The sequence below is a fragment of the Protopterus annectens genome, chromosome 1.part0 (genome assembly GCF_019279795.1).
Source record: "Protopterus annectens isolate FY-2018-M chromosome 1.part0, PAN1.0, whole genome shotgun sequence".
NCBI classification, from domain to species: Eukaryota; Metazoa; Chordata; order Ceratodontiformes; family Protopteridae; genus Protopterus; species Protopterus annectens.
The window spans coordinates 561,154,529-561,298,707 of record NC_056725.1 but is presented as its reverse complement, the minus strand read 5'-3'; positions in this window follow the sequence as shown (position 1 = coordinate 561,298,707).

Here is a 144,179-nt window from a genome sequence, read left to right as displayed (position 1 = left end):
GATGTACCACATAGAAGGACTTTCTGACCACAGTGGCAATGTGGTGGTCGAAAGAGAGGTTGCTGTCAACCTGTGTCCCCAGATCTCTTATAACACCTTCAGTGTTTAGTGGGATCCCATCAATGTGGTAAGTAGTGGAACTGAGTTTTTTCCCAAAGGGGTGATGATGCATTTTTTGGCATTAAGCTTAAGGCCATGGTTTTGACACCAGTCATTGGTCTCAGTGAGGCCTTTCTGTAGGATGTCTGCATCACTTGAGGAGTTAATAATGGCTCCCAGCTTGCAGTTGCCTGTGAACTTGGTCAGCCAGAGTTCCTCTGTTTTGGCCTGGACTTCTCAGAAGTAGATGCCAAACAGGAGAGGACCCAGGACCGATCACTATGGGACTCCACTAGTGACTGCTCGTCAGTCTGACTTGGAGTCCGCTACTTTCACACTGTGGGTTCATATGAAAAAAATGTCTGAATATGTAACATAAGAAGTAACATCGTCACATGTGCAGTCCATTAAAAAGTTGCATAGGTCACATGTGGTATTTAAACCCATGGCAGGGGATGTTATAACAAGTAAGGGACAACCACACAACTAATGTGCCATAGTAATGGTGTTCCACAGTTACGTGGACATCCAAACAGAATAAGCATGTGTACTCCAAGAATGTCAGATGCCTGTCATATATAGGTCTATATTGAAAATGCTGTTAATAGAAATCACTTTTGTGGGGAGCTGCACCCCCCACCCACCCCCCCGCTAGGTATATATACCAACTCCAAGATCGCACTACAGTGAGGAAAGGGCAATCACTGTACCGCAATCTTGCAAAAGTGACATCTATTAATGGCATTTTCAATTTTAAAGCCGTTCGATGAAAGGCCTTGTCGATGCTATGTCATAGACCCACAGTGGAATTGAAGCTGCCAAGAGTTTATAGTCATTTAGAAGAAAACTCAATCATGGCAATACAACCAAAAGGTAATAAAAGAAAGTCATATGGAACAAAGGATCATTTGCTGTTAAATGAAGTCATAATGGAGAATGGTAAAGAGGGGAAGAATCTCTAGGCCCATTAGCCTAGCAACCTGCTATGAGCATATGAATCAGTACACATATCTGTTATTCAGACTTGCCTTTGCCTCAATAACCCTTCCTAGATACCTGAAACTGTTATCCTGTTCTGCTATCTTCCTTCAGTCTCAATTTTCTGCTTCTTCTGATTTCTCAATTTGCTGCTATAAATGTCTTGTCTGTGCTCAGTTTCATTCTATGTGACTTCAGTTTTGTATTCATACCCCAGTCATTCATTGTTCAACTTCCTTGTTCACAGTTTGCTTACAATGCCACATCATCTGCATACATCAGCTTTGTTGACCTCTCCCCGCCAACCAGTTTGCTAATGTAGTCCATCACCAGTATAAGCAACAGTGAGCTCAGAGCTGAGCCTTTCTGCTCACCCAACCCCATTGGGAACTCCTCTGTAAGTTCAATTACTGTTAGTACTTGTGTCATTGGGTCATAGGTTCATAGGTTAGTACTAAGCTAAATGCCCTTGTGGGCCATTTTAAGCCTAGCCAATTACCCCATGAGAGTTTCAAAGCCTGCACCTTGTGTCTGTAAGGCAAAACCTTAACCATCATGCCAACCTCCCACCCAATGTGTATGTCCTTGTACATAGTCTGCACTAATTCTTTCAGTGTTTCTGGGACTTCAGTACATTGCAGGACTGCCCAAATCAGCTTTTTCATACTCTTCCTCCAAGTCTGGGAATGCTCATTTGGACTCCTTCATCTGTAGACCCTTCGCCACTATCTGTCTCGCTAACAACATTGGGTTGACCGTGCTACTTCCTGATCTCAATCAAAACTGTGCATCTCTTATCTTACTTTCTGTTCATTTTTCATCCTCTCTTGCACTTTCTGGGAGTGTGACAGGAGTTTGCTACCTCTATACTGCCTGCAGTTGAGAATGTGCAAGGTAAGGAAAAAAAAGCCAATGACCTCACAGAACTGGATGTGAGATGATGTACCAAAGGACAAGGTTGGAAAATTACAATCTCCTGCATCACCATACATGCTTAGGCTGCAGTTATATTCACAATAATGTATGAATAACAGCAAATGTAATCTATGAATAACAGCAAACTGGTTGAGCTGCACATATACATTGCACAAACACAAGAAATCAATCATCTCAGTCTTCCACTGCATAAGCTGATTGTCTGTGACTGCAAGTTGTCTGTATCATGCAAACCAACTGTTTAATAAACTTTGAAACACTAAGTTTTCTTATCATGGACCACTGTGAGAACTCTACCTAACTAGGCTAATGGGGGCTAATGTCCCTAAGAACCTGAATGTGTATAACTGTAGATCATATGTGCAGAAATCCTTATCAGGAAGTCACAGTTAAACAGTCATGTTCCTGGACCTTAAACCTCAAGCAAAACTAGACTGTTATAAAAGTACACAAATTCATACACGCATGTACAAGCAAATAGTCAGCTAAATCCATACCATCAATAAACAGACTGACCAGCCAGGATGTATTCAGTTAAAATGAAAAGTATCGAAATAAAAAAAATTCAAAAATGCTCCCATCCAAGAGTACGTAACCAACCGCATGCCAACATCAAAGTTAGAACAGAAAACTTTTGAAATAAATAAAATGTTACAATGAATTACTGCATAGAAAAAAATACAACAGAAGTACACAGACTACATAATTTGTACCCATTTATTTCTCACCATGTACCCACAAAACAGGAGCTGAAACCATTGACTTATCACAGCATTACAATCTCTCAAAAATAAAAAGGTGCACTTACCCTGTAATACCCAGCATCTGTCTGGTGTAATTCTGGTTCACAGTTTTCCAGTAGTAGTCTTGTCTACCTCTCAACCTCTTAGAGTAAGAAATCTGGACAAATCCATAAAAAAGTGGTACAAATAGGGACAATTTTTATATATTGCTCTTACAAACTTAAAAAGTCGATATAATAACAGGTTTTGCATTAGCATGAATTTTCTGCAGGGTATGAAGTCTAAAATTCAAATATCTGTCATTATTTGCTAACTTCAATCTTTAATGATTTGCCACTAATTTGCCAGAAAGCCACAATTTTATGAAAAATGGACCAAAAATATAATGCAAAAATCTGGACATTCTGCGAAAATCTGTACAGTTGAGAGGTACTTCCTCTACAAAGAGGACAATTTCAAAATAAACCCTTCAAAACAATTAGCGATGAAGCCAACATCCATGTCACAAGGCATGGCTAAACAGGACTATTTCTTCTTTTACAAGAGACTAGATTGCAAGAAATTTTCCTCCAGCTTTTCACTCTGACAGTGTGTGTTCTGAAGTGAGCCAAAAATCCTGCAGGAAGTTCAAATCATGTCATACCTCCTACAGAGCCATACCCCACCAATAATAGCTTCTGTGCCACTTTTCATAAATTTAAATTACAATATCTTAATTATGAAGTATTGATGGAATGGTAATCTGTCAGACCTGAGGAATGAATCTCTGTGTCCATCACCTCATTAATGTGAATGGGGACATTTTCACCTCTTTTCACAGTTTCATTGACATGAATGGGGAAGTTCTTACCTGCCTTTACACCTATTGTGGTATTATCTTTGCCACAGAAGTTTTGTTTCAAATGAAGATTCAAGTGATTAACGAACTCCAACACTGAGCTAAAAATAATGAGACAATGTTTATAGTAAATCTCTTAAAAACTGAAATACTATGACTTTCCTTACCACACAGTGTAACGTGTCATGAAATAGTAATTATACAATGTTAGTAAAACATTTACGCAAGTATGAAGTGTGTGTATGAAGACTGAGATGGAAGCCGACAACAAAAGTTTAAAGCCCTGTATATGGGCACTTGTGACACAGACTGACTGACTACTTCAGAATACTTTGCAAAGGAAGGTATCTTACTAGGATCCTTGCAGATGTCTGTATGCACACTGTTCCTCACTAGTGCATGGGAAGTGATACAAATAGTCATTGCTCTATAGTAATGTAGGCATTCTGAAGTAGACTGTGCGACTACTGTAGCTGTGACCTAGTAGGTGAGTAAAATCATGCATGTAAATAATTGGTCAGTACTGCTCTGCATTCCAGAGTCACCTAAATTAGGAAGTTTTGTAGCATGAATAAATTGTCAGCAGCAGTTAAGCAGTGTCAGCAAACTGCAGCACAACATATTAACACCTAAAAAGTGGAAACTTTAAATGCACACGGTGCAGTCTATTACAAAGTGATATGCAACTGAGGGGAAAACGCAGGTTCTGTAGCCTGCGATGGGACAGAATGTGGCTGATGGATAACATCATTCTCCACAACTCAGAAGCTGATAATAAATGGAAACGGTGAAGAAAATGGTTTAGTAGGACAATGTCTGGCTGCTTGGTACACTGACAGTCATATTTACGCCACATTTCCAAGTATGGCTTGTCAGCTTAGAGGTATGATTCTCACTTTGGGTGAAAGAGGTGACAGGTTCATATCCCACACAAACACAGTTCTTTACCAAGCCTTGATGATTCTGTTGTACATGCACAAAACAAACAGTACCAGAAACACTAGATCAGGGATCTCAACTTCTCCTGTGAAATAAACAGAACGTATTGGATAGCAAATATATGTCCCAAAGGATCCACACAGTATGGAATAGGGTACACAACCATATTGAAACAAATACCCTGATATTCGGATGGGAAATTGTAAACAGTCTGGCCTTTGTCACTTAAGGACAGAGGCTTACAATAATAAAAGTAATGACTTACCACACCCCTTTCACATACCCCATCACATAGTCAAGTGCAACATACACTCACCTATGCAGAGGTCCTCAATAAAAACTTACCTAAACAGCAGAGACCACCAAACACACCCACAATCAGTCGACACACAACACCAAACATATCATAGACAGTAGACAACACACCAGTGTCTCACAAATACAGTCCATAAGGCATAAGAATAAACCAACACAGCCCATAAGGCATAACAATAAACCAGTCGTAAAAGTCATTGGTGACTCAGTTGAGAGATACACCAATGTCCCCCTCACCAGGTTCGACAAGGAAAAGATCATGGTTAGTTGTCTGTCAGGTGCCAGAATCTGCCACATCACACACGCACTTAAGTCTCTCCACAACAAGTAGAAGTATGACTCTGTCATTGTCCATGTCGGTGTGAATGACTTGAGATGTACCTCCTTGAACTATATGAAGAGAGACATGATTGGGCTCTGAGTATGTGTCCCAGGCAGGTGTGACCCTAGCCCTATGCAGCATCCTACATTCACCAAGAATGATACCACAATCCCAACAAAAAAATAATTGAATTCAACAATTGGCTTAGTTTCTGGTGCCATTCCAAGGGGATCCAGTATCTGTCTGCCTAGGATGACTTGGTTGACGGGACTTGACGCTTTGCCAGAGATGGTCTCCACTTGTCACCACTGGGATTCTGGATTCTGGCAAAGACTCTTGCCTCTCCCATTGTGCCTTTTTTATGCAATCTCCCAGTGACAAATCTTCCAGCATAAAAGATCTGTCAAAAAGCAAATTGAAGGTCATGCTGCTTAACGCTAGTAGCCTTAACCCAAAAATGCACTCACTGGAGGCTGTCCTTACACTGGAAGATGCTGACATCTGTGCAGTCACAGAAACTTGGTTCAAGGCTGTGGATAGCACCCCTGCCTTACCAGGCTATACCTCATTCCACACATTCTGACCCTAAAATGAGGTCATGAAGACTAAGGGTGGTATAGTCTCTATCTTCATAAAAGAGAAGCACACCTCCAGACTGGTTTGCCAGCATGACACACTAGAACTACTCCAGGTTAAATGACAATTGGCAAGACACCCATCCAAATTATATCCATCTATAGACCCCCTCCATGACTCACACCCACTCCTCCTACCTGGACCTACTTGACCCCATCAAGGTACTCCATAACACCTTGTTGACTTCAAATACCCCACCATAGACTTGGAGAACTATTCCTGCACTAATGCACTCACCCAATGATTTCTTGACTTCATCACTTCCAATGCACTCGACCAGCTTGTCTCATTCCCCCACAAGGAGAGATAACATTTGGACTTAGTTCCCACCAACATGGGTAACCGCTGCACCACTCCCATAGTAAGTTCTTCCATGGTGAGATCATACCATCTGTCTGTCTCATTCAAAGTTTCTATGCCCCCTACCCCCTCCAACCTTAAACAGGCTAAATAACTTCTCAAAAACTGACTACAACCTTCTAAGGAATGGAATCAGTAGCTTCACACCACCGCCCCCCACAGGGGATGCTGGCAACTATGCTGAACAGTATGCCAGTGCAGTATACAAGCACTTGTACAACTGCATGGACTCTGCCATACCTAACAGAAATAAATCCTGCTCCTCAAGGAAACACAAACCTAGCTGGTGGGCAACCTCTATCAACAGGCTTTACAGCAAAAGGGAGAAACTGTTGTCCAAGGGTAATAAGGCACAAATTCCCAATTGGAAAAACTCTCCCCTTAGCCTCAACAAGCAAATTAGATCACTAGTGAAAATCTCCAAAGGCAATTATGAATAGAAACTAGCCTCTAAAACAAAGGGTAACCACAAAGCCTTCTTCAGTTACGTCAAGAACCTCCAATGGCAAAGCCCAGGTTTGTTCCAAATTAGTTATTAACAGTATCACTTACACTGATTCTGTTGACTCAGGCAACCTGCTAGTTCAGCACAAACTTCACCCCCCCCGACCCCCCAAAGGCCCATTTGACACCCCTGATACTAGTTCCACACCTCACATCTCCATAGATCAAGTGTTAAATGCCCTATCCAAGGCAAAGAACACAACTTCTATGGGATATTATAGCATCCCAGGCTGTATTCTGCACCATCTTCAGCAAGAACTAGACTCGCCATTCAGCATCTTATTCAACCACAGCTTAAATACAGGCTTCATTCCAGCAGAGTGGAGAACTGTCATCATCATCCCCTTGCAGAAACTGGTGCCACTACTGACCCTGGAAACTATCACCCCATTAACTTGACAAGCCTAATCTGTAAAGCCATGGAGCGTATAGGTTCATAGGTTCATAGATTAGTACTAAGCTAACTGCCCTTTTGAGCCATTTTAAGCCTAGCCAATTATCCCTTGTGAGATTCAAACCCAGCACCTTGTGTTTGTAAGGCAAACACCTTAACCATTAGGCCAACCTCCCAAGCAAAAGGTTGCTCCTCTCCCACGTGGGAACACACACACACAATTGGCAAGTAAAGGATTCAAACCCCTACCTAACTACATTATGATACTACAGCACTATGCATTGACACAGCGTACTATACACATTACTATTATGAACCTCATAAATAAGGACATAGGCAATCTCCAAGCACTTCACTACACCCAGTTTGGATTTGTCAAGGGCAGATCTTGCCTGTTGAACCTGGTTGACTTTTTTGGGACTGTGACCAAGGCCATGGATGAGGAAAGTCAGTGCATGCAGCTTACCTTCAATTCATCAAAGCCTTTAACATAATTCCCCACTCAGGCATCATCAAAAAGATAACACAACTCCCTATCTCATCAGGTGGGTGGCCAACTGGCTCTCCGATAGGATCACAAGGTCAAAATAGGTGTTCTGCATAGATTTGTCCTGGACCCCTACTGTTGGGCATCTACTTCTCAGAGGTCCAGGCAAAGACAAAAGGCCTGTCGTTGACCAAGTTTGCAATTAAAGTAAGTTGGGTACTGTCATTGACACCATAGATTATTTTAACATACTACAAGGGGATCTCACAGCAACAAATGACTGGTGGCAAAGTCATGGCCTTAAATTAAATGCAAAAAAATGTATTATCATACCATTTGGCAAAAACACGGCTCCTACTGATTACCACATCAGTGGCAACTAAGTAAGCACACAACTTGTGTGAGAGACCTGGGTACACAGGTTGACAACAATCTCACAATTGACTATCACGTAGCAGCAGTGGTCAGAAAAGTCTTTTACTTGGCTCATCTCATAAGTAAAGGGATTGCATCCAGAAAAAAGAAGGTTATTACCTCTCTGTACTCCTCCCTCATTAGGCCAATAATTGGGTATAATGCCCCATTTGGTATGTAACTCTCCAAACACCTGCACCAGTTGGAAAGGCCACAGAAATACTTCACAAAGAGAATGTATGGCCTCCAACACCTGTCCTATGTGGACAGGCTCAAATCACTATCACTGTACTCAATATGATACATATTGCTCAGAGGTGATCTGTGCCTCACCTACAAGGCAATCTCAGACCCTGCCCTACTAGTGATGCTCCATATCTGTAAGTCTAACTCCTTGCACATTACCCAATCGAAAGGCCTAAATCTAATATGCAACATTAACAGAACCTGCTGGAAACAGAGGTTTGTCTACCAGAGACTGCCCGATCTCTGAAATAGACAACCCATACATGTCAGAGTACACTGCTGACACTCTTCAAGCACAACCTTAATGAGTGGATGGGAAACCACAAATTGGTCCCAGGGTTCATCCTCTGTCCCTCATTGACAGGCGAGACAGATGCAGACTGAGGTTTATTTTTTGGGGATTAACTCTTGGCTAAGCTTGTAAGGGCCCCAGGAGTCATTAGCCTAGTAACCTCCTACGATCCTATGAAAGATGTATAACTGGCAAACTCTTCAGCAAAAACTATTTTTATAGTGGTAATGATCTTTAGGTTCTAGGTTTTAAACCAAATTTTATTAATGTTTGAAATATTTTCAAAGCAACTTACAATATCTCAGCAACCACTCATTACGCGCATACTGCCAGCAACATCTTATTCATCTAGCTGATAGCTTTCATATGAGGCTAAGGAGTACTGTATATGTTACTTGGTTGTTGAGATTTTAAAATGTGCTAATTATAACCCCAAGAAATCCAGAAAAAGCAATAATGGGGTGTACAACCACTCCGGGCAGTAAAAATGTTCTTTTTACATTGACCGTTCATTGTGGTTACTATAGAAATGAACCACAAATAAATGGTATTAATTTACACAATAGCTGCAAAGCAGGAAGATGTTTTCAGTGAGACAGATACTTGAGAAGAAGCTAGAGATGAGGAGAGAGTCCAACTGGGCATTCCTAGACTTGGAGAAAGCATATGGCAAGGTCCCAAGAAAGCTGATCTGGGCAGTACTGCGGTGGATTCAAGTCCCAGAAACATTGGTAGAATTAGTGCAGGCTATGTACAAGGACCTAATGACTCAGGTACGAACAGTGTTCGGCCTCACAGAGGGGTTCCCAGTGGGAGTGAGTGTACATTAGGGTTCAGCTCTGAGCCCACTGCTGTTCATACTGGTGATGGACTACATTAGCAAACAGGTTGGAGGGGACAGATCAACAAAGCTGCTCTATGCAGACAATGTGGCAGTACAGGCAGACTCTGAACTAGAACTTCAGCAAAGGATAGGAGAATGGAATGAAAATCTGAAGGCATATAGGTTGAAACTAAGCACAGATAAGACGGTGGTAATGGCAGCAAACTGGGGAAATCAGAAGAAGCTGAGAACAGAGATAGAAGGGAAGATAGTGTGACAGGTAAACAGCTTCAAGTATCTGGGAGGGGTGGTTGAGGAGAAGGGAAGTCTGAATGAAGAGGTCAAAGCTAGAATTAGAGAGGCTGCAGCCAACTGGCATAGAGTATCAGGGGTAGTCTATGACAGAAGAATGCCAAAGAAGCTGAAAAGTAAGGTGTCCAAGACAGTGGAGCGACCAGTGCTAGTGTATGGTACAGAAACCTGGGCAGTAAAGGAAGAACAGTTGAAGAAGCTAAAGGTGATGGAAATGAAGTGCCTGAGAAAGGTGGTAGGATGCACACTGTAGGACAGACGAAGAAATGAGAACATAAGAGCAGAAGGCAAAGTAGCTCCAATTGCAAAAAAGATTAAAGAAAACAGATTACGGTGGTTTGGGCACATGTTTAGAAAAGCAGAAGACAATTTGGTGAGGAAGATTTGGGACAGACAGGGAGAAGGTAAGAGGAAGCGAGGACATCCAGCAAAAAGGTAGATGGATTGTGTGAAAAAAGATCTGCGACAGTCAGGCATAAGTGTTGAAGAAGGTAAGAGTATGGCACTGAATCGAGCGAGTTGGCGATAGTTACCATGATACCCCGACCCCATGTAGAAAAAATGGGAAAAAGGGGGCTGATGATGATGATGATTTTACTTTCCTTACCCCTCCTTACACCGCTACTAGTGCTACTCCCTTCTCCTTTCCTCACATGCCTCCCTTTCTCTCTTTCTCCTACTTTTTACTCTGTACACACTTCCCTCTCTATCCTTCCCCTCTTCCATCTCTCTCCTTTCCCTCTTTTTCTAGTCTTCCTTCCCTTATTACTTTATTTAATAACTACCTCTGCACTCAAATCAACTTCTACTACTTCATTCATACTCTCTCCCTGGCTATCTTATTTTTGGACCCCTTTTACCTATACCTCTCCTGCTGTATCCTACTGTCTCATCCTAACACTTCTCTCCAACTTTATAGTTCCTTTTATTATATCTGTGACCATGATGATGGTCAGCCTGTATGTCAGAAAGTTTGTAGCAGGTGTAGTTCATCCTAGGTTAATTTAATGAATACTCTTTGAAATGTAGTAACTCTTTGATGTAATATCTGCAAATAATCTTTGTGTATTTGATTTTTACCTATAATGTTCTGTAGATAATTTGTGTCTCTGTAATTTCTGTAAATGATGTTTAGGTACATTTATCACATTCTGGAGCTTTTCTCCCCGGACCTCCACTGAAAATGGGCTTCCTTGGGCCAGTGGACTTTCCTGGTAAATAAATGCCAATAAATACAATGAATAAATAAATAAATTAATTAATTAATTAATTAATTAAATAAACTTAACTGCATTAATACACAGAATAGAAAGTGCTATTTTTTTATTTATATGAGTATCTCTGGGAGTCCATGCAATACAATGCAATGTGCAGCTGCTTGGTATTGCCGTGTCATCATCATCATCATCATTTCCTTAAGTAAATCATCCCACAATCCTCCCGACTGGAAAGTTGTAATTACACATCATTTGTCGACTCATTTCCATTGTGTAGATTTATTTGAATCATATTTTCAGAATCCTGCATGCATTCTCCGATTTTAATTTTGGCTTTCTCCTCCATTTCTCTCACCACTCCATTATCTCCTTCTCTCCCTCCATCTGCCCAACAGGTAGCATTCTTGTGTTGAGAGCAGAAGGCTGTGGTTTGCATTACTACATCATGTAATTGGATTGTTTTTCTAATACTGATACTGCAGTACAGCAAAAGGGGGAGCTGCACTCCTAAGTGTGCCGCCCTTCAGATGAGGCATTAAATCAAGGCACCATTTACCTGACTTGGGTCTTATGGCACTTTTTGAAAAGGGTAGTGGTCCTTTATTTACAAAAGATCATATAAAAAACTAAATTACACATGTACATACATTATTTATACATATTTACAAAAAAGTACATTTTCTGTAAATTGATCCCCACCCCTTCTGACATAACCACAGTATTATATTTCGCAATATATCTGACAATATCCACTTTTTATCAAACAAATGCTCATTCATACTGGCTCACCATATAAACCATAGTACACCAAATAATTTATATTTACAGCATATTTTTCTTCTTTCTTCTGATAAAATACAAATATAATCATATGCATTTCTAACTCTCCTCTATTTACAGTCTATTTTAAAAAAATCTCTTTATACATCTTGTCCCATACTTTTTTCTCTGGGAGTCCATGCAATACAATGCAATGTGCAGCTGCTTGGTATTGCCGTGTCATCATCATCATCATCATTTCCTTAAGTAAATCATCCCACAATCCTCCCGACTGGAAAGTTGTAATTACACATCATTTGTCGACTCATTTCCATTGTGTAGATTTATTTGAATCATATTTTCAGAATCCTGCATGCATTCTCCGATTTTAATTTTGGCTTTCTCCTCCATTTCTCTCACCACTCCATTATCTCCTTCTCTCCCTCCATCTGCCCAACAGGTAGCATTCTTGTGTTGAGAGCAGAAGGCTGTGGTTTGCATTACTACATCATGTAATTGGATTGTTTTTCTAATACTGATACTGCAGTACAGCAAAAGGGGGAGCTGCACTCCTAAGTGTGCCGCCCTTCAGATGAGGCATTAAATCAAGGCACCATTTACCTGACTTGGGTCTTATGGCACTTTTTGAAAAGGGTAGTGGTCCTTTATTTACAAAAGATCATATAAAAAACTAAATTACACATGTACATACATTATTTATACATATTTACAAAAAAGTACATTTTCTGTAAATTGATCCCCACCCCTTCTGACATAACCACAGTATTATATTTCGCAATATATCTGACAATATCCACTTTTTATCAAACAAACGCTCATTCATACTGGCTCACCATATAAACCATAGTACACCAAATAATTTATATTTACAGCATATTTTTCTTCTTTCTTCTGATAAAATACAAATATAATCATATGCATTTCTAACTCTTCTTTATTTACAGTTTATTTTAAAAAAATCTCTTTATACATCTTGTCCCATACTTTTTTGTTACTGTTTCACATTGCAAAAACACAAGCTCCACTGTCTTTCTGTTTACAGTAAAAACACCTTTCACTTACTGCCTTAATAAGCATGCTCTCTTTTACTAGTAATTTATTGCAGGACAGACTCAATAAAGCCTACACTGTGTACAGGATATGTATTCAATAAAATTCTTATCACATTTTTTGTGCTTTCTAGTCACTCAGAGATTACACTGTGTACATGTAGTCTATTTTTTTTTAATTTCTCCAAGTCTTTTGGGTTTCTAGTACCATGACAAGAATGAACCCCATTCCTAAGTCAAAGTATGATTAAAGTTCATGAAATTAGTATTGTTTCACTCTTTGATGTTAGCCAAAACTGCTCTCTTCAGCACCTGCAATGTGCCCAGTAATGACTCCTTCTGCAATTCGTACAGTGTTACATGAATTGGTAACATATCTAAATACGATTGTAAATTCTTTTTTATAAGACCAATTGCTCCTACTACTACTGGAACTGTCTGGGTATCTTTCTTCCATCTGGCTCTCGTTTCTGCCTGCAGATCAAGATATTTTATGACTTTATGTTTCTCTGTACACAAGACACTGCAGTCACTGGGTGTGGCGATTTCAATGATCAATGCTACTTTTGTCTTCTTTTCTTGGACCACTGTATCCGGTTTTCTAGCATCTATCTTTTGAACTGTTGGTAATGGGTAATCCCATGTGATATAAACTTCATAATTTTCTATGATTCTTTGTGGCTCATTTCCAATGTTTTTCAGCCACTTTGATACCATAACATTTGCACAATCTCCAGTGTAACAGTCTTGCCACATTATTATGCCTTTCAGTATACAGTCCCTCTGCCATTAGTGTGTCACAACAAGCAACAAGTTGTGTGACTGTTTCCAATTCGGTTTTACAAAACTTATATAGTTTCTCCTGCATGTTCAATGGACTTTGTAAACCAGCATGTACATAGCCCACTATCTTGGGCTGCCAATATTAACCTTTCATTTTTTGATGTGAATTCACTCCTCCTTAACCATTCCTGCATTCGTTCTTGATCAACATGAGGCTCTTCCAGAAGTTTTCAATACTTGCAACTATATTTACGTTTTTTTCCACATTTCTTGCCTTCTCATTTGGTCCTTCACCTTATATCCTTTCTTTTGTTTTTTAGCACATTCAGTTGCTGCCTGTTTTTTATACACTTCTGGTTTGATTGATATTCCTGCTTGACATCGATATGCTTCTGCTAAATTAAGCAGAGAAGTCATCTTAGATTTATTCTCTTCATGTTTCAAAACTTTCACTTCTACTTGTGAGGTCAGTAGATATGTGTGGAGTCCCACAATTGCAGATCTATACATGTAATCAATTTCAAGGAGGCCCATCCCTCCTTCGGAACGGGGAATATATTATCTTGGTATAGACTGATTTTTATAAATCATTTGGTAAGCATGAAGCATCCTTCTTGTTTTAATATCCAGTCTATCCAACACTTTTTTGGGCCAGTCAGTCACTCCAAAACTATAAGTTAGGACAGGAAGAGCAAATTGATTTATAGCTTGGATCTTATTCCTATTTGTCAATGCTGTTTTTAGGATTAATTTAAGTCTTCTAAAGTACTCCCTACTGAGTTTTATTCACATTTGTTCATGTTTTATTGCTGATCCTTCATCAATTCCCAAGTATTTATACACTCCCTCTTGCTCAAGTTCTTTTATATCACATTCTTGTCCCAAACTGATGTTATCCTGGTGCTGCAGTTTTCCTTTTTTAAAGGTTGCTTTTGCACATTTATCAAGAGCAAATGACATTCCAATACCATCTGAAAAAGTTTTGACAACCTGCAGCTGTGCTTTCAGTTCCTCATCTGATGAGATATACAGTTTTAAATCATCGACAAAGAAAAGATGAGAAGTCATTAGACTTTGTTGTTTTCTAGGAGCAAAATTGTAGCCATGGCCTAAGCTGTTAAGTAAACAGCTTAATGGATTAATGGCAAGGCACAATAGCAACGGTGATAACATGTCACCCTGGAATATCCCCGTTTGAATTTTTATCCCTGGGATAATAGTATGTCCTTTATCATGGCTTAATTGCAAAGTGTCTGCCACTGTTTCATGGTTGCTATAATGTAGTCAATCAGTGTAGGATGTATCTTATACATTTTTAAGCACTCTTTTATCCATGAATGTGGGATACTATCAAATGCTTTTTTGTAGTCAATCCATGCCATACTTAGATTCTTCCCCTTCTTACAGTTCTCCAATATAACTTTGTTTAGCAACAAATGATCCTTTGTTCCATATGACTTTCTTTTATTGCCCTTTTGTTCTACTGCCATAATTGAGTTTTCTTCTAAATGACTATAAACTCCTTCGGCGTCAATTCCCGTGTATAATTTATACGTCATTGGAAGACAAGTTATTGGTCTATAATTTTTAGGGTAGCTTGCAGGTTCACTCTTTAGTAAGAGCATTGTTTTTCCTGTTGTTAACCACTGCGGTGTGTGTTCGGGGTACGCATATAAATAGTTCTTACTCATGGCTAAATCCTCATGCAAAGAAGTTAATAATTTAAACCAAAAATTAGGTACTTCATCTGGGCCTGGGGTTTTCCAGATAGAGACTTTTCTCATCTTTGTTTCAAACTCTCTGGTTGTGATTTCATCCCATTTCATATCCTGTATCTTTTAAGTTCTTATTATTTCTTTTACTTCTTCTATCCATTTAGCATCTTTGTTATGTTCCACGGGACCTTCATAGATACTTTTCCAAAATGTATCTACGTCCTCTTTTTTGGCGGTCTTTCAATTCCTTTTACCTTATTTCCCAATTCTCTATAAAACTTTTTTGGGTCATCAATAAATTGCTTATTTTTTGCTTTTCCCTTACATTTATCTTTGTATCTTCTAAGTCTTTCCGGCTGTTTTGAAATTTTTAGTTTGTTATCTCCAATAGTGCATAATAGATCCTGTTCTGTTCTAATACTGCGCATTGCTTTTATCACACCTGTCTTTCTTAGTATGTTTATTGATCTAATCCCTCTTCTACAATCTTCTAACAATGACACTTCTTCTCTTAGCTGCTTTATAGTTTTCTCTATTCAATATTTCCATGATGGTATTCGCTTTCGCACCCTCTTTTCCCTCACTAGCCTGTGTTCCTGTGGTAGACCATTATCAGTTATTAATTTAGCAGAACAGTAATATATTCTGTTTACTTCTGTTATATCGCATGGATCTCTATGGACAGTCCTAATTACCGTGTTCATTTGTTTTATCAAGTTTCTGACTTTTGGGCTTTTATTAACCTTTTGCAGTCTATTTCTCTCATTGATCTTGATATATCTGTCTTTGTCTATCAAATCAAGCAACTCTTCTCTTAACTCATTTTCTTCCATACTAAGGGCACATCCCTTGTTCTCCCTTTCCTGCGGCAGTTCTATAGCATCTGCCTGTGGCACATTCCCTTCAATTTCATCCTGTGTCATCTGTTGCTTTGTCATATGGGAACCCACTCACCTATCATTCCTCAACATTGACTGCATCAGAGTTTCCACAGTTTCCTGTTCCTTTCCTTGCTGTCTAGCTTCAAATGAATGTTTATACTGGTTTCCTGTGGAAGGCTCCAAAATATCTTGATATGGCACCTGACCAATTGCTTCCTGTTCCACTGGTTTCCCCTTAATTTGGATATCCATTACTCTGTCCTGTTGTGGTGCTTTCTGTATTTGATTTTCTAGACTGAATCCTTCTTTTTGCAGCTGTTCCATAACCTCAATTTCTATTTCTTTGACTTCTCCATTACTAATCTCTTTTTCTACTTTTCCTCTTAGTCTTCTTATTTTTTGTATTGTAAAGTTTTCCATATCTGGATTCCTTTCCCTATATTTTTCTTCAAATATCTTTAGGTTCATAGGTAGATACTAGGCTATCTGCCCAAGGGCATTTATAAGCCTAGCCAGAGTATGTCGGCTTTCGCCACCCCATTGATTAATTAACTAAGCCTATGTCAAGCAGAGCCAATGAAGTGATCCCAGGGGTGTATTTTCTGTTATCCATCCACTCATCAAGGCTTCTCTTGAAGAGTGTTAGTGAGGGGCTCTGCCTAATGTAGTTAGGAATTTTGTTCCAAAGCATGGGGAGTCTCTGTGACAGGAATCTATCCCTCCAGCATGTTCTATTTATTGTTGTGGCAAGGTTTAGCTCACTAGAGCACGTGGCTCGCAGTGACTTGGATTTCTTTAGGTGGAGCATGTCCATCAATTCTGAGTTGGACATGGCTTTGTAAGTCAGGCAGAAATCACCTCTGAGTAAGCGATATGCCACTGAGTACAGCCAGAGTTTTTTTCAGTCGGGCTGCATAGGACATATGTTTGAGGCCAGCAATCCTCTTGGTGAGGTGCTTTTGTGGTGTTTCCAGCTGTTGGAAGTGTCTTGTGAGGTACATCCCAAATGGGGCATTGTACTCTATGATGGGTCTGATGAGTGACGAGTAGAGGGGCCCTAGAACCTCTTTACTTCTAGATGCGAACCAGTTAGTAATTAGATGGGCCTCATAGAAGGATTTCCTAACTACTTTGGCAATATGATTGTCAAAGGAGAGATTACTATCTACCTGGGTCCCCAGATCTCTTATTACTTTTTCTGTATTAAGGGGGCTGCCGCTTATGTGGTAATTCATGGGTGTTTTGTTTTTCCCAAACTGGATGACTATGCATTTTTTGGCATTTGGCTTGAGGCCATGACTTTGACACCAGGTGTCTGTCTCAGTAAGGCCTTTTTGAAGGATGTCCGTGTCAGCCGGAGAGTCACTTATGGCTCCCAGTTTGCAGTCATTGGTGAACTTGGTTAGCCATAGTCCTCCTGTGTTTGCCTGTACTTCTGAGAAATATATGCCGAACAGTAGGGGACCCAGAACCGAGCCTTGCGGGACACCACTTGTAACTGGTTTAGAGTCGGACCTGGAGCCCGCTATTCTTACCATGTGAGTTCTGTCTGTAAGCCAGTTGGCAACCCATCTTGTGACATAGGGATTTATGTTCAGGCTGGTGAGTTTTTCTATAATACTCGAGTGAGGAATGGTGTCGAATGCCTTGGCGAGATCAAGGTCGGCTGTGTGAACCACCTTTCCCTCGTCTATGGCCTTGGTGACTGTCTCGAAGAAGTCAACCAGGTTTAGTAGGCATGATCTTCCCTTAACAAAGCCGAACTGGGTTGGGTCAAGTGTTTGGAGGTTCCCAATGTCTTTGTTAATGAGTTCCATGATGATGCACTCCGTAGCCTTGCAGACCAGGCTAGTCAGGCTTATGGGGCGATAGTTACCAGGGTCAGTTGTGGCCCCTCCTTTGTGGAGTGGAATAACCGTTGCTGTGAGCCATTCTATGGGCATGTAGCCTGTGGAGAGGCTGAGGCTGAACAGCGTGTTTAGGAGGGGGGTAAGTTCATTCTGTAATTCGTGCAAGACACAGCCTGGGACACCATCTGGCCCCATTGATGCTGTGTTTTTGGCTTTTGAAAGGGCTGTTTTCACCTGTGCTTCTGTGATTTCCAGGACACTACACTTTTCCAGCATTGTTGTGGGCCCTTTTGAAGGTGAGAGGGAGTTGAAATTTGCACTTAATCTATCTGCCAGTATGTTGGCAATATCAGTAGGTTCAGTATATGTTGTGCTATTTTGCACTATCTCAGAGCATATCTGCAAGTTGCCACTTAGATTCTTGACATAGCTAAAGAAGGCTTTGTGGTTATCTTTCGAATCCTTGGCTATTTTTCTTTCGAAGTTATCCTTGGATGATTTTATGAGGGACCTTAGTTTCTTACTGATTCTGATCAGGGATGTCTTTCCTTCTTGGGATTTGCTTTTTTTCTGAACTAGTTTCCTCCTTTTGTTGTATAACCTGTTTATGGCAGGGGTCCACCAGACTGGTTTTCTTCTCTTAGGAGAGTGAGTCTTGGTTTTGCTAGGGATGGCACAATCTATGCATCCTTGTAGGTGCTCACAGAGTGCAATTGTAAAGGATTCTGCATCTTGGGCAGTGTTATCCTTTAGCGTGGGGGCTGTGAAACTTACCACCTCTGCCTTGAGTAAGGTGAAGTTTGCTTTAGAAAAGTTTTTCACTGTGGTTTCCATGGTTGGGGGTGGTGGTGGGGTGTGGACATCCAGGGTGATTAGTTTATAGTCTAATCTAACCAGTGACGGGTTGACCTCTGGTACGGAGCACCTGTCACCCATGTTGGTGATGACCAGGTCCAATATGTTGCGGCCTCTGGTAGGGGAGTTTACCAGCTGATCCAGGGCATTTGAGTTGATAAATTCCAGGAAGAGCTGAGCCTGGGAGTTTGTACTCAAGTAGTTTTCCCAGTTAATAGTAGGATAATTGAAATCTCCCAATATCAGGGTGTTCGGTAGGACCTTCATGTTTTCCATTGTCTCCAGAAAGGCGGAATGGTGGTCCTGGGTCATGGAGGGTGATCTTTAGCAGGCCACAATTTGCATTGCAGATTTTCCCGATGTTAGTTGCACATGGATGATCTCAGAGGTATCATGCTGCCCCACTAACCTGGAGGTGTGGGTATCCTTGATGAATATGGATACACCCCCTCCTTTTGTGTTTCGGTCCATGTTCTGTGGCCGAAATGTATGGTACAAGTTGTAGCCCAGCAGTGCTGGAGTGCTCTCTGGAGCCTTGAATCAGGTTTCAGTTACTGCACAGATGTCAACGTTCTCCATACTTAGGAGTGCTTCGAGTGCATGCATTTTGAGATTAAAACTCCTGACATTGAGTAGCGTAACCCTTATTATTTTACTTGTGCTGTTTACGGAGGTGGGTTTGAATTTTGAGCCTTGCCTAAAAAAGGCACTATGGGGGCAGCGAGAGCCTTGGCCAGTATTCGAAAGCCAAGGGGTGACAGGTGCAAGCCATCTCTTGCGAAGCAACGCGGCTTGTCGAGCATGTCATCCCAGGCTGATAGACGCTGGATCCTCTTTGAATGACGCCAGAAGCTTAGCCAATTGTTGAAAGTGATCATTTTTTCTTTATACTGAGGTATCATTCTTGGTGAGGGCAGGATGCTACTCAGGGTCAGGGTCATACCCACCTGGGCTACATGATCAGAGAGCTCTTTCATGTCTCTTTTCATGTAGTCCAGGGAGGTACTTCTCAGGTCATTCACACCAACATGAGCAATGACAGAGTCATATTTGTACTTGTTCTAGAGTGACCTGAGTGCTTGTGTTATGTGGTGGATTCTGGCTCCCAACAGGCAGCTAACAATAACCTTCTCCTTGTCCAGCCTAGTGAGTGGGACGTCAGTGTGCCTGACTATAGAGTCGCCTATGACTAGCGTGTTAGGTATGTTATTTCGCCTTAAGGGCTGTGATTTTGCTGCACATTGATTTTGTGTTTTATGTGTTGTCTGGTTTGTGACGGGAGGTGTAGGTTTTGTGGGTGTCTGCTTTGGAGCTCTCTGATGTTTTTGCAGGTTTTTATTTAGAGCCTCCGAGTATGATTTTGTGTATTTGTGTATTTTTTGCCAGTGCTGGTTTACTTGGTCTCTGTGAGGCTGGAGGTGTGGTGCAAGTGTTAACCTTCTCCTCATGACTGTCTGTTCCAGTCTTGGGTGGAGATACCTTAGCTTCCAGTTTGTCTGTATAATTGCATCTCTCGCATATGTTTGTGTTTTGTGGTAGGAGGAGAGGGCTGTCTATGTACATGAGGCAGTTGTAACATTGTCTCAGGATACCCAGATTCACCGGTTGGACTGGAGAGTACACCTGAAGTTGCCCTTTGGTCATGCCTGAATAGTAGGGTGAGCTGCTTAGTCGCTTGGTTGGTGAGGGGTGGATAAAGAGCCTTGCCCTGCTGGGCAGTCAAGTGTCGGGGTATATTAGTGCTTGCTATTAGGTCTGAGCAAGTGCTGGACTGTAGGATGCTTTTTGAGTGCTTAGGTTGAGAGTTAGACTAGTTTCAAGTGAAAAACTGAAGAGGAGACTTAGTGGAGCCGGGAATAATTTAACCCTAGCTAACCGGTGCTGCCCGGTGCACAAAACCATGCAAACACAGTTTTTAAACTACTAACTTCTGGGCTGGAACCACTCCTCCAGGGACAGATGGCTGCTCAAAGTTCCCCTCTCTCACAGGTGAACAGAGAAACTTCCCTCTATACAAGTAAGGTATGGGCAACTCAGAAACTTGTAACACAGCCCTGAATTCAGCACTAGCCTGAAAATTGGACTATACTAGCTTAGAAAGGCAGGAAACAAGACATTTTTTTATTTATTTATTTTTTATTTGAAAAGATAAGGCAAAAACTGTAAAAAGTACACTTAAAACAGCTTTAAACCACTACAAGCGATCAGAAAAGTCTATCGCACTTTAGTGTGTAGCCTACAACAGTTAAACAATTTATTTAAACAAAAAATAACTTTTTAAAAGTGCAGGCAATCAAATAAGTACAATATGTGAAAAAAACAAGCTTTTAAATTACAATAAGTGCTGGAAAATCAGCATTTAGGCAGAAAACAGTTAAGTACAGCAAGAAAATACAGAAAACTGATACTCAATACCTCCAAAGTCTCTCTTTTAAGCTAGAAGGCTTATATCAGCTTAAGGCTTTTTAGTGCTTTCCAGTAGGTTAGTTACAGGAAAGATGGGAAACAAGCGCAGATGTGGTCCTTTAAACCAGTTTAAGGCTTTCTAGTGCTTTCCAGTAGGTTAGTTACAGGAAAGATGGGAAACAAGCACAGATGTGGTCTTTTAAAACAGAAAGTTGAAAGAGATGGACAACTTCCTGAATGGTCAATAAACTACAATTCCTGGGCCAAGAACCACTCCTCTTGTGGTAGACAGGCTACCTAGTACTTACCACTCCCACTGATAAGCTAGAAGGCTGCACTCCAACACAAAGGCAAGGGGGGCTCAGAAGCTTACAAACAGTCCTGGATACAGCAAATCTGTACCTGGACTAGACTAGTTACGAGAAAGGTGGGTGCTGCTCTTTTTGTATTGGTTAGTTTTGCTTTCTCCTTTGCATAACTATTACACAATATTAAATCTCTTTTCCTTTCCCCTGTCCATATTTCTTCTTTGAATGTCTTCTGATCTTCTTGCTTTTCCTTATTCTGGGGACTCACTCCATCATGCTGTGATATAGTCTGTGTTAGACCTTCTACATTAAATCCTTCACTTTGCAGGCACTGCATATCTTTAACTTCTATTTCTTTAACTTCTGCTTTACAAATCATCTTTTCTACATTACATCTTTGTGCTATTAATTTTTTATTGTGAAATGTTCCATATCTGGATGCCTTTGCCTGTATTTCTCTTCGAATATCTTTGAGACTGCCTTCTTTATATTAGTTAACTTGACTTTCCCCTTTGCATAAATATTGTACCATATCAAATCTCTCTTTCTTACCCATGTCCATATTTCTTTTTTATATTTTTCAAATATCTCTAGGTCTTGTTGTTTATATTTTCTCACTTCCTCAGATGCTTCTTTTTCCAAAGAGATCAAAGTTTCTTGATCTATATTCTGTTTTTCAAAAGTCTGTTGTATTAATGAACACAAATTTTTATTTGAAGCTTGTGACAGTTTTTCCTGCGGAAGTATTTTTCTTTCCTCTAATTTCTCTCTTAATCATTTTGTATATATTTTGTTTGGAAATTCTGGGCTTTTTGCATAACAGCAACAATACATAATTTCTTTCTTATCCTCAATAGTCCACTCTATCGTCTTTATGTCTCTTCTTTGGCCTATCAGTTTTTGTGATTTTTGTGAACTGCTACTTCCTTCTACAACAGGGGTCCATCCTCCCCTGGGCCTGGCCTGGCCCCATTGTAGGGATGTTTGCATATTTTGAAGATTCTACACGGTCATTTTTTTCCAGTCCTGGTACCAGTGCGCCTACCAGGATCGGGCACTTTTTTATCCTGGGTCTTGTGCACCCAGCTAGCTTTTTTAATTTTTGATTTACTTCTGTCCATGATATATGCTATATAAATGCAATTTATATATCAGTGTCACCTTGATGAGATTTTGTGAAAAACAAGGTCCACCTCACGAAGGCACTCACCAAGACTTGAGGATGAATTCAATTACAGCACTACTACTCTCCTTTGCTTGCTGACTTTTCATCTCTCCATCAGGACCCCACAACACTTCGTGGTGACCTGCATGAATCCATGTAAATATTTAAAGCTGCAAGAATATCAGTAGGAAAACTAAAATTAGGAGCAAAAAGGTATGAGTTATGTTTGCATTGTCTGTTCACTCAGAACAGTGCACACTTAGTGTAGGTGTTATTGAATCCTGGCCTTAAGTCTTCCAAAAAAAATCCTGACATACAATTAAATCGTTACATCTCTTTTGTCTGTTCTATATTGATTCTTTCATATTATCATCTAAACCTTCCCACTGATTAACAATAGAAAATGTATTTAATATCTCCTTACACCTTTCTAACCTAATCTTCTTATCTTCTCTTAAACTGAATTCCATATTAGAATTTTTTTCTTGATCTTCTTGACTATTCATTTTCTAAATAATTTGCTCACTTAACTTTCATTTTTTCCCAAACCGTTTCATATTTCATTTAAAACCATGTGAAACAATCCTTTTCATCCTTTCTCACCTTCAACACCCAAAAAAGTGCAAGAATACAGCATATATGACATGATTTATTTAAACCAGCCCCCTTCCTTTTCAATAAAACACACTACTCCTGTCTTATCAGGATTTAATATTGAACTCCACATTAAAAGAGCCATTATGGTTGCAATTTTTTCAACCTCTCCATGTAACATAAATACATTTGTGAAATGCATAATCTTAGCTGAAACATCGGAATTTATTAAATGCACCAAGTTTTTGAAACTCATCTCAAAATTTCCCCAAAAAATACATCTCTGTCTCAAGTGTTCCAGTAAAGTTTTCCATTGTTCTTGTCTTAATTCTCTTTTCCTACACCTAATCCCTAGAACAGATGTATTGTCTACAGAAATAGATTCATTCTGTTCTTGCTATCCATTATCTAAACCTTTATATTTCTCTTTATTAAATTCCAACCCAACTTCTTTCAACATCTTCTCCAATATCACTGTAGCACCCCCCCCCCCACTGTGAGGTCATCCCTAGTGAAATCTGACCACAAATCAGTTTCATTTGAAGTAGCTATCACACCTGACCACCCCCAGCAGCAATTAAAGTAAAAAACTTCTCCAAAGCAGATTACATCCTCTTATAGGATGGTATAAATGGCTTTGCTGCACCTCCTCCCTCAGATGGAACTGACAACTACGCCAAGTTCTACACCTATGCTTTATACAAACACCTGTATAATTGCATTGACCTGGTCGCAACTGATAGGACCAAGACAAGCTCGTCAAAGAAGAGCAAACCTGCCTGGTGGACAACTACCATTAACAGGCTTTACAATAAGAGGAAGAAATTGCTGTCTGACTAAGAGGGAGTGAGCCCTAGACTGGAAGCACTCCCTCTTCAGCTTACACAAGCAAAAAAAGACTTCTTGTGAAGTCCTCCAAAGCAAACTATGAATCTAAATTAGCTTCCTCAATTAAGGACAACCACAAGGTGTTCCTTAGCTACATCCATAACCTAAATGGAAAAGCCCAGATTTGTGCCAAACTGGTAGTTAATGATACCACATATATTGAGCCTGTAGACATAGCTAACCTATTAGCCAACAGGTTGTGTGAAAACTTCACCCCCCTGTCCTTGCCACACGAAACCCATGACATCCCTACCACCTGTCCTCTACCTTGTATCTCTAAAGAGCAGGTCATAAATGCCCTCTCTAAGGCCAAAAACAAAGCATCTATAGGACTTGATAACATCCCAGGTTGCATCCTACATGGGCTGAAACAGGAATTAGCAACACCACTAGGTACTCTTTTCAATCATGGTATAAGCCATGGCTTCATCCCAGATGAATGGAAAATGGCTGTTATCCCCTTGCACAAGGGTGTGGCTTCCACTGACCCCAGGGATTATAGACCTATTAGACTGACTAGCCTTATCTGGAAGGTTATGGAGTGAATCAGCATGGGCCTTATCAACAAACATATAGGTAACCTTCAAACACTTGACCCTAATCAGTTTGGATTTGTCAAATGGAGATCCCGCCTGTTAAACCTGGTGGATTTTTTTAAGACAGTCAGCAAGGCCCTGAAAGAGGAGAAATCTGTGCACACACAACACCTAGACTTAGCCAAGGCTTTTGCAACTATCTCATGGTCAGGCATAATTGGCAAACTCACCCAGCTAGGTATCAACTCTTATATCATTAGATGGGTCACTAACTGGCTCACCGATAGAACCCATATAGTCAAAATAGGGGAATCCACCTCCAACAGCAGACCTGTAACCAGTGGTGTTCCATAGGGATCTGTCCTGGGTATTCTACTGTTTGGAATCTACTTTTCAGAAGTACAAGCTAAAGCTAAAGGTCTGTGGCTGACAAAGTTTGCTGATGACTGCAAACTAGGAGTGGTCATAGAATCTTCAAACAATGTCTACATCCTGCAACAGGGTCTTACACAAAGAAATGATTGGTGCCAAAGTCATGGCCTTAAACTCAATGCAAAAAATCTTTTATCATCCTTTTCGGTAAGTGCACAGTTCCTGCTAACTACCACATCAATAACAGCAGACTAAGTATGCATTCAGTGCTGAAAGACCTGGGCACACAGGTTGACAGTAATCTTACCTGTGATCATATTTCCACAGTGGTAAGAAGGGCATTCTGTATTGCTCATCTCATAAGTAAGGGTACTGCATCTAGAAATAAAGAAGTTATAACCTCTCTGTACTCTTCCCTCATCAGGCCAATAATTGATTACAATGCCCCTTTTGGTATGTACTTTTTCAAGCACATGCAGCAATTGGAGAGACCACAAAGGTTCCTCACAAGGAAAATTCAATGTCTTCAGCATCTGTCCTATGTGGATCATCTGAAATCAGTGTCACTTTATTCTGTTTCATACAGACTACTCAGAGATGATCTATGCCTTGCATATAAGGCAATCTATGACCTTGCTTTATTGGAAATGCTGTATATCTGCAACTCAAATGGTACACGAGTTACTCATTCTAAACACCTTAACCTGGTATGCGACATTAATAGAACCTGCTGGAGGGACAGATTTGTCTATCAGAGGTTACCATACCTTAGGAATGGAGTCCCACTTCATGTCAAGCAGAGCCCCTCACTGGCCCTCTTCAAACACAATCTGGATGACTGGATGGGTTACTGTACATTCACTGTGGGAGTTTCAACTGTGTCCCTCTTGGACAGAGGCAATTTGTACTGATTGTTGAAATAAGGGTAGAACTTGGCAATGCTTGTAAGGGCCTAGCAACTTCGTATTATCCTATGAATACAATCAAAATTTCCTTCATCCAGCCTGTGTTTGCTATTATAACTATATCATTTGTGTCAAACAAAACCAATGGTGTTTCATTTCTTCCTCTCATCTTGTATACAAAATCACTCACTCAAATACTTCACCTGCCAACATATTCAGTAACAATGAAAACAACAACCACTCATTGGATAGCCCTGCCTTTCACCACATTTAATAAAAATTTCCTTCACACCCTAGTTTATCTTATTCACCATCTTTTTTTCCACTATGCATTTCCCTGAAATATTCCTCAATTACAATCTTTTGTTTTGTCCATATTTTCTGTCCGTTTCTTTCACTTATCTGTTTTCTTCCTTAACCATCTTTACCAGAACAGGACATACCTCTTTTTTTCATTCCTTTTTAAGTAATCGGCATAATATAATATCCTTTTTACCACTTAAATACCTGATGCTTTGTTCTTAAAAGTTTCCTCACTATTTATTTCCAAATTATGCATAATTTCCTTATTAATATTTTCATATTATTTTCTACTATTCCTCATATTTTTAGTTTAATGTGCATCCCTTTTTCATTTCGGTTTAAAATATAACCACCATTTTGTCCAAGATTCAAAGAATCTTCTCATACATAAATGGTCCTTACAAAATACCCTTTGCTCCCTGAACCACATTTTTTTTCATTTAATCTAGTTTCATGTATTCCTGTAATCCCTTTCCCTTGCATAATGTTATCTTCATTTTTATCCTGGTCTAACCATAGAGCCCCCTTGTCAGCAGCCCTTTTCCAAAATCTCCATCTTGTCTAAACCTCTCAGGTAAAACAAAATAGCCTCTCTGTTCTTAAAGCACACCACTTCTGTACATCTGTTGATAATATTCCCATACCATATAATTTCTTTTAATTTTTTTAAAATCTTGCCCTTTTTTACCAGTCATTCACAAAGTGAAATTCAAATCTCTCATTACTATCACTTTCATATTTACTATCCCATACTTCCTAATCTCTTCAAATAATTCTCTCTCATTTATATTTATTCAGGCATAAATGCCTATTAGTTGATAAACTTAATTTTCATACCTGACATCCAACATAGTAGCTCTGTCTGTAATTATACACAGGTCTGATATTTAATTTGCAAACTACTCGTACCCAAAAATTCCCTCCACATCTGTCCAAACGATATCAAACCTACATCCCAATATTTTTCAAACTGAATTCTCTCCTTTACACAAATATCAAGCTTTTAATGCCAGGATATGTAAACTAGCTCCATAAACCATTTCAGGACTGTCAGCCTTATTAACCCTGTTCACATTTGCAGATAAAGTCATCACATTATTCCTGTTCTTTTTTTTTAACTTTTTTTTCTTGCAATGATTGTTCATTGTGGTTACCATAGAAAGGAACCACAATGAGCATCTGTCTGAAAACTAAAATACTAATGCAGGGAGTTGTTGCAAAGTAGGGGAGGAGCCTCTCAGCCTCTTAGAGAAAGAAATCCAGACAGAGCCTAAAATAAAGGGGGAGCAGCTGCCCCAAACAGTAAAAGTTTTCTGTTTGCAATGATCCTTCATTGTGGTTACCGTAGAAACTAACCACAATGAATGATCACTCTATTAAAGAACTAAGTTATCAATTTAGATTGCATTGTAGAAAGCAATGCCCTCACATTACTCCTGTTCTTTTTTTTTAACACTAGGAGAAAGTTTTCTGTTATAAAGATCGTTGGTTGTGGTTACCATAGCAACTAACCACAATGAATGATCGCTCTACTACAAAACTCAGTTAATTTAGAAAGCACTGTAGAAAGCAATGTCCTCACATTACTCCTGTTCCCTTTTTTCTTTTTTTTACATGGGGAGAAAGTTTTCTTTTATAATCATTGTTCATTGTGGTTACCATAGCAACTAACCACAATGAACGATCGCTCTACTACAGAACCACATTAACATTTAGAATGCACTGTGGAAAGCAATGTCCTCACATTACTCCTGTTCCCTTTTTTCTTTTTTTTTTTTACATGGGGAGAAAGTTTTCTGTTACAACAATTGTTCATTGTGGTTACCATAGCAACTAACCACAATGAACGATCGCTCTACTACAGAAACAAGTTATTAATTTAGAAAGCAGCTAGGTGTACATTACTCATGTTCCTTTTTTTAAACATTGGGAGAAAGTTTGCTTTTACAAAGATTGCTCATTGTGGTTACCATAGCAAGGAACCACAATGAACGATCGCTCTAAAAACTAAGTTTTTAACGTACAAAGTAGTGCTCAGCCTGTTAGAGCAAAAATCTGGACAAATCCTAAAATAAAAGGGGTACAAATGCTCTGGACAGTAAAACTGTGCTCTTTCTAAAATGATTGTTCTTTGCGTTTACTGTAGAAACGAACCACAATGAACGATTCAGCTGTCTAAAAACTAAAATAATAACGCAGGATCCTAAGGAACCTTATCACACCTCTCAGACTCTTAGCAGCAAATCCTAAAATAGTGGGGTGAACAATTGCTCCAGACTAATTGTTATTTTTAGGATGATCATTCATTGTGGTTGCTATAGAAACGAACCACAATGAATGGTATTAATGAATGGAGACATTGTAAAGCAGGACAAACCTTACCATACCTCTCAGCCTCTTAGATTCCGAAATCCGGACTTTTTTTTTTTAAATTGCTCTTACAGACTTGTAAAGTTGATTGAATAACAGGTTTTGCATTAGTATGAATTTTCTGAAGGGTATGAAATCTGAAACTGAAAGTCTGTCATTATAAAACCACAATTTTATGAAAAACAGAACAAAAATATGAGGCAAAAATCCAGACGTCTGCCATAGAACCATAAAACTAAAGGGTAGTTGACAATGGGAGCCAAAATATAACTGGAATTGAGGGCATACAAGATAGTTAAAAAAAAAAGACACCGTGGGAGGGAATGTAAGTGACGTTGTAAAGTGGGCGTGGCTTTATACAGCTGAAGTGTGGACCCAAATTTTAAACACTGGGACTGTCCCTTTAAATAATATCATTGTATAACAGCAATTACCAACTGCAGGGTGTGATATATTGAAGAATTATGGTTGCCATTGCGGGTAAATCTTCAATATACCACAACCAGTCATTGGTTATTGCTATATTAATTTCAGAGTGCATGCAGAGCACACTTAAACAGAGAAGGCTGTAGAGTAATGCAGAAGCAAAAAATATTGGTAATGCTTCACATAAGTGGCCAGAAATCATAGATGAGATGGAATATGAAAACAAAAGTCAAGCTACATAATTCAGCATGATGAGCTAGTAAGACCAAAAAAAATCTATGTAAAAACAGAGATAAAGAACAAAGAAATCAGCATGGGCCACAAGTACTGATGCAAACATTTACAGTTCTTCTTCTGGAAGAGAAAATGGTCTGTGTCTTGGGAAAATGCTAAATGTTTTGTTTCTTCAGGTTATATCATTATTTTAGAATGAGTTTCAAATTTAGTATTCAAGTTTTTGAACCCTATGTTAAAAATGCATCATAGCTATACTTGTGGTATTTGATTATTTACATTTTGTTAGATAGCATTGATGTGCTCCTCCCCATAGCCATCAAGTTGCTTTATTGACTGTGAACACCTCAGATATCTGACTGTGTTAAAATAAACACAGTATTCTATCTGGCTTCACACAAATACATGCACACACACTTCTTATGCAGAGAGAGAATGATGTTGACTTAACTTAAAGGAAAACTGTACCCACAGACTGAAAAAAAAAACATGTTTATTTCATCATGTCTTGGTGTTTCCTAAATGTTAACACCATTTTTGACTCTATATACTTTTTTAATCTGTTTAAATGTAATTCTAGAGTCTGCCCACATGGGGTCCAGCATCTTGATTTTTTAGTCTACCTCTAGGTATCTCACATTGCAGTGTTTGTCTTTAAAATATTATATCGTAGCCCCTAAGCTCCTGTCAAGGCATTGACTTTACATGTGTTTTCGTGTATACCTTGCTTTCTTTTAGTCAGTCAGGTTTAATTACCATTTCTTGCTTTTCAATTAGTACTTAAAAGACAAGCAGGGATAATCATACAGAACAGTTATCTCAGTGCCTGTTACTTCTTTTTCTTTCTAAGGGGACAGTTTCTATTCTTTTGTTATGCCTGAGTTGTAGTCCTTAAACTCATCTCTGCTCCCCCTAAACACCTCCCCTTCATATCTGTGAAAGTGGCAAATTTGAGCTGCTTGTTGCTGTGATTGATAGATCACAGCAGGGTACAACGTTCATGTGCTGAGAATACATGGGTCTCAAGGTGATGACTAACCTTTGTCAAAGATGGTTTCCTCTTGTAATGGACTGGGTGTGCCCGTATATATCAGTGAATTGCTGCACTACGATTTTATCCCCCAACCCCCCATCCCCAGTGAAGATAATGTGTGACTGCAGTACAATAACCTGGCTGTAGTCCACTGAGGTGTTCTGCCAGTGGATGTTGTGGCCATTCACAATGAATGGTGGTGGTATGCTATGTAGATCCAAATACAGGTGAGGACTGTGCAACCTGCACTAGCCGTCCTACATGGCTAAACCATATAGGCACCATATTTTAACAATTTACAATGATACCAATGTGGGTAGTGAAGGTGACAATGTCACTCACCCATGTGGGTGTTGAGAGGAAATCGGTTTGTGTCATCGTAGACCTCATAAGACCAACAAGGACTGTATCCCTGGACTCAGTGTTTTCATAAATGTTAAACAACACAACAGTCAGGTCCATACTGGACTGGTTTTCAGAAGATTGCATGATATTCCAGCACATCTACTGATTGATCCTCAGTGCCATCTATATGTCAAGGGTCAACTGTGACACATGATAGTGCTATCAGACACCCCTGCAAGGCTGCACATCAGGCACATTGCTCTCAACTGCTGACATAGTCACAGAGGAAGCATCACTGGTGCTCAAAGCCATGGTAGGACCACTCCCCCAACTGAGGATGCTGTGCACAGTGGTTGTACTTTTTCGTGTACATGTGGGAATGAGGTTTAACCTGCACTATGGACTGTGGGTATATGTGCATCCAGGATGGAAATAGATACCTATGAACATATAACACAGAGCTGTAGATTGTATGTCACTGAGACTAGCAGGATAACAGCAGACAAAGGGGCAGCATACTTATATCATACCATATGCACAGGGACAGCTATAGGGGTATGCCATACAATACATGTAAGGGCAGATACAAGAATATGTACAGCAGGTGTAATTGCCACACTTTGGAACAAATACACTCCCCATAGGGTGCATTCATTTTTTTTGGACATATAGGTATGCATAGGGTTAGGGCATGATCCCTGCTGCCACCCTTAAGGAACAACTTGGTAAACACCATTGACATAGCTCTACCATAGCATGGTCGGAAATATACAAGGGTAGGTAAATACTCATCATCATATTCCACCATATAGATTCAAAAGGCCATTCTCTCACTATACATCCTGCAAGGCATTTGCAGGGACAGGTTGTTTTGATATGTTGGGATATCTTGTCATTGAAATCTGGATCCAATATACATACATAGGCCCACATGTTCAAGTTGATAGCCTTGTGTAATAAGAATTCTAGTGCAAGGGGAGAACATCCTTAAGAAGGCAAGAAAAAACAACTTATTGCACTTTCAGAATAGTGTGGGCCTGCTCAGAGCTGTCTATGTATTCACACAATCCTGTTATTTCTCCTAATACTGCTCTCCAAATACCATCATGTTGTCCTAAATCTTCAAAACCTAGTATTCAAAATGGAGGTGGCATTGCAGTTTTATACATATTTGTGTGAAATGTAGGCAAACTGTGCCAGGGTACATGAATGTCTATGTATCACTTTTTTCTGGTCTGTATCTGAGACTTGAAGCAAACTTGTTGCCTATGCTCACCTCTGACAGCTCACAGCTGTGAGTTCATAGGTTCATAGGTTGGTACTAGGCTATCGGCCCTAGGACCTATACAAGCCTAACCATAACAATTCCCTGGCTATTTCTTCACACAATATTTACTTCCCTGGACCCCTGTCTAGCAGGGCGACTGGTGTGATCCCCGGGGTGAATTTCCTATCTCCCAGTTTTGTGCAGAAGACACGTATAAGTGTCACTCTACATCACAGCTACAGTCTACACTACCTACAATTCAAAACTTGTGCTGAAAGCATAATTAGCAGAACACCATTTTGTTCTGCATGAAAACTTCTGTTAATGCTCACCAGAGAGTGCCTACATGGAGAATGAGGGAGAACAGGATTATGCTCCATCTCCTTCATGGCTATTTTAAGGAACACTTACTGGGTCCATATGATCATTCCTTCAAAACACTGATGCCTGTTATGACCTGGAAGAAGAGTTGTGCTCAGCCATGGTTTCATCAAGATGTGGAACCAGTGCAGGCATTGTTATGATGAACTGTAATGCAGGAGCCATGAAGTTCCCTGTAAGGTTAAGCAACATCATCCTGAATGGTATAGCAAGTTGATAGCATTGTACTTTTTTTTTCTTTGTGTGACCTTGTGTGTGTGTGTGTGTGTGTGTGTGTGTGTGTGTGTGTGTGTGTGTGTGTGCGCGCGCGCATGTGTGAGTGTGCACGTGTGTGTTTATGTAGGGAGATTAAAATAAATTACTGTAGCCAACTGTTATGATTTTTTATTTTTATTATAGTCTGATATCTAGGTATGGGGGTTATTGATGAATACAAATTAATGACTTTGCTGTAACTTCTTAGGTTAAGCAGCCAGTATTCTGGCTTTTCATAATTAGTGTACACTTGTGTGAAGTCAGCTGGAATATTTTACAGAGGCAATATTTTTCACACCACCAGACATCTGTGATGTTCACAGTTAATAAAGGTTTAGTAATCGATGGGAATGGGAGTTGTCAGTGATAAAAATGACTGTACTTGAGGGAGACGGGTTGCAGTGCATCTAAAAGTTGCAAGCTGGCCATAATACCTTTTTTCCATCACAGAAATCAGCATTCTTCCGCAATAAGTTGCTGTTTGGCCAGCATGTGTGTAATAGTAACTATCACTGGCGCAGTGTTCCAGAGTGTAACATTGTCGTTTCATATCATCCTGTTCGCTAGTTCAGTTCTTGGCTGTGATTCCTTTTGTGTGGAGTCGGCACCTACTCACTGTATGGGTTTTATCCAGATGCATTGGTTTCTTTCTGCGGTCTCTCAGCTGTATAATGCATGCCTGTAGCCATATGGGTTTTTACTGGGTCTCTATCAGTTCAACAAATAATCAGTTCAGCAAACTACATTTTCAGTGCAATTACATTGAACATGCCATTCATTGAACTCTTAATGCTGACATCGCAGTACAGTGAGGATTTGGGAAATTTGCTATTTCCCTACTGTAGTGCGATCTTGGAGTCAGTATATATAATTGGGGGAGTGGGGGAAGCACAGCACCCCACATGAGGGGAATTCAATGAACAGAATTTCCAATGAAATGCTGTTTGTTAAAGTGATGGTTCGCTGAAGTGATATAGACCCATTTTTACTTTCCTCCCAATCTAACACAGAAGTGAAATATAGAAGGCAACTATACTGTCTTTTTGGAGGGGTCAGAGGGCATATTCCCAGATAAACTTTATATATTCTTGCAATCATCCATCATGTCAATCTATTATGAACTACTACTTTGTTAACTTTGAACATTAAGCTTTAGACACAACTTATGTTTCTTTGAAAGAAAAAAAATAAGACTGAATTTCTTTCCTTAATCGTATTTTTTATTCAGGCCATCATTGTTTCAAAAAGTTGCGAGAATGTTCTAAGATGCACTAAAGATTATCTAGATACTTATTACTTCTGGAGGTCTAGGGGCAGTTGCTTAATTCATTTACTTCCTCCACACATATTTGTGAAATCTTGCCCATTTAGAGTGTGTTAAAAGCATGACGTGAAAAGCTAACAAGTCAGACAAAGTGTATAAAAAACAAGAAAGAGGTAATCTGGATGATATGGGACCAGGATGTGGGAAAAGAGGGGAGGAGCACTGGGGAATTGCAGGATAGACTAGCGTCCAAAGGCAGAGGCCATGAAGTCCATTGTCTAGGTCTCCATTTCACGTAAGGCTGGCCTTGTTGATTGAAGTCAGACATCTGAAGTATATACAGTCATTACAGTGGCTATGATTAGGTACTGAGGCAGTTTCTGAATGAACGTAACTAACTCCAGCAATATCCTATTTTAGTAGAGTCCCACTTCATTCCAATAATTCTCACCCATTCAGTTTTTCCTGCAGCTCCCCTACACACACTTTGATGTCACCAGATGGCACTGTGTTTAATGACTTTCCATGATACCAATAAGTGTCACTTACTGTGCAATTATTGAGCAGAAATTCAATGCATCTCCATGGATTCTGGCCAGTGTTTTCAAATGGGATGGAAGACAGGTTTACAGATCAGGAAGTAGGCAATTATTTATATTGAAACGATCATCAAACTGTGAATTTCACAATCAGCTTTATTACAAAGTCAAGCTCATCAAAAGTGAAAATTTTAGGCAACAGCAGAACAGATTTTGACAAAATGGAGTACCGCCTCAGCAAAGGAGTAGAAAGGAAGTATAAATGAGGCAGTGGCAACACAAGAAAAGTGACAGAGACATACCAGTCTTTATGTAAAAATACACACCAGGAAAGTAGTCAAACTGTAGTATCCAAAAAGCACACAGAGGCACAAGGACGCCGTAATGAAGAACTTTAATTTCCTGTCTTGCCAATGTAATAGGAGGGGCACTTTTGACATTGTGCTAGGTAAATCACACCCTTGACTGAAGAGGTTATAACCAAAAGGACACTAGGGACATATAAACCAATTTTACTTGTTAAGAAAAATACCATTCCCTTAGAAACTGGAACAGTGCATTCAAGTAATACTGTGAGTTCATCTACCCATGATGATTTAAGTTTAGCTTTCATCACACCATTCAGTACCGACAGTTTTGCCATAAGGAATATCATATCTAAGAATTGGGAATATATTATTAATGACCACACCATTCAAGAACATTTTAATGTGTCGCTCAAATTTGTTTTCAAGAGTGGTAAAAACTTAAAGAACATTTTAGAATGCAAAAGTAACCGGCTATTACATGGGAGACGTAAAGGTATGTTCAAGTGCTGTAGATACTGCATTCACATGACAACAGGAATTTCTTTTAATATCAGGGAATGTAATTACACTACGAAATACAGATTCACTTGTCAATCTAAGGGTGTGATTTACCTAGCACAATGTCAAAAGTGCCCCTCCTATTACATTGGCAAGACAGACAGGAAATTAAGAGAGAGGGTATATGAACATTTATATTATATTAGGAACCATAAATTAGAAAATGCACTAGCCAGACATATGGATGTCCACCCAGATCACATTTTTAAATTCAGGGCAATTGACTGTATCAATTGTGATAGCAGGGGTGGCCCAGAATCATTAATGCTTGAAAAATTAGAATTATGCTGGCAGCTACGAACTAGGGCATGTCTGCCACCTGGGTTAAATGAAGTTTATTCTATCACCTGCATCCTCAAACTGAAAAACTTGTTGAGGTAGCCTAAATTAATGGTTACAGACTTATTTATTTACATGTTTTATAAATTCTAAATTTTATAGTACAATAATATTTTTATACATGTATTTTTATTCCTATATATATATTAATACATATTTATATACATCTATTTCTATTATTTTTGCAATAAGAAATGTTTTACAATATGAAGTTGTTTTAACGTGTTTTAAATAAATTTCTAGTGATTAAATAAGTATTTTTAGATACTAGAGGAGCAGTAACATAGATCATGAATGACTTCTATGAAGCAGATGTAGCATATGTATTTAGTGAACAGTTTAATTTTAGCATATAACTTTAACTTTAGTATACAGTAATGAAATCAATCATGTCAATTAGTATAATTAGGGGAGGGGTGTAATATATAAGTAACATGAATTGTTATGTGACTTTGCCTGAAGAAGTCTCTTCATAGAAAGAGACAAAAAGCGCTTTGTACTATTGGATTACCATTGCATTAAAGTTCTTCATTACACTGTCCTTGTGCCTCTGTGTGCTTTTTGGATTTTATGTAAAAATAAGTAGATACATAAAGAACTGGAAAAATTAGCTTTTTAAATAAGATGGAACCAAAAGTTAAGGAAAATGAAACAGAAAAAGATGAATTGTGTCAATGCTAACTATAATGAAAAGAAACGCATAAACTGTCTCTGAATACCAGCCAGACTCTTTAACAAATGTACACAGAGCCAAAAATAAACAAAATGAGAGACTGTTGAGTTTAACAGATAAGATAGGGTATGAAAAGAAAAGTGAGATGGAGAAACCGGGCAATAAATGGTAACTTATCTTTAGTACCCAACCACTCAAAGAGGAAAAAAGGAGAGAAGATTCAGCATAGGGTCTATATTATAACATTGATGTTGGAAAATGTCAAATGTTATAATATCGACACTACTGCATCAAAGGCTGAAAATAGCAAAGCCGCGGAACATCAAATTCTTACCTAGGGCAAGATTTTGGTGGGCCGTTCCGTGGCTTCGCTATTTCCTCCACTGTGGTGCGATAGTTACGGACATTAGGGTAAGGATGTGGGTTAAGGTAAGTGGATAGGTAGGAATGTGTATATGGTGTAGTGTAGGGTAAAAGTAGGGTTTTGTTAAGTGTATGTGTGTGTATTAATTAGTTTGTTTGTGTATAGTTTCTTAGGGTATGTGTGCTATAGCTACGGAACTTAGGGTTAGTGTGCAGGTAAGGTAAGTGTGCGATAGTGACAGAATTTAGGGTTAGGGTGCGGGTAAGGTAAGTGTGCAATAGTGACGGACCTTAGGGTTAGGGTTTGGGTTAAGGTTAGTGCCTAGATAGTTGTGTATGTAAGGTTTAGTGTAGATTTATAAGGTTTTTGGTGTGCTTGTGTTATGTGTGTGTTTTTCGGAACAGCAAATTTTTTCCCTGGGAAAAAATTTGCTGTTCTGATGTTTCGATGTTATCACATTTTGATCTTCCAAGTTCGAACGTATGGTGTTTAAAATTTTGGAAGTTCAATTATGTGATATAGACCCTCATCATATACTAGTGTGGGGAATGTAAGGGCTGACTGAAATATTTTTCATGTGAAATAAGACATGATTGGATTTCTCCAGTAATTCTGCTAAAACTGAGGGAGGCTGTGCTAGTAAATAAAGATCATTAAATTATGAGAGGAAGATTCCTTTTCAAAATGAGGAGGAAGGAGGAAGGCTAAAAACTAGCTATCATTTTGATCTCAGTTTTAGATAAAACTAGAGTACTGCACCAAATAAAGAATATATTTAAATAGGAAGGTCATGCAGACAAATCTACAAATCCAATATATATATATATATATATATATATATATATATATATATATATATATATATATATATATATACAGACACACACACACACACACACACACACACACACACACACACACACACACACACACACATACATTCTATTTATAGAATTTAGTACTGCATTTGCCATTGTGCTGGAATATTAGGTTAGTGAAGAAACACAGCAGTCACAGAATGATTGTAAGCCAACAGCAGAGATACTGGTTAGAAAACTGGACTAAGGAAACTCCAAGGGTAGGGATAATCACTGTTAGGTACTACAGGATTCAGTACTAGAGTCAGTCATCTGCCATACCTGCGTTAGCCTTTGGCTAATGACAACGGTGCAGATTAGAAAAGATTCACAAAGAAATTGTAGAAAAGATAAAAAAAAAGACTTGCCAAAGTTAATGGAATGTCTAATACAAGAAAGCTTAAATTCATTATGGAATGCAAAATCAGGCATCTGGGTAGGACAACATTGAAAAGAAGCTCACATCTGAAAACCAATCAGTAGCAGCAACGAACAGTGGAAAACATAAGGTAAATATTAGATTATCCAAACATAAGCACAAAATGTAACAAACCAGAGAAGATGGCTAGTGGGACAGTGGAATAAGAAAGTACCTAAAGCAGAAAGCAAGAAGTTATCAATCTTTATGGACAGAATGTATGACCATTTCCACAACACTGCTTACAGTTATAGAGTCTTTGTTTTTGTAAATACAGAGAATAAAATCAGTTCAGTGGTGAGCAGTAACAAAAATACAACCTCTTCTCAAACAACCATTAACAGAGAAAGGAAATATGATTAATAGGTAGAGCCATATGCAGCTTCATCCATCCATTTCAAATTCTGATGTGCAATCATCACCCTGTAAATACTTAAAAACATGGATGAATTAAATATGGGGTTGACCACATTTTTTTCTCTTTCTCACTATTTTCTCTCTTTCCTGTCTCACCTCCAGCTGATGTTAAATATCTCTAAGCTGTCTACTTTTAAAACAATCACTTTCAAGCAAAAAAGTACTGTGCACCTACTGGACATTATTATACATGCAACGTCATCTCTATGTTACTCAACTATGTAGTTGCTCCTTTGCACCTAGCTCATGGTGGAAAACAATCCAAGGACCAGCCTGCATACCAAGTGGACTGGTCTTGGATTAGCCCAATTACCAAGCTTAGAAATTGTAATAAATAAATAAAATGAATACAGTCTTGAAGAAATAAGTTAGGGGTGCATGACAGAAAAAGGCTGAAATACCTTTTGGGAATTCAGTTAGTGATTGCTGCATTTCAAAGCTCAAATTTAATAAAGACAAAGGAATATAATTTGAAAATATAAAATGGTCCACTTAGACAAGATTCATGGAACCATATTTTTTAGAATAAGTATGGAAGGTGACTGAAACAACATATCAGTATAAGTTGCGGCATTGCGGGTGCAAAAATATGAAAATGTGAAATGATTTAATACTCAGTGGGAGAAACATGTCACATTACCTATGATGGGTTAAAAAACAGATGGTTTGTTAAACAGCATTTCAGTTTATCCACTTGAGAAGGAAATGGGCAGACTATGTTGATGATGACCAGTATGCTTATCTTTGTCAAAACTGTTACATGTTTATTTATATTTACTCCTAAAGGTTATCTCTTCCAGTTATAAGATAACAACAGTCACAAAAGATTATGGGATATTGCTCAGATGCACCATGCACTATGCATGACATGGCATAGGTGTTTACTGTTTTACTCATTTTACTAATGACAGAATATATGCTTTCATCTCAATGGTAAAAAAAATAAGCAATAAAACAAGACCAGTCTTATGAGTAAGTAATGCATTGTGGCCAGATGAATAATATTTGATTTCCAAAGCATTATTTTGTAAACCATTTTGCCATATATAGCTGTCCATCATACTAATGTAGGAAACGTAAACCCCCTTTTTAAAGAATGCATTTCCAGGCCCGCAAGACAAAGTGGTAATAGTTTAACAGTACAAGGCATATTCTTCTCAATAAGAGAATTTTTGCAATGTGCTGAGAGAACCATCAACCTTTACATCATAATCAGTAAATTAGCATGCAGAATTGTTTTTTGATGAATGATATATACACAAATTAGCTCTTTATTGCTATTATGGAATGGCACCATGGCTACTTTTTGAACATTCGTATCCTTTGCTTTCTTGAATTATTTTGTGTGACAGTAACTTCAAGAAGCACTGTTTACTTCTAAGAAGGTATGCCTTGTTGCACAAGTATTACTGCTATTAAAGCTCACATTAAAGAAACAGATGAAATGTTTATACAAAATTAAGCTTCCACTGCCACAGAATGTATGTGTGTGAGCCTCTGTCTTTGTCAGTGCAAATGTGTGTGTGTGTGTGTGTGTGTGTGTGTGTGTGTGTGTGTGTGTGTGTGTGTGTGTGTGTGTGTGTGTGTGTGTGTGTGTGTGTGTGTGTGTGTGTGAGTGTGCATTGCACGTGTCTCTCTCTAGATAGACAGGCAGATAGAGTGCTTTGATTATGACAGTGGCTATCAGACTAGTAAACACGCAACAGCTACAACTTTGTAAAAAATCTCATTAATTTTTTTTACAGTTAAGAAGCATTTTACTCATGAAGAAAAAGTCAGTCAGTAACATTATTCAGCTTCAAATCAGCTTTACTTCCTTGTGTATAGTTCAACTTAATACATTTGCTTGAAGTTACATATATTCATTCCATTCATCAGTTCACTGAAAATGACTAGCGGTTATATTCCTTTCAGATAAAGAGCGGTGGTTGCAAGGGAGAGGCATGCAGTCCAAAAGCAAACCTTAATGAAAAAAAACAGATTATTCAAGCTCACTGAATTCTGTGAGGGAGATTGAACAAGCTGAATTAAGATAAACAATTTTTGTCTGTGATGAGGGCTTTTAGAGGAAGAGCAAGAGGAATGGGTCATCTTGTCATTAATACTACATAATACCTAACAGAGATAAATGACTTCAGCTCTTTGTTAATAAGATTTATATTGCTGGAGAAGTTATTTAACTACTTAAGAGGCCGCAAAGGCAATCTAAGCTCTACAAAACCCATTGTAATGATGTAGTTGAAATGAGAATGTCATATTACTCATTACTGACACATCTTCTTCCATACTTTTACAGGGAGGATTCAGAAGCAGACAGAAAGAAAGGTGTGCTATTTTGCAGGACAAGACAAACCTCTGCAATGCAGCAGCATGTTCTGTCATAGTCAAAGGAAATCTAACTGAAGGCAAAATGTTTGGGCTTGAATGCATTGTCCCATGAAAATAGCCCAGATAATGTTAACAGTTATATCAGGAAATTGATGTCTTGGACAGTAGTGATGTGGTATTTGAACATATAACAGCAGCTTTTAGTCTATTTCAAATGAAAATTAACTCCTGTGTTAGAGGTTATGAACCAAAGCTGCTAATAAATGAAATTGATGCTTCCTTATCTCTATCCTGGGAAGCTATATCAAAACTGAATTCTACTACTAAATAATACATGACAATTGAAAAAGATATTGATAGAGAATATTACAGAGCTTCCCAGCAAATTAAACAAAAACAGAACTGCAACCAAAACAGGGTGAAATTAGTGAGAATTTTACAAAAAAAGGGGATGCATCTTGAAAATTAACCTTTACAGATGTTAATATAAAACAGAGGAAATCTGTCAGCACTGTTTTATAAAATATGAAAACAAACAAATAGGATCACAAAGGAAGAATCTTTGATGAATTATGTGGCCCCAAAACATGAATCAAGGATAGAGAAGCTGAACATATTGTTCTTAAAATGTTTAAATGTCTTCTTTCTTAATTTGTACAGTAATGGAAGATTCCATGGTCACAAGTTAGTATCACTAAGGTGCACAATGCTGTTAATCTGTTAGAAGTTGTGAATGTTACTCCTAAATTTGTTGTGGAACAAAAGTTGAAAAAAGGCAAGGACACAGTTACTTACTTTAGCCACTCAGAAAGCCATTTATTTTTCTTGAAAATGCTCCCATTTTATAATTTCTCTGAATATTACAGGAAGCAGTGAAGGTAAGAAAGATCTTTGTCACAATAAAATGTCACTCATGGCTGAAAAAATGTTACTTTATTTTTCCATTCAATGTGAGAGTAATGTTATTTTCCAGTTAATTCAAGAGTACTATAACAAGGGACACTTTTTTTCATTGAGAAGATAGTAGAAGCTGATGTATAACTAAAATCATTGATGCCATTGGGCTAATGATAAATTATGTTCTACAACATTGTAAATTCAAAGCATTCCACTCTCAGTATTGGCAGTAAAGAAGGAATATGATTAGTCAGTGCAGAATAAATGAATTAAGATGCTGCAGTAGAGTGATTTAACAGCATTCATCAGTGAGGTGGTTCCACATGGCTCCCTATCAAAAGACAAGACTGATAGTTATGACTCCTGCAACTACAGAAAATAAAGTACGGTCACCAAAGACTTGCAACAAATCCTGAAACAATGTGTGACGTTATTAAAAACACCTTTATAATGGTCCTTCACCACTGCACTCCTAAAGAAGGAGGCTGCGCACCCTATACCTCTGATGCTTATGTATACCTATGCTTAGAACTCCTTACTTTGGAAGAAAGAAATACTGCAAGGTACCACAGCTATGAACTTAGTGCACATTTCTCCTTTTGCACTTTAGTTGTCACAGTTTTGAGGATCACAAATAAAGTCTTCAGATTTTCATAAAGAATTCACTTCAGTGTCTAACTGATAATACTTCCAGGGAGTTGTCTTTTAAGGCCAATGATGCTTATATGTTGGAATTCTTCATAAATTCATTCAAAGTTCGTAACTTAAAAAAGAAGTTAAATATTGCCAGGACGAAACGCCAGCTGCCCACAAATAAGTTGAATAAGTCCACAAGAAGCCTAACAAGTGTAGAAGCCAGTTAGTTAAAAAGAAGAAATTATTAAATAAAAAGAAAATAAACAGGTTAGATAAATTTACTAAAATAGTATCAAGAAGAAACAAGAAGTATACAAGGACAATTAGGCTGAGTATGTGAAGGATACCCGGCATGTCTTTTATAGTTACAGAAGAGAAGGAAGAAAACTTGATTTATAGTGGGCAGCTTTGTCACTAAAAATAAAGTTGTTAATAGCAACAAAGACATTGCTAATTTATTTATTTTTCATTTTAACAAGACCTTATGTACACAAAAGTATAATCAGTTTAATAGCCTGACCTGGAAGACTGAATCTTGTGACAATTGAAGAAAACAACAATTAAAAGCTTGGGAAATTGAAACTGTAAACAAAAGCTATAGGTAACAGTGACATTTCAAATCAACATTTAATAATCTTAAAAGAAAAGCTTGCAAGAACTTTAAGATTATTATTTTTATGGAGCTTTAATACATGAATTTCTGAATGATGGGAAAATTGACATTGTGAAACCAATTTATAAAACAAGGAATGCATTAAAAGTGCATAAATTTATAGGCTTATCAGTTTGTTATCTATCACGTGTAAAGTAATTGAGACACTAATACTAAATGTATTCCTTAAAGAACTGAAAGTATTAGATCAGGTTGGTACATACCAACATAGTTTAAAAAATAGGTGCATTGCAACTTGCAATTATTTTACAGAAATTTTATGGAAACTTTATAAATGCTTTTGATGGGCAATGGTGTGCACATTAATTTTAGGTATGATTTTGACAGGATTGTACATCAGACACTCATAGTTAAATTGAAGAAATAAGGACTGTCTAATAATCTGGTTAATGTGGCTTAAATCATATACAATTAATGAATATCTGTAGGTAGAATATAAAGGACGGAAGGCAAATATTGTGAAATATGGATAAGGCAACACCCAAGGGTCAGCTGATATTTAAAACACATAAATAACACTCAAGATGCATTCTAATATGAGACTTCCAAGATAGCTGCACACTGAGTAACAGCTTGTTTCTAGCTCTCCCAGTGTGAAAATATAAACTCATCAGAGAAGGCCAGTAGACTTGTATTTATGGGTAAATTTCAGTAACTGGCTAGTAAGTGCACTGCCTGGATGCCAGGAATAAAGAAATACAGAATACCTGGAAAAAGCAACTACAAAAAGTGAGGAAGAAACACAACTGGGGAAAGTTCTGCAACTGTTCAGCAAAAAGCAATACAACCTTCAGACATGACTTCCAATAACCTACAGGAAGATATTAGACAACTGCATACAGACCTGGTTAAAATAAACAAAACACTGATGAGGTATATCAACACAAACATCAAAAGGTTGGAAACAATGAAAGAAGCTTTAAACAAAATGAAGAAAAGGCTGGCTGAATACGAGACTGCTCAGGAAGAGATGTTTCAAAAAATAATAGAATTAGAGGACAGAGCATGTAGGAAAAAAAATAGATTTTCAGCTATACCAGAGAAGCTGGAAGAAACAGACTGCATTAACTTTATGAAAGCACAAATAAGCAACTGGATCAGTATTCCACAACAGGAGCTATTAGTTGAAAGGGCACTTCATGTGTATGTTCCAAACCTAGCTATAAGAAAGCAACCTAGACCTTTAATAGTAAGGATGCAATCCTACCAGCAGAAGGAGTTGATTCTGACAAAACTGTGGCAGAAGGACAAAATACTAAAAAGTGGACAGCAGAGTGTTTGCAGAGAATGATTGCTCATTGTACACCAGGCAGAATATGAGTAAATTCATCCCATTATTCAGGGAATGTCAAGACACAGGTATGAGATTCAAACTGCTGTATCCAGCTGTCTTTAAATTATTCTTCCCTGGAGGGGCAAAATCATTTTTTGATGAAGTGCATGCTAAGGAGGAAATACAAAATTTCTCCAACAAAAAGTGAGCTGTGAAACAGAAGGAGATTCTGCTTATTGTTCTTCTGGTAGTAAAGACCACAGAAAGACTGTACCTGTGAAACCTTTTCCAGTATTTTAATGGGAAATGTTGCAGAGAAGGAAGGCAGCATGGGAATTAACTAGAAGAATCAAGAGTACATTTGAAATTAAACAGAGACAGGACTTGGGCAATGTAGAACAGTAATAAAACCAGCAACTTAATGTGGGATTACAATGCAATAATTATACTTGTGAAATATGACAGAACAAGAAAATCTGGAAATATTGGACTTTCTGAAGATTTTTGGGATTTGTGGGGGACACTAATTTATATGCCCTACTTCATGTCATTAATGTTCGGAAGAATGCTTTGGGGAGGGGAAGAGATGGGAGAAAGCTAACTGTAAGTGAAGAACATTTCCTTTTCTTAATAACACTGTATTTGTAGTGTATGGTTTTCTTTGTGTGCTATTTTTAAGTGTAATGGGGATTGTAAACAGGTGCTGTTGTTTTTCTTTTGCTCCCCTCTTCTGTCTTTCTTCTTGTACAGTTTTGAGAAATATAGGCAATGCAATGTTAAAAAAGATTCTGGTTAAAAGGGCATGACAACGTTAAAATTAATGTGCTTTTTCACATTCTTGCATGGGGAAATGACTGGATTAAGGACCTTAGACTACTTAGTTTTAAGAGAGAGCAAGTAAATGAAAAAGAATATTGAATATTATGAGTTTTTTTTCTAGTAAATACGTATATACTTAGTAGCAATTCTGCAGCTGGTCTAAATGTTTCCATGGAAACAATCTGATAAAGAGAAACTGGTTGTCTGGTTCTCATGTCTCCATAGAGACAATCTGATACAGAGAAATTGGAGACAGGAGGATTGGCTGAGGGTAATTAAAAAAAAGAAAAGAGAAACTGGCTAAGACATATTGTTCTCTGAAAGCCATCAGGGATTTTCCCAGCTGGGAGAGCTTTAAAGATAAGACAAAACCAATTAGACTTGAAGTAAAGTTTTCTTAGTTTTTTAATGCAATGGGGATACTAATATAAACAGGTGCTTTTGTTTTGCTATTTTTTTCTTTTTCCTACTTCTTCTCTCTTTTTCTTTGTTCAGGTTTAAGAAATGTAGGCACTATAATGTAAAAAAGGGGGGGAGTAAGGGGAGAGAGGGGAAAGATCTATTTAAGAGAGTATGACATAAGAAAAATCAGTGTGCTTTTTCCCATGCTTGCATTGGGAAATCACTGGGTTAAGACCCCAGGCATTATCCAGTAACATTTTTATTACAAAGCATGTAAATGAAAAAGAATATTGAATATTTTTCTGGTAAACAAGGTAGCCTTAGCAGTTTTGTGTCTGATTTGGATGTCACTAGAAGACAAATTGATAAAGAGAAATGGCTTGGAGAAAGTTTTTACTGAAAGCATTCAAGTGTTTTTTCAGCTGGGACAGCTGTACAGATAGACAAAATCAAATAACACTTACTAATTGCACAAGCTGTACCATGCATCTTAGCATGACTAAGCTTTCTTTTTGGTTAACTCTAGCCTGTCTGTGTGGCTATCAGCTTAAAACGTTTGTTCTTAGTAGGATGCAAAAACTTCAATATTTAAATATGTACATACGTTTGTGTGTTATTATTAAGTTAGTAGGTTGTAGGGGGGGTTGTGAGGGGTTGTTCTATGAGACCCTTCAAAAAACAAAAAGTTATGCAAGTTGTGATATAGGCTCAAATGGATATTACAAGAAACAACTGTATAAAAGACCAACCTGCCAAACAGTATATGCATGTAACATAAAAGTTGGAACTAGATATTTAAGAAAAAGCAGGTATACATAAAAAGTGGTAATAATAACTATATAAGAAAATGTTGCTTTCCCTAATGTCATTCAATCTGAATTGTCTTACAGATAAATGTAAAGAGTAGTGAACTACATTAAAAATGCAGAGTGGAAATAGTTATGCTACAAGAGACACACCTGGAAAAAACTAAACATGTGAATTTGATAAAGAAAGGTTTTCAGGATGGTTATTCAGCACAATATCTGGGACAAAGGAAAAGAGGAGTACTTATATTAATTGCAAGAGGAGCTCCAATAGTGACAGAAGAGGAAAAAAGATAATAATGGAAGACATGTAGTACTAAGGGGCTACTGGCAAGGGAGAAGGATTACAGTGACATGCATTTACATTCCACCTAAAACTGCTATAATGGAGCTTAAAATAATTCTGGGAGAAATAATTATCTTTCAGCAAGGAATATTACTTGTAGGTGGAGACTGGAATTTGGTTTGCAACAGTGAAGAAATATAACAAAGGAGGGTAGATTTTTGAAGAAATTTATGAAAATGTTTGGAATGGAAGATATGAATTCAGTAGTAGGAGTTTGGAGTGAATTTACATATTATTCTCCAAGATACAAAAACTGGTATAGGCTAGACAGAATTTATATCTCACATGAACATGTGCATTTAATTGAAGGTCTTGAAGCACACCCAATAACTATTTCAGATCATTGCCAATAATAACTAAAATAAAAATGCAAGGTAATGAAATAAAAATGAGACACTAGCACTTTCCCACCTATCAGTTGAAAAGACAGGAATTTAAAGAATGGGTTTTGGAATTAATTCAGGATCTACTAGAGAAGATAGAAATTTCTTCTGAAAATATAGCTAGGGAGTGGGATAAAATTAAAGTGGAGTTTAAAACTAGGGTGGAAATAAATTAATGGGAGATATGGTTAAGAAGTAACAAGAATTATTTAGAGGGACTGAAAATGTTAAAGTATTGCAAAATAGGGGGAATCTTTCAAAACAAAAAAGGAGCAACTGCAGTATGCTGAACAGAAAATAAGGGATTACCTCAATAGTATGCATGAGTTTAGAAAGATTGCTCTTAAGCAACTGTTTTTTGATAATAATTCTAGAGCACAACAACTTTAGCAACAGAAAGTGGAAAGGGCTGTCACTAAACTTAGGGAGCCTATAACAAGGAAAATAACAAGGATCCTGTAGAAGTATTAGAAATATTTCAGAAATTTTATGAAAGTTTGTACAAAGCTGAGAAATATGGGAATGAAGAAAAGGTACAAATGGAAATATTTATGGAAGAATTAAATATACCAAGGTTAGAGGTAGATGAGGCTCAGTTACTACCAGAATAGGAAGAGATGAGATAAAAATAGCTATGTATAACCAATCTACAGGAAAGTCCCCAGAACAGATGGTATTCCTGTGGAAGTTTGGAAATTAGGAGGGAAAAATGATAAAGATATGGAAGATTTTGTTTAACAGTATTTTAAGAGGAGGAGAAGTACCAGTATGCTGGAAGAAGGCGCTGGTAATGGTCATAACTAAAGAGGCGAAAGATCCATTAAATCCAGCTTCATACAGGCCCATTTCAATACTAAGCCATGATTATAAAGTGTTTATGTCTATAATGGCTAAAAGAATGGCAAAATCGATACCAAATTGATTGATGGATCATTGTGGTTTTGTGGAGGGGAAGCAAACATTTGACAATAGTAACAGAACATTGATGATCCAAATGGAAGCAGAATGTACGAAAATGCCACTGTTATTGATGGGTCTTGATGCAGAGAAAGCATTTGACAGAGTAGACTGGGAATTCATAAGTAGAGCAATGGAAGTTTTGCTTTCCCTGTTGCAATTATAAGATTGAATAGGAGTATATATGTGGGATCAGAGGGAGAAATTAAAGTGGGTGGGTTCCTCTATGATAACTTCTGCTTGAGTAGAGGAACCAGAAAGGGTTGTCCACTTTCCCCTTTGTTGTTTGCATTATATTTAGAATTATTGGCAAAGAAAATAAGGGACTCAAAAATTCAATGATATAATTGGTATGGTAGTCAGGAAAACCTGGATCTATTTGCAGATGATATTATTTTATACATGACAAAACCAGAAAAAACATTACAGTATTGTGGATAATTTTAAGACAGTTTCAAATCTTCTCGAGATACAAAATTAATGAAGAAAAACTAAGGCAATAGCGGTAAATTATGTACCCACACACAGATTGGTCCAACAATATCCATATTTATGGGGACATGATAAAATGAAGTATTTAGGAGTATGGATTAGAAATAACTCTGTTGTGGCAGCTAAGGATATGTGGGAAGAGACTAAACAAAAGATAATACAAAAATTAAGAAACTGGAAGCTTTGTTATATAGAAATGGCTACTAAGATACAAATAATTAAAATGTTTTTAGTCTCTTTAGTCTTATACACAGATCAGGCATATTTTTATCAACCAGAGGAGAAGCTGTGGATATCAAGTAAAAACGAGTTGAAGGATTTTATCTGAAAAGGGAAGACAGCAAGGGTCAAGTGGGATAAGCCGATTCATCCAATAGAATAAGGCAGACTAGGACTGCCAAATTTGAGGGAGTATTTTAGAGCAACACAGTTAAGGCTCTTATACGTAGCACAAGCAGAAAAATATAACTCAAAGTGGAAAGGAATAATGATACGGGGGGGGTCAAGAAATAAGGAGAGATTTGGATTTTGGATGCAGACTGTTAAAGAGAACAACAAAAATCATACAGAATATTATATTCATAAAATAGCAGGTAGTATTCTTAAAACTAAACCAGCAGCAGATTCTGCCAATAGGGATGACTGTAGTTAGGGATACAGATAATATTCAAGAGAGAACTGGAATTTATTGGAGAAACCTGTCAAAGGAACCAAGGTATTGGGAGCAAATAACTAGAAAGGGAAAGGTAACAGATGGGAAGAGTCCAATAATTTATTTTGACTGCAGGTTAGAGATTGTCTTCCCTATCAAGAATTCATATCAGAGTATGGGCAAACAGAAAGAAATGGGGGACCTAAATGAAAGACCAGCACTGGTTGAGTTTTTAATAGAATCTACAACAGAAGCTGCCATTAAGAAATGAATAGCTAGTACAGCATATACAATATTGCATGATAATTATAAGAATCAATCAGAGGAGCTTAGAAAGGATTGGGAAAAGAGAATGGATAAGCATTTCACAAAGAGACAATGGGGAATATATGTATAGCTCCCAAATATGGAACAAAGTCTAGAAGATTTAGGATCTTTGCCTGGAAGTGTTTACATAGGTACTTTTATACCCGAAGTAGACTCCAAAGAATTTTTCCTCAGGTGGACTGCAAATGTTGGAGGTGTGATGGCCATGAAAGAGGTGGCTGGGAACATATTTTCTGGAGTGTAATGAGCTAGCAGACTTTAGGGATTCCCTGCAGACTGCTCTGTCAGAAATGCTGGGTGAGCTCATTGGATTGACTGGGGAGATGATTTTTTTGAGCTATGATACAGAATCGGAATTGCCTAGACATAGCAAAGCCTTGCTCAGTCTAATTATGGTGGTTGCCAAAAAAAGCAATTACTAGAAAATGGAAATCAAGTTCTAGACCAACTTTACTAGAAGTAGTAAATATAGTAACAGTGATAAAACAACTGGAATTGGGATCTTTAGAAAAGGGAAGGAGCAACCTTCATAGGAAAAAATGAGAATTGTGAGAACAATATATACAGAGAAGGAACAAGGTTTAAGAGACAAGATATGAATGAGCCATATAATGCTTAACTGACAATGACTGGATAGATTATAAGTGATGTATAATGTTTGCAACTACAGTTGTTTCAAGGGTGTCTGTGATATATAATGTTTGCAACTGAAGTGGTGTCGATATTGTTGTTCTTCATTTATATACATGTAAGATTGCCTATGTTATACGTGATAATTTAATAAAGATGTTTATTGAAAAAAAAAGATGCATTCTAATATGCAGAGGATCTAAAGCTAGTAGATATTACAACTGATCACAATATTGTGCAGAAATGCTTGGAAAATTTAAACAATTGGTCTGATAAGGAACAGCTTAAGAAACAGGGAAAATACTAAATTAATATCATATAGAAAGGTTAAAATAAACATGAATTATTACATAAGACAGACCTATAAAATGAATAGGTTGACATCTATATGCACGTTGTTATAATAGTTGATCACTTTAAAATACGTATTTACGATCTTGTGAAAGGCTACAATAGGCTGATAAGATGCATTTTTAGATTTAACAAACTATGGAAATTAGAAGCATTGTCAAATATTTTATGCAATTTCAACCACATCTGCCTTCAAATGCAATTGTTCTCTTTGCATTTAATAAGGAATCTCAATGAAAACTAGAAAGTGACTAAAGAAGATTTACAGAATTGATTAAAGAACTCTAAAAACATGATTATGAACAATGAATTCACCAAATGGGATAATATTTATGTAATCAGGTACAACCACATCAAAGGTAATCTTCTTCTGCTATACAAGACTACAGAGGATGGTTCTTTGTGGCCATGTCTAGTGTACTGCAGTAGAGAAAACAGGGTGCACCAGAGGTTGTTAAGAGCTAGGCACAGAACAAACAAGACCATTAACTGGCTTTCTGAGAAATTTGTGAGTATTCACAAACAATGGTCTATCAAATAATATTAAACACTGCAGTACAATACATGCCTTTCAAATGGCTATAGATTCATATTATGGCTGGAAATGCTTTCAGCTATATGCAGGTGATTGGGATCTTGCTTCTCAAGCCTCTATGATATGTAATATAAAGCAATCGAATAGTATAAAGGAGGAACTTTATTTCAATCACAGAAGAAAAGAATAAAAAACAGTTTCATTGATGGCTTGACATTCAATGCATGTGACTTACTGAGAGGGAACTTGACAACTGATCCTATAATAATGTAATCTGTCCCCAATAAATATAATATGCAACTTACCCATAGTTAAGAAGATTAACTTTCTAGAATATAGGTGATCACAGTGAGTTTTGAAAATGCAGAATAGAAAATATTTTACATATTATGACTTGTTCAGACAGTTCATAGGTTCATAGGTTCATACTAGGCTATCTGCCCTAGGGCATTTATAAGCCTAGCCAGAATGTGTTTGGCTTTCGCCACCCATTTTAAATTAATTTTGCTATGCCCTTTTTCGAGTTTAGTATACTGTGCCTCTGTCTAACAGTGACACAGAAGTGATACCTGGGTTAAACCTACGATCTCCCATCCACTCATCAAGATTCCTCTTGAAGAGAGTCAATGAGGGACTCTGCCTAACCTGGACTGGGATTTTATTCCAGAGTGAAGGGAGCCTCTGGGTTATGAATCTGTCCCTCCAGCATGTCCTATTTATTTCAGTGCTGAGGTTCAAGTCTCTCGAGCACGTAGCTCGATGGGATTTGGATTTTCTGAGGTGCGGCATGTCCATTTATTACGGGTTGGACATGGCTTTATACGTCAGGCACAGATCGCCCCTGAACAGGCGGTACGCCACTGAGTAGAGCTGGAGTTTCTTTAACCGGGCAGTATATGACATCTCTTTGAGCCCTTTGATCCTCTTGGTGAGGTACTTTTGGGGTCTTTCCAGTTGCTGCAGGTGTCTGGTAAGGTACATCTCAAAAGGGGCATTGTACTCAATTATGGGCCTGATAAGGGATGAGTAAAGAGGCATGATGACCTCCCCTGATCTAGATGTGAATCCCTTCATGATTAGGTGGGCTATATAAAATGTTTTTCTAACCACTTTGGCCACGTGGTTGTCAAATGAGAGACTGCTATCAACTTGGGTCCCCAGGTCCCTAATTACTTCTTCTGTACTTAATGGATTACCACCTATGTGGTAATTTGTGGGCACTTTGTTTTTGCCAAAGGGGATGACTATACACTTTTTGGCGTTTAGCTTGAGGCCATGGCTCTGGCACCAGTTGTCTGTTTCTATGAGGCCCTTTTGGAGGATGCTTGTGTAGGCTGGAGAGTCGATTATGGTGCCCAGTTTGCAGTCATCTGCGAACTTGGTCAGCCACAGTCCTTCCATGTTGGCCTGTACCTCCGAGAAATATATACCGAACGAGAGAAGTCCCAGGACTGAGCCTTGTGGGATGCCACTTGTAACTGGTTTGGAGTCTGACATGGCTCCAGCAATTCTAACCATGTGGGTTCTGTCCTTGAGCCAGTTTGCAACCCATCTAGTGACATAGGGATTTATATTTAAGCTGGTGAGCTTATCTATAATGCCCAAGTGGGGTATTGTATCGAAGGCTTTTGCGAGGTCCAGGTAGGCTGTGTGGACCACCTTCCCCTCATCAATGGCCTTGGTGACTGTTTCAAAGAAATCAACCAGGTTCAAGAGGCAGGATCTGCCCTTAACAAAGCCGAACTGGGTAGGATCCAGTGTCTGTAGGTCCCCAATATCTTTATTTATGAGGTCCATGATGATCCTTTCCGTAGCTTTGCAGACCACGCTAGTCAGGCTTATGGGGGCGATAGTTTCCAGGATCCGTTGAGGCACCACCTTTGTGGAGAGGGACCACTGTTGCTGTACGCCACTCTTTGGGTACATATCCTGTAGTAAGGCTGAGATTGAACAGTAGTTTTATGTTTGGGTTTAGCTCTTCTTGGAGTTCATGTAGGACGCAGCCTGGGACACCGTCTGTTCCCATTGATGCTGTGTTTTTTGCTTTGGAGAGGGTGGCTCTTACCTGAGCATCTGAGATGTCAGGGGGGAAGCACTCTGCTGGGATAGATATTTGCCCTTTTGGTGGGGAGATGTTTTGTTTACCAGATTTTATATACTTCTAAACCAGCTACTACACCACAAAATGAATGTGTCTGTACCATAAGAAGAATGTTTTCAATTTTTGCAGTAGAGATAAACTCCAAAACTACTCTTTAAAATTATGATTAAACCATACAAGAAGATTCATAGGTAAACCTAGAACTGAAGTGATCATGCACAAACTGCAGCCATTGCTATGTTCTATTCTTTCCAATACATCGGCCACATCTCTAAAGAAGATGACTTAAGTATTTTAATAAGATATGGCAAACTCTTGAATAGATCTTATAAAAAGCATTCATTGCAGTCTTCTTAGAAAAAAATATGAGTGGTTCTCTAATATAAAATTTGAACAGAGGGTGATTGTTATTGAGTATTTGTATGAGCCTATAAACACTGTCCTGAATTATATAATGTCAGTTAAAGGAAGCTGATATTGAAGAAAATTGAGACTACTGAAAATGAACTGCTCAGTCTTATGTCTGAATGCCTTATTTCAGGACAATGTTTTCTAAGTGTGCAATATCTTAGATGGATTGAAAAAAGATTTGACTGACCTACTGCAGTAAGTCAAGCCAAGTCTTGGCCCCCAACTCCTCTCCCTCTTTATTAATGACCTCTGCCTTGACATTCCTACTCGTATCCTTGAGCTTTATGCTGATAATATTCTTTTACTGGAAACAAACACGTGTACTCATTCCCTTAAAATAAGCCTACAAACCTTCTATCTCTGATATCTGTAATTGGATTTGATCAAACAAACTACTCATTAACCCCCTCGAAAAATATCAAACACAAGCTAGCTACCTTGTCACCAGTTATAACATTTTATTTTATTTTATTTATGTGAGTATTTGTTTATCTCATTAACACCTATATGGTGTGGAATGCCACACCTCTAGCACTCTACACACATTTTGCATTCCAGAGCATTTTCTGAAAAAACAACTTAAAAAGAATAGGATAATTAAATGTAAAAAATGTGTGAACAATAAAAGTCATTAAAACAGAACAAAGAGCAATGTTATCAGTAAGAAGCATTCTATACAGTGATAATAGCTCATTCAGTCTTTGCATAAATTCTCTATTATAACAAAAGCCCAAATTATGTATTTTTGCTAAACTTTCACAAATTGTCATATCTTTAAAACTGTACAACCTAGAATATATTGTTAGAACATTGTTGTTAACCAAATATTAGCATTCATGAGACAAAAAGAAATGTTGTTATACGTGCATGCTTATTGAGATATTTACTGAAATATGAAAACATATGTTTAATTGTATAGTTGGCAATATATATAACACTGAATATCTCTCAAGATGTGCAACTTGCATTGCAAATATCAAAGCCTGCTTTCTTCAACAACATCTAAGGTTTCATCCGATATCATGCAACAGTTTGTAAGTCACTTGTTTTTTGTTGTAGTAAGTGCATATTGAAATATTGTTTATTTTCATAATTAATGACAAGCACCTAACAATATCTCAGGTATAGTGTGATATAAATGGACATTGGCAATTAATTTTCTTGCATTTAATCATTGCATATGACACCATACCCGTTAATAGCATATACTGCTCTCAGTTAAGAAAATATGAAACATACATATGAAAATATGAATAATAACTGAAAAACTGAGATTAATTTTTCTACCGCAGGAAATTCTAGATTAACAATCTTAGTGTTAGTTTGTTAATAACTCCTTGCACTGCCTATTATTAGCTGGTATGTTACTTAATTAAAGAAACCAGACCAAAAAAATGGCTAAACACCATAATAAGTAGTCACAACTGTGAATTTGAAGACTACAAATAGGGCCCTATAGGCTTAAATGTTATTATTTGTTCACTGGGTAGATCACTGATTCAAATGGACTGACTGCAGGCTCAGCACACAGGTACAATGCAAGAGACATGTAGCATGTGGCAATGATTAACCAAACACAACAATAACAGGAGATATATATATAATAATCACAACTGCAAACAATGCAATATATGCACATATGCACGCACACACACACACGCACACACACACACATTATATATATATCTACAAAGAGAGAGATAGTAACATATATATATATATATATATATATATATATATATATATATATATATATATATTTAGGATGTAGGACTGTATCAAACATACAGTGCCCTGACACACAGTGGGCAGGATTCACGAAGCCTCCATGTAAGAGATACAAGGCTTACACAGAGGCTGCAGTTAAACGGTGTGATGTCAGCATGTCATGCATATGCATGAGGGCATGCTGAATCACACCTAAGGCTAACACGGTCCGTGGAAGACAGTAGGGGACGTGTCCATAGGCCGAGCCCTGCAAGCGGACACGCCAAAGAAGAGTAAAAGTGCCCAAAGTAAACACCCACGACAGAGTCCATGGAAATGTGAATAAACACAACACATGCCCCCACAGACTATGAACATAAAATATATAAATGAACATGTTATATATTTTTTTTAAATCGTAAAGATGTTTGCCCGTGAGTGCGCTCGTTTGCGCGGGCATGCCCGTAGCTTAGCTGCAGTTAGCAGTCAGTGGAAAAGCATATAAGAACTAAATATGCAAAGTAAGCCAAGAAGCAATAGCGTAGCGGTAGAGATGTCAGCTGAAGAGCAGGCAGTCATGGTTTGAGCCCCCACAACATCAATATTTATTTTTAGTAAAATAAGCACGAAACAAGTCCCTGACAAACATGTACACATATAAAATAATATTTTATGCAAAATGTAATGAAATAGGCCATTTATTTTGAAGAAATGTGAGATAACAAAATAATAAAAAATGCCAGATGTGCCTATAGCTGAGCTACAGTTTAACAAGGTGAGTGCATCTGCCCGTAGGTGAGCAGTGGTTTAACAGGTGTAAAATGAGTGCCCGTAGGTGAGCAGTGGTTTAACACGCTGAAACTGTGTGCCCCTAGCTGAGCTGAGCGTAATATGCGTGCTGACAGCCAAATGAAGCGTAAACCAGCGTAACCCATTTGCGCGGAGCTGTGCACTGTACAAACAAGCTAACCGACGGGCAACGTTGAGCAAGCTGTAACAAAACTGCCTTTACACAGACACACCCCCTAGCCTGTCTAGACAGTCATAAAATATAAAAAGCAGTGGCCAGGTTCGAACCAAGGATACCATGCACCATAGTCAAGGTACTGAACCACTAAGCCATGACAGCTGTACTTAGAAATGCAGTAATAGGAAATATATAGGAATAAATAGAAAGTGGAGCATGACAAAGCAGGTTTTGTGAAGTTGATACAATTCCAAAATGGCCAATCACAGATAAGTGCGGGAAAAATGGCATATATAAGCCCCATAGGTGGGAATACACAGCATAAACGATTGTAGAACTAACTTGCAGCCAGAATGTCAGGAGTAGGTGAGGGTAGTTGCTTTCGAGCACAGAGGTGGGGAGTTGAGGAGTCCAGAAACATGGTCTGGCTCCTAGTCCACAATCATGAGGCCCAACTCATGCAGGGCCAGGTCCTGTGGGGAGCATATAGGGCTGAAGCGTGGGACCGGTTGGCTCATGATCTCACCAGTGCCACAGGGATTCCAAGGACTGGTCAGCAGGTCCGTCACCACCAAGTCCAATTGAATCTTTGGATCCAGGAGGCCCGGCAAATGCCCAATGCCCCACTACTGAATAAGTTACATTTAATTATGTATGTAAGAAATTAAACTAGCTGATATTATGGAGATGTGTATTCCAATATTACTTCATTTATATTACAGCTGCAGGTGTCCGTTCTGCGAACCGCAGAGCCTATGGCGATAGGCTGGTGCGGTTGCACCACCAGGCAGGTCAGTAATCCACTCCCAGTAACTATAAAGCAATATAAAAGTATGACAGTTAGCAAAAGAGTGCAGTGTAGTCACTAAGTAATAAAATGTGCAAGTAACAGTGTAAGAGTGTTTGCAAGTATTGCTTGATTACAAAAGTGTGTTGCAGTCTGTAATCCAAACAGAAAAATGAAAATGTCTGAAATAAAGTCTGAAATAAAGATGCCCCATCTGTAATATAATAGTACACAACCTGCAGCAGGCTGAAAAGTACAGCTGCAGAAGATGAGCAAATCACATGTGTGAAATATATCCCTGTTGAAATACTGAAACATGACAGAAGTGAGACTGCTGGAAAGGATTGTAATAACTACAGGTAAAACATGTCAATAAAGCCTAGAAGTAAGTACCATCCTGAATAGTAAAATGAAAACAAGTGAGAGAGTGTGAGAAAGAGTTATGAATCCACCAATAAAGTAGTAATAACCCCTGAATAATGTATACTGCAGTCAGTACAGAATGAAATGAATGTGACAAGCAGAACCAAACAGCGAAATGTGTTCAAAGTGTTGCTGCAGCTGGAATGTGTATCCCAAAATCTGGATATGTTGCTTTCAATCTGCAATATGCAAATAGTATGATTGTCTGAAATACCAAACATCCACAGTTGTCTGTAGCTATATAAAGCAAATGTAGCAGGATGATGTAGCTGAACAAAGCCAGATATGAATGTGTATGAATAACAATAAAATGTATATTGATGTAGCAGTAACAGTCCTATCACCAAATTGAAGTAGTTATCATATAGGAAACTGTAGTTAGAACAGTAGTGTGTATATATCTGCAGCTATTAGAAATGTACAGCATATGTACTGGTATTCGAAGGTGTTAATAATATTTTCTTCACCCCACCCTATAACCACATATAATCCATTCCACATGAAATTGGTATGTGCAATCACAATTAACACCCCTGGACATTTGTCTTGTTGGGTTATAAATATTTGCATGTACGTTGATGCATCTGCCCTGTTCATACATCCAAACCTGATGGCCTGTTGCCATCAGTCAACCCTGCATGTTGTTGGACTGTGTATTGCTGTTCATATTATGCATGTGTTATGCTCGCTGTTCAATGGTGTGAATATCTGGGTGTTTGGTTAATGGGAATACTAATGCATGCTGTTACAACTAATTGTGAATGGTATTGTATGTTACTAACCCAAACTGTCATGACATAATGCAAAACATAGGACAACAGGGAAAGGCGGGTTCCAGCGGACCCACCTCTCCCACCTCAGCTGGCGAGTGCACCTGGCACTAGAGCCTAGTCTGGACCCTCCTCCAGTGGCCCTGTGCCACCTGGGGGTGGAAGCACTGCATGGGATGGGGCCCGTCCCCCCTCTGCAAGTGTGGCTGGAGGAGAACCACCACTCACCCTCCGTAGCGTCTGGACTGTGGTGCATAGGGAGATCTGGGACTCTGTTCTTGGGCCCCTACACCAGCTTGAGGCAAAGGTGGCACAACTTACGGGAATGCCTGTTGCCTGGCTTACACAGCCCCCAGCACAGCCCCATCCTGGGCAGTGAAGGAACAGTGGCAACTGCCCATGGGTGGGAATATCAGTTCCACTGTTGCCATCTGTGGGCTCATGGGCTCTGGATATCCAAACATCCATCCCCGTCAATTGTGTAACCCCCCACACGTGTCAAACACCGCCCCTGTATGCGTCTTGTTTGTCTTGTCTGTTGACCTACCCAACCTACCCAACCTACCTCCCCAGCTATACCGACTTCCTTTACCTGACATACCACTCTCACCTGAAAAAAAAAAAAAAAGGACACTCTGTACCCACAAAAAAATTACGCCCCATACATAGCTGCCCATTCTGCACACATGTCTGCTGGACATGGAAACTATCAATTACAATTGGCTGTACAACAAGTATTATTGTTGTCCTGACACCTCTCTCAGGGGTGGAAGGTTTCAAATGTCACACCAAATTACATACATATGCACAGCTGTTGCTGATGAAGAAATGGGCAGCTATGGGCCTTACCTACATCCCTCCTGCAAAACCCAAGCTTGTTTCCCTACTGTCTTACCCTCTTTGTGACCCCTTTTTCACCACTTTCCTATCTCCCCATTTTCATTTCTTTCAAAGAAAATAGCGGGGTGTGCGCCAGAGTAAGCACTGTTAAGCAGTTGTAAGCGGGTGTGCATGGAGCTGAATGCCAGTGCGCATGCGTGAGCTCCGCGCAAACCAGCGCTAACCCAGTTACAACTGCTTAAAAGTGCCTTAGTCACTCTGATTGACAGGTCCTGTAGTCAATTCAAAAGCAAAATAAAATCCCACTGTCAGTCCCGAACCCAGGACCTTGGAAACACTAGTCTGCATGACTTACCACTAACCCATGACTGTTATATAACAGCATTGTGCTACAATAAATATATCATGTAATAGTAGGAATGAATGTAAGGGGAATATAGGATGTGTAGTACACAAAGCATGTCATGTATATTTACTGTCAAATCTAGTGGATTTCTATAATAGTAGTGTGTGAACAGAAACAGCCCTGCTAGTTGGTAGCTAGTAGGTAATAATGTCACTGTAGCACCTTGCAAGCCACACACATACTCACAGCAGGATAATCACTGCCCATACCCCACAACCTGTTACAGGAACACATCCAGACCAATTAATAAAATATGTGGAGCAAAGGGCCAAAACCAGGGACACATTACAAATAATGTTACAACAAACTTAGTTCAGAGAGTAACATGTTCTGCATTTTGTGGGATGTTTGGAAGGGTATGAAGTCTGAAACTTAAATGTTTGTCACTATATTCTGACTTGAGCCCAGAGTGATTTGCCAGAAAAAGCTGTGCATGAGATATTGACCAAAATATGAGGCAGAAATGTGGACAACCTGCAAATACTTGTACATATGAGAGGTCTGACACCACCATAATTGAATAGTTAAGAGCCTAGACATAACAACAGTGACTGAGTTACAGGGATGCCCAACAGACTCCATGTGAAATGTACAAACAGTAGGCAGAAAGGTGTTACAACACATGCAATGGTAACTATGAAGTCCTGAAAGTATGCACCACTTGCACGGCAGAAGAAGTGTAGTAATACATATGCTCATGCTATCCCACAGTCACAACTGCAGCATACCAGACAATTTAATGGGTGTACCCCACTGATATGTACCATTCCATGAGGCAGATAACAGATGCACCTGAGAGTCTCTGGGGCCTGCTCAGCAGCATACTCAAATACCCTAATAGATGTCAAGGCCCACACCATGGCCAGACCACACTGCATGCTGTAACACCCTATCAGATATAGCAAGCATTCCAAGGTGTGAATGTACATGGAAAATAGGAAAGCCACAGCAACACACTACAGTCAAGACACCTATCAGGCATACAAGTAGTGAATGTAAAGGGCAAATATTGAAGCCATAGCAACAAAGAGCAAGAGCCACTGCTATATACCAGTTACACCACATGTCCCACAGGAAAGCACACACACACCCACATTAACAGTAGTAGCAGTCTTAGGTGTCAGTGTACATACACACTTAGTACAGCAAACTGGAGAAATGAATGGAGAAATGTTAATCTACAACACAGCCAGAAATATGAGAGAGATACTAACCGTTACACTCACAGAACATTGTCCACAGCATACCAGCATGGTCCCTGCCCTTAAATTCTGAAAGGGCTATGCCTATCTCACATACCTTTTTGAAGCACTGTCCTGGAATCACAGTGAGAACTGCAGTCAGTACACAACTGGCTGCATGCAATTAGCAAATGCTGGCTAACAATTGGTGCAGAGGCCATCACATGGACATATGCAGATACCTACAAAAGCATGGTGTACTCCCAGTCCACACATGCAATACTTTCATTGCACCCTGAGGAGGAAGTGAGAGACAGAGAGAGAGAGAGAGAGAGAGAGACAGAGAAAAACAAAATTAAATATACACAAACAAAACTGGTCAGCAACAGCCACCTGAAAGCTGACAACTGGCAAGTGGAGCAGCATGACACAAAACCAGATAGCAACACAAGCAGCTGTGACAAACACAGGTAATGTAAAGTAATACTATAAAAGTCTACATACTGTGAACCCTCCATATATGTCATTGGTCTGTATCCATATGTATATGAAGATGTGCAAAGGGCAGGGGACATACAGCAACTATCAGTGAAGGCTGTACATACATTTGTATGTGAGAGCATCTATGTGCATATATCAATGTAGGTTGAATGTAGGTTGTAGTGCAATGTACAAAGTAGGTTTCACAGTTATGTATGTTTAGCAGTATGTTAGTGTGTGTATACAGTATGGTAAACAAACATGTTGATATACCTATCTATCATATGGATACGTATGTATGTCAAAATATGTATGTATGTATATATATATATATATATATATATATATATATATATATATATATATATATATATATAAAATATGCATATATGTATACATACATAGAGAGAGATGTAGGAATACATAGACAGATGTAGATAGATAGAATATGTACAAACATATATATATATATAATACACACATACAGATATAGATATATGTAGATACATACACATAGACAGACAGATCTGACTATCTACAGGTATGACTGTATATGATGACCTCAGCACCCCCTGTCCCACCCCCTCTGTCACTCTCACCCCCTCTCTGTCACACACCCCCCTCTCCATATCTATAGCAATATATGTACATCAATATATATATGTGTATATGTATACAGACATATATATATATATATATATATATATATATATATATATATATAGATATATATATATATACACATATAGATATATCTATACATATATATATATATATATATATATATATATATATATACAGAGAGAGAGAGAGAGTGAGATGTATATATATTCTGAGTGAGGCACATGTGTACAGATGTATTGCAACAAGTGCCTGGTGACAAAGGCATGGAGTGAACACCAGTGTCAAAACTGGAGTACCATACCCCATTTCAAATCACCTACACCAGTAACCACCAGATATGTGATTGGCTGCCCACCACTGCATGTGTCAGGGGTGAACAGGGTCATAAATGTATACAATAGTCCCCCCAATGATATTCACAGTGGCACACTATTCCTGGAATACCTGCACATGGTATGTGTCAGCAGACATGTTGTGTCAGCTATGGACATGTAGGTCAGTGTACCCCTCCACACCACATAATGGCTGCCATGGTATGTACCTCATATGACAGCTACAGATATGGAGAAGGACACAGTGACATGTACAACACTATGACAATGCATTCAAACACATTACCAATGTACAGTGACTGACAACACTACATAGTACACACACATACTACCCACATAGAGGTTACCACTCCTGGATTTACATACTTAAGTCACACCCATGACAGATGTCCAACAACCATAGTAACACCTCACACCATCCACAACCTAAATGACTGCTGTGTGTCGTCCGTGCCACTGCAATAGAGAGCACATGTGGAGGTAAAGGTTCCTACCCACAGATAAGACATACCCTGCATTAAACCACACAGTGTTAAGACGCAAGACTCCGCATGAGTACATGTCACACATACCCCTGCTGAATGTTAGTCAGATAGGTAATATGCCATATGAGTCACCCTGTGTAACTGTTTGACAGCAGCAGGTACCATCACACCACATGTGTCACAATGGTCAGGGTAGCAGAACAGTATGCTGCTGTAGTCCCAGGGGCAATAGCATATTGTATATTATTGTATTGTAATGTATTGTATTGCGTTGTTTTGTATTGGTATGTAGAGGTGCCTCCTTTGTGTAGTGGAACCACTGCTGCTGTGTGCCAGTGTACAGGTACATATCCTGTAGTCAGGCTAGTGTTACATAGCACTTCTATATGTGTGTTTAGCTCCTCTCGGAGTTCATGTAGCATGCAACCAGGGATACCATCAGGTCCCATTCATGTTGTGTATTCTGCTTTCCTGAGGGCGTCTCTCACCTGGACATCTGTGATGACAGGGAGGTTACAGTCAGCTGAGATAACTATGTCTTATTTTGGGGGAGAGGGAGAGATGAAACCTGCACTGGACCTGTCTGCCACAATGTTGCCAATATCTGTGGGTTCAGTGAATTATTTGTTGTTGTGTACTAACTATGAGCATAGTGGAGGGATTCTGACCAGGTTGCTAACATAACTGAAGAAGGCCTTGTGGTTATCTGTAGTGTCCCTGTTGATTTCCCTCTCAAAGTTGCCCATGGATGTTTGTATGAGGGAAAATAGATCCTTACTAATGCTGCTCAGACATGCCTTCCCTTTATGGAATTATGCTCTGTCTTGCAGTAGCTTCCATCTTTTGTAATATAATCTGTCTATGGCTGGGGTCCACCAGACAGGATGCTGTCCCTTTGTGGAGAGTGTCTTGGTCATATATGGGATTGCATGATCCATGCATTCTCGGAGATGTCCGTAGAAATCATTTGTGAAGGGGTCAGCATTGTGGGGTGTGTCTTCCACTGGCCCAGTGGGCTGAAAGGATACCATGTCACTGTTACAAAGTGTAAAGTTTGCATTTGCAATGTTATTCACTATAGTCATTTGTGCTGGTGGTGGAGGTGGGATATGTATATCCAGGGCAATTAGCTTGTGGTCAGCTCACAGTAGTTGATGATGTAGCTCATACAGTACCTAGATACAAACCCCCAGAATGAGGAGGTGCTCTGGACCTGAATCAGTGTTCTGACTGCTGGGGTTTGGTAGTATGTCATATGGAGTGTGCCAGGTACTGTTGCACAGTTGCTGGCTGAGCACTGATACCTGTCCATTTACATGTGTATCCACCAATAGACAGACAGATGCTATATATGTGAGATATGTCGTATCATAACAGTCGAGTAGCATGTGTAGTATATGTGCCAAATTCTACTGACATATATTGCTGATATCATGTTATTTCCTTTTTCAGGAACATGGCTCACCCGCAAAATCCAGCTTACTCCGCAGCTGAGGATGAGGAGATACACCAGAGCCTGGTGTGGGATTATGCAATACTCTTTTCCCGCACCAGCCAGAATCATCAGGAGAGGGCTGCACTGTGGCAAGACCTGGTCCATCGGGTAAATGACATAGGCACGCATAATAGGACATATGAGCAGGTACGACATCACTGCAGTGATTTAATCAGAAATGTCCGTCAGTGTGCGTCGGATATCCACAGGCAACAGGTCGCTACAGGTGGTGGGGGTGGCTACACATCCCCCACTTACCAGACTGGAGGGACTACTCATGAGTGTAGTGGCTCCAGTCCGCCAACAACAACAGCAGCAGACATGCATTATGATGGAGGCTGGAGCCACGCAGCAGCAAGACTATGAGCGTGCAGGTAATATGCCATATGTATAGTTGACTGTTGTGTACACTGGTAGTTAATGCATGTGTGAGGTGTGTCCTTGGTTTGTAGCTGTCATCATAGTATTTAATGTGCAAGTGTGATATCCTCAATATCAGCAGCTGACCTGTGAAAGGCGACTGTTGTACTACTGACCTGTATCATACTCAATAACAATGGCACAGTTGTGCCCACTGACATTAGTTTCCTCACTTCTGCAGGTCCCTCCGGTGTAACAGCAATGCAGCCTATCCATGCTGGTGAGTGTGTATTAACAATACCTTTAATAGTCTTGATAGTAATAGTAATATTAGGCTCACTAAGTAGTGCTCTGTGTATGCATGCAGGTGTGTCTGTGTCTGTGTGTTGATATCTCGCATACTGAGTAGTGTACAACTGTGTGCAACTGTGTGCAACTGTGTGCATGTGCACCTGTGCATGTGTGCATGTGTGCACCTGTGCATGTGTGCACGTGTGCACCTGTGCATGTGTGCACGTGTGTATGTGTGCACCTGTGCATATGTGCACGTGTGCATGTGTGCATGTGTGCATGTGTGCACCTGTGCATGTGTGCACCTGTGCATGTGTGCATGTGTGCATGTGTGCATGTGTGCATGTGCACGTGTGCACATGTGCATGTTTGTACCTGTGCATGTGTGCACGTGTGCATGTGTGCACCTGTGCATGTGTGCATGTGTGCACCTGTGCATGTGTGCATGTGTGCACATGTGCATGTGTGGACCTGTGCATGTGTGGATGTGTGCATCATTGGTAATATTGTGTAGACATTGTAAACTGTGTTTCCTGTTTCCCTCCCACAGGTTCTGGTGCTGCTCTGGTGTCATGCAGCAGGAAACCTGAATCAGGTGCCATGGGTACTGATAATGATGACATCTGTGTAATGGCACAGGAAGGTATGCCAGGGTCCATCATTGGTCAGCCGATTGACAGTACACAGCTGTCAACCCCATCAATGCGCACAGTTATCCTGCCAATACACCCTTTGTCACCAATGTCCCTAGGTGATGGACAGCATACAGTGGGCATTGACCAGGGTAATGTGGTATCTGTGGCACATGCATCCCCACACAGCAGCCATGGGCATGGCCCTGAGATGGTACCACACAGACAGATGTCCAGGGGTTCTCGTGGGAGCATCCGTGGGCGTACTGCCCCTGTCAGATGTGCCCACAGAGGTCTTACAACCTCAGCTATGTTTCGGGCTGTCATGCAGGCATAGTCACGTTTGGAACGGTACACCAGACAGGGTCTGAGGGAGCTGACAGCATGTCGCACAACCATGACTGTAGTCTCAGGCAGGGGCTGGGTCACTGAGAACATCTCTATATGGACAGAGTTTTTACTTAAACCTTATGTTGAAATGATGAATAACATTTTGATAGATACGAGACATTTTTTGCATATTTTAGGTGGGGTCGACAAACCATTAGGTGTAGATAAATTGTTAATGGCTACTTTGGATGTGAACAGTTTGTTCACCGTCATTAACAATGATTATGGTATTTCTTCTGTTGGCACACTATTGTTTAGTTTGGGAGTAATTGAAAGCAGAAAAAAGCTTATTGATGCTTTGTTAACATTGGTTTTGAATAATAATGTATTTTTAGGGGCAGGTTCGATATATAGGCAGGTACAGGGGGTAGCCATGGGCACCCCCTGTGCCAATACCTATGCGAACCTGGTCCTTTCACAATGGGAAATACAGAATGTCCTGAACAATGATGTATGGAAGAAACATATTGTTTTGTACACCTGTTTTGTAGATGATATTTTTGTTTTGTGGAATGGTGACCTAAATAAGTTTGAAAGTTTTTTATCTTACTTACATACCACCACTACGTTCCTTAAATTTACTGCAAGGACCTCTTTTGATTGTATAGATTTTTTAGATGTCTGTATTACACAAACACAAGAAGGTTTTTCGTCCCATTTGCATAAAAAAGATTGTTGGAAAAATACCCTTTTATCATTCGATAGTATGCACCCTAGATACTTATTTCCTAATATAGTTAAAGGACAAGTGAGTCGGATTTCCAGAGTTAATGCAGAGGACACATATTTTGAAAAGGAGTTAACTAATTTAAAAGGACATTTTGAACATAGGGGTTATAAAAAGAATATGGTGAAGGATGCTATTGAAGAGGGTAAAAAGTGCAGAAATACTAAATATAAACCTTGGCTATATAAACATTGTGATGAACCAATGGTTAACTATGGACAGGATAAGAAAACACGGGGGGACCTGAAGATTATGTTTACATATGGTAGCAATGTGGGTGACATCTGCAATATTGTAAGAAAAAATATTTTGACAAGTGATGTCACCCTTTAAGGTATTATCAGTGATAGACCAGGTTTTCATTATAGGAGAAATAAGAACTTAAAGGATCTACTATGTAATGAGAAAGTCCAGTATAATGACAGAACTTTTATTACCACTTCAGGTACATTACCATGTGGAATTTGTAAAGCATGTGCACATATAAATAAGGAGACTAGCTTTAAACATCCTGTTACTGGAAAAATTTTTAGTTTTAAAGGCAAGGCCACTTGTAGGACGAATAATGTGGTTTATCTTGCAGAGTGTAAGAACTGCCCCTGTTTTTATGTAGGGATGACAAATAACATGTTTAAAGTTAGAATTTTACAACACTTGGGAAGCATTAGAAATAGTGATGAAAATAATGCTTTGTTTAAGCATGTAAAACAACATCCCACACACAGTTTTTTATTTAGGGTCATTACTAACATCAAGTTGAGTAAGAGGGGAGGGGATATAAAATTACACACTGCATTAGCTGAAACAAAATGGATAATTGAACTTATGGCCAATAAATCACCTGGCCTTAATGATGTTATACCAGTAAAACCCACCCTATTGAATAGGCGGGCTTTTCATTAATTTTCATTGGATGTAATATAGTTTAAAATGATGTCTGTTTAACTCTGTGATGTCTGATGAAGGGTGTAACCCGAAAGCACTTACATTGTGTTTTATATTGCATTTTAAGGACTGAGTTTTATTAAATACTTTTGGTTTACAGCAGTGTCCTGTTGCTTTTCGCTGTGCTTTGATTTTTGTTTAAGGACACAGGACTTTTAGCAGGCGTGAGGTATTTATTTGGACATTTTGTACCGGTTCCACAACTACATGTCCATGAGCCAGGGCGATGGTGGATGGTTGAGGCATCGATGTGGTCGTATGCCAGCAACAGCAGCAGCTGGCAGTCGTCGCGGATGACAACAGGGCCGCAGCCGCCCCCGTAGTGCCAGCAGCAGCCCCAGCAATGCTCGGTCTGTGCTGTCATCAGACTGCCCCAGGAGACCACGTGCACGTGGCTCTGGCCAGGCCCGACAGGGATCTGTGTCCAGTCAACAAACACCTGCTTCTGATGACAGTACACAGTCTGGGTTGGTACCGGATACAGTCCGTAGCACCTCTGCAAGGCACAGGTACCGTGTCCAGAGACACTGATCTGTATGACCTGGCAGGTACAGTCTGTGGCTGTCCACAAACACCAGTATATGGCAGCCATGAGGTGGAACTGTGTGCATCCATACACACATGTGAATTGACAACACCTAGGGCTACCGCATACACGCACACACTGCATCAACATTGCCCCACCTTGTACTGCTGTCCCTCACCAACACACATACACATACATGTCAATTGGTGGTATCGGTGGCTGACTCAGGCATACCAAGTTCACACCCTGTGCATATGATGAAACTGTGCCACCTCCTGCAATCTGTAACATCAGTGCAGGTACAGGTTAACATGTTGCTGATGCACAGGGTGACTACATAGACGTGTAGTAATAGTATCATGTTGTTAACAGTACTGTGTGCTGATATAATTGTGGGTATATCACAGCATGCCTGATGCAGTAAGGGTATGATTGTCATGTACTGTTGTCTACACCCATGTTAAGTACCATAGTGTATCATCTGCACATGTTGGCATACTGGTGGTAAGGATGTCAACAGAAGGCTACATACATAAGTAGCACAGGGGATAAGGTAATGAAAGTATTAATACGCAATGATGGGTATGTAAACTACAAGTGGCATGTTGCCCACACTGGACTCTGCAATGCGGATGTTTGAGGATGTTGATATGTGTGAAGTACTACACGACTGGTACAGGACACACAGGAGCACCCTAGCACTGCAAGCTCACATCTCATACCATGCTAGACAGCCCCAACACACAAAACTAACTGTCACAGGAGGGAGTGTCCCCATACATGTCAGGGATACTGTGGCGGCAGGCCAGGTAGCATACATCCTACTAAGTATGAAACCACTGAGTGAAGGCTCAGTGTCTGTTATTTGACATGTGTATTACTGCAGGTATGAGCACATGGGTTTCCATCCAGTTATTGTACATCCTGACGGTACATGGTCTGTACACTAGTGTGCGCTGAGACTGGACCGTAGCCATCTGACCTGTGTATTTCCATGTACATGTGCATAGTGCCTGCATATTTGCAGTGTTACCTACTGGAAGTGGTACAGCTTGTTTGTTGTACAATGGACTACATGCAGCCCTGCTTACTGTAGCTTTGTTTGCATGCATGTTTGCTTGCAGTTACCCTGGAATACTGATCCCACCTGCAATGCATAGTTACAGAGCTTCTGTGGACTCCTAGTGACATCTGCATAGCTTACTATATGTATGTCCATGTCTCACTTGACAGAATGTCACTGTTTGTCCTGTTCACATGTACGTTGCCTGTGACACATTGCATATGACTTACCTGGCATTTGTCAACATGAGCAGTCATATATGCCACTGCTAACTAATCACAGGCACTACACCCTCACATACTCATCTTCTGTTGAACCACCTGCTTCGCTAGTGATGGCTTGCACCTGTCACCCCTGGGCTTTCGGATATTGGAAAAGGCTCTTGCTACCCCCATAGTGCCTTTGTTAGGCAAGGCTCAAATGACAAACCCACCTCCATAGGTATCACAAGGGATAAGAAACTAAGAGTAATGCTACTCAACGCCAGAAGTCTAAACCTCAAGATGCATGCATTCAAAACTCTCCTTAGCATGGAGAACATCGATATCTGTGCAGTAACAGATACCTGGTTCAGGGCTACCGAGAGCACACCAGCACTACCAGGTTATACCTCATACCATGCTTTTCAGCCCCAAAACTTGGACCGAACCACAAAAGGAGGGGGAGTATTGATATTCATCAAAGATACCCACACCTCCAGGTTGGTGGCAAAGCACCAAGCATCAGAGACTATCCATGTGCAACTAACAATGGGTAAAACTGCCTTCCAGGTTATAGCCTGCTACAGACCACCCTCCCAAACCCAAGAACTGCACTCGGCCTTCCTGGGAACAGTGGAAAATATGAAGGTCTCTCCAAACACCATTATATTGGGCGACTTCAACTACCCAAATATAGACTGGGAGCATGACTCTAGCTCCAACACCCTAGCCCACAGATTCCTAGAATTTATGAACTCAAATTCTATGGAACAACTTGTTACCACTCCCACAAGAAGAGAAAACATACTGGACCTGATCATCACCAACATGGGGACTCTATGCTCCAGACCAGAAGTGTATCCCTCACTGGTAAGATCAGACCATAAACTAATCTCACTGGATATTCACATCCCGACCCCACCCCCTGCCCAGAAAAGCATAGTGAACAACTTCTCTAAAGCAAATTCACACTCCTTAAAACTGAGGTGGAAACCTTCAAACCCCCCGGGCCTCTGGAAAATACGGACCAGACCACAGATTCCTCTATAAACGCATTCTATGGACACCTTCAGGAATGCATGGATCATGCGCTCCCTAATAAAACCAAGACCCAATCCTCCAAAGGCAGACGTCCTGTCTGGTGGACCCCAGCCATAAACAAACTATACAATAGAAGGAGGAAGCTACTAAATGATACAGCAAAATCCCAAAAAGGGAAGGCATCACTGATCAGTATTAGCAAAAAACTACGGGCACTCGTAAGATTGTCTAAGGCCAGCTTCGAGAGAAAATTGCACAGGACACTAAGGATAATCACAAGGTTTTCTTTAGTTATGTTAGGAACCTGGGTCGTAATTCCCAGATATGCTCAGAGGTAGTCCAAAATGTCAAAAGAAACACCAAACCCACAGACATTGCCAACATCCCAGCTGACAGGTTCAGCGCAAACTTCTCCCCCCCCTCCACACCGAAAGGGCAAATATCCCAGCAGAGTGCTGCCCCCTGACATCTCAGATGCTCAGGTAAGAGCCGCCCTCTCCAAAGCAAAAAACACTCAGTCAATGGGACCAGACAGTGTCCCGGGCTGTGTCCTACATGAACTCCAAGAAGAGCTACACCCAAACATAAAACTACTGTTCAATCCCAGCCTTACTACAGGATATGTGGCCAAAGAGTGGCATACAGCAACAGTGGTCCCTCTACATAAAGGTGGTTCCTCAATGGATCCTGGACACTATCACATAATAAGCCTGACTAGCTTGGTCTGCAAAGCTATGGAAAGGATCATCATGGACCTCATAAATAAAGACATTGGGGACCTACAGACACTGGATCATACCCAGTTTGGCTTTGTTAAGGGCAGATCCTGCCTCTCAAACCTGGTTGATTTCTTTGAAACAGTCCCCAAGGCCATTGACGAGGGGAAGGTGGTCCACACAGCTTACCTGGACCTTACAAAAGCCTTTGATATAATACCCCACTCGGGCATTCTAGAGAAGCTCACCAGCTTAAATATAAACCCCTATGTCACTAGATTGATTGCACACTGGCTCAAGGACAGAACCCACATGGTTAGAATTGCTGGAGCCATGTCAGACTCCAAACCAGTTACAAGTGGTGTCCCACAAGGTTCAGTCCTGGAACCTCTCTTGTTCGGTATATATTTATCAGAGATACAGGCCAACATGGAAGGACTGTGGCTGACCAAATTCACAGATGACTGCAAACTGGCCGCCATAATCAGCTATCCAGCCGACACAAGCATCCTCCAAAAGGGCCTCATAGAAACAGACAACTTGTGCCAGAGCCATGGCCTCAAGCTGAATGGCAAAAAGTGTATAGTCATCCCCTTTGGCAAAAACAAAGTGCCCACAAAGTACCACATAGGTGGTTATCCATTAAGTACAGTAGAAGTAATTAGGGACCTGGGGATCCAAGTTGATAGCAATCTCTCATTTGACAACCACGTGGCCAAAGTGGTTAGAACAACATTTTATATAGACCACCTCATCATGAAGGGATTCACATCTAGATCAGGGGAGGACATCGTGCCTCTTTACTCATCCCTCATCAGGCCCATAATTGAGTACAATGTCCCTGTTGGGATGTACCTTACCAGACACCTGCAGCAACTGGAAAGACCCCAAATGTACCTCACCAAGAGGATCAAAGGGCTCAAACAGATGCCATATGCTGACCGGTTAAAGAAACTCCAGCTCTACTCAGTGGCATACCGCCTTTTCAGAGGCGATCTGTGCCTGACGTATAAAGCCATGTCAAACCCGGAATTAATGGGAATGCTGCACCTCAGAATATCCAAATCCCATCGAGCTACACACTCGAGAGACTTGAACCTCAGCAGTGAAATAAATAGGACATGCTGGAGGGACAGATTCATAACCCAGAGGCTCCCTTCACTCTGGAATAAAATCCCAGTCCAGGTTAGGCAGAGTCCCTCATTGACTCTCTTCAAGAGGAATCTTGATGAGTTGATGGGACATCATTGGTTTACCCCGGATATCACTTCTGTGTCACTGTTAGACAGAGGCACAGTATACTAACCTCGAAAAAGGGCATAGCAAGATAAATTTACAATGGATGGTGAAAGCCAAACACATTCTGGCTAGGTTTATAAATGCCCTAGGGCAGATAGCCTAGTATGAACCTATGTACCTTGTTCCCCATTGGCCCTATGTGCTGTTAATCACCATGGCAATCACAATACTATGGTAGCATGTGCAAAGGTCAGTTGTCAGTCACCTCTATGGTACAGTTGTGGAATATGTGGGTCATGTGGCAATGTTACAGCTGCCACATGTACACAGTCAACCCTCTCCCCTACACATGGATGTACAACACATGTATGAGATGGAACCACATAGCCAAACTGGGGACTAAGCACTCTGAACCCAGTACTGGCATAACCTGTCAGGTGGCATGAAATACTACAGTGACTATAATACCAGTCTGATGTAGACCTACACTGACAGCAATACAAGCACGTGAACACACTGGGCCATTCGTGGAGCCTAAGAATAGCATCCTGCCTGAGCGGCAGATACCTCTGCAGCTGGCACACAGGTATACGTTATGCCAGAACACAGCACGCATAACACATAGCACATAAATCCTGTGTGCCAAACAGTCACAGCCTGTATGGCTAGACAACACACCTGCTACAGTTGTGTTAGGTACTTTTATTGTCCGGTACAGTGAGGTCATGCTCACCAGGCTGGACAAGGTGAAGGTCACAGTGATATGCCCGTGGGGCACTATGGTCCCCACATAACACAAGCATACAGGTCAGTCAGAGGCATGGACACATATGACTCAATCATTGTCCATGCCACTATGACTGACCTGTGATGTACCTCCCTGGACTACATGATAGGGAACATGGAAGGGCTCTCTGAGCATGTGGCACAGGCTGGTATGACCCTGACCTTGGTTGGCATCATACCCTCACATGGAATGCTGATGTATTACTGAATGCTGATGAATTACTGTAGTTACAACACCCTAGCTGAAAGGTTCCTAGGATGTAGTCACTGCATTGCTATGGAACAACTTGTTACCACTCCCACAACAGGTGAAAACATGCAGCACCTGTTCATCAACAACATGTAGACTATATGCCCTAGACCAGATGTGTATCCCTCGCTGCTAGGTTGATACCATCTATATCTCACACTGTATATACACATACCACATGCAGCACCCGCACAGAAGACCACAGTCATAATGTTATCCAGTGCAAATACCATGTATTCACATGTGGCAGGCGTCAGACATGGTAACTATTGAAGGTCACAGGTACATATGTGTATTTGGCACACACATACATCATCTGTGTCCATTGCTATTACTGGTTTAATCGATGTCATGCATTATTGTGAACAACAACCCACACACATGGGCATTCTGTGTGACAAAAACACATGTGGCATGTCTGGAATCCAAAGCCATAACTAACTGTGCTATGGCAGTAGTGAGAGACGCAGTAGCAGAGCGTGCTATTTGCATTACTGGGAGATTTGGGGTTGGAAGGGTGGCCAAATGGTTAAGGTGTTTGCCTTGCAAGCACAAGGTGCAGGGTTTGAGTCTCACAAGGGATAATTGGCTATGCTTAAAATGGCTCGCAAGGGCAGTTAGCTTAGTGCTAATCTATGAATCTATGAATCTATGAAAAAATTTGCCCTCTTCCGCTGTACTTGTAGGGTGCTGACATCATCTCTGTGTAGAGATTGGAATATGCAGCAGCTGGTGTGTTGTACTGGTTGGCAAAAGGGTCAGTTCTTTCACACATGTAATTGCACACACACACTACTTCCACCCTCTCCCACACACACTTGCCATTTGCAGGATTCAAACCCCTACCTAACTATGCTATGACACTCAAGACAGACGCATTAGCAGAGCACACTATTCACATTACTGGGAGGTTTCCTTTCTCCTGCTGTACTTATAGGGTGCTGACATCATCAGTGTTTAGAAAGGGGAATGTGCATCCTGTAGTGTGTTCTCCTAGTTGCCAAAAGGGACATTTCTTTCATACAGACTTGTACACACACTAACCTCCTCCACACACACACTGAGCATTTGCAGGATTCAATCCCCTACCTAACTATGTTATGACGCTCGAGACGGATGCATTAGCAGAGCACACTATTCGCATTACTGGGAGGTTTCCTTTCTCCTGCTGTACTTATAGGGTGCTGACATCATCAGTGTTTAGAAAGGGGAATGTGCATCCTGTAGTGTGTTTTCCCAGTTGCCAAAAGGGACATTTCCCTCACACAGACTTGCACACACACCAACCCCGGTCACCCACACTGAGCATTTGCAGGATTCAAACCCCTACCTAACTACATTATGACACTTGAGGGAGACGCATTAGCAGAGCATACTATCCGAATTACAGGACATCTGCTCTGCACCTGCAGTATTTATAGGGTGCTGACATCATTATTTCTACAGAGGTATGTACATCTAGTACTACCTGTCAGGTGGGGGATAGCATATATATGTATTTGCAGCCACCTACGTCAGGGTCAGATATGCACATCGCACTGGCAGGTTATGTTTTATACCATGCTTCATGACCACAGGACCTGTAACACACAACACAACCAGTCCTGACCACCCCTCCCACATCCAGGACACATACTTTGCTTCCCTGGGAACAGTGCCAAGATATGCAGGTGTTCACATACACCATTCCAGTTGTTAACGTCAGGTACAGGCATATTGTGTGTGGGAACTACTCAGGCCTCTACAACATTACCCTACAGCCACAACAATTTGTGAGTCCATGTGCTATAGCAGAACCACTCACGACAGCCACAAGGGGGAATACATATTGCACCTGACCATCTGCAACATGGGTACTCACTGTTCCACACCAGAGGTAGACCACCATTGTTGATATCTGACCATATCCAACTTTCCCTGAACATCCATATCCCATCCCCACCCCCAGGCAAGGTTGTCACTGCAAACAAACTGTATTTATCAAAAGCAGACTTTACACTTGTGAAGACTGGGGTGGAAGACTTCAAAGGACCCATGCTGGGGGAGTATACAGGCCACTCTGCATAATCCTTGACAATTGCATTCTATGAGCATGTGGAAGGTTTGCATTGATCATGCTATCCCAAATATACCCATGACTGCTCCACAACAGGACATCTGTCAGGTGTACACCAGCCATATATGAGCTGTCCAACAGACAGATTGAGCTAATACATTGCAGAACAGTAGCCCACAGAGGGAGTACATCTCTGAACAGTACCGGCAAGACACTTCAATCCCTCATAATCATCACGACACAGTGTTGACAGTGAAATTGTCCAGACAATGCAGATAAGGCTCCCCTCAGTCTGTTATTGACGCCCACTTACTGTTAGAGGTCCTCAGCAACCCTCTTCCAGCACACACCAACAACATGGATGTGGCTTAGCAAATTCAAACCCTGGGATCTCCACTGTGTCCCTGCTTGACAGAGGCACAGCATACTAGCCTCACACGGTGCCTTATGTGACCTACTTTACAGTGGCACAGTAGCCTACTGTACTGGGGAGGCAGACGCCAAGCACACTCTGGCTAAGCTGTCATTCCCTAGGGCAAACAGCCTAGTGTTGACCTCTACACCCATATGTTTAATTGTCAGATGCACATTATTTGTTGCTGATAGACTGTTTGCAGGTCTTTATTGCCATAGCATTCCCTGTTTGTATGAACAACTTGTGTATCTGTGGAAGATGTTTGCATATAGGAGGGATCCACTATATCACATATGTCTCTGTAGTCATTTAACTGTGTGCACTGGGCAGATTGCTGTAATGTGGTTGGTTCCTGGAATAACACGTACAAATACCAGATATGTGTGGCCAACTGCTAAACTGAGATTTGGCCTAAGTGTGTGAGCATGCCCAGTTCAGCCTTCCCATGGCATGTTGTCTGACATATGTCTCATTTATCAAAGTGTGCGAGCATGCCCAGTGTGAGCTTTCCATATGTTGAACTCTGCAGCCCACCACATTTGTGGATGAGTGTGAACTTCAACAAACATCTCCCGTTTATGGGTGTGTGTTGTGTGTCATGTTGTGTAGTTACTGTCCAACTGCTTTGTGTGTGAACTCAACAGGGATTATACTGTGCCTGCAGGGTTTGCATGGGATACTTTGCATACAGTTGTCAACATCCTTTCACACTGACCTAACACTGTAGTACCGTATAGTGTACTGGTTCAGTACTTTCACTGTGGTGGACAGTATCCTGGACTTTAGTCCTATCACTGCTTTACATTTCCATAGTGAGCACAACAGCCTGATTAGGGGCCAGTTGTGCACATCTGACCATGTTGCATTATGTTCAGATATGAACTACTTAAACCAGGCTTGTCCAACATTGGTAGTGTATTCCACAACATAGGTGTACATTGGCAAACACTAGTGATGTGCCCTAGGCCATTTCTAATGCTAGTCGGAGAGTGTGTTTGTCCTTTGACACACATTGTAAGTGGAGTTTGCCATGACATATGTCATGGTTAGTATACTGTGTCTCCGTCTACCTGTGACATAACAGTGATACCCAGGGTAAACCTACCATCTCCCATCCACTCATCAAGATTCCTCTTGAGGAGAATCGATGAGTGACTCTATGGATAACCTGTACTGGGAGTTTACTCATGAGTGGGGGTGGCTTCTGTGTTATGGATCATGCAGTACAGCTTGTCCTATGTATGTCAGTGCTGGGGTTCAGGTCTCTCATGTGCATAGCTCACTGCCATTCAGATTGTACAAGGTGCAGCATGTTAATTGATTCCAGCTTGGACATGGCTTTATACATCAGGCACAGCTTGCCTCTGGGTGGGCAGTATGGCAGTGTGTGGAGGTGCAGTTTGTTTAATCAGGCAACACATGGCATCTTTTCAAGCTCTTTGATACTCCTGGTGAGGTACTGTTGGGGACTTTACAGTTGATGGAGGTGTCTGCTGAGGTACATCCCACAGGGGCTATTGTAGTCAATTGTAACGCTGATGAAGGATGACTGCAGAGCCACAATGACCTCCCCTTATCTAGATCTGACAACCTTCATGATTAGGTGGGTATATGGTATGTTTCTGTAAACACTACAGCCACATGTTTGTCCAATGCAGGATATCTATCACCTTGTTGTCCCCAGGTCTCTCATTACATGTTAAGTATGTAATGGGATAACATCTATGTGGTAATTGGTGGGCACTTACTGTATATCCAGGGGGGTTGACTATACACTTTTCTGCAATTAGCTTGCTGATATGGCTATGGCACCAGTTGTCTGTTTCTATGTGGCCCTTTTGTGGGATGCTTGTGTCAGCTGGAGGGTCAGATATGGTGGGCAGTTTGTAGTCCTCTGCAAACATGTTCAGACACAGTCCTTCCATGTTGGCCTGTACCTATGGGACATATATACCAAACCAGGGAGGTCCCAGGACCAAGCCTTATGGGATGCCAGTTATATCTGGTTTGTAGTCTGACATGGCTGCAGCATGTCTGACCATGTCAGTTCTGTCCTTGGTCTGGTTTGCAACCCCTCTACTGACATAGGGGTTTATATTTAAGCTGGTGAGCATATCTATAATGAACACGTAGGGTATTGTATGGAAGCCTTTGCAAGGTCCAGCTACGCTGTGTGGGCTACTTTGCCCTCATCAATGACCTTAATGACTGTTTCAAATGAGTCAAACATGTTTGGGGGCAAGATCTGCACTTAAGAAAGCCACACTGGGTAGGGTCCGGTGTCAGTAGGTCCCCAATATCTTTATGTCTGCGGTACATGCTGATCCTTTCCATAGCTGTGCAGACCAAGCTTCTCAAGATTCTGGGGTGGTAGTTTTCAGTATCCATTCAGGCAACACCTTTGTTGAGAACGACCACTGTTGTTGTACACTGCTGTTTGGGTACATATCCTGTGGTAAGGCTGACATTGAGCAGTAGTGTGATTTGGCATTCCATTCTTCTTGGAGTCCATGTTGGACTCAGCCCAGGACACCATCTCATACCATTGCTGCTGTGTGTTTTACTTTGTAGATGCTGGCTGTTACCTCAGCATCTGCAATGTCAGGGGGCCAGCACTCTGCTGGGATAGATATTTTGCATTTGGGGGGGGGGGTTTGCACTGCACCTGTCAGGATGTATGTTGGCAATATGTGTGTTTTTTTTTGGTATGTTGTTTGTAATATTTGTGTGATTCAGAGCATATCTGTGAATTCCCAACATGGTTCCTACCATCAGTTGAGGAAGCCTTGGGATTATCCTTAGTGTCCTGTACAATTTGTATCTTCATAGGTTCATAGGTTCATACTAGGCTATCCACCCTAGGGCATTTGTAAGCCTAGCCAGAATGTGTGTGGCTTTTGCCACCCCTTGCTATGTGAATATTATGGCCATTTATGATTTACTTTGCTGTGCCTCTGTCTGGACGTGACACAGTGAAGACCCCCAGTGTAAATCTATGATCATCCATCCACTTGGCAAGATTCCTGTTGAGTGTCAGTGAGGGGCTCTGCCTAACATGGAGTGGGATTCTGTTCCAGGGTGTGGGGAGCCTCTGGGTTATGTATCTGTCCCTCCAGCACATCCTATTTCATTATGTGTTGAGGTTGACATCTCTCACTCTCACAGCTCCGATGGCTTTGAGTTTTCTGGGGTGGAGCATTTCCATTACTCCTGTGTTGGACATGGCCTTGTACAACTGACATACAATGCCTCTGTGTAGGCAGTATGAGACTACATGAAAAGTGTCTACAGCCAGGCAGCATATGACATATATTCGAGACCCTTTATCCTCTTAGTGAGGTACCTTTGAGGTATTTCTAACTGCTGCAGGTGTCAGGTAAGGTACATCCCAAATGAGGCATTGTACTAGATTATGGGTCTGATAGTATAGGAGCACAATGACCTCTGTTGAAGTAGATGTGAATCCTTTCATGATACAGTGTCCAATATAGACAGTCTTCCTAGCCACATTGGCAATGTGAGTGTCACATAACAGGTTACTGTCCATTTGTGTCCCTAGGTCCCTGATTACTCCTTCCATACATAATGGTTTACCACCTATGTGGTCATTTGTGAGTACCTTGTTTGATATTTGGTGGGACATTCATACTGTCCAGTGTCTTCAGGACGGCTGGGTGGGGTTCCTGTGTGTGAGAGTGTGGTCTGTAGCATGCTACAGACTGTACAGCAGTCTTGCCTACAGTTTAGTTGCACATGGGTGGACTCCAATGCCTTGTGCATTGTCAGTTACCTGGACGTATGGGTGTCTGTGCTGAATATGGATACTCATCCTCCTTTTATGTTTTGTTCCAGGTTTTGGGGCCATAACACATGATATGTGGTATAACCTGGTAGTGCTGGTGTGCTGTCAGGAGGCTTGCAGCAGGTTTCTGTCACTGCACAGACATCGATGTTCTCCATACTGGAGAGGGCCTCGGGAGCATGCATATTGAGGTTTACACGTCTGACATTGGTTAGCATTACCCTTATGTTTCTTTCCACTTATGTTTTCTAGGGTGGTGGGTTAGTTTTTTCAGCCTTGCCTACGAAAGGCTCTATAAAAGTGGCAAAAGCCTTATCCAATATCCAGACACCCAGGGGTAACAGGTGCAAGCCATCCCTGGAACAGCAGTGTGGCTTGTCAAGCATGACATCCCAAGCAGACAGACATTGGATCCCCTTGGAATGACACCAGTAATTGTGCCACTTGTTAAAGCTGATCATTCTGTGTTTGTACTGTGGCATCATTCTTGGTGAGGGTAGGATGCTGAAAACGGTCAGTGTCATACCGGCCTGGACTACATAATCGGAGAGCTCATCTATGTCTCTTTTCATGTAGTTCAGGGAGGTACATCTCAGGTCATTCACACCGGCATGGACTATGACTGCATCATATTTCTACTTGCTTTGGGGTGACCTGCATACTTGTGTTATGTGGCATATTGTAGCAGCCTACAGGCAGCTTACTGTACCCTTTCCCTTGTTCAGTCTGGTGTGCGGGACAGCAGTATGTCTCACTATGGAGTCACCTATTACAACTGTATCAGGCATGTTGTTTCTCCTTCTGGCCTGTGACTGTTTGGCACACCAGCTTTGTGTACTATGTGTTGCATGTGCTATGTTTGGAGGTTGTTTGATTAGGTGTCTGCTTTGGAGGCCTCTGTTGGTGTGGTGTGTTTGTAATTCGGGCCTCCGGGAATGTTTTTCTGTGTTTATGTCTTTGGTTTGCAGTTGTGATAGGTCTATGTGGGAATGGGTTTGTGGTGTATGTGGTAACCTTCTCCTCCTGACTAGTTTTGGGAGTACTGAGTTGAGGGAGCTCAGCCTCCAGTTTGGATAAATGGTTGCATCTCTCACATATATTTGTATTTCTTGGGGGGAGGTGAGGGTTGTCTGTGTACATGGGGCAGGTGTAACATTGCCTCAAGATTCACAGATTCAACTTGTTGTAGCTGGCCTTAGTGGCTTGTATGTGTGGACATATTGTATTGCCATACTACTGATCAGTGATTACTTCCCTTTTTATGTTTGCTCTATCATGTAGTAGCTTCCTCATTCTCTTGCATGGTTTGGTAATGGCTGGAGTCCACCATGCCAGATGCCTGCGTGTATGGCATTGTGTCTTGTTTTAATTTAGGATTGCATAATCCAAGCATTCCTGGCAGTGTTCATGGAGTGCCTGTATAACAGGTTCTGAGGTGTGGCCCATATTTTGCACCTGCACAGGGCCTTTAATGGATTCCACATCAGTTTGGAGGAGTGCAACTTTTGCTTTACACATGTTTTTCACTGTGGTTTTCTGGCCAGGGACTGTGGTCAGGATGTGTATATCCAGTGTGATTACTCTATGGTCTGGTCTTACAAATGAGCAATACACTTCTCATCTTGCTATCCAGTACCCATGTTGCTGATTATCACATCCAGTATGCTTACCCCTCTTGTGGGAGTGGTACATTGTTCCTGGGCATTTTGGTTTATGGATTCTATGAACTTTTGTCCTACAGTGTTGGAGCTAGAATAATGCTCCCAGTCTATGTCTGGGTATTTTCAGTCACCCAATATAATGTGGTTTGGAGGAATTGGTATATTCATGTATTCCAACATAGGCCAGGTGCAGTTCCTGATGTTGGGATGGTAGTCTGTAGCAGGCTATAAACTGGGAGGCAGTTTTAGCCACTGTTACTTGACCATGGCTAGTCCATGCTGCTTCTTGTTGTGGTACCAACATGGGGGTGTGGTTATCCTTGACAGTTATTGCTAGTCACCCTCCTTTTGTAGCTTGTTCCATGTTTTGAGGCTGTACAGCACAGTATGAGGTGTAACCTGGTAGTGTTAGGGTGCTGTTGTGAGCCTTGACCCAGTTTTCTGTTACAGCACAGATATCAACATTCTCCATACTGGGTGAGTTTAGACTGCATGCATCTTGCTGTTTAGACTTCTGAAATTGGGTAGCATTACATCTAGGTTCTTATCCCTTGTGATACCTATGGAGGTAGGTTTGTGTTTTGAGCCTTACCTATTCAGGGCATGCTATGGGTAACAACAGCCTTTGCCAGTATCTATACAGCCTGCACTGATAGGTGCACGCCAGTCCTAGCAGGTGGAGCATCATGTCATGCTCAGCATGTCATCCCAGGCTGGCACACATTGGATCCCCTTTGACTAACTGCAATACTTCAGCCATTTATTGCAATTGATCATCTCATTGTCATATTGTGGCATCATGCTTGGTGAGGGTGAGATGTTAGTCAGGGTCCTCAAGTGTGCATATACTACATGGTGTTACATTGCTTAACACATGGCATTCATGCCTCAGGTGGTGCTGCAGGGCTGCCTCTGTCAGATGCACATACTACACTCCCTGTACATGTTTGAGAGCAGGTTATGTCATTTTAGGCATCCCTGTTATTATATGAGTGAGTCAGAGAGGGGTATCATTCCCAGGGTTCCTACTGAGCCAGTGTATATGCTATGCATTGCCTCTTTGCCAAGGCCAGGGCATACTTGGCATGCCTCCTTCTGCCTACTGGGACAGGCTGAGGTTGTTCCTCCTCTGAGTCACGCTCTGCCTGTGATGGCCTTGGCAATGGTGGGGGGCTGTTAATATTATCATATTATGTAGCATAGCACATACCATGACAATTTGGGTACATGTAGTTGATGAGTACTGCAAGGCTCTACCAGATGTGTCCAGACACCGGAACCGTGACTTGAGCAGCCCAAACACATGCTCTATTACATTACATGTTTGTGCGTGTGCCTCATTATAGCGTTCCTGTTCAGGTGTGTGTGCGTTTCTGATGGGTGTCATCAGCCATGGCTCCAGTGCATAACCTGCATCCCCCACTAGGTGTCCAGGTGGGATGTCCCCATTGGCAAATGTCTGGTACAGCTGCGTCAAATGCCAGATATGGGAATCATGGTAGCTCCCAGGGCAGCCAGCACACACATTCATTATTATGCCCTGGGCATCACAACCGATCTGGCAGTTGATGGAGGGGAAGTCCTTGCGGTTAATGTTGGCCCTACCCCGCTCACCGGCTGGTGCTTTGATGCGTATGTGTGTGCAGTCTATTGCACCCACTACCTCAGGGTATTCCGCTATTTGCTGGAAGAGATGCATATTGCTGGCCAATACCTCACGGGCATTGGGGAAATATACGTGATCACCGACATGTGCTGACATGGCATCCAGGAACTGGTGCAGTACCCTGGAGGCTGATGCCTGTGATATCCCCATCATATCACCAGTTGGTCTCTGGAAGGTACCTGTTGCTAGTATTCTTAGGCCAACACATACCTTGGTTTCCACTGGGATGGGTTCCCCTCTGTTGGTTCTGTGTGTGAGGCGTGGCCTGCACAGCTCGACAATTTGCTGCAGGAGGTCTCTGTCCACTCTATAGCTCCACTATCTCCAGCTCATGTAACCCGTGGTAGGTGACCCTGGGCCTGTACACTCTTCTCCGTCTCCTCACTGTGGGTTGTCTGGCACCATTTGCATTGTCACCACCCTCAGCAAGTTGCCTATGTCTCCTTATGACAGCTATGGCAGCCCCTAGCATTTCTGCTCTGAGTTCAGCTTTTTCAGTTTTCACTTCTAATAGCTTACTCCTGTCTTGCAGTGTCTCTTGAGAGAAACATCCTGCACTGCTGTTTGCAGAGTTTTAAGTGCTGGGCTGGGTTACTATTCTGCCTGTGTAATTGCCTTCTTCTAATTGATTTCACCTGCTAGCTCCAGCAGTATTCCCTGCTAGCTTCCTACTAATTCTGTTGCTTCCTTTTTCCTTTCTGTTTCCTCAGGGGGGAGCAATGTGCATACCAGCAGAAACACGCTCACAGTGGCTTACACGCGCGTACACAGGCTTACACGGTTCAGAATTTGCTTATTCGGGTTAAAACACGCGCACACCAGCGCAAACAGTCTTACAAGTCTGCCAACAGGTTTCCACATGCTCAGTCTGCCTTACACACACGCACACAGGCTTACACGGTTCAGAATCTGCTTATTCGGGTTAAAATGCGTGCACACCAGTGCAAACAGTGTTACAAGTCTGCCAACATACTCCCACATGCTCACTTTGCCTTACATGCGCGCACACTGTCCTACTCGTGCTTCATGGTGCGCACACATGCTCATGCACGCCCAGCAAGAAACTTTGGTGTAGGCAACAGTGTACACCTTCCATTTCTTGACTTTCCCATGCTTATGTTCTGGCACTCCTCTTTCCGTGATATGTGTCTGACATCTGTCATGTAACACCGACCTCCAATGAACTGCATTTCTTTCTGCCATTCCCCCCTGTGATGTCACCTATCTTCTACTCTGTTCCTCCCCCTTATGTAACTCTTACACTACTCAGAATGTGCTCATTTGCTATGTGACAGTGGAATTCAGTATCCTAACACTGATTTGCATCAGATTGCCTACTAATGCTTAGTTACATGTCTTAGACTCAGCTTCCCCCCTTAGCAACCACTAAACGGTGGCCATGTTGTTTTTGGTCTGCTGGTCCCTGCATTGTAAATCCATGTATTGCATAAAACCCACATTTGTGGGTTTATAACCTTAATTTTTATGTTTTATATAGCGCAGCCCATTTGCGCGGGGCTGCACTGCGTTTAAACACTGGCGATCGCCGGAAAAAAAAATATTTATTTCTCATATTTGCATCAGGGTACCTTGCCAATGGCCACATATTTGGCCATTGGCATGCTGCCAGACACATATGCACCCTTTATTTGAAGCTGATATGCCTCCATTGTGGTTTTTGCAGAAACGTACTCAGTTGTCAACTGAGTACATTTCTGCAGCTAAAACGGCTCTTACACGGGCTGCTCTGGGATTCGTGGATCACTAATCTACCTCATCTGCATGCCTTTAGGCTGCAAGTGAGGTGATTAGCATATCCACGCCCACTCCGTGTAAGAGACGTTTTAGCTGGTCTCTTACACGGACTTTAGGGCTGTTCCTGGATCGCGAAGGCTGCATGGAGTCTTACACTACTCTTAGACTCCGTGCAAGCCTTCGTGAATCCGAGGCAGTAGGTTGACACCAAATGCTTCAACAGCTGTGTGAGACTGACAATCCTCAAGTAGGGGAATATTTCCTTGCCCCAAGGATTATGCAGTCTCATAGTATATATAATTAGCAGGGATATGCAGGGGTACAGCCCTCTACACAGAAGGTGCAGCGGGTTGCCCCTGCAAAAACAATTGCCGTTAGTTTATCCCACTCTAGAGGAATCCGTGCACAGAACATGTCATTATTGTTGCTTTCGAAATTTGGTTGTCAATCTGTAGGATGTCAGGACACTGGTTTGTTTGATACAGTATCCTGAAAAATATACACTGATAAGTTTTAAGGAAATTTGAAATCAAATGTCAAGATTATGTCTGGGGTAGATGAAACATTGAATTCAGTGCCCTTTGATCATAGCATCTTATGTAATTTGACAGAGTTCATGCAATTACACTGGTCTTGTTGAACCTATTTGCTTTTAGTTAAGTCTTACATTTACAGTAAGAAACTAGTTCTGCAGTGTTTGTTAGGGATTGATTCCCGTAGTTTAAGTGCTGCAGAAGAAACTCAAAATGTTACTATAGATTTCGGTGATAGCCAAGCAGTTATGGGAGGGTAGCTTTCTAAATGTAAAAGCTTAAAAACCTTTGAGTGAAGTAAGAGATCATCTGTTAGCTTCACAAGAGACCATTTAGCCTTCCTGAATGTAAGGCAATGATATTCACATTGTGAGAGAAGGTAATGAAGTGTCATATTTTATTGCTGAAGATCTGAAGTACTTTCATGGTTTGAAGGAGGCTGTTGCAATTAATGTAAGGCCGTATTCTAGCTGTGTGGGTAGAACTCATCCCCTTGTTTCTGTTTTTACAGCTGAAGCAAATAGTTAGAAATCTTTCTGGCCAGAAAGAGTAGGTAATTGATTTTCTGTTGAGTTCTACAGGGTGTAGATGGAAATCGAGGGACTGATCTAACTATATGCCAGTGTATTTAAAATACATATTTGTTTCAATGGACTCATTGTTCACCCTAACAATTTGGTTTGGGCTTGGGAATTGGGAAGGTTTTGTCTAGTTCCAAAGTGTGTGCCTTGTTTTTGAGGTATGTAGAAGTAGGCTGTTATTGTTAATCCATCTGGAAAGTAAATGTAAATCTTCTTAAAACTATTGTTGAATGTTGGAGAATGGATCATTTGGATCTGATTAAAACCAAGTGGTTGGCATAAAAACATGAGTGGCAAGTGGTACAGGTCATTGGGAAGTCTGTATATGAAGTCAGAAAGAGGACAAGAGCAGATCATCGAGAAATACCTTTGAGTTTTGGGGCAACTGGGGAGAATGAAGATCCTTAATTCCTAAATAATGGTTAGAGAAAAAGTACTGAAACCAGAGAGAGACATATTGATTTAAATAACAGTATAGAATATAATTTAATATAACTGAGTCAACCACATCAAAGGCTTTAGTAAAGTCAATGAATAATGCACCTTTGAAATTACTTTTATCCATGTTAGCTAATATTTAATAAGTGAGTGACTAGAACACTGCTGCAGCATGCAAGCTGGTGCAACAGTCATGCCATTTAACAGACAGAAGATTATATTGTTGGATGTAACTAGATAGTTGTATGTCACTTCATATTGCTTAATGTAAGATGGATGCAGATGATTTGAGATTGCTTAGGTAAAGTTTGATTAAGGTTGTTTCATTATTAAGGCGCAGTGTTTTAGTAATCCAGAGGTTATTAATATAGATCGAAAGAATGGTAATGCTATATTTGCAGAAGTAGATTAACTAGAGGAGATTATCAAAACCTGAGACTATGTAAGTAGGAATTTTAGTTTAGTAAGGTATCAATGTATGTTGGATAAAATGGCTTTAAGCAGAATAGTGCATTATAAGGGGGGGAGGTGAAGGGGTGAGTGATGGTCATGAAGAAGGTGTTGAGGCTGTTGGTGAAGTACTGAATTCAAGAAGAAAATCCGTTTAAGATGAATGATCTGGTGAGTGATGAGAAAGCGTTGAGTGAAATTGTTGGGAACATCTTTACAGAAAGTGAATTGTTTGGCCTTATTCCAAAAGCACTTGGGTTTTTAGAGTAGAGCTTGCTGTTTTCATTTAAGGTGAAGTTCTTTATGTTTACAAATTGCTTGTTTAGAAAGGCTGCAGATTATGGTGAATTGTCATCTGGTGTTTTTGGTTTGGGTGTAGTTTCTAGTTATACCATCCTTCATTCTGAATTGATGGAGGGCCTTAAGTTCTAGTAAAATAATTTCTATTGTTGGATTTGTATATTCTAAATATATCTGGTAGAAGTAATTTGTGTCATGTTTGGGTCTTGTGTGTTATGAATAGAAGACTAATCAACAGCTGTTAGGTAGATTTTCTTTATTAAGAAGGTGGTGCTGCCACAGTGATGTTATTTATATTGAAGTTTATATGACAGTAGTCATTACTGGTTGGGCATTAGATGTTGTTAACATTGTTTTTTTTTGCATGTTTTTAATGAGAAGATCATACAGTCAGAGTCAGCCTGATTTCAAAGTTTGGAGTGATTCCTTAAGTTGTAAGGGGCTAAGTCTGATAAAGAGTTCAGACATGTCATTTGATAAGGCTCTGAGAAGGTTAAGTTTAAAGGTATAGCTTGACCATATTAACACATTCTAAACATCAGGGCAGTACCTATACATTCTTTTCTCAGATAGCTAGGAGCTAGGAACTAAGCAACTGGCCAGAGCAACTTTTGTCTTGATGCTTTGATAGTTGAAGGGCCAGTTTAGTCAGGGTTCCCTTAAATGCAAAGCAACAGCAGGGGAATCTTTGGGAGAGAGAGCATAAAGGAAAGGGGACAGGTGAGAGGAAGTGAAGACAATCTTAACTCCAGCCAACCAACAGAAAAATCAACACAAACCCCCCTCCTCGTAACCCTTCACTCTTCACACAAATAATAGCTCCTTTCAATTCCAGCCTGTCTCTATAGATAGGATAAAAAATACCTCAAAAAACTAAAGCCCACTACACTGGCTGCTGACAAACTACCAGGAGAATTTCTAATAACTGCTGCCAATGCACTGGCCCACCCTATAGCCATTCTAATTAATAGATTCCTTTCAGAAGCCATTGTCCCCGAAATTTGGAAAATATCTCATATAATCCCCCTACATGAAGGAGGCACCTCCATGGAACTTACAAACTACTGATGAATAGCTATATTATCCCCTTTAGCAAAAATCCTTGAAAAGTGCATGCATTTCCAAATGTTAGACTACATACACACACAAACTCCTGTCAAACACTCAGCACTGCCTTTGCCCCTTCCATAGTACCACCACTGCCCTACTGTCCTTCACCAATATAGTAAACACTCATAGAAACAATGGTAAATTTGTTTCTGCCACCTTTCTCGACCTATCAAAGGCTTTTGATATGGTTAGACATGACATTCTTATCAAAAGAACTATCTGAATTAGCACTTTCTCAATCCTCCATAGCCTGGCTCCAAAACTACCTAAATGGCCATCAACAAGCAGTTCTGTGGAAATTAGAACCCTCACCCCTTCTTCCAGTCACTCTTGGTGTTCCCTAGGGTTCCATATTAAGCCCACTACTTTTCACCCTCTACACCAACAAGCTCTATTCCTCCACTCCCAATGCATCTGCCATACAGAATGCAGATGATTCTACGTTAATTTGTGCAGCTTCCTCTCTACAGGAACTTCACACATTAACACAGGAATCTTTCCTCTCTATTGAATCATGGCTATCCAATATCCAACTTATCCTAAACCCTGGTAAAACCAAATTACTACTCTTTGAACCTACAAGGTCCACCTCATCAACTATCAGCTTTCATATAATATCCAGCAACAAAACTACTATAATACTACACAGAACATACCAAACTCCTTGGTGTAGAGATTGATAACAATCTAAGATTTGATATTCACATCTCTCAGACCATCAAGAAAGTCCACAAAAAACTAGATACCCTGTATAGAAATAAACAATTCCTTACCCAACAAACTAAGGCAACCATAGTCCACACTCACCTTGTTGCTACCCTCCTCTATGCCTCCCCTATTCTTACCAAACGTAGAAAATCAGACCTAGCAAAGCTCGACTCCTGCTACAACAAAATTGCCAGATTCGCCTCAGACTCACCTTTTAGATCTCACCACTGCTCATCCCTGAAACAGCTCAAATGGTTTGAACTTCCCCAACTGTTACACTACAATCAGCTCTCTCTGGCACATAAAATTCTGTATCAACCTGAAAAAAATCCTGCATTACAAAACCTACTTCTCCCCCACAGCAACAACAGGACCCTGCGATCCAGTAATAAATTTATGCTCACTGTTACTAAATCTAATAATACAGCAGGGGGCTCCCTCTTCTCAAATTATGTAACTAAAATCTGGAACAAACTACCCAGTCATATACCTACTATCACTTCAGTCATGCAGTTTAAAAAATCTTTAAAAACCCATCTCATTAATAACTGGCTCTGCTCCTGTACTACACCAGGTTAGACCCTCCCCCATTATGCTCACCACTCCTAATCTTTCCTGAAAATTCTTAAACCTCATGGTGTTATAATAGAACAATGTCTGAGGAGTGTATATATACAAACAATATAGTTTCATTTCAGATATTTGTTCTGGTTTTCACTTTAACAAACCAATTCAGCTGCTCACTCCAGCAATTATATTACTGTTCCCTTATACTTCAACCTCTAGTAGTAATGTATTATCTCTCTGTTTGGACTAATAGTGTTATATCCATTTTAGTTACTTGAGTTATGCCTGTTTTTTACTTTATTTTTCATGCAAATTTTGTAATATGATATAAACCATTGTATTTCATTGTAATTTTTGTCTGCAATTTTTACTTTGCAAAATGTTTCATAAGCTATATACTGTTTTTTTTTTTATTTTTTATTAGTTACGTAGCTTTTATGTACTGAAAATGGACCTATGTCCAGTGGACTATTCCAGTTAACAAATGTAAAATAAATAAATAATAAATAAAAATGTTAAACAATACAAATGCAATACCAATAACATAATTTGCTGCAGCAGAATATACAACTGTATCTTCACTAAATGTCTGTATCAATGGGTATTATTTCCAAGTGCCATATAGGAACAGTGATCTGTCAGTCTGTATAGCTCAACATTTAACCGGAGGCACAGAACAATATTTATTTCCTACTAAACATGCACAGAAGAAATTAAGACAATGTTTTCTGGACATACATCCTTAAATTATTGTTATTAAGCAACTATAACCACATTAACAATGTGAGATATTGAGTTATATCCAGAAATCTATTGTATACCATTCTTTAATGCAGAAGTAACTGAAAGGAGTGGAATATAAATGCAGTGTATTAGTATGAGACAGGTAAAGCTGCTACACATTTCTCTGCCACCAAAAATATTCCGCTATTTCTTTGTTACTGATATGATATCTTCAACTTTATAGCTTCATAGGTTCATAGCTGTATGCTAGACTAACAACCATTGGGGTCTTTATAAGCTTAGTCAAGCAACCTAATTGTATCCTGCATGTTTATGTGTCTTAGAAGTTATATTTAGGAGTATAGGTCAGCTATGGAAAGATTTACAGACTACCTATCTCTAATAGAGACATAGGTGCTAGACCCAGGGTATATATCCAATTTCCCATCCACTGGTCCAAATTTCCATTGAATAGGATTAGGAAAGAGCTCTGCTTCACATAGATGGGAAGTCTGTTCCAGAGAAGAGGAGTTCTCTGAGACACATTTCTGTCCCTCCAACGTGTCTTGTTTATGTGCAAGCAAAGTTTAAATCTCCATATTGAGTAATTCTGATGCTGTTTATTTGGCAGATATGCAAACAGTCCATCAGAGTGAGAGTCAAGCATGCCTTGTATGCCAGGCATAGATTACCTATCAACAGTCTGCAGGAAACAGAGTGTAGAGACAGGGTTTTAGGTGATCTGCACAGAGCATGTTGTTTATGCCCTGCATTATTTTTGTGAGGAACCTCTGTGGATGGTCAAGTTGTTGCAGGTACCTGGTCAGGCACATACTGAAGGGGACATTACTCAGTGATGGGCATGATGTTGGCTGAATAAGGTGGAACAATGACTTCCTTGGACCTAGATGTCATGCTCTGACTTATAAGTTGAACAACATACAATGATTTTCTTACTGCCTTAGGCACATGTTAGCCAAAAGTCAGGTTATTGTCTACATGTGTACTCAAATTCCTGACTACTGGTTCTTCATTTAGATGTGTGCTATCTATGAGGTAATTTCATAGGGTGGCTGACTTCCCAAAAGGGTACTATTATACATTTCTTGGCACTGGATTTTATGCCATGGCATCAGTCATTTGTCTGTATTAGTCCTTCCTGTAGGATGTTAGTGTATTGGGGGGATTCTATGACAGCTTCCAGCTTGCAATCATCTGCAAACTTGGTTAACCAGAGGACCTTGACATTGACTTAATCTTCTCTGAAGTAGATGCCAAAAAGAAGTTGATCCACACAGAGCCCTGAGGGGCACCACTAGTGACCAGCCTCTTTATAGAGGTGGCCTCCCTAACCTTACTTCCTGGATCCTATCTAAGAGCCAGATGTGTTTATGCCTATATCCATGAGTTTGTTTACAAGTGGGTTATTACATCAAATGCCTTAGTCAGGTCAAGGTTTCCAGTATGCATCATTTTGTTCTCATCTACTGCCTTGGTGTCCTTCTCAAAGAAGCCCACCAGGTTGAGTAGGCATGATCTGTCCTTAACTAAACCAAACTGGGTTTGGTCCAGTGTCTGGTTTCCTTTGTCACTGTTAATCATTTCCATGGCTTTGCATATGAAACTAGTCAAACTAATGGGTATGTAGCTCCTGGGACCCATTGATGGCACACCCTTGTGCAGAGTGATGACCACTGCAGTTCTCCAGTCACATGGCACAAAGTCTGTCTGGAGGTTATGGTTAAACAGTGACTTCAGTGGTCCTGATAGGTCGTGTTTCACACTATTTAGCAGGTATCCTGGGATGTTATCAAAACCCCTCAATGCAGTATTTTTTTGGCCTTAGAGAGGACATCTAGGACCTGGTCCCTAGTTATAGCTGGTTTTGGGGGGGGTCATTTGATGGTATTACCTAGGGGTGGCTGGGGTAGAGAGGGAGTAAAATTGAGGCTGAATTTGTCAGCCAGCAATTATATATATATGTGTGTGTGTGTGTGTGTGTGTGTGTGTGTGTGTGTGTGTGTGTGTGTGTGTGTGTGTGTGTGTGTGTGTGTGTGTGTGTGTGTGTGTGTGTGTGTGTGCTTTTGGGGGGGGTCTCTGTAGGTGAATCCATTTACACTCAGTTCTGCACACTGCTGTGTGCTGTCTTTTAGGTTTCAGACATAGCTGAAAAAAAAATTTTCACTGTCATTTCCCTTATAGGTTATCTTAACCTGAGATTTGTCTTTAGTAGATTTAATTTGTCCTCTTAATTGTTTGTTTAGATTGATGAGAGCATTTGTTATCATGCTGGGCATAGCACTTCCTAATCATGGCTATGACATTATTTTTCTTTTGTTGCACAACTTGTTTATGATTGGATTCTTCCAAGTAGGTTTGTCTTTTGAGTTAGCTCTGGACTTATTTCTGATAGGCACAGTTGTCTCTATGCATTTATTGACATGGTTGTAAAGGGCTTCTGTGAACAGTTTTGCATTTGGCAGCTGTGTTATCAGGGTTTGGAGGGGCTTGACATTTTGACAGGTTATTACTTAGTAGTAGGAAGTTTACCTTAAAAAAGTTCCTAAATGTTAAAAGGTTAGATGTGGTCAAAGAATTAAGTTTTATTATGAAAGAGACAGGTAAGTGTATGGACTATCTGGTCCAAAATGTTTGTGTTTACAAAGTCCAGGAATCTATGGGCCTATAAGTTTGGGGTAGTGTAAGCACCTATAAGTTTGTGGTAGTGTCAGTATCCCAGTTTATAGTGGGGTAGTTAAAGACATCCATGAATATGGTATTGGGATGAATGGTGAGAGCATCCAGTATGAGCGAGTGCAAGTTATGGGTTACATGAATCCTAGACGGTGACCTATAGCCGACAAGGATGTGATATAGGACTTTGCCTATGGAAATCTGGACATGGAGAAGCTTAAGCATATCATCATGTTTGTCTCATTCTGAATGTGTTTGTTACTGATATAGATTGAGACACCTCCACATTTGGTCCCTGTCTGTGCAGTAGCTGGCCTGAATCTGTGGAAGGCATTGTAGCCCTGCACTGCTGGTGGTCTCTTCACGGTTTTAAACCATATCTCATTAACTGCATAAATGTGCACATTATGCAGGGTGAGGAGAGTCTGAAAGGAGTGGAATTTCTTGTTTATGTTCCTGGCATTGAGCAATAAAACCTCTAGATTCCCTTGTGTTGATTTTGCTACATCAGAAGGTTTGTCAGTTTGGCATTCCTTAAAAATGGCTCTATGGGGGGAGGACAATGTTTTAGCCAATATTCAAAAGTCTAGAGGGGAGAAGTGCACTCCATCCTTGTTAAAAGAACGTGGTCTGTTGATCATATCCTCCCATGCTGACAAATAATGTACCCCCTTTAAGTGATGCCAGAAACGAAGCTAAATATTAACATCAGTCATCTTTTGTTCATATTGTGTCATCATCCTTCGTGAAGGTAGAATGCTTGTCAATCCTAGCCACATACCAGCCTGGGACATCTCAGGTCATTTACACCCACAAGGACTATGACAAACTAACATAGTATGCAAGACAAGCTAACACAGTATGAGAGAGGTGTACATGCTTAACTTCCTTGGAGGTGAAAATCTCACAAGGTTGTCAAGAAAACACATGCCACAGAAAGTACTCCAGATGCAAAGCTACAGTGCCTTCCACACATTTAGGCCAACAGTAGCACAGACAGGGGCTAAAGGTGGAGGTGTCATGATCAATGCTAGCAATAAATACAGCTTCAGCTTGGTTAAACGGGATGATGATCTGGAGTTCATCCACGTACAAGTCTCCATAGACAAAATTCCTACCATGTCCTGGCCAGCTACCTGCCACCCTTTAATAACCCACAAAGATCAAAATTGTCACCTAGCCCTAACAGAAGTGCTCACCATCCAACCAAATACTCCATTCATTGGAGATTTTAAGTACTCCTCTATATACTGGTAAATTAACACTGTCTCTAACTAACAGACACATTTCCTAGACTTTATCAACACAAGTACCCTGGGCCAAATAGTACACACTCCAACCAAAGGATCAAACATACTGGACCTAGTACTCACCAAAATGGGAAACCACTACACCCTTCCTTGTGTTACATCCTTATTGGTGAGGTTGGACCACATAGTTGTTTCTTTTGAAATAAAAATAAAAACAGAAAACGTAACTAAACCCATAACAGTTAGGAATTGTTCTAAAGCAAACTACATCCTAAGTAATAGTTTGTCAAAATTCACAGTTCTCCCAAACCTTGAGAACACAACTACCTATACAGAATTATTCAGAAAAACCCTGTACATGCATGTAAAAGGATGTATTGATGCTACTGTACCTACAAGAAGTAAGCCCAAATATAACACCAAAAATGAATCCCACTAGTGAAATCTTGACTTTAACAAGGTATTTTACAAAAGAAAAAAGTCATGGCCAAAATCAGAAACAGCAACTCTCATAGAGACAATAGCTCTCTGATTCAACTAAACCAGAAACTAAGAGGTCTAATAAACTCCAGCAAGGCCATTTATGAGGTCAGGATAGCCTCCCAGGCTAATGGCAGTCACAAGGACTTCTTCAATTATGTCAGAAACCTTAAAGCTAACACTCAGCACTGTGCAGAACTGGTCATATATGGCACAACCTTCACTTGACCAGGATGACACAGTGAACCTACTTGCTGATAAATTTAGCTCTAACTTCACCCACTACTCCATCCTGTAAAAGGCCTTCTAGCATATCCCCCCAACTATTAACAGACAACAGGTCCTAGCAGTGCTCACTAAGGCCAAAAACACTGCTTCATTGGGCCCCAACAATATCCTCTGTTGCCTCCTAAACAGCTTAAAACATGACCTAGCTAGACCACTTGAAGCACTCTTAACTACAGCCTAAAATTAGGATACATGCCATGTGATTGGAGTGCTGTAATGGTCATCCCTCTTCATAAGGGTGGACCATCAACTGACCTCAGGGACTACAGATCCACCAATCTAACAAGTCTAATATGCAAAGCCATAGAACGAATTATCATAGAAATGATCAACAAGGACACTGGCAACCTACAGACATTCGACCCAAACCAGTTATGCTTTGCTAAGTAAAGGACTTAACTACTAAACCTGCTAGACTTCTTTTAGAGTCTCACCAAGGCTATGGATGAGGGTAAAATGGTGCATGCCACCTATCCTGACCTGGCCGTAGTATTTAATACAATACCTCATTCAGATATTTTTGACAAACCCTCAGAACTAGGCATGAAGCCCTACATAACTCACTAGATTGCTGGTTGGCTCACACATAGGTTGCAAGAAGTCAGGATCAGTGAGACCACCTCCTCCTTTCTGGATCTGAAGAAGGTTTTACCGAAAGTGCTTATCCTACGTTCTCTTTATTTATTTTGTTTTTTAAGAGTTTTATTAAATCACAGATTTTATCGTGTCTATGGTGGCATGTCTGGATTGTTTTCTACTACTCAGAGGGATTGTGGCTGCATGTGCCCTTCACTGACCACAGCCCCAACCAGGATGGGGATAAACATGCATAGCCTGCCAGCTCTGAGTAGCGCTTAAGTTGCCAATCAAAATCGGATCACCTGAGCAATAGTCAGGGGTTTACTCCCTATACTATGAGAACCAACTACATTTTGCTTTGTTCTAGATGTTCAAGGGAAGCAAAATAATATTAAGAAGAAGAAGAAACCAATATTCCAAGTACAGCTGTGACATTTCCTTCCACTTTAAATTTTCTGTACAGCGCAATTAATGTTTATTGGTAAAAGAAAGAGATTTGTTGTGGGTGATGCTATAACATTTTGCTTTGTACTTTATAATAATGAGAAAGCGGGATACAGCATTTTAAAATGATTATGGACAAGTAAGACGTGGCATCGTAGTGTGTCAAATAAAAAGCAATGAAAAATTAGTAGCCATGAAGAAAATGGTGGTCACTTTGATTTCATGTTTACAGTGCAACCCTCATAAATATTAATAGTAATTTTTGTTGTGGGTTAAAACATGATTTAAAAGATTAATTCATTTACAAACTAGATCACTTAGATCCTTAATGTATGGATATGGAGTTATTTTGATGTGGACAACTCTGTAAAACTATATTTGTGACAGAAACAATGTGTTGCATTTGCACGCGAAGAGAAGCCAACACAAAAGCTACATGCATATGACAAAAATAACCAAACAGTTTTTCTATCCTGCATACGTTTGGTTACTGCAGTCAAAAACAATAGTGTGCTGCAGTTTTTATAGTCAGCTAAATAACAGTTTTGCAGTTATAATATTTAGTCATCAAAAACAACAGCAAATGGATGCAAAGTCATTTGGCTAATTCTCTCATGAAGAAAACCTAAGAGAAAATTTATAATACTGATTTAATTAAAAAAAAAACTTCTGATTGGTATTTCATGGCTCTTTGTTCAAAGTTTATAGCTACATCCTGATGCAGGAATTTAGGGATTTCTTCCTGTAATATTCTTTTGCTGCATTATATGATTGAAAATTGCAAATACAACATAACTAATGCAATATAATTCTCTAGTCAGCCTATTAGGCAAACATGCACATAATTTTATATCAATGATGGCATCAGCCCTATGTCATTTTGTTGGTCAGTTTGTCATATATTGTATAACTACTTATACTTTTACAGTTAGTTATTCTCCTACTTATTTGAGCTCATTGCTTAAAAGTGGGTAAGCTGTAACTCAGTAAGTATTGTTCATTATAGAAAGTGACTAAAAATGCCATCGCTATTGCAACGCTGCCAATAATCTACTCTTTTTTCACATCTCACTTTGCCCTGCAGCTGTGCAGACAACCACATAATTGGTGTATTTACATAAGAAAGGTACTATGTTAAACCTGCTGTGTGTGTGTGTGTGTGTGTGTGTGTGTGTGTGTGTGTGTGTGTGTGTGTGTGTGTGTGTGTGTGTGTGTGTGTGTGGTGCCAAAGTCCTTTAAAAAACAGTGCAGGGGGATTTGACTCTGTCAAAAAAGTTTTTGTTTTATTTCTAGTGTTTTTCAAGGCAAATAAATTGTTGCATGTTTGACCTAGACCCTTATTTAAATGTTTGCATCCTAATTTTATCCTTTACTTCCCCAGGACCTTGAGGACCTTGCCTGATGGCTCCTCTTCTGCTGTCTGACTGGCCCGTTCATTTTGGCAGAATGAGAGTATGGTATTACTAGGTTAGGTGAGAGCTCTACCGCACATTTATTCTTGTACAAGAATCTCCAGAAGCCCTCCATTTCCCAGCAAGAGTTAGTCATTTGGGAGCAGGCATCTTGCTCATCCTGGGAAGAGGGCTACCTTCTTCCCTGGGAGCATTCCTTCACCCTTAATGGCTTTTCCAGTCCCTTGTTTGCTGCCTCTCAATGACATGCATGCTACTGCATGCTCATTTCACCTCAGTTACTTAGTGAGTGCACTGTGGTAGTACAAGATTCTCTGGCTTCAAAATCCAATAGGTAAACACCTAGTGCTTCTGCTAGATGTCACAAGGGTGGCAAGCCAGAGCCACCTCCCTCCCCAACGCAGGATAGGTGAGCCAGCAGCATTTGCTTACTTCTATCGTCCCCCATCAGCTCTTTCAGTTATCTGAGCTGCTAGTTAAACTCAGACCACCTATACCATAGTCTGGAATTTGTCCTTGTATACCATGAAGTTAGCTCTGTATCTGAATTTTGGATTAGCAGAATATAATGAATATAATTTTGGACTTTTGAATCTTTATATTCAAATAATAAAAAAAACAAATTCAACAACAAACATTATGCACATCATCATAAGACTAAGAAATAAACAGATATTATACAATGAAAAGTATTTAATATTCAAAAACATGCATGCTGATTGGACAGAGCAACCAGTGTGCCCATTGTAAATTGTGCATTCCCAATGGGACTGTGTCTGGGCTGCAGCTGTAACAAAAAATATTTTTGTCTGGCTCAACAGTATATGTCACATACTGACAAAAGTGAATCAGTAATTTTAGCCATCACCTACATTGAATGCACATTGATCAAAAACAAGTCAGATATTGTAAGCTACTGAAGGCAACAACATAAGTCTAAGGGGTTCATGCATCGCATCTGGAAAAGCTCCGATTTCAGCCCTACAACATGTCTATGTGTACAGCTTTTAACCAAACCATTCATCTCTTACTAAAAGAATTGCTTGCAACTTTCTTAGCAAATGCATGTCACCCCATTACAACCCTTTCCACATATGTCAAGGATGCCTTTTAGCACAATAAACCTCAACATTCGTATCCTCACCTCCTAGCCATTGTATGGGGTTAACTACTTTATTTACTTGAACCAAGGGCCTACAGAGCCTTACTTTAGCTCTCCATTTCTCGCTTTTAAAAATCTGTTGCCATTGCCATAGCAAAACAATAAACAAACCTTGCACCATAACCTCTGAAACAACTAAAATTGGTTTCCTCTGAATTTCTTAAATACATTTGTTATGGTTCCAACCAGAACACTTTATATATGGCAATTTGTTTTGGTCAAAATTCAAACAGCACTGTTCTAAACAAGGGACTATTCAACAATACACCTTTTCTAGTATCAGGATTGAATTATCAGTATTATCAACAATCAGGGAATATTGTTTTAAATAATGCCATCATATTAATTAAGTCATAGAAGAAGTAGCTATTGATAACAATTATAAAAGCTGAACGAGTACACAGCATGTACCTTATACATCCCTTTTAAAGCAGGAACTGCAGAAGAACAGCAAGGTTTCTTTATACAATGACATTATTTACAAAAAGTGAAATTTATTTTCTTAAATTATGTCATTGCATAATAGCAATAATACATTCCAATGTGTGGGTAATGCTGGATTTATTCATGGCTGGCTTTGTTTAATCACTCAGGATTTACCTTCATGATCAACCCATGCCAACCATAGGTAAATCCAGGTTTATTATCATAAACTTGACACACAGTAGGTCGATTCAACCAATAGTAGACAAACAAGGTGAACCAAAATCGCAAAGTGGAGTGAAACAAAACAGCCCAAATAACAAGAAAAAAGCACACTCCACAACGTTGGGCAAATTGAATAAAAGACTCAATAACGAACAAAGCTTTCGGACAGCAAGTCCTTGTTCAGTGTTTATAAAGAGTATAAAAGAAGAGCATCCTTTTAAATAGTTAAAAAACATCACATGACACAGTCCAGCCTATCAAAAAACATCAATCAAATTTAAAAGGCAATGACATAGCTGTCAATGAAACTTTATATCTTAAATACACAAAATAAATGCTTGAAAATAAAATACACAGCTAAAAAGATTTTTTCTTTATTGCACCTGCTGCTATTTGAGTTTTAATATCGGTTTTAAAGTTATTTGCTTATTCAAACCAGGATATGTGTCCACTTGTAATCGGACAATCCATTCATATTCTTTAATATCCATTTTATTAATAAGCTCACCACATCTGGTATTTGGTAGCAAAATATCTATAACTCTAAATGAAAATTGATGGGAATCATTATATTTCTGTATATGTTTGGCCAAGGAGTTAGTGTCTGACCCTCTACATATGTCTGATTTATGCTCTATGATCCTGTCATGCAGCCTTCTCACAGATTTCCCTACATAAAACCTTGGACGCTATTTGCAGGTACCTAAATAACTAACATAGGAAATATTACAAGTAGCTGTACAATTAAACATATACTTTTACTAACAGGATGTATAAATCCATTAGATTGAATAATACTTGAACAGCAATAACTACTGTAACAGGGAATAGCTTCTTTCTAATTATAACTAATGGCACATTTCCTATTCAAGGCAAAATCTTTATAATATAGGCTTTTTTTTAAGCTTTCACAGTTTTTATATGTAAATAAACGTTTAGCAGGAAGTAATTTTTCATGGCCAGGTATAGCTTTTAGAATGTCCCAGTTATTTCTAATAGTTTATTCAATATGTTGACTAGCTCTACTATAAGTCATCAAATACCTCAAAGGCTACATTGGCCCAACATGCTGTACATCAAGTACACCATTATCATGGCTAGAGAAATAAGCCATAGCTTCTCGATCCCTCTTTGCCATCAGCTCGTTCTTAATTTATCCTGTTCCACTTCAATAAACACACAACACCAAATGACATTTGACGACCTTTATTAGACTTCCATAAACATGATTGTTAACCAATAGTTATAAATTTCGGTGATAATAACATCCATGAAAGAAGACATAAAATAACCATAAGGGCAGCGTACTGCTAACACTTGATAAGCAGCACCCCCCACTTGCTCACTTATCTTTGCACTAACAAGGCAGCGTTACCCCACTCACCTTCAATTTATTGAATTACACCACCATCCAAATAAGCAGCTCTGCTTGCTTATTAACTTATCCACCAGAGCAACCACTTACTTTCACCGTATTGAATTGCACTTCCATCACCAGAGAGGGAACAGAAGAGGGTAAGCCTGCCCCTCTTCTCCGCCCTCTAGCCAGACAGCCGACTGGCTGCCAACAGCCGAATCACAGGCCACCAGGGACAACCAACAGGATGCACCGCTGACCCAACAATGAATGTCAGCATAGGCATTACTAAGAAGGAATAATGTAGTTTTATACTTATTCCAGCCATTATTAGATTTACAAATGGCACCTTATATAGCATGGAACAGAAATGACGTAAAGTTATGTGACAGGTTCATGGATGTAGTAAGAAAGAAATAAGAATACACAACTGACAACATGAACAGTAAATGGGGACTATGGACAATATTTACAAATGTGGTCCTCAGTATAAAGGTCTGGTACTCTAAAACAATGACATTCCAAAGCTGTAAAGAACTCAAAAAACACTTATGCACACAGTGTTGTGATATACCCCCGTGCACCTAGCCGAAACAAGGTATGGAGTACCTATGCAAATAAACAGCCAATAGACTATACCTGCTGGATATGAGTCATGCAGGGAACAGTTGCTCACCATATGTAGCTGCCACAGGCAGCATGCTTTGTGCTACAAAGCACAAATAAAACCAAGCCTAAAATGCAAGGCACTGACTAGTAAACAAAGTTGATAGACTGCACAGATAGTATGACTGAATAACCTAAGCAGTTTTTCAGGTCTAAGAGTCACAATAAAATGTTTAACAAACAATGACAAAGAAGCAGCATACGCAGATAAAAAGAGTTCAAACAAATATCACATCCCCCCAACAGTAGTGATGCTAGAAAAGAGCTGTCAAACAAAACGAACTATCCGAAGAGCGGAATCCAAAAAACACACCAACCAAAGGCAGGGGAAGAGCATGCTGCCACTGAGTGAACGCAACCCCCAGGAAACAAACTCCACTACCACCAATGGGTACCCCCACCATGGGCCCATCTTCCGTTCCCTGATCCATGATGGCTGCCATCCTCCCCGACAAGAGCAACCCTCATGCAGTGCTCCCACAAGCCCCAAATAGAGCCACCAAATGTGCTGTTTCCCCTCTCTTCCATTTTTTTTTTTTTTTATATTTTTACCAAATCCACGAGCCAACAGCCCTCAACATGAAACCACCCCCCTTTCTGCCGAGAGATCGGTCCGCAACCACCCAGGATATTGAAGGCACAGATACCATTAAAGCTGATGATGACTCAAAAGAAAAGCCACACAAACCCGCAGCCCGGCCACAGTCAGCTTCCATACCTTACATTTTTTAGCTAGCACTGGACTCCACCGTGCATGCTCCGAGGGAACCATACCCACGAAACCCGCCATCACCAGGTACCAAGCAGACACAAGGAAAGCCTGCGAAACACCAAACCACCCAGGCAAGCAACCAAAGCACCAAGAAAAAACCCGCAAAACCAACGAAACAGCAGCAAGGCACGTCCATGAAGATCCTGTCCGCAACTCCCAATAGTGAAAACAGGATCCTCTTCCTCTTTTTTTTTATTTATTTATTTTTTTTTTGGTGGTAAAGGCAGGAAAGGGAAATATTTAAAGTACCAAGCACCTATTTAATCTCTGACACTAGTGCCCCCCCCCCCCCCACAGAGCCCACTGCACTCTCCCTGAAGCTCACATACCAAAACATTCATGTCTACCTCATTTCAAGCCTGCACGGCACGTAGCCAAACCAACAACCCCCCTTGTCAATTAACTGCAGCAAGCATAATACCCCAAAGTACCAATTCTCACCTACACCATTTGTTTTCTTTTCATACATTATTACCCTACTCACCTCAAACCTGCCAAATTCTCCACATCACCATCAACCTCAACTCCTACCTGATCACCAGAGCACCTACCGGTCATCTCGGACGTAATCCTGCTCTGTAGCAAGTTCACGCCAAAATGTGACTCCTACCTCAACTACACTTGCCAAAACCCTCTAATCCCCTCCCTGTCCTTACCTCATTTCCTCCTAACATCCCTCCCTCCCAATTAACCCTGTCCTACCCTTATCCTTTTAATTCCTTCTAACCTATATATCTAGCACCACATTGAAGATGACCCAGGACAAAAGGGTCTGTTCCAAACCTCATTAATTCCAACTCCCTAGAGTTATAACCTCTCTTCAGAAATTCATCTGTCATCTCCTCCATCTATTTCTCACAAATATCAGACCTAGTATTTAGCCTACTTGCTCGTAGGTATTGACTTTTAGTAATGCCCTTAAAAGTATGCCTAGCATGCATACTCTTCTTATGGAGTTATTTATTCGCATGTACATCTTTCGTATGTATGCAAGTATCTAGTCCAGAATCTGTTAGTTGTAATTTACCATCTAAAAAATGTATTTCTGTTTCTGAATATTTCATTTCAAACTTCAAAAAATCAACAGTTTGGTTCAAATAAGCAAAAAAATCATCCAATTCCTCCCGGGTACCCTGCCAAATTAAAAAATGTCGTCCACAAAATGTTTATAAAATAGAATGGCGGGGGCATACATATTATTCTTACCAAGCACATTAATCTCTTCCCACTTACTTAAAGTTAAGTTTGAGTAAGTATTCGTTGTCGCAGTACCCATTGCTACTCCTGATATCTGATGATATATTTGCTTATTAAAAATAAAAATGTTTTCCAATGCCAACTCTAGGAGCTCACAGAGGGTTTCAACCTGTCTGGTTGAATACTCACCATGTTCACAAAGAATTTCTCTCATTCGTTCAATCCCATAGTTGTTAGGGATAATGGTGAAAAGTGATTTTATGTCTAGAGTCACTAATAAAAATCATCTAACTGTAACACCATTATACCAGCCATCTAACGTTGTTACAAAATCCCCAGTATTCTTAATATAACTAGGCACATACTTCAAATATACTTTCAACACGTTTTGTAAATACACCAATAAGGGCTCTGTTGCCCATCCTCTCCCAGAGACAATAGGTATCATTAGTGGCTTAGTGGGAGATGTATGTATTTTTGGCAGACCATATAATAGCGGGATAGTTGGACAAGGTACAGTAAAAAAATTGAAAGCATCTATATCGACATCACTCATCAACTGTAATCATAAATGCACTTTAATTTTACTAACAATCTCATTAACATCTTTCTCATTAATCACTTTAAAAGTCTGTGTATCTGAAACTAAATCATGCACTGCATCTAGATAATCACATACATTCATCAGTACAAGACTACCAGCCTTATCTGCTTCTTTAATTATTATGTCCTTATTATTTTGCAAAGCTCTAAGGGCATTAAACTCTTTATTTGTTAGATTGTACAGTTTGTTAAAAAGAATTCTTACCATATAACTCACAGATCTTCTTTTTACATGAATCATTAAAAACAGTCACAACAGGATCACTTAAGGGTATAAACGTACTTGTTCTTTTACAATGATTAGATGTAGGCATAACTGAATCTTTAAAAATATTTACAACGTTGTGGATTGTGCTTTTTTCTCGATTCAACCAATGCCATTAACCTTTCTGCAAAAGTCGACATACAGAATACCAACATATGCAACACAAACCCCAAACCCAAAAATTCCCTACCGCTCTACACCCAGAAAAAAGTGCTATCATGGCTCCAGAAGGGGGCAAGTTTGGGCAATCGGTAATTTCGGTTTTTGACATTCCATCTTTCATAATGTGGAAATCTCTCAACTAGACGACCACCTCTGTGTTGAGTATATGATAGTAAACCATAAATCCAGCATTACCCACATGCAGTTGTGAGTTATTACTAAGATATCAGCTTCTATACCTTACTCAAAAAGTATAAAAATAAGTCAACATACATGACGTAAAACATGTTCTAACTTTTAACTTTATGACTAAAAACATTCATTTTAAAGACCCACCCAGGGAATCCTAAGGCCTTTCTCCTATGACATCCCCATCTACTATAGAAGACATTTTAGCCATGATGAGATAAGAATTCATTATCAGCTAATTTGTATTTCTCTCTCAAATCACATTTACTACCATGATGTGCAAGCATTGCTGATATGCATTTCATGGTAGTAAACAGCTGCTAGTGTAGGCAAAGGCATTCTTTTCACCTGTTACCCCCCCCACACACACACACACACACACACACACACACACACACACACACACACACACACACACACACCACATTGTCTGTACCTGTCTCTAACCTGTCTGCCCTCCCTTTTTCCCTACCCCCTGTATTAGTTGAAGTGCCATTATGGTGCTTAACTGTTATGCCCTTGTTGCTATATCTCCCCACCCCCAATCCCTATACTGCTTTTGATGTTAGTGCAGAACTTTAAGAGTATTCTCTGTTGTCTAGTGGTTCACCCCACCCCCAATCCCTGTTGTGCTGCCAGTGCTGTTATGGCATTTTAAGAGAAATTCCTGGTGGTCTAATGCATCCCCAGCCTAATTCTCACAGTGCTATTGGTGCCATTACAGCACTTTAAAAGAAATTCCCTGGTGGTCTAGTGCATTCCCCCCACCCCAAACCCTATATTGCCATTGGTGCCATTCTGGCACTTTGAGAGAAATTCCTGGCAGTCTACTGGTTCTCTCCAGCCCCAATCTCTGCACTGCTGCTACTCCTGGTATTGCTGCACTTTAAGAGTAATCTCTGGTGGTTTACTGGTTCCCCCACCATGTTCATGGTAGGCAGCTGAACACAGCCAATACCACAATGCAGTGGGGACAGATATGCTGATCTACGTGAACTTGGAGAATGGGCAAACTGTACATCAGCACCCTGATTGGAGAAGGAGCATTCTCCAGAAGAGTATTAATGTACAAGTAATTCCCACCGAAAAACGAGTCTGCTGCTTTACAACAGTATACCAAGCTGCCATGGAGCTCAGATTGAGAAAACAAAATGGCTGCCATTATTTTATGCTTGGTAAAAGTGATTTTGCTGTTTAGTGAGAGTAAAATGTAAACAAAAAGAAGACAACAAAAAAAGTGTGTGTGTTTATATCTGTGTGTGAGTGTATGCATGCATGTCAGTGAAATTGAGAATGAGCAAGCTGTTATTTTACACTTGCTAAGCAGTGCTTTTGCTGTTTAGCGAGTGTAAAATAAAAAAAAGAAAAAAATTAAAATAAAGCATGTGTGTGAGGGTGTATGCATGTATGAGTGTAAGAAAGAGAGAGAGATCGATCGAGTGAAACAGAAATGTGTGTATTTCTGTCTGCATGTCTCAGCGAATGTGTGCATGAAAGCAGAGAGAGTGTGTGTGTGTGTGTGTGTGTGTGTGTGTGTGTGTGTGTGTGTGTGTGTGTGTGTGTGTGTGCGTGTGTGTGTTTGTGTGTGCGCACGAGAGCAAGTGAGTGAGTGAAGTACGAAAGCAATCCAATGATCAGCATGTGTGAGAGAGTGAAAACAGAATGATCTCTGCCAGCGATTAGAGAATGACGTCTCTGTAAAATTATTGTGTTTTACTTACTTATGGATTTTTAAGTATTATTTTTTTTTAATATATTTTGGATGTAAAATGATTCCTCCAAAACCATTAACATATGCTACACCAAGTATGCAACATTAGGCAGAGGAAATATTTTACATCAAAAATATATTAAAAAAATAAAATAGTACTTAAAAAATACATAACTAAGTAAAACACAACAATTTTACAGACAGCCCATTCTCTAAGCACAACAATGCTCTCCAGGGTGTGTGCTAATGTGTAATTAACGCCCTTCCAGAGGTATAGAGACCTCCGTGTATGGCATTGAACCTCATAACACCCCTGGGCGGGCATTAATCACACATTAACACACACCCTGTCATGCATTATTGCTTGCTTGTGGATGCCTTTCTAGAGGCAGTTCCAGGAAGACAGCAGAGAGTTAATTAGCATATGCCTTCCATCTTGAAATGCTTCATCAGCATTCAGCACAGCTGCAGGATCAGACCAGTTTTGATTGGTCTGGTATCATTTTTTTAGTCCATAAAACGTAGCTTATAAAATCTTACCACAGCACATTTGCATCAAAACCTTAATCCACTGCACCTCTGTATCACTTTTTATGTTAAGAAATGTCCACTCTAAGGAGGTACATATAAGACTGTAACTCTTCTTGTAGCAGGTGTGGAGCAACTGGTGAAAGGGTAGTCCAGCATTTAGATAAAATATATGGACTTTTTTTTTTTAATTTTTGGTTTCTTGCAACAATACCACTTTTTTATTACATTTCTGAATTGGTCTTAAGACTGCATTCAGCTTAAGTGCTGCAGGTGCCCCTTTTACATTCCAGTAATAATGTTTATATGAATTCAGTCACTTTGTAAATCTCTAGTGTGTTGAAAATGTTCCTCACAGCATACATATCAAGAATGTGAAAATTTGATAGTGACAGTGTTAGCAATAATCAACATTATTATAAAACAAAACGCTAGCAGAGAATGCACTCGTTAAAAAAAAGAGAAGGGGGTACAAATAGAAATGAAAACAAATCAGTTATTCACAATCATAAACTGGACATTGTAACCTAATTTAATTTCTGTAAAATTAACAAGACTGTGAGGCCAGGAGACTACAAAGAGTAGGCACTCCAGCCTGCTGAAATATTAGAGAATAAAAATGCTAAAATTGTTTCAATTATGTATTCAGTAAAACTCTTTAAAAGCATGTTGACAAAGGTAGTTTCAGCAATGTTACAAGGCTCAAAAACTTCTCACCAAAACTACTTGCAATGAACATTAAAAAACATTTTTTTTATTTTCCAGAAGGCAAGCATCCCCACACCCCTGATGTAAGGAGATACTCTTCACACTCCAGAACTTATATAAACCAACTCCAAGGTCGTACAACAGTGGAGAAAAAAGCAAACTCCACCGTTGCTGAAGTTAGTCTCACTGAACAATGTTCGAACATTTTTCTACTTAATGAAACTAACTTCACCGATTTAACCTGTTCTTAACTCTTCCTCTTTCCATCTTTCATTGTGAAGCTTCCAGCAAGTCAGGCAAGTGTTGACTAATAAAATCTGACATTCCCCTTTCTTACTACTCAACAGTAAATGGACCTGACTTGCCTTCTGATAGCTAGACAACCCACAGAAAGTCTAAGTGACAAAAACTAAAGAAATAGACTCAAAATCAGAAGGCATGCAAGATAGTCTGGCATGCAGTGAGAGACAAAATGTCACCTAGTGTTGTTATGAACCTCTTTCAGGATGCCCAGATACCTGTACAGTGGCATGACCGTCAATATACCATTAAAATTGTAGCAATATTCATAATTCAAACAACAAGGAGTTAGCTTATGAAATACACAAGCAAAATACTTTTTAAGTTTACAGAAGAGAATTAGCATACAGGCTGAGCCTAAACATCCTTTGTACAATTTAAATTACACGCAACCTTACATTCTATAACCTACATGCCACATTGTTCTTTTATAAAGATATCAGCTGCATGGAAGTGTCTCTGAATTGTGTTTTTCCACTGTAAAGGACAATATTGCCAGAAAGAGATATTCCATGCGGCTCAGTAGTAAAATGACACAAATTAGCTTATCTATTCTGTTATTAAATGAGGTGACTAGTCAAATGTTTTCTGAGTACATGAACATTTTATGTTTTCATTGATAATGTTTGTGAGAAAAAATGGCTATGATTAGTCAGTTAATGGGAAAATAGAGTAACACTAGTAACAGCTGTTCCTTGTCATGCCTCAAACTTTCACTGAGTCTATCTCTTCAGATAAAATTTCTGCTGCCATAAGCTCCATGGAGTATTTCTCACTCTCTTGAGTATCCTCTACCTCCAACAATGGATTGCAGTAGTTACGTATCTTAATATCAGTGATAAATAGCCATAGTTTATGAGCAGTCATACAAGGGAACTTTTCATCTTCTGTCTGTTAAGTAAACCCACCTCCTTTCCCTTCTGTTGGAAGGTGACTTAGCAGGGAAAGAAGAAATGAGGTTTGGGAACAAACCAGTTTGTCCAGGGACATCTTCAGTGTTCAGGGATTAGATGGAGCTAAAAGGGGGGAGGCTTTGGTTGGGGGAGGGATGATAAGACTAGTAAGCAACAGTAGGTTTGGGTAGACTTTGGGAGGTGAAGTGTTTATTTGGTATGCGGAAAGTCTGAAGCATATCTCAACTGTCCAGATTTTCGCAGAATGTCCATATTTTTGCCTCATATTTTTGGTCTGTTCCTCATAAAATTTGTGATTTTCTGGCAAATCACTGGAGTGATCTGAAGATTAAAGTCACTAAATAATGACATACATTTCAGTTTCAGACTTCAGATCTTTCAGAAAGTATATGTTAAAACAAAGTCTGTTACTCTAGCAATTTCCTAAATTTATTAGAGAAATATTTAAAATATGTCCCTATTTTTTGTCCAGATTTCTTGCACTAACAGGTTGAGAGGTATGGTCTGGAGGAAGTGAGGTAGGTGTAGGGTGGGGCTTAGAAGTTTTTATGTGAGTGTAACTGGGAAGTGAATCAGATTTAAGAGTGATCTTGCTAAAGCAAGTGCTACATCGGAGACAACCTGTAGGTATTCCAGAGATCAGGTAGGCCTTTGGTTGATGGTAGGGTATGGTGGTCGCTGGTGATTTTTTTTTCTTGCTGGTGGCAATTGTGTGATATTGTTGTGTTTAATGATAATTGGTAGTGAAGGAGAGTGTGGCAGAATGGGAGATTTTAGTTTCTTGCAGTTAACAAGTCACTTGTTATGGTTATGTTAGTATAGATATTGCCCTCACATATGTTGTCATATGTTTAATTTTTGGTGTTTGCTGATATTATTGCCTTTGGAGCTGCGTGGGATCCTCTTCCTTGCTCTAATGGTCATGCGTGTTGATCGTTGCTGGTTCACTGTTTTTGATGGGTACCCCAGAGTGGTTTTACATGGCAGGCCATTTAATTAATCTGCTTGGTTTGCGAGAGTGGTGACAGAGTGCAGGCCTTTCCTTTCCTCTGAATCAGTTTGTGGGTAGCATTGGTGTCATTGGATTTGGGGCAGCAGTCAGGTAGGGATTGGGAGTAAGCACTGGGTATGGCATTAGTGGGGTAGTGGGTCATAACAGTTCACTGGTGTAGATAGTGGCATGTTCACAGGCTGTGAAATGCCTGTGGGTAATGACCATTGGCTGTGCATGCACATTGCATAGTCAATGGTCGTAGGAGATGTCAAGCTGCCTTTCTGTTATGAAGAGCATGTGAGAACTGCCATTGGCTGCACATGCAAGTAGCAGGGTCAACGGAAGGGGGGTATGTGTGCTGCCAGTCAAGGGAAGTTAGAAAATAAAAAATCAAAAGAAACAAAAGGGAAGGGAGTAACACACCAATGAGGCATAAGAGACATGCCTCTCAAATGTACCTCATTACAAGGAGCCTTCTTCCACCCAGAAAGAATGAATAACTCCACCCTAGCAACTTAGAAACCTGGAAGAATAAGTAAGCTGCAGGCTGCCTGTTTAATGAGGTAGGGAGGTATTACATTTCCTGAGAGCGACACAACCTCGCATTTCCTTATTGTGGGTCTTAATCATCTTGGAGGGAGGGTTAGCAGAATGGTTAAAGTCTGAACCTCACAAGTACAAAGGACAGGGTTTAATTTTGTCCTCAGGTTATTAGCGAGGCTTGTAATAATTTGCAATAATTACTCGGGTCACTTTTAGTACATCTTGACCAGGCTGTGAGCTTCCTTGTGGAATTGGGGTTAGTAGATTTACACATTTTTCCCATTTGCTCCACATTATGTGTTCTTCGTTTTGAAATGGCAGGTTGAGAAAAAAAACAAACAAAAAAGAGGAATAATAATAAGAGCAATGGCTGGGCTCCTTTGCTGTTAAGGTGGTCTTTGGCCACACTTGGAGTCCCTTGCAGGTGGTGCAGAGGGGGAAGCATGGGAAGTGGTGATTTGTTTTAAGGAGTAATGCAGATAATGTGGAGGTTAAAGTTTATTGTAGAGGCTATGGTGTGAGGTTTGAATTTGAGGGGGATTAATACATAACTGCACACTATTTTAGGCTTCTAATGTGTGTTTTTCTTCTTTTTTTTTTTTTTTTGTTTCTGTTTCTCTAAAGATGGCTGAGGTGCAGAATTTGCGGCAGAGATGGGAGGCCATCGGACACAGGCAGATGAGATGTTCTGGGATTTACCAAGCAGTGGAATTACAGCAACTGAAAAACCATGTGAGTCCAGATGGAAAAGGAGGAGGCAGGTGGCACAGACCAAGGTGGTGGCCCGAGGGAAGCAGGCACAGCAGTCAAGAGATGCTGTCACAGTGGATACTCCAGCTACTGCAGCATTGCAGGATACAGCAGCAGGCAATGTTATGGGGTTGGGAATTCATGTAGGCATGTCAGACTTAGGGTGGTTTGGGAGCAGTTTGGGGATATATGGGGATGGGTCTCATCAGAAGTCTGGTGGAGCAGCAGGCAGCATGGAAGGTTACCAAAGGCTTGGTGATGGGGAGCAGATTCAGGATTAGACATGTATGGGGGCAGGTAACTTAGGCTTACCTATGGGGAGTTTGGCACCATTGATGGTTGGGATGGATTCCCAGCTACATGAGGTGGGTTTGGATTTTGCAATTCAGCCAGGGGATTGGTTAGCTACACAGGCCCTGGGGCAAGTGAGTGGGGCAGTCCTTTTGACCCTTCACATACCGGTTTTGGTTAAGGAGAAGATCTGGAAAGGGAAGTACCATGATGTCTTTGAGTTAATTGATGTGGATGGGTTTCAGCTAGAGATGGAAACTGCAAATAGCAAAGATCTTGTGGTGGCCTTAGCAACATTGGATAGGGGGAGAGTAGATAGGTTGTGGACAAAAACATAGGAGAATTGGTGTTAGGATTTCTATACTACATGGAGGTTTGGTTGGAGAAAGATAGTGCCTTATCTCTCCTTCTCCTGAATATTTTCTTATGATTTGAGAGGCTCAACAGCTATGGGCAGACAGCACTTGGTTATGGTATAATCAGAGGTTTCATAAGCAAAAAGCAGTTGCTCAATCACAGCATTGGGAAGTTAGGCACCCTGACATATGCTAGCCACCATGATGGATAGCGTTGGTGCTGTTAGCAGAGGTGGTAAGTTGAGGGGGAGGGGTGGGGTGTGTTGGGCCTTTAATGCTAGTTATCTCATACTTGTTCAAAGTGTATGGGAACACATCCAGCAGTGCAGTGCAGTGTGGCTGGCGGGAAGGACATGCAGTCACTCCATCTTTGTTTTTGGCCAATTTGGGTGGGTTACCATCTTCCAGGGATTTCAATGTTTTCAAGGTAGAGGGAATTTTCATTGGCATCAGGGGGAAATGTCTTTTTGAGGGGCAGGAGGAAAACCAGGTGACTCATTTTCCCATTAAGGAGCACATATTGCAGAATATGCTCCATCAATTTCCTGATTTGTCACTTAGGGAAGAATTAATTGATGGATGTGCAGGGGTTTTCTATTAAATCAAGGGTAGTGGGGGCTGGACTAGTCTGTAAGAATTTGTGATCAGTCTGAAGGAAGGAAGATATCTTGGATGGTTTGGTGGAGAAGGAACGGAGGGCAGGTAGGTTATTGGGCCCTACTGACAGCTCCCCTTTTACACTTTTAAGATATTGCCATTGGGTCTGGTTCCTACGAAGTTGGACAGTGAATTTTGGTTGATTAACTATTTATCTTACCCTGAAGGGAGCTCCATTAACAATTTTCAGTGGAAGATGCCAAGGTCAGTTATGCGTCTTTGTATGATAACATGAAGGTGATTTTGGGATTTAAGGATCCATGGTTGGTGAAAGTGGATGTTGAATCTGCATTTTGACTTTTGCTGGTACGACAGGAAGAGTGGCAGATGTTAGGTATGGTGATTGGGAGCAAGTTTTACTTTGATAAGGCTATGCCAATGGGATGCTTGGTATCCTGTGCTACTTTTGAGAGGTTTAGCACTGTACTGCATTGGGTTTGGCAGCAGTGGATGGGCACTCAAAGGGTGGTGCATTACTTAGATGATTTCTTGATAGTAGGAGAGGGGCTTGAGAGAAAACCGGAAGGTATACGAGAGATTTTGGGGATGTGTGAGGAGCTGGGGCTTCCTTTGGCTAGGCAGAAGCTGGAAGGCCAAGCTAGGGCATTTTTTTGGGGTTTACTAGTGGATGTGGAGCATGGGTTGTTTTGTTTACAAACAGACAAGATAGCATGTTTGAAGGAAAAGATTGTATGGGGGATGTGAAAAGATAAGGTGCAGATTAAGGATGTTATGGAGCTATTAGGGCTTCTGAATTTTGCATGTCGAGCAGTTCATCTGGGAATTACTTTCTGTAGGTCAGTGGATCTTTTGTTGAAAAGGGGAGAAGTAAACATCATTGGATAAGAATCGGTAAGTTGGTGCAGACAGATTTAGCACTCTGGGTGTCCTTCTTGCAGCAGTTTAATGGTGTCTCCTAATGACAGACAGATTGGGTTGAACAAGGGGAATTGAAATTGTCTACAGATGTACTGGGATCTATTGGAATGGGTGCATTTTTTGGAGGGGACTGGTTTGCAGCTCATTGACTGGCAGATTGGAAGGAGGAGTGGAAGAAGGATGTTACCTTTTTGGTGCTGATGCCAATTTGGGCTGCGTCTTTGGTTTGGCAGGAGCGGTTGAGGGAAAAGAGGGTTATTTTTTATTTGGACAATATTGCAGTGGAGCAAATTTGCAGGTGAAGACTGCAATGTCTGAATTGTTGTTGTTAGTATAATGTAAGTTGGTTTTACAGAGTTTGTTAATTAATTTTTCTTTCACAGGTGTGTACGTGGCAGGGGCTAGGAATGGGATTGTTGACAGTTTGTCTCAATTTTAGTTTTCCAGGTCTCAGTGGTTGGTTCCAGGGGCAGCAGAAGAGCTGCGGATGTTGCAAGACGATGTATGGCATGGTGAGCTGAGGTAACCAAATGGTTGGTGCAAGAGTTTTGGACAGCATCTACCAGGAAAGCATATGGTAGGTAGTTATATGATTTTTATAAATTTATTTTACAGTTGCCTGAAGGAGAGAGAGTTTGGTCAGAAGAAATATCATTGCGATATTTGGCTAGGGGTTGGATGCAAGGTAAGGCAATGCAGTCAGTCAAAGTGGACTTGACTGTGATGAGTATATTTGCAGGGTTGGCTGGGCTGTATGATTTTATTAAGTCCTAAACAGCTAGTCGTATGTTGAGAAGATGGGGTAGAGTGGCCTGTGTGAATATATGTGATGGCCTTTGACAACACAGGTTTTGAAAGTTTTATTGATGGGCTTAGCTTTAGTGGTTGGTGATTCAGTGGATTATACTTTGTAGATGACCTTGGGCTTATGGATATATTTTTGGAGCATTCAGGGTGTCAGAACTGTTAGGGTAATTAGTCTGGAGGGATGTCACATTTGTTTTGGTGGTAGAGTACACTGAAATCAAAAGACCATTTGACCTAAACCCATTTGCTCGAAAGTTGATTTGATCGAAAACCAGTGATCAAGGCATAAAACTGGAATTTGTCCCCCTCCCCAATGTCGTGTGACCCTGGAGTTGGTATATATAGTTAGGGGGTGTGGGGGTGCAGCCCCCCCACATGGGGGGTGTGGGGGTGCAGCCCCCCCACATGGGGGGTGTGGGGGCAAAGCCCTCCACCTAGTTTCCTTTAAAAGAAGAAAATAAAACAAAAAGTACAGATTTTAAATGAAAATGGGTGGAGGGCTTTGCCGCACCCACACCCCCCAATGTAAGGGGCTGCACCCCCAAACCCCCCTAACTATATATACCAACTCCAGGGTCGCACGACATTGGGGAGGGGGATAAATCCCTGTTACTTGCCTTGAATACTGGTTTTTGATCAAATGAACTTTCAATCAAATGGGTTTAGCTCAAATGGTCTTTCGATCAAATGAAGTAGACCCATATATATATATATATATATATATATATATATATATATATATATATATATATATATATATATATATATATATATGTATTGTTTTTTTTTTTCCCTAGGAAAGGAGATTGTCATCCTGGGTTATTTGTATATTCATTGGGCGGCAAACAGAGCTGCTGTTAGGATGGCTGGCAATCAATTGGGTTTGTATCGCTTCTGTTGAAGAGTCATTTTGCATGGTATTGCAGGCCTTAGGTAGAATCAACTCATGGATGAGTTTGCATCTATACAGTCACAGATGGGGCTTCTTTGAGTATTGGTGGTACATTTGGCAGGTAATGACTTTGGAATAATTCCTAAGAAGCAGTCAGCTTATAGAATAAGAGAGGATTTGGTTACATTGACGTGACAAAGTTATATACAGGTATGTGCACTGTGTGGTCTGAAATAGTACTGTGGGTAGGTTGGAGGAATGCTGCTAGTTTTATGGCATTAGAGCAGGCTTGGCAGTTTATTAATTGTAGATTGTCAAGGCAGCTGGTTGCTTTGGGTATGTAGATGACCGAACATAGGGACTTTGATGACAGGGACCCAGTTTGGTTTAGAGATGATGGAGTGCACCTAAATGAGTTTGGTTTGGATCTTTTTAATGTATATTTACATTTACTTTTGGGGGGGGTAATGAAAGTCCTCCAGTAAGGGGGGGAACAGCCTGAGTCAGGCTGGTGGATGGAAAAGAGGGGCAGGTTTGTCCTTCTTCTATTCCGCTTCTTGGTATTGGGTGTTGATGCAAGCAGTTTGGGAGATGGAAGCAAGTGGTAGGATGCTGCTTTGATTAGTAAGAATAAGTGAGCAGTGCTGAGGACACTTCTTATTTGGGCAAAGTGAGCAGTGATACTCTTCCCTGATGTATGGTTACAAGAATGTTTATGTTGTGGTTACAAGGATGTTCATGTTGTGATTAACAAATTAAAATGATGCAATAAAGTTATGTTATTTGAAGTTAATAAAGGTGTTCAAATGCCATTTGGTGTGAAGTGTTTTATTGAAGGGGGATCAGGACAAACTAATCTGCTCCTTTGCTTACTACGAAGATTTGTGATATCAGTGGTCTTCAAAGTTTCCACGTATGTTTGAAGTAGTCTGAGCCCTTGGCTTCTTAAAAATGCATGCAGTTGGAGTGTTAAAGGGGAGATGCTTCGAAGCCTGCGTTGCACTTCATAGCTGAGTTTCCTGTGAGGCATGGGAAATGGAGCAGAGCCTTCCTGCTGGCACTCTGTGAAACACTGTAATCCAGAGTGATATTAATCTGATGACCTGGCAAACACAGATTGGAGCTCAACTGCCAGGCCTATTCATGATGCCCTCATGATCACTGTAATCTACAGATCACATTATGAAGTGATGAGATAAATTGCTTGAGCTGTCCTCAGAGTGATCCAGTGAAAATGGTCTATGACTGGGGCATTATCAAATGATATAAGAGCACACAGTTCTTTTGTTATAAATGCTAAAGGGTCATTACTGCCAACATGTTTGGACAGACTAATAGTTCTGAGGTTGGTTCTGAGAATGTTTTGGCATCCCCAATTCTGTGTAGCCACTATGCCATGTTGCCCTCCCATTTCAGTCCAATGCAGTGACATAATTGCTTGTATAGTTTGTACTCAAATGGCACGGCTTGTTCTTGCAGCTTTGGTGTGAAGAACATCCATTGCAGTGATCCTCATAAGGTCAATCTTTATGTATAGGGGCTGCAGTGACATTTTGCTTGGAAAATGTAACATGAAGTTACAAAGAGCTGCTACGTTGAAGACTTGCCCACCATATGACAAAATGTCTATGCGAGATCTACTTACTGTAATGTCTGCATTAAAATACTTGCATGGATTGTGAATGGCCTTACTGGATTAGATAAGAAACAGAGCATGCAAGCATATGCTGATGCACATAAGGAACTGTAGGGTGCAAATAGTAATGTTACAAGAAATGCTTCCAAATATAAATAAACATGTTAAGTTAATAGAGAAGGGACTTCAATAAGACTATTCAGCAGCATATCAGTGGCAAAGGAAAAACAAGAGTAACAGAACTGATAGGGGAAAAAAACATCAACAGTGCTAGGGGAAAATAAAAAAGGCAATTATGTAAGATTTGTAGTGATAACATGCTATTGCATGGAAAAGATTATTACTTTGACATGTATTTATATTCTCCCTAAAACAGAATTGTTAGAGCTCTGGAGAATTTAAGGAAGAATATTAAGCTTTCAATAAGGTATTTTATTTTTGGTGGTGACTGGAACACAATTACTAATAACAAGTAGGTGTCAAAGGGCCAGAAGGAGAGATGAGTAATAGAGAAGGGAGATTTCCAAACAAATATATGAATGTACTTGGTATGGGGGATCTCTCTAGATAGAATTCATATACTGTTTCTCAAGGTATAGCAATTGTGCCATACTGGATAGAAATTCCATATCATAGGAGCATGTTTATTTGATTGAATGGTTTGAGACTTGCCACTCACCCAATAACTGTAAGATCATGTGTTCTTAATGACTAGGTTAAGGATACTGAAAAGCAAAATAAAAGATATACATTGTCATTTTCCTACATATTAACTGAAAAAAAAATAGGGACTGGGTGAAATTGTGATATTTTAGAGAAGACAGAAACTACTCCAGAAGGGATAGCCAGTACCTGGAAGAAAATGAAACTGGATTTTAGAAATATAGTGAAAAAGTAAGAAAAAGATGGGGAAAGTGATAACATGAACTATTTCGAAGAGCTGGCAAATGTTATGTTGCTACAAAATAAATAAGGGAATCTTATGAAGGAAGACAAGGAACAGTTGCATTTAGCCAATGGAAAAATAAATGAATTTAATTGCTGTGGGGTTTTAGGACTCACTTTAACCATCATTATTGTCCCCTCCAGCCACTTTGAGTCACCACTGATAAATATGAACCAGATGTTTGCATCTTTAATACTCAGAGCTGTACTGAACAAGTGACAGACCATCTTGTACCTTTCAGAATAAAAGTCTCAGTTCCATGAAGGTTTGATAAAGGTGGTTTATTATGCAGTAAAAGTAGCAGCATGCAGTAAAGATGTAGTCACATAATTGGAACTAAGTAATCCAATAAGATCCAAACAAGTCATATATTACTGAAATATAGTCATATAACTGAAAATGATAAGTAATCCAATAAAATCCAACAAGTTTTATTTACTAAAACTCTCAAATGACAGTGCTGTTGAACTGAACCAAACTGAAGTTTTGAAGCTGGAGATTGCAAACTGAATACTCAGACTTCTGTAGCTCCAAATATTAAATTAGACTGTCCTTTTGTATCTCTGAACTCAGAACTGTTCTTTTCCTCTGTAATGGCAGAACTAAAGAGAAACTGACTATTTCCTTTAGTTTCTGGACTTTTGAACTGACTTCCAAATATCTGAACTGCTGGACATTTGAACCGACGTCTGTGTTGAAATGATCTCTCTTAATACTAAATCCTTGTAAATTTCCAACAAGTTCTACATGCCTCCTTAACCTCTGTTCCCAAGTCTTGTATCTTCTAAATAAGAATTATTGCAGGTCTGATCTGTCTGTTTTTGTATCTTCTCTTTGGCACACAGCAAAATGTGCAGCACATTATTTTAGTTAATTTCATCCTTATCAGTGTTTTGACTTGAGATCATTCACTGAAACAATAATTTTCATTGAAACCGCGCTTACTGAAACTGCATGTAAAAATGTGAAATATGAGATAAAGATATAGGCCTGATTTAATATGCTTACATTTCTAGGCCTATGCAAAGATAATACTGTATTTATGTAGAATTTATTTTGACAAAATTGTATTTATGTGAGATGTAATTTTACATGAACACAAAGATAATATACACAAGTATAGGAGACAAGGGTCTAGCTAGGCATACTCACTATACTCAAATGAGTACTTTTTTTCTGAGCATCTCTTGAAAACTCCAAAAATCACAAAATGTTTGAAACTGTCTAATCAAATAAATACACTTCTAAAAATCATTTTTAGGAGTACAAATGACAACTGTTGGAAACAAAATGCCTCTTTCCTATCTGTCTGTGGGTAGCATTTTCAGGGTTAAGTACATTTTTAAAATGATAGGTGAGTGGTGGGGGCACCAACATTATATCTGAGTACAAAATGTAGACTTCTGGCTACACCCCTGATAGGAGTAGTGTTGTTAAGCAATTATTTCTGACAACAAGAAAACTAGCAAAGGAACTGGGAGAAGATAAGTAAGGATAGAAAATAATGGAGTCTGATGGTATGAAGAAACTGTTTGAGTTGTATTTTAGATAATCTTTACCTTATCAAGGACTGATAGCTGAGTACAAGCAAAGAGAAAAAGAGAGAGGGATAATGAATGAAATGCCAGCTTTGGTAACGTTTACAGCGAAAGCAAGCATAAGAAATGCTATTAAGAAGGGAATAATCAACAAAGCTTACAAAATATTAAATGATAACTATAAGAATCAATCAGAGGAGTTAAGGAGAGATTAGCAGAACAAAATAAACAGATTGCAAAGGAGAGATGGGAGAAAATCTGCAAGGCTTCTAAGTATGCAATAAAATCCAGACAGTTTAGTGCAGTTGCTTGAAGTGTGTACGTAAATATTTTCCACTGTGAGCAGACTCCACAGGATTTTACCACAGATGCAGAGCAGTTGCTGGAGGAAGAGGAAGACAGAGGATACTGGAAACATTTTTTTTTCTTTTTCTTTTTTAAGGGTTATACACCACTAATTAAGTTTAAAAATCAATACAAATGTATTGACACAAATGTTGGGGGAAAAACTTTCAGTTAACAAAGCAATGATTTTTTCTAAGTTGGAGTCCAAGGCTAGAACTATCAAAAGGTACAGAAAAGCCTTAGAAAGTCTAATGATTTTGGCAGCCAAAAAAAAAAACAATGCCAAGAAAAGGGAAGTAAAAAAATAAACCATCTATAGAAGAAGTACTGAATATTATTGAAGAAATAGTGGGATTGGAGATAATATTCTTGAGAATGAATGGGAGTAAATTACATTTAATTGCATGGTATTTTTTGTAAGGGATCAGTACCCACAAACTAATGTTCTAGAGGACCGGTGGTATAAGAATGTTGCCTGGAATTAGATGTGAATTAACAAAGGGCAGGATTCACGAAGGCTTGCACGGAGTCTAAGAGTAGTGTAAGACTCCATGCAGCCCTCGCGATCCAGGAACAGCCCGAAATTCCATGTAAGAGACCAGCTAAAACGTCTCTTACACGGACTGGGCATGGATATGCTAATCACCTCACTTGCAGCCGAAAGGCATGCAATTGAGGTAGATTAGCGATCCACAAAGCCCAAACCAGCCCGTGTAAGAGCCGTGTTAGCTGCAGAAATGTACTCAGTTGACAACTGAGTACGTTTCTGCAAATAACACAATGGAGCCATGTCAGCTCCAAATAAAGGATGCATATGTGTCAGGCAGCATGCCAATGGCCAAATATGTGGCCATTGGCAAGGTACCCCGATGCAAATATGAGAAATATTTTTTTTTTTTTCGGCGATCAACGATGTTTAAATGCAGCGCAGCCCGGTGCAAATGGGCTGCGCTATATAAAACATAAAAATGAAGGTTATAAACCCACAAATGTGGGTTTTATGCAATACATGGATGTACAATGCTGGGACCAGCAGACCAAAAACAACATGGCCACCGTTTAGTGGTTGCTAAGGGGGGAAGCTGAGTCTAAGACATGTAACTAAGCATTAGTAGGCAATCTGATGTAAATGAGTGTTAGGATACTGAATCCCACTGTCACATAGCAAATGAGCACATTCTGAGTAGTGTAAGAGTTACATAAGGGGGAGGAACAGAGTAGGAGATAGGTGACATCACAGGGGGGAATGGCAGAAAGAAATGCAGTTCATTGGAGGTCAGTGTTACATGACAGATGTCAGACACATATCATGGAAAGAGGAGTGCCACAAGATAAGCATGGGAAAGTCAAGAAATGGAAGGTGTACACTGTTGCCAACACCAAAGTTTCTTGCTGGGTGTGCATGCGCACTTGTGCACGCCAGGAGGCGCTAGTAGGGCAGTGTGCGCGCGTGTAAGGTAGACTGAGCATGTGTGAGCCTGTAGGCAGACTTGTAAGACTGTTTGCGCTGGTGTGCGCGTGTTTTAACCCGAATAAGTAGATTCTAAACCGTGTAAGCATGTGTGCACGCGTGTAAGCCACTGTGAGCATGTTTCTGCTGGTATGCGCGTTGCCCCCCCGAGGAAACAGAAAGGAAAAAGGAAGCAACAGAATTAGTAAGAAGCTAGCAGGGAATACTGCTGGAGCTAGCAGGTGAAAACAATTAGAAGCAGGCAATTACACAGGCAGAATAGTAGCCCAGCCCAGCACTTAAAACTCTGCAAACAGCAGTGCAGGATGTTTCTCTCAAGAGACACTGCAAGACAGGAGTAAGCTATTAGAAGTGAAAACTGAAAAAGCTGAACTCAGAGAAGAAATGCTATGGGCTGCCATAGCTGTCATAAGGAGACATAGGCGACTTGCTGAGGGTGGTGACAATGCAAACGGTGCCAGACAACCCACAGTGAAGAGATGGAGAAGAGTGTACAGGGTCAGGGTCACATACCATGGGTTACATGAGCTGGAGATAGTGGAGCGCTATAGAGTGGACAGAGACCTCCTGCAGCAAATTGTCGAGCTGTGCAGGCCATGCCTCACACACAGAACCAACAGAGGGGAACCCATCCCAGTGGAAACCAAGGTATGTGTTGGCCTAAGAATACTAGCAACAGGTACCTTCCAGAGACCAACTGGTGATATGATGGGGATATCACAGGCATCAGCCTCCAGGGTACTGCACCAGTTCCTGGATGCCATGTCAGCACATGTCGGTGATCATGTATGTTTCCCCAATGCCCGTGAGGTATTGGCCAGCAATATGCGTCTCTTCCAGCAAATAGCGGAATACCCTGAGGAAGTGGGTGCAATAGACTGCATGCACATACGCATCAAAGCACCAGCTGGTGAGCGGGGTAGGGCCTACATAAACCGCAAGGGCTTCCCCTCCATCAACTGCCAGGTCGTGTGTGATGCCCAGTGCATAATAATGAATGTGTGTGCTGGCTGCCCTGGGAGCTACCATGATTCCCATATCTGGCATTTGACGCAGCTGTACCAGACATTTGCCAATGGGGACATCCCACCTGGACACCTAGTGGGGGATGCAGGTTATGCACTGGAGCCATGGCTGATGACACCCATCAGAAACGCACACACACCTGAACAGGAACGCCATAATGAGGCACACGCACAAACACGTAATGTAATAGAGCGTGTGTTTGGGCTGCTCAAGTCACGGTTCCGGTGTCTGGACACATCTGGTGGAGCCTTGCAGTACTCACCAACTACATTTTCCCAAATTGTCATGGTATGCGCTATGCTACATAATATGATCTTGCGAAAACAGCTGCAGCAGGACCAGCATAGGGCCGGGCCAAACAGCCCCCCACCATTGCCAAGGCCATCATAGGCAGAGCGTTACTCGGAGGAGGAACAACCTGAGCCTGCCCCAGTAGGCAGAAGGAGGCGTGCCCAGTATGCCCTGGCCTTGGCAAAGAGGCAATGCATAGCACATACACTGGCTCAGTAGGAACCCTGGGAATGATACCCCTCTCTGACTCACTCATATAATAACAGGGATGCCTAAAATGACATAACCTGCTCTCAGACATGTACAGGGAGTGTAGTATGTGCATCCGACAGAGGCAGCCCTGCAGCACCACCTGAGGCATGAATGCCATGTGTTAAGCAATGTAACACCATGTAGTATATGCAAACTTGATGACCCTGACTAACATCCTACCCTCACCAAGCATGATGCCACAATATGACGATGAGATGATCAATTGCAATAATTGGCTGAAGTATTGCTGTTAGTCAAAGGGGATCCAATGTGTGCCAGCCTGGGATGACATGCTGAGCATGACATGATGCTCCATCTGCTAGGGGTGGCGTGCACCTATCAGTCCTGGCCTTATGGATACTGGCAAAGGCTGTTGTTACCCACAGCGTGCCTGGAATAGGTAAGGCTCAAAACACAAACCCACCTCCATAAGAACCTAGATGTAATGCTACCCAATGCCAGAAGTCTAAACAGCAAGATGCATGCAGTCTAAACTCCCCCAGTATGGAAAATGTTGATATCTGTCCTGTAACAGAAAACTGGGTCAAGACTCACAACAGCACCCTAACACTACCAGGTTACACCTCATACTGTGCTGTACAGCCTTAAAACATGGAACAAGCTACAAAAGGAGGGTGACTAGCAATAATTGTCAAGGATAACCACACCCCCATGTTGGTACCACAACAAGAAGCAGCATGGACTAGCCATGGTCAAGTAACAGTGGCTAAAACTGCCTCCCAGTTTATAGCCTGCTACAGACTACCGTCCTAACACCAGGAACTGCACTTGGCCTATGTTGGAATACATGAATATATCAAGCCCTCCAAACCACATTATATTGGGTGACTGAAAATACCCAAACATACACTGGGAGCATTATTCTAGCTCCAACACTGTAGGACAAAGGTTCCTAGAATCCATAAACCAAACTACCCAGGAACAACGTACCACTCCCACAAGAGGGGTAAGCATATTGGATGTGATAATCAGCAACATGGGTACTGGATGGCAAGATGAGAAGTGTATCCCTCACTGGTAAGATCAGACCATAGAGTAATCACACCGGATATACACATCCTGACCACAGTCCCTGGCCAGAAAACCACAGTGAAAAACATGTGTAAAGCAACACTTGCACTCCTCCAAACTGATGTGGAATCCATTAAAGGCCCTGTGCAGGTGGAAAATATGGGCCACACCTCAGAACCTGTTATACAGGCATTCCATGAACACTGCCAGGAATGCATGGATTATGCAATCCCAAATAAAACCAAGACACAATGCCATACACGCAGGCATCTGGCATGGTGGACCCCAGCCATTACCAAACCATACAAGAAAATGAGGAAGCTACTACATGATAGAGCAAACATAAAAAGGGAAGTAATCTCTGATCAGTAGTATGGCAATAAAATATGTCCACTCATACAATCCACTAAGGCCAGCTACAACAAGTTGAATCTGTGAATCTTGAGGCAATGTTACACATGCCCCATGTACACAGACAACCCTCACCTCTCCCCAAGAAATACAAATATATGTGAGAGATGCAACCATTTATCCAAACCGGAGGCTGAGCTCTCTCAACTCATTACTGTCAAAACTAGTCAGGAGGAGAAGGTAACCACACACACCACAAACCCAGTCTCACATAGACCTATCACAACTGCAAACCAAAGACATAAACACAGAAAAACATTCCCGGAGGCTCTAATTACAAACACACCACATCAACAGAGGCCCCCAAAGCAGACACCCAAGCAACCACTACCTCCAAACACAGCACATGCAACACATAGTACACAAAGCTGGTGTGCCAAACAGTCACAGGCCAGAAGGAGAAACAACATGCCTGATACAGTTGTAATAGGTGACTCCATAGTCAGACACACTGCTGTCCCGCTCACCAGACTGAACAAGGGAAAGGGTACAGTAAGCTGCCTGTAGGCTGCTACAATACGCCACATAACACAAGTACGCAGGTCACTCCAAAGCAAGTAGAAATATGATGCAGTCATTGTCCATACTGGCATGAATGACCTGAGATGTACCTCCCCGGACTACATGAAAAGAGACATAGACGACCTCTCTGATTATGTAGTCCAGGCCGGTATGACACTGACCGTGTGCAGCATCCTACCCTCACCAAGAATGATGCCACAGTACAAACACAGAATGATCAGCTTTAACAAGTGGCACAATTACTGGTGTCATTCCAAGGGGATCCAATGTCTGTCTGCTTGGGATGTCATGCTTGACAAGCCACGCTGCTGTGCCAGGGATGGCTTGCACCTGTTACCCCTGGGCGTCTGGATATTGGATAAGGTACTTGCCACCTCCATAGAGCCTTTTGTAGGCAAGGCTGAAAAGACTAACCCACCTCCCTAGAAAACATAAGTGGAAAGAAACATAAGGGTAATGCTGCCCAATGCCAAATGTGTAAACCTCAACATGCATGCTCCCGAGGCCCTCCCCAGTATGGAGAACATTGATGTCCGTGCAGTGACAGAAACCTGCAGCAAGGCTCCTGACAGCACACCAGCACTACCAGGTTATACCTCATATCATGCGTTATGGCCCCAAAACCTGGACCAAAACATAAAAGGAGGGGGAGTATCCATATTCAGCACAGACACCCACACGTCCAGGTAACTGACAATGCACAAAGCATGGGAGACCACCCATGTGCAACTAACCATAGGCAAAACTGCTGTACAGTCTGTAGCATGCTACAGACCACACTCTCACACACAGGAACCCCACTCAGCTGTTCTGAAGACACTGGGCAGTATGAATGTCTCACCAAATACCAAACAAGGTACTCACAAATTACCGCAAAGGTGGTAATCCATTATGTATGGAAGGTTTAATCAGGGACCTAGGGACACAAGTGGACAGTAACCTGTCATGTGACACTCACATTGCCAACGTGGCTAGGAAGACTGTCTATATTGGACACCTTATCATGAAAGGATTCACATCTACGTCAACAGAGGTCATTGTGCCCCTATACTGTTCTCTTATCAGACCCATAATTTAGTACAATGCCTCATTTGGGATGTACCTTACCCGACACCTGCAGCAGTTAGAAAGACCTCAAAGGTACCTCACCAAGAGGATAAAGGGTCTCAAATATATGTCATATGCTGCCTGGCTGTAGACACCCCAGCTGTATGCAGTCACATACTGCCTACGCAGAGGCATTGTATGCCTGTTGTACAAGGCCATGTCCAACACAGGAGTAATGGACATGCTCCACCCCAGAAAACCCAAATCCATCGGAGCTGTGAGAGTGAGAGATGTCAACCTCAACACATAATGAAAAAGGATGTGCTAGAGGGATAGATACATAACCCAGAGGCTCCCTACACCCTGGAACGGAACCCACTCCATGTTAGGCAGAGCCCCTCACTGACTCTCTTCAACAGGAATCTTGCCAAGTGGATGGGTGATTGTAGATGTACACTGGGGGTCTTCACTGTGTCATGTCCAGACAGAGACACAGTAAAGTAAATCCTAAATGGCCATAATATTCACATAGCAAGGAGTGGCGAAAGCCACAAACACTCTGGCTAGGCTTATAAATGCCCTAGGGCGGATAGCCTAGTATGAACCTATGAACCTATGAAGATACAAATTGTGCAGGACACTAACGATAATCACAAGGCTTTCTTAACTGATGGTGGGAACCTTGTTGGGAATTCACAGATATGCTCTGAATCACTCAAATATTACAAACAACATACCAAACACACACACATATTGCCAACATCCAACCTGACAGGTGCAGTGCAAACCCCCCCCCCCCCAAAATGCAAAATATTTATCCCAGCAGAGTGCTGGCCCCCTGACATTGCAGATTCTGAGGTAACAGCCAGCATCTACAAAGCAAAACACACAGCATCAATGGTACGAGATGGTGTCCTGGACTGAGTCCAACATGGACTCCAAGAAGAATGGAATGCCAAATAACACTACTGCTCAATGTCAGCCTTACCACAGGATATGTACCCAAAGAGCAGTGTACAACAACAGTGGTCCTTCTCCACAAAGGTGTTGCCTGAATGGATACTGCAAACTACCACCCCAGAATCCTGACAAGCTTGGTCTGCAAAGCTATGGAAAGGATCAGCATGTACCTCAGACATAAAGATATTGGGGACCTACTGACACTGGACCCTACCCAGTGTGGCTTTCTTAAGTGCAGATCCTGCCCCTTAAACATGTTTGACTCATTTGAAACAGTCATTAAGGTCATTGATGAGGGGAATGTGGTCCACACAGCCTAGCTGGACCTTGCAAAAGGCTTCCATACAATACCCCACGTGTTCATTATAGATAAGCTCACCAGCTTAAATATAAACCCCTATGTCAGTAGAGGGGTTGCAAACCAGACCAAGGACAGAACTGACATGGTCAGAATTGCTGCAGCCATGTCAGACTACAAACCAGATATAACTGGCATCCCCCAAAGCTTGGTCCTGGCACCTCCCTTGTTTGGTATATATGTCCCATAGGTACAGGCCAACATGGAAGGACTGTGTCTGAACAAGTTTGCAGAGGACTACAAACTGGCCACCATATCTGACTCTCCAGCTGACACAAGCATCCCACAAAAGGGCCACATAGAAACAGACAATTGGTGCCATAGCCATGTCAGCAAGCTAATTGCAGAAACCCCTGTGGATATACAGTAAGTGCCCACCAATTACCACATAGGTGTTAACCCATTAAGTACTTAACATGTAATAAGAGACCTGGGGACACAAGTTGATAGATATCTTGCATTGGACAAGCATGTGGCTGTAGTGGTTACAGAAACATACCATATACCCACCTAATCATGAAGGTTGTCAGATCTAGATCAGGGGAGGTCATTGTGGCTCTGCAGTCATCCTTCATCAGCGTCACAATTGACTACAATGGCCCCTGTGGGATGTACTTCAGCAGACACCTCCATCAACTGGAAAGACCCCAAAAGTACCTCACCAGGAGTATCAAAGAGCTTGAACAGATGCCATGTGTTGCCTGATTAAACAAACTGCAGCTCCACACACTGCCATACTGCCCGCACAGAGGCAAGCTGTGCCTGATGTATAAAGCCATGTCCAAGCTGGAATCAATGAACATGCTGCACCTTGTACAATCTGAATGGCAGTGAGCTATGCACATGAGAGACCTGAACCCCAGCACTGACATACATAGGACAAGCTGTACTGAATGATCCATAACACAGAAGCCACCCCACTCTTGAGTAAACTCCCAGTACAGGTTAGCCAGAGAGTCACTCATTGACTCTCCTCAAGAGGAATCTTGATGAGTGGATGGGAGATGGTAGGTTTACCCTGGGTATCACTGTTATGTCACGGGTAGATGGAGGCACAGTATACTAACCATGACATATGTCATGGCAAACTCCAGTTACAATGTGTGTCGAAGGACAAACACACTCTCTGACTAGCATTAGAAATGGCCTAGGGCACATCGCTAGTGTTTGCCAATGTCCACCTATGTTGTGGAATACACTACCAATGTTGGACAAGCCTGGTTTAAGTAGTCCATATCTGAACATAATGCAACATGGTCATATGTGCACAACTGGCCCCTAACCAGTCTGTTGTGCTCACTATGAAAATTTAAAGCAGTGATAGGACTAAAGCCCAGGATATTGTCCACCACAGTGAAAGTACTGAACCAGTACACTATACGGTACTACAGTGTTAGGTCAGTATGAAAGGATGTTGACAACTGTATGCAAAGTATCCCATGCAAACCCTGCAGGCACAGTATAATCTCTGTTGTGTTCAGACACAAAGCAGTTGGACAGTAAGTACACAACATGACACACAACACACAACCATACACGTGAGATATTGTTGAAGTTCACACTCATCCACAAATGTGGTGGACTGCAGAGTTCAACATATGGAAAGCTCACACTGGGCATGCTCGCACACTTTGATAAATGAGACATATGTCAGACAACATGCCATGTAAAGCCTGAACTGGGCATGCTCACACACTTAGGCCATATCTCAGTTTAGCAGTTGGCCGCACATATCTGGTATTTGTACGTGTTATTCCAGGAACCAACCACATTACAGCAATCTGCCCAGTGCACACAGTTAAATGACTACAGAGACATAAGTGATACAGTGGATCCCTCTCATATTCAAACATCTTCCACAGATACAGAAGTTGTTCATAGAAACAGGGAATGCTATGGCAATAAAGACCTGCAAACAGTCTATCAGCAACAAATATTGTGCATCTGACAATTAAACATATGGGTGTAGAGGTCAATACTAGGCTGTTTGCCCTAGGGAATGAAAGCTTAGCCAGAGTGTGCTTGGCATCTGCCTCCCCAGTACAGTAGGCTACTGTGCCACTGTAAAGTAGGTCACATAAGGCACCGTTTGAGGCTAGTGTGCTGTGCCTCCGTCAAGCAGGGACACAGTGGAGATCCCAGGGGTTGAACTTGCTATGCCACATCCATAGGCGTCAAAAACAGACTGAGGGGAGCCTTATCTGCAGTGTCTGGACAATTTCACTGTCAACACTTTGCCGTGATGATTATGAGGGATTGAAGTGTCGTGCCAGTACTGTTCAGAGATGTCCTCCCTCTGTGGGCTACTGCTCTGCAATGTATTAGCTCACTCCGTCTTTTGGACAGCTCATATATGGCTGGTGTACACCTGACAGGTGTCCTGTTGTGGAGGAGTCATGGGTATATTTGGGATAGCATGATCAATGCAAACCTTCCACATGCTCATAGAATGCAGTTGTCAAGGATTATGCAGAGTGGCCTGTATACTCCCCCAGCATGGGTCCTTTGAAGTCTTCCACCCCAGTCTTCACAAGTGCAAAGTCTGCTTTTGATAAATACACTTTGTTTGCAGTGACAACCTTGCCTGGGGGTGGGGATGGGTATGGATGTCCAGGGAAAGGTGGGTATGGTCAGATATCAACAATGGTGGTCTACCTCTGGTGTGGAACAGTGAGTACCCATGTTGCAGATGGTCAGGTGCAATATGTATTCCCCCTTGTGGCTGTGGTGAGTGGTCCTGCCGTAGCACATGGACTCACAAATTGTAGTGGCTGTAGGGTAATGTTGTAGAGGCCTGAGTAGTTCCCACACACAATATACCTGTACCTGACGCTAACAACTGGAATGGTGTATGTGAACACCGTCATATCTTGGCACTGTTCCCAGGGAAGCAAAGTGTGTGTCCTGGATGTGGGAGGTGTGGTCTGAACTGGTTGTGTTGTGTGTTACAGGTCCTGTGGTCACGAAGCATGGTATAGAACATAACCTGCCAGTGCTGATGTGCATATCTGACCCTGAAGTAGGTGGCTGCAAATGCATATATATGCTATCCCCCACCTGACAGGTAGTAATAGATGTACATACCTCTGTATTAATAATGATGTCAGCACCCTATAAATACTGCAGGTGCAGATTAAATGCCCAGTAATTCGGATAGTGCACTCTGCTAATGCATCTTCCCTCAAGTGTCATAATATAGTTAAGTAGGGGTTTGAATCCTGCAAATGCTCAGTGTGTGTGGGTGAGCGAGGTTGGTGTGTGTGCAATTCTGTGTGAGATAAATGTCCCTTTTGCCAACTAGCAGAACACACTACAGGATGCACATTCCCCTTTCTAAACACTGATGATGTCAGCACCCTATAAGTACAGCAGGAGAAAAGAAACCTCCCTATAATGCGAATAGCGCACTCTGCTAATGCGTCTGTCTTGAGTGTCATAACATAGTTAGGTAGGGGTTCGAATCTTGCAAATGCTCAGTGTGTGTGTGTGCAATTCTGTGTGAGAAAAATGTCCCTTTTGGCAACTAGGAAAACACACTACAGGATGCACATTCCCCTTTCTAAACACTGATGATGTCAGCACCCTATAAGTAAAGCAGGAGAAGGGAAACCTCCTAGTAATGCGAATAGCGCGCTCTGTTAATGCATCCGTCTTGAGTGTCATAACATAATTAGATAGGGGTTTGAATCCAACAAATGCTCAGTGTGTGTGCAATTCTGTGTGAAAGAAATGTCCCTTTAGGCAACTAGGAAAGCACACTACAGGATGCACATTCCCCTTTCTAAACACTGATGATGTCAGCACCCTATAAGTACAGCAGGAGAAGAAAAACCTCCCAGTAATGCGAATAGCATGCTCCGCTAATGCGTCCGCCTTGAGTGTCATAACATAGTTAGGTAGGGGGTTGAATCCTGCAAATGCTCAGTGTGTGTGTGTGTGTGTGCAATTCTGTGTAAGAGAAATGTCCCTCTTGGCAACTAAGAAAACACACTACAGGATGCACATTCTCCTTTCTAAACACTGATGATGTCAGCACCCTAATAAGTACAGCAGGAGAAGGGAAACCTCCCAGTAATGCAAATAGCGTGCTCCGCTAATGCATCCATCTTGAGTGTCATAACATAGTTAGGTAGGAGTTTGAATCCTGCAAATGCTCAGTGTGTGTGTTTGGGTGAGGGGGGTTAGTGTGTGTGCAATTCAGTGTGAGAGAAATGTCCCTTTTGGCAACTAGGAAAACACACTACAGGATGCACATTCCCCTTTCTAAACACTGATGATGTCAGCACCCTATAAGTAAAGCCGGAGAAGAGAAACCTCCCCGTAATGCAAATAGCGTGCTCGGCTACTGCGTCTCGTACTAGTGTCATAACATAGTTAAGTAGGGGTTTGAATCCTCCAAATGGCAAGTGTGTGTGGAGTGGGATGGATATAGGGTGTGTGCAATTACATGTGTGAGAGAGCTGACCTTTTTGGCAACCAGTACAACACACCAGCTGCTGCATATTCCAATCTCTACACAGAGATGATGTCAGCACCCTACAAGTACAGCAGAAGAGGGCAAATCTCCCAGTAATGCAAATAGCACGCTCTGCTACTGCGTCTCTCACTACTGTCATAGCACAGTTAGTTATGGCTTTGAATTCCACAAATGCCACATGTGTTTTTGTCACACAGAATGCCCATGTGTGTGGGTTGTTGCTCACAATAATGCATGACATCGATTAAACCAGTAATGGCAATGCACACAGATGATGTATGTGTGTGCCAAATACACAATAGTTCCCATGTCTGACACCTGCCACATGTGAATACATGGTATTTGCACTGGATAACATTATGACTGTGGTTTTCTGTGCAGGTGCTGCATGTGGTATGTGTATATACAGTGTGGGTTGTATATGGTATCATCCTAGCGGCGAGGGATACACATCTGGTCTGGGGCATATAGTCTAGATGTTGTTGATGAACAGGTGCTGCATGTTTTCACCTGTTGTGGGAGTGGTAACAAGTTGTTCCATAGCAATGCAGTGACTACATGCTAGGAACCTTTTAGCTAGGGTGTTGTAGCTACAGTAATTCATCAGCATTCAGTAATACTTCAGCATTCTTGGTGAGGGTATGATGCCAACCAAGGTCAGGGTCATACCACCCTGTGCCACATGCTCAGAAAGCCCTTCTATGTTCCCTATCATGTAGTCCAGGGAGGTACATCACAGGTCAGCCATAGTGGCATGGACAATGACTGAGTCATATGTGTCCATGCCTCTGACTGACCTGTATGCTTGTGTTATGTGGTGGACCATAGTGCCCCATGGGCATATCACTGTGACCTTCACCTTGTCCAGCCTGGTGAGCAGGACCTCACTGTACCAGACAATAAAGGTACCTAACACAACTGTAGCAGGTGTGTTGTCTAGCCGTACAGGCTGTAACTGTTTGGCACACAGGATTTGTGTGCTATGTGTTGCACGTGCTGTGTTCCGGTTTAACGTATGCCTGTGTGCCAGCTGCAGAGGTGTCTGCTGCTCAGGCAAGATGCTATTCTGAGGCTCCACGAATGCACCAGTGTGTTCATGTGTTTGGATTGCTGTCAGTGTAGGTCTACATCAGACTGGTATTGTAGTCACTGTAGTATTTCATGCCACCTGATAGGTTATGCCAGTACTGGGTTCAGAGTGCTTAGTCCCCAGTTTGGCTATGTGGTTGCATCTCACACATGTGTTGTATGTCCATGTGTAGGGGAGAGGGTTGACTGTGTACATGTGGCAGCTGTGACATTGCCACATGACTCACATATTCCACAACTGTACCATAGAGGTGACTGACAAGTGACCTTTGCACATGCTACCATAGTATTGTGATTGCCATGGTGATTAACAGCACATAGGGCCAATGGGGAACAAGGTACAGAAGGTGAGTATGTGAGGGTGTAGTGCCTGTGATTAGTCAGCACTGGCATATATGACTGCTCACGTGGTCAAATGCCAGGTAAGTCATATGCAATGTGTCACAGGCAACGTACATGCGAACAGGACAAACAGTGACGTTCTGCCAAGTGAGATATGGACATACATATAGTAAGCTATGCAGATGACACTAGGAATCCACAGAAGCTCTGTAAATCTGCACTGCAGGTGGAATCAGTGTTCCAGGGTAACTGCAAGCAAACATGCATGCAAACAAAGCTACGGTAAGCAGGGCTGCATGTAGTCCATTGTACAACAAAGAAGCTGTACCACTTCCAGTAGGTAACAGTGCAAATTTGCAGGCACTATACACATGTACATGGAAATACACAGGTCAGATGGCCAGGGTCCAGTCTCAGCGCACACAAGTGTACAGACCATGTACCGTCAGGATGTACAATAACCGGATGGAAACCCAGGTGCTCACACCTGCAGTAATACACATGTCAAATAACAGACACTGAGCCTTCACTCAGTGGTTCCATACTTAGTAGGATGTATGCTACCTGTCCTGCCACCACAGTATCCCTGACATTTATGGGGACTCTCCCTCCTGTGAAAGTTAGTTTTGTGTGTTGGGGCTGTCTAGCATGGTAGGAGATGTGAGCTTGCAGTGCTAGGGTGCTCCTGTGTGTCCTGTACCAGTCGTGTAGTACTGCACACATATCAACATCCTCAAACATCTGCATTGCAGAGTCCAGTGTGAGCAACATGCCACTTTCAGTTTACATGTCCATCATTGCGTATCAATAAATTCATTACCTTATCCCCTGTGCTACCTATGTATGTGGCCTTCTGTTGACATCCTTACCACCAGTATGCAAACATGTGCAGATGATACACTATGGTACTTACCATGGGTGTAGACAACAGTACAAGACAATCATACCCTTACTGCATCAGGCATGCTGGGATATACCCACAATTATATCACCACACAGTACTGTTAACATGATACTATTACTACAGGTCTATGTAGTCACCCTGTGCATCAGCAACATGTTAACCTGTACCTGCACTGATGTTACAGATTGCAGGAGGTGGCACAGTTTCATCATATGCACAGGGTGTGAACTTGGTATGCCTGAGTCTGCCACTGATACCACCAATTGACATGTATGTGTATGTGTGTTGGTGAGGGACAGCAGTACAAGGTGGGGCAATGTTGATGCAGTGTGTGCGTGTATGCGGTAGCCCTAGGTGTTGTCAATTCGCATGTGTGTATGGATGCACACAGTTCCACCTCATGGTTGCCATATACCGGTGTTTGTGGACAGCCACAGACTGTACCTGCCAGGTCATACAGATCAGTGTCTCTGGCCATGGACACGGTACCTGTGCCTTGCAGGGGTGCTACGGACCGTATCCGGTACCAATCCAGACTGGGTACTGTCATCAGAAGCAGGTGTTCGTTGACTGGACACAGATCCCTGTTGGGCCTGTCCAGAGCCACGTGCACGTGGTCTCCTGGGGTGGTCTGATGACAGCACAGACCCAACATTGCTGGGGCTGCTGCTGGTACTATGGGGGCGGCTGTGGCCCTGTTGTCGTCCGCGATGACTGCCAGCTGCTGCTGTTGCTGGCATACGCCCACATTGACACCTCAACTGTCCACCATTGCCCTGGCTCATGGACATGTAGTTGTGGAACTGATCTAAAATGTCCCCACAACGTCTGTCTATGACATCGGTGAAATTACGGATGGCAGCCGCAATGTCACGCATACTGTCAGTCATGGCTGTGCGACATGCTGTCAGCTCCCTCAGACCCTGTCTGGTGTACCGTTCCATACGTGACTGTGCCTGCATGACAGCCCGAAACATAGCTGAGGTTGTAAGACCTCTGTGGGCACGTCTGACAGGGACAGTACACCCACGGATGCTCCCACGAGAACCCCTGGACATCTGTCTGTGTGGTACCATCTCAGAGCCATGCCCATGGCTGCTGTGTGGGGAAGCATGTGCCACAGATGCCACATTACCCTCGTCAATGCCCACTGTATCCTGTCCATCACCTAGGGACATTGGTGACAAAGGATGTATTGGCAGGATGACTGTGCGCATTGATGGGGTTGACAGCTGTGTACTGTCAATTGGCTGACCAATGATGGACCCTGGCACACCTTCCTGTGCCATTACACAGATGTCATCATTATCAGTACCCGTGGCACCTGATTCAGGTTCCCTGCTGCATGACACCAGAGCAGCACAAGAACCTGTGGGAGGGAAACAGGAAACACAGTTTACAATGTCTACACAATGTTACCAGTGATGCACACATGCACACATGCACACATGCACAGGTGCACACATGCACACATGCACACATGCACAGGTGCACACATGCACACGTGCACAGGTGCACACATGCACACATGCACAGGTGCACACGTGCACACATGCACACATGCACAGGTGCACACATGCACACATGCACACATGCACAGGTGCACACATGCACACATGCACAGGTGCACATGTGCACACATGCACAGGTGTACACCTGCACACATGCACACGTGCACAGGTGCACACATGCACACAGTTGCACACTTGCACACAGTTGCACACTTGCACACTACTCAGTATGCGAGATATCAACACACAGACACACCTGCATGCATACACAGAGCACTACAAAGTGAGTCTAATATTACTATTACTATCAAGACTATTAAAGGTATTGTTAACGCACACTCACCAGCATGGATAGGCTGCATTGCTGTTACACTGGAGGGCCCTGCAGAAGTGAGGAAATTAATGTCAGTGGGCACAACTGTGCCATTGTTACTAAGTATGATACAGGTCAGTAGTACAGCAGTTGCCTTTCACAGGTCAGCTGCTGATATTGAGAATATCACACTTGCACATTAAATACTATGATGACAGCTACAAACCAAGGACACACCTCACACATGCATTAACTACTAGTGTACACAACAGTCAACTATACATATGGCATATTACCTGCATGCTCGTAGTCATGGTGCTGTGTGGCTCCAGCCTCCATCATAATGCAGGTCTGCTGCTGTTGTTGTTATTGGTGTGCTGGAGCCACAACACGTATGAGTAGTCCCTCCAGTCTGGTGAGTGGGGGATGTGTAGCCACCCCACCACCTGTGGCAACCTGTTGCCTGTGGATATCCGACGCATGCTGATGGACATTTCTGATTAAATCACTGCAGTGATGTTGTACCTGCTCATATGTCCTATTATGCGTGCCTATGTCATTTACCCGACGGACCAGGTCTTGCCACAGTGCAGCCCTCTCCTGCTGATTCTGGCTGGTGCGGGAAAAGAGTATTGCATAATCCCGCACCAGGCTCTGGTGTATTTCCTCATCCTCAGCTGCAGAGTATGCTGGATTGTGCTGGTGAGCCATGGTCCTGAAAAAGAAATAAAATTATATCAGCAAAATATGTCAGCAGAATTTGGCACACATACTACACATGCTACTCAACTGTTGTGATACAACATATCTCACATATATAGCATCTGTCTGTCTATTGGTGGATACACATGTAAATGGCCAGGTATCAGTGCTCAGCCAGCAACTGTGCAACAGTACCTGGCACACTCCATACGACATACTACCAAACCCCAGCAGTCAGAACACTGATTCAGGTCCAAAGCACCTCCTCACTCTGGGGGTTTGTATCGAGGTACTGTATGGGGTACATCATCAACTACTGTGATCTGACCACAAACTAATTGCCCTGGATATACATATCCCACCTCCACCACCAGCACAAATGACTACAGTGAATAACATTTCAAATGCAAACAATACACTTCATAAGACTGAGATGGTATCCTTTAAGCCCACTGGGCCAGTGGAAGCCACAACCCACAATGCTGACTCCTTCACAAATGATTTCTACGGACATCTCCAAGAATGCATGGATCATGCAATCCCATATAAGACCAAGACACTTTCCACAAAGGGAAAGCATCCTGTCTGGTGGACCCCAGCCATAGACAGATTGTATAACAAAAGATGGAAGCTACTGCAAGACAGAACATAATTCCATAAAGGGAAGGCATGTCTGATCAGCACTAGTAAAGAGCTATGTTCTCTCATACAAACATCCATGGGCAACTTTGAGAGGGAAATGACCGGGGACACTACAGATAACCACAAGGCCTTCTTCAGTTATGTTAGAAACCTGGTCAAAAACCCTCCAATATGCTCATAGTTAGTACACAACAACAAATTGTGGCAGACAGGTTCAGTGCAATTTTCCCCCCTCCCTCTCCCCCAAATGAAGACATACTTATCCCAGCTGAATGTAACCTCCCTGTCATCACAGATGTCCAGGTGAGAGCCGCCCTCAGAAAAGCAAAAAACACAGCATCAATGGGAGCTGATGGTATCCCCGGTTGCATGCTACATGAACTCCAAGAGGAGCTAAACACACATATAGAAGTGCTATGTAACACTAGCCTGACTACAGGATATGTACCTGTACACTGGCGTACAGCAGCAGTGGTTCCACTCCACAAAAGAGGCACCTCTACATACCAATACAATACAACGCAATACAATACAATACAATACAATATGCTATTGCCCCTGGGACTACAGCAGCATACTGTTCTGCTACCCTGACCATTGTGACACATGTGATGTGATGGTACCTGCTCCTGTCACACAGTTACACAGGGTGACTCATATGGCATATTACCTATCTGACTAACATTCAGCAGGGGTATGTGTGACATGTACTCATGGGGAGTCTTGCTTCTTAACGCTGTGTGGTTTATTGCAGGGTATGTCTTATCTGTGGGTAGGAACCTGTACCTCCGCCATGTGCTCTCTACTGCGGTGTCAAGGACAACACACAGCGGTCATTTAGGTTGTGGATGGTGTGAGGTGTTACTATGGTTGTTGGACATCTGTCATGGGTGTGACTTAAGTATGTAAATCCAGGAGTGGTAACCTCTATGTGGGTAGTATGTGTGCACTCTGTGGTGTTGTCAGTCACTGTGCATTGGTAATGTGTTTGAGTGCATTGTCACAGTGTCGTACATGTCACTGTGTCCTTCTCCATATCTGTAGCTGTCATGTGAGGTACATACCGTGGCAGCCATTGTGTGGTGTGGAGGGGTACACTGACCTACATGTCCATAGCTGACACACCATGTCTGCTGACACATACCATGTACAGGTATTCCAGGAATAGTGTGCCACTGTGACTATCATTGGGGGGAGTATTGTACACACTTATGACCCTGTTCACCCCTGACACATGCAGTGGTGGGCAGCCAATCACATATCTGGTGGTTACTGGTGTAGGTGATTTGAAATGGGGTATGGTACTCCAGTTTTGACACTGGTGTTCACTCCATGCCTTTGTCACCAGGCACCTGTTGCAATACATCTGTACACATGTGCCTCACTCAGAATATATATACATCTCTCTCTCTCTATATATATATATATGTGTGTGTATATATTTATATCTATATATATATATATATATATATATATATATATATATATATATATATATATATATATATATATATATATATATATATATATATATATATATATATATGTCTGTATACATATACACATATATATATATATCGATGTACATATATTGCTATAGATATGGAGGAGGGGGGGAGTGTGACAGAGAGGGGGTGAGAGTGACAGAGGGGATGGAACAGGGGGAGTGTGAGATCGTCATATACAGTCATATCTGTAGATAGTCAGATCTGTCTGTCTATGTATATGTATCTTCATATATCTATATCTGTATGTGTGTATTACATATATATGTTTCTACATATTCTATCTACATCTGTCTATGTATTCCTACATCCCTCTCTATCTATGTATACATATATGCATATTATATATATATATATATATATATATATATATATATATATATATATATATACATACATACCTATATTGACATACATACGTATCCATATGATAGGTATATCAACATGTTTGTTTACAAAACTGTATACACACACTAACGTACTGCTAAACATACATAACTGTGAAACCTATTTTGTACATTGCACTACAACCTACATTCAACCTACATTGATATGTGCACATAGATGCCCTCACATACATATGTATGTACAGCCTTCACTGATAGTTGCTGTATGTCCCCTGCCTTATGCACATCTTCATATACATATAGATACAGACCAATGACACATATGGAGGGTTCACAGTATGTAGACTTTTAAAGTATTACTTTACATTACCTGTGTTTGTCACAGCTGCTTGCGTTGCCTTTTGGATAGGTGTCCTGCTGCTGCTCCAGTTGACAGATGTCAGCTTTCTAGTAGGTTTTGTTGAGTGTTTTTGTTTGTGTATGTTTTTCTCTCTCTCTCTCTCTCTCTCTCTCTCTCTCCCTACCTCCAGAGGGTGCAATGAAAGTATTGCATGTGTGGACTGGGAGTACAGCATGCTTTTGTAGATATCTGCATATGTCCATGTGATGGCCTCTGCACCAATTGTTAGCCAGCATTTGCTAATTGCATGCAGCCAGTTGTGTACTGATTGCAGTTCTCACTGTGATTTCAGGACAGTGCTATAAAAAGGTATGTGAGATAGGCATAGCCCTTTCAGAGTTTAAGGGCAGGGACCATGCTGGTATGCTGTGGACACTGTTCTGTGAGTGTAAAGGTTAGCATCTCTCTCATATTTCTGGCTATGTTGTAGATTAACATTTCTCCATTCATTTCTCCAGTTTCCTGTACTAAGTGTGCATGTACACTGACACCTAAGACTACTACTACTGTTAATGTGGGGGGGGTGCTTTCCTGTGGGACATGTGGTGTAACTGGTATATAGCAGTGGCTCTTGCACTTTGTTGCTATGGCTTCAATATTTGCCCTTTACATTCACTACTTGTATGCCTGCTAGGTGTCTTGACTGTAGTGTGTTGCTGTGGCTTTCCTATTTTCCATGTACATTCACTCCTTGGAATGCTTGCTATATCTGCTAGGGTGTTACTGCATGCAGTGTGGTCTGGCCATGGTGTGGGCCTTGACATCTATTAGGGTATTTGAGTATGCTGCTGAGCAGGCCCCAGAGACTCTCAGGTGCATCTTTTATCTGCCTCATGAAATGGTACATATCAGTGGGGTACACCCATTAAATTGTCTGGTATTCTGCAGTTGTGACTGTGGGTTAGCATGAGCATATGTATTACTACACTATTTCCGACGTGCAAGTGGTGCATACTTTCAGTACTTCATAGTTACCATTGTATGTGTTGTAACACCTTTCTGCCTACTGTTTGTACATTTCACAGGGAGTCTGTGAGCCATCCCTGTAACTCAGTCACTGTTGCTATGTCTAGGCTCTTAACTATTCAAATATGGCAGTGTCAGACCTCTCAAGTGTACAGATATTTGCAGGATGTCCACATGTTTGCCTCATATTTTGGTCCATATCTCATAAACAGCTTTTTCTGGCGAATCACTCAGGGCTCAAGTCAGACTATAGTGACAAACATTTCAGTTTCAGACTTCATACCCTTCCAAACATCCAACATAATGCAAAACCTGTTACTCTCTCAACTGTCTAAGTTTGTTGGAGCAATATTTGAAATGTGTCCCTGTTTTTGGGCCTTTGCTCCACATTTTTTATTACTTAGTCCGGATGTGTTGCTGTAAGAGGTTGTGGGGTATGGGCAGTGATTATCCTGCTGTGAGTATGTGTGTGGCTTGCAAGGTGCTACAGTGACATTATTACCTACTAGCTACCAACTAGCATGGCTGTTTCTGTTCACACACTACTATTATAGAAATCCACTACATTTGACAGTAAATATACATGACATGCTTTGTGTACTACACATCCTATATTCCCTTTACATTCATTCCTACTATTGCATGATATATTTATTGTAGCACAATGTTGTTATATAACAGTCATGGCTTAGTGGTAAGTCATGCAAACTACTGTTTCCAAGGTCCTGAGTTCAGGACTGACAGTGGGATTTTATTTTGCTTTTGAGCAGACTGCAGGCCTTGTCATTCAGAGTGACTAAGGCACTTTTAAGCAGTTGTAACCGGGTTAGCGCTGGTTTGAGCGGAGCTCACGCATGCGCACTGGCATTCATCTCCGCTCACACCCGCTTACAACCGCTTAAAAGTGCTTACTCTTGCACACACCCACGCTAATTTCTTTGAAAGAAATGAAAATGGGGAGACAGGAAAGTGGTGAAAAAGGGGTCACAAAGAGGGTAAGACAGTAGGGAAACAAGCTCGGGTTTTGCAGGAGGGATGTAGGTAAGGCCCATAGCTGCCCATTTCTTCATCAGCAACAGCTGTGCATATGTTTGTAATTTGGTGTGACATTTGAAACCTTCCAGCCCTGAGAGAGGTGTAAGGACAACAATAATACTTGTTGTACAGCCAATTATAATTGACAGTTTCCATGTCCAGCAGACATGTGTGCAAAATGGGCAGCTATGTATGGGGCGTAATTTTTTTGTGGGTACAGAGTGCCCTTTTTTTTTTTCAGGTGAGAGTGGTATGTCAGGTACAGGAAGTCGGTATAGCTGGGGAGGTAGGTTGGGTAGGTTAACAGACAAGACAAACAAGATGCATACAGGGGTGGTGTATGACACATGTGGGGGGGTTACACAATTGACGGGGGCGGATGTTTGGATATCTCGAGCCCATGAGCCCACAGATGGCAACAGTGGAACTGGGATCCCCACCCATGGGCAGTTGCCACTGTGCCTTCACTGCCCAGGATGGGGCTGTGCTGGGGGCTGTGTAGGCTGGGCAGCAGGCACGTCCATTAGTTGTGCCACCCGTGCCTCAAGCTGGCGTAGGGGCCCAAGAACAGCATCCCGGATCTTCCTACGCACCACAGTCCGGACATTACAGAGGGTGAGTGGACGTTCTCCTCCGGCCACACTTGCAGCGGGGGGACGAGCCCCATCCCCTGCAGTGCTTCCACCCACAGGTGGCACAGGGCCACCGGAGTAGGGTCCGGCCTGGGCACTACTGCCAGGTGCACTCGCCAGCTGAGGAGGGAGAGGTGGGTCCGCTGGAACCCGCCTTTCCTGTCGTCCTATGTTTTGCATTATGTTATGACAGTTTGGGTTAGTAACATACAATACCATTCACAATTAGTTGTAACAGCATGCATTAGTATTCCCATTAACCAAACACCCATATATTCAAACCATTGAACAGCAAGCATAACACATGCATAATTTGAACAGCAATACACAATCCAACAACATGCAGGGTTGATTGATGGCAACAGGCCATCAGGTTTGGATGTATGAACAGGGCAGATGCATCAACGTACATGCAAATATGTATGAACCAACAGAACAATTGTCCAGGGGTGTTAATTGTGATTGCACATACCAATTTCATGTGGAATGGATTATTTGTGGTTATAGGGTAGGGTGAAGAAAATTTACTTAACAACTTCAAATAACAATACATATGCTGTACATTTCTAATAGCTGCAGATATATACACACTACAGTTCTGCCTACAGTTTCCTATGTGATAACTACTTCAGGTTGGTGAGAGGAATGTTACTGCTACATCAATATACATTTTCATTTTTATTCATACACATTCATATCTGGCTCTGTTCAGCTACATCATCCTGCTACATTTTCTTTATATAGCTATAGACAACTGTGGATGTTTGGTATTTCAGACAACCATACTATCTGCATATTGCAGACTGAGAGCAACATATCCAGATTTTGGGACACACATTCCAGCTGCGGTACCGTTGTCAACACATGTTACTGTTTGGTTCTGCCTGTCACATTCATTTCATTCTGTACTGACTGCAGTATACTTTATTCAGGAGTTATTACTACTTTATTGGTGGATTCATAACTCTTTCTCACACTCTCTCACTTGTTTTATTTTTACAATTCAGGATGGTAACTAATTCTAGGCTTTATTGACATGTTTTACCTGTAGTTATAACAATCCTTTCCAACAGTCTCACTTCTGTCATGTTTCTGTATTTCAACAGGGATATATTTCACACATGTGTTTTACTCAGCTTCTGCAGCTGTACTTTTCAACCTGCTGCAGGTTATGTACTATTATATTACAGGTGGGACATCTTTATTTCAGACTTGTTTAATTTTTATGTTTGGATTATAGGCTGCATCACACTTTTGTAATCAAGCAATACTTGCAAACCCTCTTACACTGTTACTTGCACATTTTATTAATTAGTGACTACACTGCACACTTTTGCTAACTGTCATACTTATATATTTATTTACAGTTACAGGGAGAGAATTACTGACCTGCCTGGTGGCACAACCGTGCCAGCCTATCGCCATAGGCTCGACGGTTCGCAGAACGGACACCTGCAGCTGTAATATAAATAAAGTAATATTGGAATACACATCTCCATAATATCAGCTAGGTTAATTTTTTACATAAATAATTACATGTAACTTACTCAGTAGTGGGGCGTTGGGCATTTGCCGGGCCTACTGGATCCAATGGTTCACTTGGTCCTGCTTCCGTCTCTTCAGGTCCGCATGGTGGTGACGGACCTGCTCACCAGTCCTTGGTATCCCTGTAGCGCTGGTGAGATCATGAGCCAACCTGTCCCACGCCTCAGCCCTATATGCTCCCCACAGGACCTGGCCCTGCATGAGTTGGGCCTCATGATTGTGGACAAGGAGCCAAACCATATATTTGGACTCCTCAATGCCCCACTTCTGTGCTCGGAAGCAACTACCCTCACCTACACCTGACATCCTGGCTGCAAGTCGGTTCTACAATCGGTTATGCTGTGTATTCCCGCCTATGGGGCTTATATATGCCGTTTTTCCCACACTTATCTGTGATTGGCCATTTTGGAATTGTATCAGCTTCACAAAACCTGCTTTGTCATGCTCCTCTTTCTATTCATTCCTATATATATGCTATTATTGCATTTATTAGTGTAACTGTCATGGCTTAGTGGTTCAGTACTTTGACTATGGTGCATGGTATCCTGGGTTTGAACCTGGCCATTGCTTTTTATATTTTATGTCTGTCTACACAGGCTAGGAGGTGTGTCTGTGTAAAGGCAGTTTTGATACAGCTTGCTCAACGTTGCCCGTCGGTTAGCTTGTTGGCGCGGTACGCAGCTCCGCGCAAACGGATCACGCTGGTTTACGCGTGGTTTGGCTGTCAGCACGCATATTATGCTCAGCTCAGCTACAGGCACACAGTTTCAGCGTGTTAAAATGCTGCTCAACCCCGGGCACTCATCTTACACCTGTTAAACCACTGCTCACCTACGAGCACTCATTTTATACCTGTTAAAACACTGCTCACCTACAGGCAGATGTACTGAACTTGTTAGACTGTAGCTCAGCTATAGGCACATCTGACATTTTTTTTTTTTTTATTATCTCACATTTCTTCAAAATACATGGCCCATTTCATTACATTTTACATAAAATATAATTTTATATGTGTACATATATGTCAGGGACTTGTTTCGTGCTTATTTCACTAAAAATAAAAATTGATGTTGTGGGGGCTCGAACCATGACTGCCTGCTCTTCAGCCGATTTCTCTACCGCTACGCTATTGCTTTTTGGCTTACTTTGCATATTTAGTTCTTATATGCTTTTCCACTGACTGCTAACTGTGGCTAAGCTACGGGCACACCCGCGCAAACGAGCGCACTCACGGGCAAACATCTTTACAATTTAAAAAAATATAAGATGTTAATTTCTACATTTTATGTTCGTAGTCTGTGGGGGCATGTGTTGTGTTGTGTTTATTCACATTTACACGGACTCTGTTGTTGGGGTTACTTTCGGGACTTTTACTCTTCTGGGGGCGTGCCCGTTTGCAGGGCTCGGCCTACAGACACGCCCCCTACTGTCTTCCACGGACCGTGTTAGCCTTAGGTGTGATTCATCATGCCCTCATGCATATGCATGACATGCTGACGTCACACCGTTTAATTGCAGCCTCCGTGTAAGCCTTGTAACTCTTACACGGAGGCTTCATGAATCCTGCCCAAAGAGTTTAAAGTGCTGTTGGAAAAGGTAGGAATAATGTATGAAGGTGTTAACTGAAATGTTAAAATTAAAGCTATTTTTTCTATTGCCCATGAATTCATGCTACAAGCTAAGTGTGATCTTTATT